Here is a 144179-nt window from a genome sequence, read left to right on the forward strand (position 1 = left end):
TTTTGTTTTGCTGACTGTATAGAGCTTCTCCATCTTTGGCTGCAGAGAATATAATCAATCTGATTTCAATGCTGCCCATCTGGTGATGTCCGTGTGTAGAGTCATCTCTTCTGTTGTTGGAAAAGAGTGTTTGTGATGACCAGCTTGTTCTCTTGAGAGAACTCTATTAACCTTTGCCCTGCTTCGTTTTGCTCTCCAAGGCCAAACTTGCCAGTTGTTCCTTTTATCTCTTGATTCCCTACTTTAGCATTCCAATCCCCTATAATGAGAAGAACATCCTTCTTTGGTGTCACTTCTATAAGGTGTTGTAAATCTTCATAGAATTGGTCACTTTCAGTTTCTTCAGCACCAGTAGTTGGTGCATAAACTTGGATTACTGTTATGTTAAAAGGTCTGCCTTGGATTCGTATCGAGATCATTCTATCATTTTTGAGATTGCATCCCAGTACAGCTTTCACCACTCTTTTGTTGACTATGAGGGCCACTCCATTTCTTTTGCGGGTTTCTTGCCCACAGTAGTAGTGTGCTGGTCCAGTGGGGAGGTTACCGTGGGGCGAGGTCCAGGACCTGAGTTGAGGGTCGGCAGACAGTCCTCCATGGGCGAAGCGGGGTCCAAAGTGAGGAGCAGGGCAAGGACAGGAACTCTGGGGGAACAGGACTGGATGCTGGCCGAAACAGCTCTTCAACGACGTTGCTCCCGCAACCTGGGACCGGGCTGACTGGCCTTTATCTTCTCTGAGGCTAGGGGCGATCCTGGCCCCCAGGAGACCCGCCTCTCCTGGCCTTAAGGCGAGCACTCCTCCTGAGAGAAACCAGTTCCCTTCGCCTCTCTGCCCTGAGCCTCTGCAGTTCAGGAGAGGCTGAAGGGTTACTGGACCCAGGGGAAACTCACCTGTAGGCACTGAGTCCTCAACCACCTCCGGAGCCAGAGTGGATTCACCTGGTGCCTGCTCCTGAGGATCCGGCACAGGTGCAGGCGCTTCAGAATCAAGGCCCTGCCCCAGCTCAGCCGGCCCTGGAGGCGGGGACTCCTGTGCAGGCTGGGATTCCTCCGATTCAGCCTCTGAATCGGATTCCCAGGCCATCACACCATCCCCGCTCTCAGCCCCCCCCAACTGAGGGTCTGGACCTGGCTTGCTGGGGTACGCCGCATGGAAATCTCGGAGGCAGGCAGGTGCGTGGACGTTGGCTGCTGGTTCCCAGGAACGGTCCTCAGGTCCATACCCCTTCCAGTCTATGAGATACTGCAGCTTTCCCCTGAGGTATCGGGAGTCCAGAATGCATTCCACCTCGTACTCAGGCTCCTCCTGAACCAAAACTGGCTGCGGTTGGGGACGGTTCGGGTGGAACTCGTCAGGCGGGGCCACCAGACTCAGAAGGGACCTGTGGAATACCGGGTGAACCTTCAGGGTTGTGGGCAACCGGAGACGGAATGCCACAGGTGTGACCTGGTCCACGATGGGAAACGGGCCGGTGAAACGGGCGTCCAGCTTCCGCGAAGGTCGAGAGGGGTGGAGGTGGCGAGTGGAGAGCCATACCAGGTCACCGACATGGAGTTCCGGCCCCACCTGGCGGTGGCGGTCGGCCTGGGCCTTGTACGCCTCCTTGGCCTGGTGCAGTTGCTCCATCAATAGTTGTTCCTCCGGTTCAGCCTCTGAATCGGATTCCCAGGCCATCACAAGTAGATATGATGGTCATCTGAACTGAATTCGCCCATTCCCGTCCATTTTAGTTCACTGATGCCCAGGATATCAATATTTATTCTTGCCATCTAATTTTTGACCACATCCAACTTACCCAGGTCCATGGTTCTTGCATTCCAGGTTCCTATGCAATATTTTTCTTTACAGCATTGGACTTTCCTTTCGCTTCCAGGCATATCCGCAACTGAGCGTCCTTTTGGCTTTAGCCCAGCCGCTTCATCAGCTCTGGATCTACTTGTACTTGTCCTCCGCTCTTCCTCAGTAGCATGTTGGACGCCTTCCGACCTGAGGGGCTCATCTTCCAGCGTCATAACTTTTATATGCCTGTTGTCTTTGTTCATGGAGTTTTCTTGGCAGGGATACTGGAGTGGCTTGCCGGTTCCTCCTCCAGGTGGATCACGTTTGGTCAAAACTCTCCACTATGACCTGTTCATCTTGGGTGCCCTGCTCGGCATAGTTCATAGCTTCTCTGAGTTCTTCAAGCCCCTTCGCCACGGCAAGGCAGTGATCCATGAAGGGGAATAGAATACACAGGAATAGAGATTCATAAAAAAGTGAAATATTTAGGAATATGGCTCACAACTAGAAATATCAATATTTATAAAGATAACTATGAAAAATGTTGGAATGAAGTTAAAAGGAATCTAGAAATATGGGGAAGAATGAATTTATCTCTATTAGAAAGAATTGCAGCAATTAAAATGAACACATTGCCAAAAACGTTATTTTTATTCCACACAATACCAGTAATAAGTAACATGGTATGCTTCAAGAAATGGCAAAAATATATTTCTAAATTTGTCTGGAAAGGGAAGAAACTAAGGATAAAATACAAAATACTTACAGATAATAAAAAGAGAGGAGGATTCTGCCTGCCAGATTTCAAACTTTACTATAAAGCAGCTTGTGTTACTTGGATCCGGAATTGGAATTGGATCAAACAAGAAAACATATATTTGTTAGATCTGGAAGGCCATGGCAACAGATTTGGATGGCATGCGTATTTATGGTATAATAAAGTCAGGCACAGGCAAACTTGACCCCTCAGATGTTGTGGGACTACAACTCCCATCATCCCTAGCTAACAGGACCAGTGATCAGGGATGATGGGAACTGTAGTCCCAAAACATCTGGAGGGCCGAGTTTGCCTATGCTTGTAATAAAGGGAAGGTACATAAAGGATTCCATAATCATATAATTAGGAAATCATTGATAAAAGTATGGGAAAAATATAAAGATTTATTAGAACAAAAAACGCCATGGTGGGTATCCCCAACAGAAGAAATTTCAGTTAAAAGAATAAATATGGAAGGAAGATGGCCTACATATAGAGAGTTGTTGATAGAGAGAAGAAAAGCTAAAGCTTAAGGATTTGGATGAGATAAGAGAATATGTTTATGACTGGCTACAACATTGTCAATTAAATGAGGTTTTTAAAGAAGATAATAAGAAAGGATTTAGCTATACCATATCTAGATTCCAAAGAGAAATAATAGATGATAATACTAAACTTCTGAAGAAAGTGTTTAATATATTATTAGAATGGGAAACTAAAGATGAAGAGGTCAAAGGGTAATGATCAAGGGGGCACAAGATTTGGGACATAATATTCAAATGGAAGACGGAAAAATTATGGAAAGTAAATTTAAAATTTACTGACTGTATATTGTTAAGAGAGAATTAAATGAAGATGATGTATCGATGGTATGTTACACCTGCTAAAATTGCAGAAATGTATATATATATATTTATATATATAAATTTTTATTAGGTTTTCACATTTTTTAAAGACATACATACACAAAAAGACACAGACAAACACGTATGTAATTTCATGCCCTTACTTTCATTACCCTCTTTCTCTGACTTCCCCCCACTCCCTCTTCCTACATCCCAATTTCAATAATTATTTCAGCAAGTTCCTATCCATTATCTTACACATATTATTATTATTATTATTGTTATTTTTTAAAAAAAGAAAAAACATTTTACTTAAAAACATTTAACTTTTCACTTTCCAATTCTCTTTTTCCTAAGGTCAACCCCATTTCCCTCCCCATGAATTTCTCCCTTTAATATTACTTGTAAATCCATTTGGCCTGATAAAAGATTATAAAGTTTTAAAAGTTTTTGTTCTCCCCTCCCTCCCTACCCTGGCTTCCGTCCCCAGAGAAGCATGCCCAAAAAGAGTTCCTAGCCCGGATTCCTCACATCCGAGGCCCTTAATTCCCTGTTAGTCTCTCTCTGCCAGTTTTGTTGGTAGTCTTTTTTGTTGGTCTTCGGTTCTCGAAACAGTTCTGTCACAGTCACATCAAGTTTTCTTCCATCCAAAAAGTTTAAAAACTGTTGTTTCTGAAAATCAGGCCCATGCTTAAGAAGAAAGTCTCGGTCATATTTCTTTATTCTTTTAAATTCCAGTGTTCCAAGTAATCCAGGGGCTTCCTTCTTCATCTTTCTCATCTTTTGCAGAGTTGTAATCCAAGGGTCTTCTTCTTTACTTTCTGTCAGTATAGGCTTTTGGTTGGTATTTAGTTGGTTGATATTTTCCACTTGAACTGTCTCCCTTCCTCCTTTCCTTTCCATCCCTCCTTGTGGCTCGGCTGCAGATTCTTTTTCAGGCGTGTCGTTTATACATTCGGCAGAATTGTTTGTTTTGGGATTCAAGGTCATGAGTACTTTGCTCATAGCCGTAGTCTGCTCTTGTAAAGTTCCCACGAGAAAAAACATTTTTTCTATTTCTGCCAGTAATTTTCCCTCTGCAGCCATTGTAGTGCCTCTGGTCCCCCCTAGGGGGATTCCAATTACTCGATAGTCCTTTCCAACAGTCTGTTACTTTGTCATTTATTTACTACTTTGTTTCCAACCATCTCATTTCAAATGTATCGCTTTTAAAAGAGAGAGTTATTAGATAACAAGATTTTAACTTTGGCCGCTCGTTTGACAGCTCCTTTGACAGCTGTCAAACTCTTTGTTCTTTTTCCCTCCGGCAAGACGCCCCCGGGTTCAGGGGGGGGGGTTACATTAAAAGTTCCAAAATTCCTCCCTTTCTCTCCAGCGCAAAATCTTCACCTGTCAGATTCATGGAAAGATCTTTTTTTCCCTGATCAGACAGCAATTTTTCCACCTTAGTTCTCCGATCCTTGCTTTAGATCGTTTGTAGATAGGGGGGGTGCGGACTTCCCTTTAGCACATCCCCCGGTCGTACCAAATTCAAAGCCAAGAAATTTAAAGTCCAAATTCCCTTCTACTCACGGGTAGCTTGTTTTACAGTCCAGATTTCAGGAAGAAAGTTAGCGCTCTCTCTTTTTTTTTTTTAAATAATTTTTATTAATTTTCATAAACAAAAAACACACAAATAAAAAACATTCACAAACAACACATGACTTCCCCATACCTCCCCTTCACTGCACCCTTGTTTCCAATTTTTTAGCAATCCTTCATTCCATTTCTATATTTAACTTCCCTCAGGTTCTCTTAACTTAAACATTTACAGCTATAATTCTCTGTTTCTTACCCCTTGACATTTTATCAGTCTGAAATTTTACAGCAGTTCTTAAGATATATTTTAAATTTTTTCCAGTCCTCTTCCACTGTCTCTCTCCTCTGATCACGGATTCTGCCGGTCATCTCTGCCAGTCCCATAAATTCAGTCACCTTCGTCTGCCATTCTTCCAGAGTAGGTAATTCTTGCATCTTCCAATACTTTGCCAAGAGAATTCTTGCTGCTGTAGTTGCATACATGAAAAAAGTCCTATCTTTCTTTGGTACCAATTGGCCGACCATACCCAAGAGAAAAGCCTCCGGTTTCTTTGCAAATGTCCACTTAAGGATTTTCTTAATTTCATTATAGATCATTTCCCAGTAGGCCTTAATCTTTGGGCAGGTCCACCAAAGGTGGTAGAAAGTTCCTTCACATTCGTTACATTTCCAGCATTTGTTATTGGGCAAATGATATATCTTTGCAAGCTTGACTGGGGTCATGTACCACCTATAGATCATTTTCATTATGTTTTCTTTCAAGGCACTACATGCCGTAAATTTAAGGCCTGTGGTCCATAACTGTTCCCAGTCAGCAAACATAATATCATAACCTAAGTCTTGTGCCCATTTGATCATAGCTGATTTAACCGTTTCATCCTGTGTGTTCCATTTCAGCAACAAGTTATACATTTTAGACAAATTCTTAGTATTGGTCTCTAACAGTTCTGTTTCCAATTTTGACCTCTCCTTCTGAAATCCTAGTTTCCTGTCCTGCTTAAAAGTCTCATTTATCTGATAATAATGTAACCAGTCTCGAACTTTGGATTTTAGTTTCTCAAAGCTCTGTAATTTAACTTTTTCACCGTCATATTCTATAATTTCACAATATTTTGGCCAATTAGAATCCATGTTAAGTTTTTTCACCGCTCTAGCTTCCATTGGTGACAACCATCTGGGAGTTTTACTTTCCATAAAGTTAGCGCTCTCCGGTCATGGCTCGCGGCTTCACTCCACTGAGGCAGCGATCTACTCACAGCACCACGCCGCCCTCCGTACCCCTCCGTAGCCTTTAAAAAGGCTCTTCATGAGTCGGGGGGGCGCTTAAGGTGCCCACTGAGTCACCAGGTCCGCAGGCATCCGCGCCTGCGGTTTCTGAGGGTCCCCGCGTCGCCGGCGCGGCAAGACCCGACCTCAACGGAGCCGATTCCCTCCGGAGCTCGGAGGGAATCCGCCATTCGCGTTCATGCTAACCCGGAAGTCCAAAATTGCAGAAATGTATAGAACAGGCTCCAATAAGTGTTGGAAGTGTAAAGAAAAAGAAGGCATGTTCCTTCATATGTGGTGGAATTGTAAAATAATTAAAAAGTATTGGGAAATGATTTATAATGAAATGAAAAGAATGTTTAAGATAACTTTTGTTAAAATACCAGAAGCTTTTTTATTAGGCATTTCAGGTCAAGATATGCCAAAAGAGAAGAAAAAACTGTTCATGTATGCTACAACAGTGGCTAGGATTTTACTAGCCCAAAGATGGAAAAATGATGAAATACCAGTCAAAGAACAATGGCAAGAAAAACTGATGGAATATGCTGAAATGGCGAAGTTAACTGAAAGGCTTTGAGACAAAGACAACAGAGATTTCAGAGAAGATTGGGAACCGTTTATGCCGTATCTTCGGAATCAATGTAAAGAAATGGACTAGCAGGGTTTGAGTAAACACTTACAATTAACATTACAAACACAGAAGCTATAAAGATGAGGTTAAAATAAGAATATAACAACATTTAATTTAAGGATATAATATGGAAGTATAGTATTGCAAGCAGGACAAGTTCTTATGTAAAAGAAACAAATGGGGAAGTTGAGGGAAGTCATGTGGGGGAGGGGGAGGGGGAACTCAATTTGTTACTGTTTGGTATGATGTAATTGTGATAATAGTAAAAGAATTAAAATTCAATTAAAAATATATTTTTTTAAATGCCCTGTCTCTGTCCACACCTCCAGGCCAGGGGGGAGGACATTTCTCTTGCATTGTCAATGACTCTCAATGGCCCTGTCTTGTTGCCTGACGGGGTCTTTGGCAAAGGCTAGCCCAAGAATTTCTCTGCAGCGTCTCTTCTCCATGCTACCATTTATTTCTAGGGTTTAGACCCACCCCCATCGGTAAGAATATTTTAAAGTAGTTTGGTTCTATGTTATAAATCAAGTATCATCAATCAATCATTTATTGTATTTGACTAAAAGCCATTACAAATCCAGTTGCAGGTACTGCAAGTCGAATAAAAGCTATTAAAATAAATCCAGAAATATACCTCCATTTACAAGAAAATCAAATTAATGAATCCCCTGCACAATCTACAGCATTGTCTTTTATGTAACTAACACAAATACTTTTAGCGGTTTTTTGCAAATAAGGCTGTTTTATATGTGACAAGCAGGTCGCAGCCAGTTAACAGCCAACATACTTTCACTTCAGGGTTGTGTTTTTGTAGCGGTGCCAACATCTGTTCCAAAAATCTCTTTCTGGGGTTTTGACAGAGCCTACAATTGAGTATGTATTGGGAAAGATCTTCTCCTTCGCCTCCCCCACAAATGCAAAATCTTAAATGCCTTGCAAGCGCCCCATGCGACGAGCTGTTGCTTCTTTTTGCTTTCCAATGTATGTCTTCTTCTCCTCCGTAAAAAGGCAGGCCTGGCCCTCCTCGCCAAGGGCGAGGGCGAGAGGGGGGCCCAGAGAAAAAAGTTTGAGAACCGCCGCGCTCGCCAGTGGGCCTGCTGGGAGCAGCTCCAGGACCCGCCTGGGCGCCGCGAAGGGGCCCGCCACGGCCCGCCTTCCCACGTGCGCCCTCCCCGCGGGTCTCCGCCTCCCGCGCCTGGACGGAGCCTCCCCGGGGGCGGGCGGGGGGGCGGGCCCCGCCCGGCGGCGGCTGCCTTCGCTTTCGTTTCCTCGCGGCGGCGGCGAGGCGCTGCCCGGAGCGCAGAGCGCGGCGGCTGGGCGGGCGACCATGTCGGACCCGGCGGTGTTGGGCTTCCTGGCGAAGCTGCTGTGCGCGCGCGGGGGCCGCCTGGAGCGAGCCGCGCTGGGGCAGCAGCTGGCGCTCCCCGAGGAGCAGCTGCGCCAGATCCTGGAGGAGGCGGGCCAGGAGAGGTTTCTGGTGCGCGCCCAAGGAGCCGCCACTTGGGTGCTGGCCGTCTCCCCGCTGCGCCTCTGCGTGCGCAAGGAGTGTCCCGGCTGCCCGCAGCTCCACCTCTGCAAGCTCAACCTCAAGGGCCGCTGCCGAGCCAGGTGAGGGGGCTCCGGGGGGGGGCTCTCCAAGCCCCCTCAACAAGGACGTCGGAGAAAGTTCTCTTGGGGTGGGGCTCACATGGTCCCGCGCCAGACCCGGGAAGGGAAAGGGGCCCTGGAGGGAGCAGCCGAGCAGGCGGGGCCCCTGACCCCCATCCGAGGAGCCCACACAACACAAAACACGCTTGCTGGATGGAGGTTTTATTTTGTTTTTTATCTTATATTTTGGAAATGCACATCCAGCCCCCCCATAAGTTCTTTGGGGGCCCCCAAGAGAGTGGAACCCTAAGCTATAGCTTGTTTAGTATATGCATAAATCCGGCACTGGCCATACCAGATGCCTGACGGGTCTCTTGCTTTATTTAAAACGCTTATTGTCTTAACAATAAATAAAGGTGGTTTGGGGTAGGACTTGGGAGGACAGATCCCCACCCAGCTGTGCAGCTCAGTCTCACCTGCTGTTATTATTAAAATTTATATGCCCCCCTTCACCCAACGATCACAGGGTGGTTGCGAGGAGGCAGAGGACCAAGCACATCATCTGAAACTCCTTGGAGGAAAAGGTGGGGTGTATGGGCGTAGCGGGGGGGGGGGCGCAGGGGGACAGAATCAAATCTGAGGTTCTGCCTGCCTAACAAAAGCCTGCCCCCCCAAAACAAAAATCTTGGCTATGCCCCTGGTGAGATGTAAATGATTAAATCCAAGTGCTTTGGATTCCACTGTTACTAAGAGTTAATCCTGTACTTAAATCTCAGAAAGTTAAAAGTGCTTAACTCTCCCCCCCCCACGTGGTGTTCTCCTTTCTAACCGTTTGTGTTTCTTTAAAATATTAAATATCTTCTGTAGATAATGAGAGCCAACAGTGCTATAATGATGAGATGAAGCTACCCACAAGTTAAGGGGTTTTAGCATCTTACTGAAATCCAAGGGATTTGGAAGTGCTTCCAGTAAATGCCTTTCTGGAACTAGATTAAAATGGGGGTCCAATGCTCTTGACAATACTTGAGTTGCAACTTGTAACGTTTATCCATGCCCACTCAGAAACCATCCTCTGTCCTGAAAAATAATGCCATGCCGTGGCCACTAATCAGTTGTGCGGTACAGTATAAGGTGCTTTATAAATCAAAGTGTTTGGGCTATTTAGTTTAGCCCTGAGGGTGGAAGACTGATGCTGACTAGGCAAAATAAGATGGCATGCACGCATTACATTTAAAGTACTGTGTTTATGTGAAGCTAATGGGCCATCGAATCTAAGGCACACCTCAAATTTCAAAACCTTGAAACTAAAAAAGTATTTGCTGGCGCCATCAAATCTAAAGTGTACCCTAATTTTCATGACATAATTTGGCCAAAAATGGTACGCATTACATTTGAGTAAATACGGTATCCAGGGAACTCACAGAGCTACAATTCCCAACACCCATAACAACCATAATTCACAGGATTCTTTGTGTGGGAGGCAGGTGCTTTTAATGTCTAGTGTGGATGGAAATATGTCTTAAATTGTAAAATCATGCCTGTTTTCAAACAGAGTTTGTGGCTGGACATGTACTCTGCTTTGGCACTCCTGCATATAATACTTTACTTAACATTCAAAATAGTATTTATAGTATTTAACATTCAAAATAGTTGATACAGTGATACCTCGGGTTTCAAACGCTTCAGGTTACAGACTCCACTAACCCAGAAATAGTACCTCAGGTTAAGAACTTTGCTTCAGGATAAGAACAGAAATCGTGCTCCGGCGGCATGGCAGCCGCAGGAGGCCCCATTAGCTAAAGTGGTGCTTCAGTTTAAGAACAGTTTCAGGTTAAGAACAGACCTCCGGAACGAATTAAGTACTTAACCCGAGGTACCACTGTAATTAAGTTTATAAAATGGCTACCTTCACCTGAATGGAAACTTGGTGAGGAACCACCCATGTAGCTTCTGTGAGGGTCTGGTGATTCATCATTTGTGAATCCTGCTGCCCCCAAGTCACATGAGAAGCGAAACTGAAGGCAAACAGACCTAACAGGAAGGAACAGAAGGGCAGAGTCTACAGGTGTTAAGTTGCTAGGGAGCTGCTGTGTTTGGCTTAAGTTTCGATTCTCATGTGAGCTGGACTGGGAAAGGTGGAGCCTAATCTGTGCTGGAAGCTAAACAAGCCTTTTAAGTACAAAGGAAGGCAGATCAGAGAAGGAACATGTCTGACGCTGTTGTGTGCAGTTTCATCACGAAGATCCTTTGCTCTAAAGGAGGGGGCTTGGGCTTCAGTGAGCTCCCCTCGCTCTCGGGGCTGCCTGAGCACCAGCTAGAGGAGATCCTGCAGGATGCAGGGAAGGAAAAGTTTCTGGTTGTCCCCCGGGACTCCTTGCGCCAGGTACTGGCTGTGTCCCCCATGCGGCTCTGCCAGAGGAACAGTTGTGGGGGGTGCGAAAACCTCCATATCTGCAAGAACTACACCAAGGGCAGATGCTTCAGGCCGGCTTGTGGCAGATGGTGAGTGTGAAGGAATGAGAGAATCTGTTGTTATGGCACAATGATAAACTGAATAGCAGGGAAATCAGCATCTTACATAGGGAAAGCTTGTGGCTTGGTCTGCCAGTCCCCCTCCTTGCTGGCCACAAACACAAATGTGCCTAGGCAAACTGATTTGTGACAAGAAAATCCTCCAACTTTGAGGATACACCAAATTGCTGACTTTTTTTTTAGTGAGTGAACTCTGGCTTCTCAGATTTCAGCAGACATTGCCTACCTGGGTATCTGAAGAAGTGTGCATGCACACAAAAGCTCATACCAAGAACTGACTTAGTTGGTCTTTAAGGTGCTACTGGAAGGAATTTGTTTTGTTTTGACTATGGCAGACCAACACGGCTACCTATCTGTAATTGCCTACCTGTGTTTATCAAACGTGAGTCTCCAGCTGTTGTTTGACTACAACTCCCATCATCCCTAGCTAGCGGGACCTGTGATCAGGGATAATGCGTGTATATATAGTTCAACAACAGCTGGTGATCCAATTTTGGGAAACACTGGCCTACACGCTTCCTTCAAGAGTATCTAAACGACTATAAAGTGCTGAACACCTGAGTTTTGTGAGGGTTTTGGGAGAAGAAATGAAAAGTGAAGTTCTCAAGAGAACTGAATTCTTTGCCCACTACCACATTCTATACTTTTATGTACACCTGCGGAATTGCAAGATATAAGAACCCTGGATATGCCACAGTAGAAGTACTACTAGTATATTCTATATGAATTGTATTTAGAATTCATGCATGAAGCAGAAAGGGATGTCCAGTCCTTCGGCACCAGTGTCAGGTTTTTTTTCCTTTTTCTTTCTTTTTATTTGAAAACAATTAATTTTATACAGTCTTAACATCAGAAGGTTTTACAATGATAATAACCCAAATACAGTTAAGAGCATATCTCATATGTTTTCAGTAAGTAATGGGTATGGGGGGAGGGAGGAATTGGGGTGCATCTGGAAAACTGTTAAGGATATATATGTGACTTAAGAGGTTAAAATGATAGGGTCTAAAGAAGGAGAATAGTATTAATGAAGAGCAAAACAAAGGATTTTGTGAAGAATTTGGTACTACTGAAAACAGTGTCAGATTTTCTAGTGTCAGCATTGCATGGGATTCCAAATACAGTTTCAAATTCCTATCTGCTTCCAGCAACAGATGTTTGGCTGTCTGGGTGACTACTAGGTAACAACCGTTTTTCCCCCACTTGTATTTTTTCATGAGTGCAACTCAAAGGCACAAACTACACAAGCCCCTGTAGTCAGTGCTAATGAATTTTTCCTCATTTTTTCTGAGGTGGAGATTTTGTGTGACTCATAATATTGTTGGTCCAGGGTTGATTTGCTTTGTACAAAAGCCTTTTCATTTTTTTTTTTACCTATATAACCAGTCCTGCAAGGAAGATTTCATGAGTCTCCCTCTGCTGATCCATTCAAGCAATGTTATACATTCTATTGTCCTAAAGAAGCACTGAGAAATCCTCCCCACTTCCTTAATTTAAGACTAGAATGAGAAAGACACAACATAGCCTGAGGGGTTGAAAGACAAAGCAGAGAGATCATGCAGTTAAACCATGGCTGGTGAACCTGTGACCCAGATGTTGTTGGACTCCAAGTCCCATCAGCCCCAGCAAGTATGGTCAATAGTCAGGGATGGTAGGAACTGGAGTCTAACAACATTCTGTAAAAGCACAGGCTTCCCATACCTGATCTAAACAGTCAGGTTGTAGCAAGTCGTCCCTTGATACAGTATGAAGAAGGTGGTTTTTTAAAGTCTGAGCTGTTTGCTTGTGCTTTTAAATACCATCGTCACTAATCTCTTGGGTTGTTCTTGTAAAGTATCCTGTCAGTCAGACTTCGACCTCGGTTCCTCAGAATAAACACTGAGCAGAATTTGTTTCTAGGAGCAAAAATTCATCTCCTGGATTGTTTGGGCCTTGAATCAGATTCCAAAAGGAGAACCAAGAGTAGACTCAGTGGATTGGAATCTGCCAGAAATAATGCATTAGGTGCAGACACTGAAATGGTACCTTAAGCTAAAATCTCACAGCATGAGAATTGGGTGGAAGGTATTCAGTGCGATTACTAATTTACCAGCCTTATCAGTGTGGTGGCTGATGTGTGTATCTAGGAGGAGGATTTGCATTTTGGAGCAACCTTGAGCAATGCTGTGCAGTGCTGACCACACAGTAGTGAAGAGCAGGCTTCCCTCCCCACAGCAATAGACCCCCCAGGCAGTGCTTTGCCTTCAGCTGCAAGAGTGAGTGGCAACTATTCACGTAAAGGAGGCACTCAAGGACACGCTTGTGGCACCAGCTAAGCATTCTCTCTGCCATTATTGATGTTTGCCATGCTGAGGATCTTCAAATGTTTTACCCCACCTTGGCATTTTGTTTCTTGGTCACTTTAAAGTAGGGACTCTATGGCCTTTAAGATGCCTTTTTCCACAACTCCCATCGTTCCTGACTATTGGTCAAGCTTGCTGGGGCTGTTGTGAGTCCAAAAATATCTACAGGCCAAAATTTTCCCATCCTTGGTGTAGAGTATGCAAGAATTTGGAAAAATGTGTTCAATAGAACAGAATAGATAATACAAATTTTTTTAATAGTACATTATTTCAAGGAACTCAGGTTATTGTACAAATTCAGGATTTGTAGCCTACAAAAAAGTGAAGGGTCCTTGGAATATATAGGCTCTCACTCCACATGCATATTCCCAGGTATTTCTGATACCTTGATTATGATTTTTCTCCTTTTACTTTTATCCCAGGGCATGCAAGTATTCTCATGAAGTTTTTTCAGAGGCTAACCGAAAAGTCCTGAAGGCTCATGAACTTTCTGGGCTCAATGAGAATGAACTGCGTGTTCTCCTCCTCCAAAATGATCATTTTCTCTGGCCTGATGTAAGTTATGAAAATACTGTAGCATCACCTAGATGTTTGTTTGCCCTCTTCTATAGGTTGCCTTTTTAACTGGTTAAGGTGAGGAAACAGAATGGATGATGACAAGAAATTTTTGTAGAATTTCTGCATTATGAAGTTAGATGAGACAGGGTTAGCCACATTTGTTTAATCACGTTTCTGTCCCACTCATGTGTCAAGAACCTTCACTACAAAATATGTGCATGTGTAACATGGTCAAAATTCATTGACACAGGTCACACATTACTTATAAGCATAAGAAGAGCCTTCTAGGTCAGGCCATCTAGTCTACCATCCTGTTTTCATGGTGGCCAAGCAGATGCTTATGGGAAACCTGGAAGAAAGCCAAACAGCTTTCTCCTCACTTGCGATTCTCAGCACCTGGAGGAATGCTGCCCCTGACAGAAAAGGCAGAGCAGAGCCATCGTGGCTCGCGGCCCTTGCTAGCCTCATCCTCTGTGAATCTGTCTAATCCTCTCTTAAAGTTATGCCACTCCCAGGCTTGTTTTTGTTTGTTACCATGGTGTGTGTTTTTATATTGAAAACCACCGTGCGGTCCTCAGAAGGACAGTGTAGAAATTTAAATTTAAAAGTAAGTAAAAGCCTTCCAAGTTGCTGGCCTCACTGCTTCTTGTCAGACCAAATTCCCCTGTTAACTATATCCTTCACTTCCTTTTGTTTGTCCTAAATCTTCAAACACTCAGAGTTTTTGGGTGTTGATGAGTTTTAGTGTTATGAGAGAAGGAGAAAAGCCTCTGTGTCCTCTCTGTCCATACCAGGCAACATTTTATGCACCTCTGTTGTGTCTCCTCTTTACTCTCCTTTACACTGAAAAGGCCCAAGTGGAGTCTCTCCATCCTGTTGATCATTTTCATTGTCCTTTTCTGAAACTTCCTGGTTTATTTTTTGTGACTCAGCAAGATCATAACATTTCTTTCAGGGAAAAAATCACATGGCCCAAATATCCAAACATAGAATATTTTGCCATAATTTGTGGAAATAACTAACAGCATGTTCACAGCAAACAGTAAAAAATCTCCACTGTCTTCAGTGCCCCTTGAAGAGGATACTCTATGTAGGCACATGCATGCACAGCCAAGAGAGGCGAAGGCCGAGTCCTCAGCCACAAGCTGTACTCTCTCCCTCCGGAATTTTGAAGAGGCCTCCTCTTGCTGCTACTACAATTTGGGTTTGTAATCAAATTGCAGACTAATCTGTCAGTATAACCCCTGCCACATGCCTTCTTCCTTATGTGGAGTTTCTGTTGCCTGATTAATTGCTTGAACACTTTTTCCATAGGAAGAAGGGAACTTCAAATGCAAAATTGGCATGTTGAAGAGAAGAGTTCAGCTGATCTGCAATTATACTTGCTGTGTTTTTCAAATATCACCCTGTGCTCTCCCTGCTATATATTCTGTAATATCACTGGATGCTACCTACTAGGGCTGGGTGATATATCAATATATCGCCCCAAACCAGTTTGAAGTTCATATCACCATACTGGTTTCAGAATTTTCAACCTGGCAGTTCATCGCAGATCATGGTGTGTAGGTGTGCTATGCAAAAACCATGCCACGGGAAAAACTGAAGCCAACCAATGCCTCTACATAACTCCATCCATACTTCAGACATCGTGATATACCAGTATAGCACAATATTACCTGGTGATATATCGTGTATGCCTGGGAATATCGCCCAGGACCGGTATGAGGAGCAGACCACATGAGGTGTCAGCTTCACTCAGTGGTATATGGCTGGTGAAACCACCACTGCTGAGTCCCTTTGCTAGCGACTTGCTCCAGCGAGTGTTGCTAGCAGAGGGACTCATGAGAGGTGGCGGTTTTACAAGCAATATATCGCTGAGTGAAACTGCCATCCCACTCTGTCCTCATACCATGCAGAGGGAGAAAAAAGTGCACCAGCGAGGCGCCAATACAGCTTGTTCCTCCCTCTACATCTTTAATCTGCTCGGCTGAGGAGAGTGTGGTTGCCGCTCCCCTCAGCCGAACAGTTAAAGGCTCACTGAGCCCGGCACTGCCTCCCGCACAAGTGGGGGGAGCAGCGGGGATGGCTCTGCTGGGGGTACAGAGCCCTCCCTGTCCCTGGCAGGGCCGCAAAAAGGAGCCCCGTTGCTCTCCCCACAAGGAGGGGGGGAGCACAGGGGATGACTCAGCTGGGATCAGGAGCCCTCCCATGCCCCACCTAAGCCGTACAAACAAGCTGTGTTGTCCCACAGCCCACTAGGCACTCAGGTGAAACAGCCTCAGCTCCTGCGGTGAGGGCTGTGGCAATTTCACCCAGTGCCTTGCAGGCTGAGGCCAATGCAGCTTGTTTTTTCAACATTGCGGCATATCGTCAGACCACAATGTTTGGCTGGCGTTGAAAAGCTGAAATCGCCCAGCCCTAATACTGTGATGCTGACAACCAGATATCTTCCAGCCCTACTGTCTACACATTTTTAAAATATATCTTTGCAACATAAGTAGGAAGTCTTCAGCTTCTGTATGTGATACAGCTGCTAAGGATATTACCAAAACTGGTGTATTTGTCCACATTACCTGCAATTCAGACCAGTGCAGTATTAATTGAAATTCTTGTGTGTTTCTTACTTTCACTTCCTGTTTCCAGGTATGCAATTTCTACAATAAAGGGGATGGGAATTGTGCCCAGCAAGATAATTGCACAAAGCTTCACATTTGCCGGTATTTCCTGAGAGGGGAATGTAGGTTTCCTAAGTGCAAGAGGTCTCACAACCTTTTGCAACCAAATGCTCTGAAGCTGTTGCTCGAAGGAGGAGTGGATGATCAAGTGGCCTGGAACATCCAGACAATCTGCGAACACAAAACTGCTGTACTGTCCAGAGAACTGGGTCCTCGCAAGGGTGAGTGATTTATAGGAAGGGGCTCTAAGAGGGCATCATGTACTGCTTGCATCACTCTGGCGTGTGAAAGGACCTCATTTCTCCTCATCATTTGAAGCCCTTTCCCATTCTTTTAGGTAATTTTGCAAGACCTGCATCAAGTGGAGAAAAATCAAGTGCAGGAAATCCGAGAGAAGCCAGACTTGACCAAGCATCTAGTATACCTAATCTCATGGACCTCAAACTCGGCCCTGACCAAGGTGAACCAATTTACTTTCTTAGCAAAGGATCCAAGTTGATTGAATTAGGCCTAAGATAGAATATCTGCGTTCTCATGGCAAGATACAGGGATGAGCTTTAGCCCCAATATGCAGTATGAGTCCCCTTTTAAACTTACATTGATCAATTACCAACTACATTTTTCAGCAGTTGCCAGAAATTTGGGTAACGCTGATGTTTTCATAGGTATGTGCCAATAAACTCAGATAAGTTTGGGGAATGGCAGAATATACAGTGGTACCTCAATTTTTGAGTGTCTCGGAAGCCAAAAGTTTCAGTTTTTGAATGCCAAAAACCCAGAAGTACAGCCGTACCTCGGAAGTCGAACAGAATTCATTCCAGAAGTCCGTTCGACTTCCAAAATGTTTGGGAACCAAGGTGCGGCTTCTGATTGGCTGCAGGAAGCTCCTGCAGTCAGTCGGAATCTACGGAAGCGGCATTGGACATTCGGGTTCCAAAGAATGTTTGCAAACTGGAACACTCACTTCCGGGTTTGTGGCATTCAGGAGCCAAAACTTTCGAGAGCCAAGGTATGACTATAATGGCTTCCATTTTCGAACGCACCTCGGAAGTCAAATGGTCTTCCAGAACAGATTACATTCGAGAACCGAGGTACAGTGGTACTTCGGGTTAAGAACTTAATTCATTCTGGAGGTCTGTTCTTAACCTGGAACTGTTTTTAACCTGAAGCACCACTTTAGCTAATGGTGCCTTCCGCTGCCACCACACGATTTCTGTTCTCATCCTGAAGCAAAGTTCTTAACCCGAGGTAATATTTCTGTGTTAGCAGAGTCTGTAACTTGAAGCATATGTAACCCGAGGTACCATTGTACCACTGTAATATATCCCACAAACAGCGTAGATTGCATACACAAACTGCCACAGTATGTTACAGTGCTGAGTGCTACTGCTCCAATTTTGTCAGACAGCCATTGTAATGGGTTTGGCTGCACAAATAAATAATATTTGACAGCCATGCTTTGCTCTGCTTTAATCTTTTCCACCAACCCCTTCCAGCATTCTGAGTCCTCAGTTCTCCCCGCATAATGGTGGTAGTGGTGGGTTCTCAAAGCCTGCCGATGTGTCCCTGTTACATGTGGATGGTCCTATTCTGGACTGGTAAGCAGTTACATATGACTACTGCTGCCACCACATATTTGGTATATATCTTTCTCTCACACACAACAAACTACTTCTGTTGCATGTGAACTGACCCAGACCCTGCAACCCTCCTTGTGTACCTCCTTGGCGAGAGATCTGGAGGGCAGCAATATGAGACGGGCCTCCTTGTGGAATGCCTTGCCTGGAACCTTCGTTGCATATCTTTAGGCGCCAGGCAGAAACACTCCTCTTCTCCTGACCTTTGGCTAATTAAACAATCTGTGGCTTTTAAACTCTCTGTGTGGCGAGGGGTGGGTATTGTTTTTGTTTGTTATTATGGTTTGTATTTTTGTGTTTTTGTATTGTAAACTGCTCTGTGATCTTCGGGTGAAGGGCAGTATATAATTTTAAAATTTATTAATAATACCATAGAATCATAGAATCATAGAGTTGGAAGAGACCACAAGGGCCATCGAGTCCAACCCCCTGCCAAGCAGGAAACACCATCAGAGCACTCCTGACATATGGTTGTCAAGCCTCTGCTTAAAGACCTCCAAAGAAGGAGACTCCACCACACTCCTTGGCAGCAAATTCCACTGTCAAACAGCTCTTACTGTCAGGAAGTTCTTCCTAATGTTTAGGTGGAATCTTCTTTCTTGTAGTTTGGAACCATTGCTCCGTGTCCGCTTCTCTGGAGCAGCAACTTATATCAGTTTTATAACAATCTAGCTGTTGTTGCCTCTCAAAGAATTATTTAAACTACAGTGGTGCCTCGCAAGATGAAATTAATCCGTTCCGTGAGGCTCTTCGTATAGCGGTTTTTTCGTCTTGCGAAGCAAGCCCATTGACAGCTTAGCAGATTAGCGATATTAGTGGTTTAGCGGCTTTTAGCGGATCAGCTGATAAGTGGCTTAGGGCTTAGGAAAGGGGGGGGGAGGGAAAAACCCCCGCAGGAACTCGCAATACATTTTCGTCTTGCGAAGCAAGCCCATAGGGAAATTCGTTTTGCGAAGCGCCTCCAAAACGGAAAACCCTTTCGTCTAGCGGGTTTTCCGTCTTGCGAGGCGCTCGTCTTGCGGGGCACCACTGTAGTTTGATGCTGATTTCATTCTATTTGGGATCCCTCACTCACTCACCCAACCCCAACACAGTTCCCGGGGGGGGGGGGAGAGAAAGGTGCCCCTGGTGCCACGCCCACTTCAGGTAAGATTGTGGTGGATCACACTTTGTCAGTCTTAAAATTAGGAACAATGCATTGTGCCTTGTAGCATAATTTAGGGTTGATTCCCTGTACTCCTAATTTGCATTAGCCTTATCCTGAACTGACAGTGTTGCTGGCTGCTCTTTGTCAATGTTAATGTGGCTTTTTCAAAAAATGAAATTTTTTATTCAGAATTTTTATAAAATACATATAACAATAAACTAAGAAATCCAAACAAGGTATAGTGGTGAGTATAGTTGCCTTCCAAGCAAGGCACATATTTATACCTCTTTGCATGTTTTATCACGTGATTCTTCTTAAGCAAGTTTTACTAAAGATTATGTTCCTTTATTTCTCCCCCCGTCCATCTTTTACAGGTGTCAAAGCCACTCCTTGTACTAAACCACCTCAGAATGCAGAGAAGGAGAAAAGTGATGAGATATGTCTTTTCTACGTCTGGCGGTTCTGCAAAAATAAAAGTAAGTCCCAACAGACAAGTGCAAGGCCAGTTTTCCATTTAGGCCTTCCCCAGGAGTAATAATGCTTTAATTTGCTTGGCCAACTTTGCTTACATTGCTTCCACCTCCCCATTTGCCCACTCAAGAAATGGCCTTGGGTGCAGCAACAGAATCCAGTGTATCAGAACGAGGGGTGAGGGTGTCAAAGAAACTGGAATGCTGGGACGGAGAGGGGGCTGGAGCTCTCTGCTCCCCCAACCATCACATTTGATGGTCATATTATTTGTCTGATGAAAGGATATGCCAGGTATTGATTTGTAAATGTTGTTGGCATCTGTCTGCCTCAAGGCTCAGTGGAGTGTTCACGGGGCGGGGGGGGAGTCACACCGCTGTGTTAGCAGCACTGAAGTGACCTCCCTGGGGTGTAAGCCTGGGCTGCCCACCCTATTTTTTATTTTTATCTTAATTTAGTAGTGATGCAGCTGCCATTGAATGAGTGACCAGGTGCTGTTACGGGCTATTCGGTAGAAGCTTAACCTGAGCAAGGCTGCCGATGGCAGGCTGCCTTAGGAATGAGGAGTCCGTGTTTTTGCTTGTCCTGAAGCAGCTGCTTCCTGGCCCTGTCTTGCTGCCTGATCTTCAGTGGCAGCGGGGACTAGGAGCACCTCTTTACCAGCTCTGGTTGCAGTGCATCTTCTCAGATAAGAATCTGTCTAACTACCATCCTTGGAATCCTCCTGCTAGATTACTGTGATCAGTGTGAGATGGAAGGAGCATATAGCCCAAAGTTTAAGTCACTTGTTTGCTTTTGAGTCTTGACTCAAGTCTTGCTTCCAGTTCAGGACAGTGGTGCCTTGTCATTCAGACCATGAATGTTCTTTGACTCTGCTCTGATACTCTGCCCTGTTCCCTGAGAAAGAGGGGGGGGGGGGGGAGAGGCTCTGCTTGATGTTCTCTTATTTCCTCAAATAAAACGGCAAGAGTTTCTATATAGTGGCATCCACACTGTGGCATTTCTTACAAAAATAAACAAGGGTTGGATCTGTGTCCAGACCTTGTTCACGTGCTCATTTGTAAGTCTGCTGTCCTGTTTCCACATCAATGTCAAAATGTCAGTGTCAAAAATAAGAAGACATATAAATTCACTTTTTTTACAAAATATATTTTGTACGCATTTACTATAAAATAAATGTATATGCATCTTAAGCTATAATACACATTTTGATACTTTTTTCATAATACGTTACAATCAAAAAATGTTTGTTTGTTTGTTTGTTTATGCTAAACAAAAGCATTAAAAAGAAAGTGAAAATACAATGTTCTCTTTTGCAGATAAATCTTAACTTGTCCCCCACAAAGAAAGGTGAACTCTCCCAGCTCTCGTCTGGGAACTTCCCTTGCTCCCCCCATCCTCCCCCCCCCCCCCGGGAGAGCTTCTCTCCCCTCTTCTGCCACAGGTCCTTCATCAACTTTCCATCTCCTTCATTTGTGTGTGCCGCGTCTTGTGATCGATTATGGGGGGGGGGGCCTTACCTGGCTAAAAAACCCAGTATTTTATTCAATTTGTCACCCCTTCTCTTGGGTATACATTTGCTGATTCTGCTTGTTTGCTCATATGTTTCTCTCTTTTTAGCATAATTTGGCTTTTTATGGCTTTTAATAGCAGCTGTGTTAGCCACTTTCAGCATTTTGTTAAGGAAGATATAAAGCATACAATGTTTTACAGACATGCAGAAGTTGGACTCTGATTAGTTTTGTTTTATCACCTTGTATATCAGTTGAAGCAACCTGTGACTCACTTTTGTTTGTTCTCTTTGCAGCTAACTGTAACATGATTCATTACGATATGCCTTATCGATGGCAGGTACAGACTGCAAATGGTTGGAAGGATTTGCCCCGAAGAGAGGAAATAGAAAAAGCTTATTCTGACCCAAGTATTACCAGGTATAAAGCTGGTCTTGGTATTCCACAGATGTGTGCAGACACCTGCCAGTCAGCTGGTCCCACAGACATGCTTAAGCTGAGTGGGCAGTTGCTGCAATGAAGGAGGAGTGGGGGGGGGGGCTTGCCTGGAAACACTCCCCACCCACCCCCAAAAAGGGGGTGGGATGAAGGGGAAAAGAGTCTCTCGCTGAGGGTGAGTGGCTTGGAAGGAAGCTATCTACAGTGAGGGGGGAAAGTATTTGATCCCCTGCTAAATTTGCCCGTTTGCCCTCTGACGAAGAAATGACCAGTCCATAATTTGAATGGTAGGTTTATTGTAGCTGAGAGACAGAATAACAACAGGAAAACCCCCGGAAACCCAGAGGACAAAAGTCAGAGATTGATGTGCATTATAATGAGTGAAATAAGTATTTGATCCCTTTGCAAAAGATGACTTAGCACTTGGTGGCAAAACCCTTGTTGGCAATTACAGAGATCAGACGTTTTTTGTAGGTGGCCACCAGGTTTGCACACATCTCAGGAGGTATTTTGTCCCACTCCTCTTTGCAGATCCCAAGTCAGTAAGATTTTGAGGCTGATTTTGAGGCTGAGCTACTCAAACCTTCAGCTCCCTCCACAGATTTTTGATGGGATTAAGGTCTGGAGACTGGCTAGGCCACTCCAGGACCTTAATGTGCTTCTTCCTGAGCCACTCCTTTGTTGCCTTGGCCATGTGTTTTGGGTCACTGTCATGCTGGAATGCCCATCATCGACCCATTTTCAATGCCCTGGCTGAGGGAAGGAGGTGCTCACCCAAGATTTGATGATACATGGTCCCGTCCATCGTCCCTTCAATGCGGTGAAGGTGTCCTGTCCCCTTAGCAGAAAAACACTCCCCCCCAAAGCGTAATATGTCCCCCTCCATGTTTGACAGTGGGGGTGGTGTTCTTGGGGTCGTAGGCAGCATTCCTCCTTCAAACACAGCGAGTTGAGTTGATGCCAAAGAGCTCGATTTTGGTCTCATCTGACCACAACACTTTCACCCAGTTCTCCTCTGGGTCATTCAGATGTGCATTGAGAAATTGCAGACGGGCCTGTACATGTGCTGTCTTGAGCAAGGGGACCTTGCGGGCTCTGCAAGATCTCAGTCCTTCATGGCGTAGTGTGTTACCAGCTGTTTTCAGGGTGAATATGGTCCCAGTTGGCCTGAGATCATTGACAAGTTCCCCCCATGTAGTTCTGGGCTGCTTCATCACCGTTCTCCTGATCATTGCAACTCCACGAGATGAGATCTTGCATGGAGCCCCAGACCGAGGGAGGTTGACAGTTATTTTGTGTTTCTTCCATTTGCTAATTATTGCACCACCTTCTCACCAAGCTGCTTGGCAATAGTCCTGTAGCCCAGTCCAGCCTTGGGCAGGTCTACAGTCTTGTCCCTGACATCCTTGGACAGCTCTTTGGGCTTGGTCATGGTGGCTACTTTGGAATCTGCTGGATTGATGGCTTCTGTTGACAGGTGTCTTTTGTACAGGTACTGTAACGAGCTGAGATTACAGCTAAGACTGTACAGCTAAGACTGTACCTCCCTTACAGCAGGGGCTTCTAATCTCAGCTCTTTACATACAGTGAAGATACCAGGTAGCCTGACATCTGGCTGGTTGATAGGGGATCAAATACTTATTTCACTCATTATAATGCACATCAAACTTTTGTCTTCTGGGTTTCCGGGGGTTTTCCTGTTGTTATTCTGTCTCTCAGCTACAATAAACCTACCATTCAAATTATGGACTGGTCATTTCTTTGTCAGAGGGCAAACGGGCAAATTTAGCAGGGGAATCAAATACTTTCCCCCCTCACTGTACCAGCTCCAAAAGTTCTCTTTCCCCTCCGCAGTTCATGAACAGATGGCATGAAGACTTGGGGAAATGTTCGTTAGTGCTTGCTTGATAAAACCTGTTGGGAGGGTGTGACCAAGAGTGGGAAATGTGAGAGCTGACTACTATGTACAGGTTGAGCCCCCGTTAAGAATCCTAGTGTAGGAGAATAGGAGGAAGCATCCTCTGTAGTGTCATTGCACGAGGCTGCAGAGCTTGTAGGAGAGAATCTCGTTACTTTGAGAAAAGGCACTTTTTGCTTTAAGAAACCACAGGGGTCCAGTGACGGGGCAAAGTTGGAAGACCAGCTACTTGCCTTGGGGGACATTGTTACAGTATGTGCTATGAACCCACGTACGGTACTACAGAGAAGTTTAGGAACTTTTGCTGGAATTAAGACGTGTTTGTTATGAATATGTGTTAACTCCTAACCTTAATGCCCACAAGAACGTCTCACACCAAAGGAATAAAGAAAGCTTGATTTATTATATGAAATAGCAGTGACAGAATATATAAATGCTGTTAAAGACCGAAAAATTACAATTTAAGCAGGCAGCAACTCCTACAATACCCACCCCTTGTTATGAAAAGTGAAAGATTATTTTAAAAAGTCTACAGAAACATAGGTGTGACGGTTTTGCTAGCAGGACCCATACTAAGAGCAAGAAATGGAAAGGGAAGAATATACCTATCCTTAAGGCAGAGTGGGTGTGTGCTGTTCTTGAGAGTACTGAGAAAAAGAGAGTTCTTCTCTTTGGAGCTGGAATAGGAGCTAAAATAGCTACTGGGTACAGGAAAATTTTAGTAATATTTTTAGCTAATGCCTTTTAATAGGGAAGGGAGGGGCTTTCAAATGAGTAAATTCTGCTCATTTTTCACCTTGTCCATCTCCATCTTGCAAATTAAGAGTTTGGAAGAACTCTTAATTTCTTAAGGAGAAAATGACTAAAACTGGCCATTTTGTTTGCTTCCCACTCTGATGTTTTGCTTTAACGGTGAAAAACTGTGATCTTAGTAAATTATTAACTGAGCCTTGTCATCTTTTTGTCTGTTCCTTGCCTTTGTCTTGATAGCCTCCTATTCAAGTGGGAGGTTGTACTTGGGAACTTAATTTGTATGGCATGAGGCATTTCCTGAATGTTGTGAACTGTGCTGAGATCTATGAGTATAGGGCGGTACACAAACTTAATAAATAATATAATGCCTTTAGGATAGTTTTGAGAACAGGCTGGTACCAGGGTTCAAAAATGGTTCAACGTGGAGGGTCTCCTGTCTTAGAATTAATGTCAACCGTCTCGTTTTGCCATGGCCTAATAAACCACAGAAATAAGTTCAGATTCACACCTTCTTGTTCACAAAATAACTTATTCAGAACATTCCCAGTCCTAATGATCAGGAAATAAAGAGCATATCCCCATGGGCTTACCTTAGTCTTCTCCATGCCAGTTCCATTATGGCAGAAAACTTGGGTGTTAGAAAGCATGATGATAATATATATTGGAAGATCATTGATTGTCTAATTAGAATGTGCAGTATTGTATCTGTAAAGTTGGTACCCATTTACAATTAGACATGTTCCCTCTTTCACATTCGCATAGTATTTCAGATCCAGAATACATCGATTTCAGCACCATGACCACTTCTATGTCCCATGTTCGACGTCTGTCCACCCCATCATCTGTCACCAAACCTCCTAAGTTTGTAATGACAACAAAGTGGCTTTGGTACTGGAAGAATGACCTGGGCCAGTGGACTGAATATGGGACACAGGTCAGTATGAATTCTGTTTGTCTCTGGTATTGTGCAGAATGCCTGCTGCCAGGGTCTCTGGACCTCTTCAGACATTACTTCTTGGAGACATTACTTCAAGCCCATTAAGAGTCTCCAGTTTTTGCAAACAATGAAGACAAAGTAACATTTGATTCAGGCTCCTGTTTGTTTGGTATCATAAGTGACCCCCCCCCCCAACAACTTAGGCAAAAATGCTCCTTTGCACTATAATCCTATGTCCCACTGTGCTTAACGGTTTCCTTCCCAACAATAATGTTTAGAATTATACAGCTGGGCTGTCAGTATATTCCATTTGTTGTTGCAAGATATCTTTTATTTGAGGATTTCACTATAAAAACCCTGTGTGCATCTAGGGCAGTTGTATTTAAATGATCCCTACTTTCATTTTAACAACACAGTAGATTCTTTTCATTGAAGATAAGGTTCAATTTATAAATTTATTTTACACACACACACACACACACACACAAACAAACACCTCTCTCTCTGGGAGGCTTCATAATCAAAGGTAAACATGCAGGAGTAAGGTATGAGGTTTATGGAAAACCCATACCACTTACGAGCTGTTCTGGAAAGGAGGGAATTTTGACATTCCTGCACTTAGACCATGGTAAGAATTGCCAACATTTGACACTCCTGAGCCCAAACCCCTTTCTCCAATTATTGCTGTTTCCCATTTCCTGATCTGCCAAAATTGTGTCGCTTAAGAACATAAGAGTCTTTCGGAAAATATACTTTTTATGGGTGGCTGGAAAAAGCAAAGCTCTTGTGGTGTAAATAGTCTTTTGCCTGCTATCCAGCTGCATCTGTGCTAATGGGTGGGAGGCAGAGGCCTGAGGGCTGAATGTGCTCCTCCTGGCCTCTTCTTCTTGGGACCCTGCCCAGGCCTCACTGGTCTTGCTTTGCACATTCCTTGAGTGTCTTTGAATTCTGATAATCTTTCTTGCATTCCTTGATGGAGGGTGGAGGGGTGGGGTACGTGTAGAAACTATTCTACTGTACAAAGGTAAAATTGAATCCTCCTGTTTGCTCACTCTTGCCTCTGACTCTGATCCACAAGTGGCATATAATGCCCAGAAAGAAATGCAGTTATCTGGCTGAAACAGGTTCTCTACTCTTGATGTATTATAGAAATCATAGAATTGCAGAGTTGGAAAGGGATGCTGAGAGTCATCTTGTCCAACCCTGAGCAATGCAGGAATCTCAGCTGAAGCATCCATGACAGGTGGCCACCCAACCTCTGCTTAAAAACCTCCAAGGAAGGAGAGTCCACCATCTCTCCTGGGAGTCTGTTCCACTGCTGAACAGCTCTTACTGTCAGAAAGTTCTGCCTGATGTTGAGTCAGTGTCTCCTTTTTTGTAATTTGAATGCGTTGGTTTGAGTCCTACTCTGCAGAGCAGGTGAAAACAAGCATGCTCCTTCCTCCATGTGACAGCCCTTTAGATATTTGAAGATGACTACCATATCTCCTCCCAGTCTCCTCTTTTCCAGGCTAAACATACCCAACTCCCTCAGTCATTCCTCATAAGACTTCGCTTCCAAGTTCTAAAGTCAGTTTCAGTACTTTAATTTTCATTTGCACTAATGTGCATCCAGTAAGCTGTTTTAGCAGTGTTTGTATTTGCATGCCAGTGGTATTACATAAGCATTTCATTTTAAATTGGGAAAACACTTGGCTGTGCTGATCCCAATGACTTTCATGTCACTTTACTTGTCACATTTCACATTTTTCCTTTACAGGGTGGACAACTCCAGGAATCCAGTTTAGGTTCTGATGACCTGGAGAATTTATTTCTAGCAGTTCCAGAGGGCAGTGCCCAGTTCAAAGCTGGCTCCCAGCAATACGAGATCAACTTTAAAGGTACTGTAACTACAATGCCTGCAGTATATTCAAAGTTTTCCAGAATTCCATAGCATCTAAGAGACTAACTCCACCTTTATATTCCATCGTAACATTTAATACTGACTATGAAAATACCCACTTAAAGCTTAGAAATGATACACAAAGGAAGAATTGCAAGGGTGCATAGAGAATCTGCCATTCTGCTCTCAAATTCCCTTGGAGGTGTAAGACTTTTTAGTTGGCTTTTGGTGGCCAAAGAACAGCTGCTCTGCTTCACCCTTTCCTGTTAGAAAAACAGAAAGTTGGCTTGTGTTCTCTGACTTGCTGAATTAAAACATGTGTCCTCTTTTTCAAGATATGAAACAGAGAAACTTGCAGTATCAAACCCAGAGAGAGGTTCGGAGGCGCCCCAAGTTTGTTTCCTCTGAAGATGTAAAGACAAAGAAGGGGTATAAAGTCAACATTTTTATCATCTTTTGCTTTAAAAAGCAGACTATCCAGCGTATGAAATTATATCTATGCATGCTTATACCCCAGAGAGACTGAATAATTTCATTACACACTTTGGGAAAATGTGCTACCTTGTTTTTAGTCCCCTTATGCTACCATAGAGTGTTTGGCATGTGTGGTTTCTGACCATGGTGCCAGACGATGATTAGAGCCCAGTTTCTCAAACTAGGATTTGGTAAGATGTCCCTGGAATGAGACATGTGAGGTAAATAAAGAACCCTGGATGAGACAGGCTGCCCCCACACGACCACAAATCCTTGTGTGTTAGCATTGCACCTTCTCTCTGTCTGTCTCTTTTCTCTTTCTCTCGCTTTTCTTTCTTCCTCCCTCCCTCCCTCCCTCAGCTGCTTGACATACAACACAACATTCAGTATGGGAAATTTCCTATATACAGTGGTACCTCTGGATGCGAATGGGATCGGTTCCGGAGCCCCGTTCGCATCCTGAAGCAAACACAACCCGCGTCTGCACGTGTGTGGCTCGCGATTCCCCGCTTCCACGCATGCACATGACATTTTGAGCGTCTGCGCGTGCGTGAGCAGCAAAACCTGGAAGTAATGCGTTCTGTTACTTCTGGGTCACCGCAGAGCGTAACCTGAAAACACTCAACCTGAAGCTACTTCAACCTGAGGTATGACTTGTCCATGTATTGATGAGCAGGGGAATCACCTGTAGCTGAAGACAAAATGTATTACTTGTGATAAGTGAGTACAGTGGTACCTCTGGATACTCACCCCTCTGGTTGCGTATCCTTCAGGATGTGAACGCGGCAAACCCGGAAGTATTTTTCTGGGTCTCACCCCACACACATGCACAGAAGTGCTCTACTGTGCCACACGCTTGCACAGAACAGGCACCTCTGGTTGCGAATTCCTCGGGATCCGACCGGAGCTCCGGAAACAGTTTCTTATTGCAAGTGGCAGCAGCCAGGAGGAGCTGCTGCATTTAGAGAAAAAGAAGCTGCAGTCAAATATGTTCTCTCTCTTCCCTCCAGCCACACAAATCAGGCTCCAGCGTCCACTCCATTCACAGACTACCCAAACACCTGGGATAAATCAGCACTACCTGCAATTGGGTACAAGGTAACTCATTTACTGCAGGAAAGGATATAATTTTTCTAGGCTGACACTTGTACATGTCATTAATGCCGTCTATGTCTAGAAAGAAGATAGTTACATTTTTCTTTAGAAAAATGACAAATGCAAACATACACACTTGTGGGATCTGAACTCACAGTGACTGACAGGGAGCAAGACCTTCAGGGTGTAGAGGATTTCTTAGTGAAGATTTCTGTCAGCTGATTGGTGGGTGGGAGACTGGGAACCACTGATATATTAAATGATACTGTGTATCACATTAGGATTTTGTATAATGTATAACTGTTTAATAATACAAAAAAAATTAAAATTGAAGGCAGTCAGTTTTCTCTGGGGCCATGGGAATACATTCAACACATTGTGATACCTTTCATTTTAGGCTGTTGAAGTCATCAAGACGTCTCCTGAATATACTAAGATTGAGACTCTTTTTCAAAAGACAATGAGCAATTATGCCATCGATAAACTAAAAAGAATTCAGAATCCGTCCCTTTGGCAAATCTTCCAATGGTTTGTTTCCATTTTCTCACATTATCCTAGTCAACAGTGCAAACCAGATGTTTGATTATTTACTGAAAAGCAGCATATGAGTTTTAAAGTATTCAACAATTTCTCTCCCACGTGGCTCATTCAAAATCTTCATCTCTCAACTTGGGGAATTAAATTTTGAATGGCAAACAGCTGAGGGGTGAAGCTTAAAACTTTAACTGCTTCTGTTCTTTTTAACTACAACAGTCCAACTATAGTCAGGTTGTTCATGCACCTCATGTGTACAACCTAGTTGGTGCTGATAACTTTGCCTGCATCATATGAAGTTTGGCATGGACTCTTAAATCTTAGCACCTTCAGCTTCTTGGGTTAAAAAAAAAAAGCTTTGAGGACAAAACTGGATAACTCACTAATCCTGGTTTTAGACATGGGCACACTGTAAACAACAAAACGTAAGTCACTTGCTTTAGAGTAAATGTAGTTCCAGTGCTGTGATTCCCTAGAAACAAGAAAAGCACAGAAGATGGCATAGATTCAGAATCTGTTTCCACAAACACTTGCCATTTCATTTCAGGCAGTCTGACATCAGTGCATCCGTCATGTGAGGTTATTAACACAATGCCTATCAAGGACGTCTCTGGGCTGACACTTTCCTAAGTCATGATGGGGGTAATAATGCAGATGATAATAACAGTGCAGGGTGAGGGGTTGTAAACTGTACCATAAGTGCTAATCTTTTCATATTGCTGGCAGAATGAAACACACATGTGAAAGTGTCATTGCATTACAGTCAAGAATTTATGGGGGAGACATTTGTTGTGTAAAAAATAAATGAACAAAGTGATAGCTCAGTACTGAGCTCTTATCTATGCTCAGCTGGACTTCCTTGGCGCTTTCCATTTGTTCTGGTTATCTCCCCTACTAAACTGGTGAAGATGGCCCTGAGGAGTGATTACTGCTTGACTCATATAACTTTCACAGAGAGACCAGGGCATTGATAGAAGCTGGCCAGCAGTGCCAGCTGGAAACTCCCAGAGTCTTTAGGAATCCTTCAAATCTCATTTGATCCAAATTCATGGGGCAGATTTGGCCCATCACTCCAGCAGAGGGCAATGGTTGCTGCCTGCCTAAACCTCAACAGGAAGTGAGAAACGTTTGTTTCATTCTAGGCAAAAAGAACAGATGAAGAAGAAAAATGGGGGAAAGACAGTGGATGAGAGACTTCTGTTCCATGGAACTAATCCTTCTAGCTTGGAGGCCATCTGCAGTGACAACTTTGATTGGAGAATCTGTGGAACCAATGGAACAGCCTATGGAAAAGGTATGTAGAGTGTTAAATAAGATACCAGCAAGCTCACTGTAGAAGCCACCACCCCTGCTAAAAACTGAAATTAAAAAGCTTCAGGAGTTTCCAGGGAAGAGAGAGATAAACAAGGGTATTTCCCATTTGAAAGGGTGTTTTTTAGATCAATGATGATTTCCCTTAGGGATCTGTTCCTGTCTGTGATGTGAAAGTTGAGGAAATTAAAATCTGAAAGAGCAGATTTTGGAGTTGTGATGGCCAGGTATGATTAAAAACCTGTCAACGTACAGTTCACCCTCCACCCCAAAACCAAAGAGGAGAGTGATGTGAGTGCTGACTTCACCTCTCTTCCAATTTAACTCCCTTTCATCAGTGGTGGCTGGGAGCCCTGTGACCTGTTCAGGTGGCATGGCAAAGCAGGTGGCTGAGCCATCTCTCTCCTGAGCCCTGGGCAATGATCAGGAATGTTAGGACCTGTAGCTGAGCAACATCTGGCGCCACCTGGTGTGAAGTCCCATTGGTTTCAGAGGCACTTAGCACACACCAGTCTTTCTCACTGAAACAAGTGGGTTTTAAAAGTGCTTAAATTATGAGTTCAATGTGCCCTATTGTTGGTTTTAAAATATGATATGATAGGATATATTATTACATTACATTACATTACATTACATTACATTACAATTTATACCCCACCTTTTCCCCTGACAGGGATTCTTAGTGGCTTACAGATAAAAATAAGAACAGCTAAAAACCTAGGGAGGGAAACAATTAAGCACTGAAAGATTTCTCTCCCCCCTCCCCAATCTATTAAAACTATCCAAGTAATTACTATAAAAACAGCATAGCACCAGCCCTTCCTAGAAGAAGATTCAAATCCTGTAAGCTCTTACATAGGAGTAAGTTGCTCTGAGAAGACATGTAGAGTTGCACAAGACAGGTCCCTGCCCAGAGACGTTTACACCCTAAAATGTAACAAGAGACAGTTGAGGGTTGTACTGTTCATCTTCTTTCCATCCAGCATACATGTTTCAGCCTTGGCCCAGCCATTGTTTGTCTGCCTCACCTCCTTGACATGGATGTTGTGAGGATGCAATGGGAGAGCGTCCTGTTTTGGCACACTCAGTTCCTTGTGGAAAGGACAACCTACTGATGTGATAAGTCACACTTTGTGATAAGCTGCCATTGTGGTGGAGAGACGATTGGTTCTTATCTCTGTTCAACCATGAGACTGATGAGCTGCCCTTGGGACAGCCATTGTTTAGTCTCCCAGCCTACATCAAAGGACTGGTGGTGTAAGGTGCCTTGAAACAAATGCAGGATTTAAACAAGAGAGTCACCTCATTTTTATATAGTTTGATTTTACTATTTTTCATAGTTTGATCTCATCCTCTATAAAATAAAATCAGTCAGATGCAGAATAGAATAGTGGGTTGCACGTGAGGCAAATCAGTTAATGGACCGTTCGCACTTAGTATTCCAAAGGATATTTCCGGGAACTGTATGTTGGAAAGTGCCGCCTATCAATCAGACGTGGGTTTCATAGCTTTTATGTGAGAAAAAACCATAGTCTGTTCAAGGCTCTGACTGACACAGACTTGTTCTACCACCTCATGCTCCATCTTATGGTAAAGAAGGGATTCTTTTAAAATGTCCCCTAGTGAGTTGATTGGTAATCACAGTCCTCAACAGTGGTGTAAAGGAAGATTCCAGGATTTCTTTAACAAGCTCATCGTTGCACTTCACAATGCCTTTCAAAAATACTTTTTTAGTATCCTATCCTTCCAAGAAGCCAGGTGGCTGTACATTTTTTAAAAAATTAAATTTATACACCACTTGATTGTAAAAAGTCTGAAAATGTTTTACTAAAAATAAAACTGTAAAATCAAGAAAAAATCACAACCATACTATAAAATATGCAAAAGTTAAAATACTAGAACAGATTTAAATTACCTGAACTTTGTAAGCATCTGGGTAGGTTTGTCTAAACAAGAAAGCTTTTTAGCAGGCCCTGGAAAAAGTGCCCAATAGGCAACCATGCACTTGTCAGTGCAGAATGACCACTATGTGGCACCTGTAGTAATGCCAGTTTCACCTCTAGAAGCCATTGAGTGGGCAGGTATGGGGTGAGGTGAGCTCATAGGTAGTCTAGTCCCAAGTTGTTAAGGGCTTTATATACTAAGAGCAACACCTTGAACTTGGCCCAGTAAAGTGGCCAGCAGCACAGATCTCTTACGCACAGGGCTCAGGTGCTGCCAAGGTCTCCTCCTACCAGCAGTTGTGCTGCTGCTTCTGCATTACGTCCAGGGCAGTTCAGCCATCTAGTCTTGAAGTAGCCAGTGAGCTACTGTGGCAGGTACATGGCTGTTAACCATTTGGATCCTCGCTACAACCGTGGAGTAAGTGTGGCTGGCCGACCCCTGGTCCTTTAGTGAGCTTCCTGGATAAGTGAGAATTTCAACCTAGGCCAGCACAAAATCTGCTCATTCAGCCGCAGGATTGGGTTGGGTCTGTCAGTATATTGAGTTATGGAAGGGACTCACTCAGCACTTCATGCAATGATTTCCCTCATATTAAAATATAGCACATAATGCTCAGATAAAACAAAATAAAAAAATTCCTTCCAGTAGCACCTTAAAGACCAACTAAGTTAGTTCTAGGTATGAGCTTTCGTGTGCATGCACACTTCTTCAGAAGTGTGGTATCTGAAGAAGTGTGCATGCACACGAAAGCTCATACCTAGAACTAACTTAGTTGGTCTTTAAGGTGCTACTGGAAGGAATTTTTTTATTTTGTTTTGACTATGGCAGACCAACACGGCTACCTATCTGTAACCAATGCTCAGATATTTTACTATACAGTTGCCATTGACCATAGACTGGCCCAGCTGACTAATTTCAACTAGTATTTTTATTCACTTTATTTAAAATGGGTGATAATCGAACATTAGTTGTACTCGGAATAGACCCATGGAAACCAAAGGAATCAAACAACTTCATTGTTTTCATTTGTTGAGACAGAGCCGTCGCTGGGTGATCTTGCGCCCCTGGGGGAACCATCCAGATTGCGCCCCCAGCCAGGGACAAATTATCTCTTCTTTCTGCCTCTCCTCCACCCCCCCCCAATTCAATTCACCCTCTATTTAAAACCTTTTCCTATGAAGCAATAATAAATATTTTTATTTATGGACATATTTTTGGCCGATTTTGCACCTCCGTCCCTGGCGGAGACCCACATCACACACACCCTAGCTATGGCCCTGACTGGGAATGGATCTACTCTGAGTATGGCTTGGTTAGATATCACCTTATTTTATATACCATCTCAAACCATATCAAGGCAGCTTACAAATCTATTAATTCAATGTTAAAATATTCATTAAAATCTGGGGACTATTACTGCATGGAGCACCAAGTACTTCTAGTGTCTATGTTTTTAATTGCTCCACACAGGGAAAGCTTTTGTCTAATTTCCTTTTGGTTTTAACTTTTTCCCAAAGACTTATCAAAAACGCTTGTGGTTTGAAATTTCTTCAGCTGCATGAAGTGTCAGCTGTCAAAACCTGTGTCAGCTCTGTTCACAGCACTCAGCTCTATGTGTATGGACTTAACGCTTTGAATCCCTGCCCTTTGCTTCTTCCTAGGAAGCTACTTTGCCAGAGATGCATCCTATTCCCACCACTACTGTCCACGGGATGCAAAGGTGAAGGCAATGTTTGTAGCTCAGGTTCTGGTGGGTGATTTTGTTGTGGGGAATGCAGCGTATACTCGTCCCCCAGAAAAATCCAGTGGCATGATCAACTGTTATGACAGCTGCGTGAATGATGTGGCAGACCCATCCATTTTTGTCATATTTGAGAAGCCTCAGATTTATCCTGCATATCTGATCTGTTATCGTGAAGACAGACCGTCAGGTTATGTAACCATAGCAACAGGAACGACCTCCGGGAGGAGCACCACCCAGGTACATCTGCAGCACCAGCACCAGTACCAGTGGGTGCCTTCATCTCCGCCAGCTGCAACAAATTATGTCCCTCCCGTATCGGTTGCCACAGCCACAGCCACAGCCCGCACTGCAACTTTCACTCCCACATACCTCCCGAGGCAGATGGCTGCCAACAACAACAAGAAAGAAGAAGAAAAGAAATGTGTTATATCATAGACAACTAGATGGTGTTTTCATTGCGGTTATGTATAATGTACGTTCTGAAGTCTTGTTTTGTAATGAATCAGATTTTGGGGAAGCAATAGGTCTCTTCGGATAAGTAAGAAATGTTGAATCATTGCTGTAGGAAGACAGGAATCAGATAGTCAGTTTGTATCAAGTAGCAGTGTTAAATACACTGCATGAAGGTTTTACGGAAGCAATAGATCTCTTCAGATAAGAAATGCTGAATCATTGCTCTTGAGGAAGATAGGAATTGGATATTCAGTTTTTATCAGTTGGCAGTGCTAAATGACACTGCATGGAGAAAAATGGATAACTGAATAGTCCATTATAGACGAAGCTGTAAAATTGCAGCATTTTTAATGTATCTTACTGGTTTCATATGTTAAATAAAAATAAGTTTAAAGCCATTGGAATGCTTAGATTTCAATGTCTTACGATCTTTTATGGATAAGGTTTCATATGTCAAATGTGGTAGGACACACTGATGCATTATTTTCTGTCCTACTAGATTGATATTAATCTGCGTTCTACCAGGGATATATTCCGAATGGCTGTATCAAAAGATATTCCTGTGTACTATGGCACAGTACAACTTCCTGTCAAGCATAAGACTTGGCTGGTTGTGATACTCTTTATTTCATTGGCCTAGCATATGCTGTGAAAATTAATAAGCGGTGTTGGATGGCAAAAGGTTTCTTCTCTTTAGTATTTTAGCTGAGCAATATTATTACGTGCCTTTGATTGATACACATAATTGTGCATGAAAAATAGTTTCCTATTAATTAGCAGAGCAGAAGACTTTTGACATGAAACTTCTTGTCCAAAGGTGCTCAGCAACTTAGCTTCAGTGCACAACCCTGATAGGATGCATAAAAAAGACTATACTTGGTTTTTGATTTTAATAAAATTACTTGAAATGTTATTGGTTTGTTATACAATTCTGTAACCCAGCACATCTGTGAGTGGTATAAATCTGTTTGCGGTTAGTGCGGAAAAGCCCGAACCTAGTAAAAACTGAGGCAGTGGGGTGGTGACAAATAAAAGAATGGAACACTGAATAAGATATAGTCCTGTTTTGAATTTCCATTCCACTCTTTCTCTACTTTAAAAAAAGGTGAGGATCTTAAGATTTCGGTTGGCCAGAAGCAATGCTACATGAATAAGCTTTTAGTCAGTGCCTCCCCATGACTATCTTTTCCATATCACAATAAGCTTGGGCCACCCCAAATCCTACATCTACACCTCCAGAGAGAGTGCCTTCTATAAAAAGGCCATTATAGCATGTGTGGCCCAATGCTGCTTTCCATGGTAGGTCATCGTCAACTAAAAATCAGAACCTTCCTCCGGAAAAGTTTAATGAGGGAGGAAATGACTTTACATCAGAGGCTACAGCTTTGTCCTTTCAGGAAAACACTAGCTTTATAGATGTACAACACATTCATGATAGGAGAGTCAAGGCTCAAATTAGGCCTTCATTCCTGAAGGGAGAATCTGTTTGCAGTAGTCTGGATGTATTGAGCATGACATGAAAATGTGTTCACTAGTATTTCAACTGGGATCTTTCAAAAAAGGGAAATATGATAGTAAACTTTGTACACCAAGGTAAAAGACCCAGATTACAATTTGCTGCGATCTATCAGCATTCTCTGGAGTCTTGCTTGACCTCATATGGCTATTACCTAGCCATATTCAGAATATAATTGGAATATTACATAATGCACATGATAAAAGGGTAGCAAATGGAGTCTGGTAGAAATATATAGAGTACTAAGTCTACCATTTTTAATATAAAATAAAAATATTTTTAATTCTATAACAAATCCATTTGCAAAGGCAGATCTGAAGGTAGGTGTAATGGTTGTGAGGGGGTTACTTGTGCGTAAATTGCCTTCAGTTTAGTTAGATTGTTTGCTCAACCATGTTTAGGGTTAGAGCTCGCCCTCCGTGACCTGTTAGTCACTTGCAGCATCCGTCAGTGGGCGTTTCTTGAATCTCTTCCAGCATAAAAGCTGTTTGACCCCAAGTCTCCTCCTGTGTTCCCTGCGCGGAACGCGTCTGCGCAAGTAAGGGGAAGGCAGGGGCGTGCCAGCGCTCTCTCCGCTGGTTTCGGTTGAAGGGTCTTGGAGCTCTGACACCGCTTCCTCCATCTCCCTCTCCTCTCTATTGGTGTCACGCTGAATTCCTTCCCCTCTGCTGGTTCCCTCTCCGACATCGCTCTGAAGCCCTGCCTCCGCTTCTCGCTCTGATGTTAGTTCCCTGACAGTAGGGAATACGTGGGCTCCTAAATTAGCTCCTTCAATCTCACCATGGGTACTTTTTGTACTGCATCCACTTTTCTTAGATGACAGGAAGAGAACTTCAGAAAGTGAGAGAACAAATGAGAAAAATTGGAATGCAGGGTGTAAACTGGCTTTACAGTCAACAAATACAGGCGACTCTCCACTTTCACAGGGGTTACGTTCTAGGCAACACACACTAAAACGCCTCCAAGTGCCCTCTCTGCTGCTTTCTTGAATCGAGACCAAAAATAATGTGTCCAAAAAACCCCCACCTCAACTAGAATTGAAGCTCTGGGGCCGTCTGGAGAACGTGAAGGAAAGCTGCTGCTGCCGCCATCTCTGTGCTATGCCCCCCATCAGCTGTTGGGCAGGGAAGCTGAGCAGCCTCAAGAAAGCCCTGCTGCCCCTCAGGTCTTTCTGGGGTTTCCTCCAGCCCCACTGAAGTCATCTTGGGGCTCTGGGGAGGGCCTTCTCACAAGCCACAAGGACACTCCAGTGCTCTCCCTCCATTTCCAGGTTGGAATCTATTTATTTCCTGGCACTGCACATATACATGGTCATGCACACGTCGATCACACATAAGTGGAGGGGTCACCTGGAGTGTCTTAAATCACACCCTGAGGTTAAACTGCAAAGTGCCACAAGACCTTTTACTTTATTGGAAAATTTGATGAACATACCAAAAAATCTTTATCTACACTCTTATCAAATAATGAGTTAACAATTGGAGGATGTAACTCCTTGAAACATCCCTGGAAATCAAGGGTGGAGTCCAGGGTGTGTATAGATGGAGAATGAACGAAAATCTATTCGAAAATGAGGAGGTAATTGAGAAGGCCAAAAACACCTTAAAAGACTTTTTTGACTTAAACCTTAATACAGAGACAAATATTGATATAGTCTGGGATGCCAGCAAGGCGGTGCTAAGAGGCTTTCTAATCCAACTGTCAGGGGCTCAGGAGCAGAGGCACAGGGGAGAGAGGAAACGGAGAGCGAAGGGGAAGAATCTGAGGGCAGCGTAGGGGAGTATGACAGTGGCACGAGAGATTCCATGAGCTTCTCCAGCGAATCGGAAGATTCCCAGAGGGGGGCGCCGATGGCCAGGGCAAGGGGGGTCCCAGGGGGGACGCACCAGAAGCAAGGGGCCAGCGGGGACTCCCAAAGCAGCAGCGGGAGATCAGGACCAGCTCCCCCACCAGAGCGTAGTGGGGGGGAAGAGTCCCATGTATCAGGGCCAGCGTCTCCTCCAGCAGGGAAAGAAGATGAGTCAGGGCTGACCACGCCTCTATTGGAGAGCGAGGGAACGGAGGGGGAGTCAGGTCCAGCTAGCCCCCCCCCGAAGGGGGAAGCAGTGACAAGAGCAGTGTAACGGTCAGGAGGAAGGTTGCCGGCTGGGCGCGGGCGCCAAGTTCGAATGTACAGGCGCACGGGACAGCAGAGAACCCGGATTGGGAACCATGTCCTAAAGCCCGCCGGAGGCAGGGGGAAGACTCAGGGGACTCAGCGTCAGAAGAGTCTAGAAAGGGCAAGACCCCAGCGGACAGGCGGACCCAGAGGAGGAAAGAGCAAAGGAAGAGGTGGAGCAAGGCTAGAGTCTTAAACTGGTGTCTGGGGGGAGGAGATTCAGACGGAGCTTCAGCGGTCTAGTGTTTGAGACGTAGAGCTGCGCGCCGCAGCTTTGAAATCGAAACTGAACTTCAATAAAGACTTTTGTATAGAACAACGAACTGGCGTTGGTCCTTTGTGAGCTGGGACCTCGGGCAGCTCTGACACCAACAAAATAGCCATAGGAAAAAAATAAGAGAACAAAAGAAAGACGGAATCCTGACCCAACTAAGAGAATGTGAGAAAAAATTAAAAACAAATCCTAGTGATGAACAGATTAAACAAACATCCAAATTGTTACAATCACAATATTCAATGCTAATTAACCAAGAAGTCGAATGGAGAATTAAATCAATGAGGCAAAAAATTTTCGAATCCGCAAATAAAACAGGGAAATTTTTGGCTTGGCAACTACGAAAAAGCAAAAAGCAAAATGTGATTAATAAGATAAAAATAGAAGAAAGGGTTGTGGAAGAGCCAAATGAAATAAAAGAAAATTTGCTAAAATTCTTTGAAAAACTTGACCAAAAAGAAGAAGATATAATAGAAATAGGAAAATACTTAGAAAATAACAGAATAACATCCATAACGGAGGAAGAGAAATTCCAATTGAACAAGTGCATAACAATAGATGAAGTTCAGGAAGCAATAAAGAGAATGAAACTAGGGAAAGCACTGGGCCCAGACAGATTATCGGCCAAATATTATAAAGTTCTCGAAGAATACTTAGCCCCGGTGTTATGTGAAGTAATGAATAATATCCTGCAAGGAGGGAAGATACCGGACTCCTGGAAAGATGCTCACATAACACTGATACCTAAAGCGGACTCAGACAAATTGAATATAAAAAACTATAGACCGATATCGCTTCTTAACAATGATTATAAAATATTTGCTGAAATAATGGCAAACAGACTTAAGAATTATCTAAAAAATGTAATACACACGGATCAAGCTGGATTCCTTCCTAATAGACAATTAAAAGACAATGTTAGGCATATAATAAACATCATTGAATACCTGGAAAAGAAGAATGAAATTCCTGCAGCATTAATTTTTATTGATGCAGAAAAAGTATTCAATAATGTATCATGGCGATTCCTATTAAAGTGTATGGAAACAGCAGGGATAGAAGGTGCTTTCATGGAGGGAATCAAAACAATTTATTCAAATCAAAGAGCCAAACTGATCATTAATAACAATTTATCTGATACATTCGAAATTACAAAGGGTACGAGACAAGGCTGCCCCCTGTCACCGCTTCTATTCATAATGGTATTGGAAGTAATCACAAATAAGATAAGGAAAACACCAGAGATATGAGGAATTAGAATTGGGGTGAAAGAATTCAAATTGAAAGCATACGCTGATGACTTGGTAATATCAGTGGAGGACCCAAAACAGAGTATTGACAAAATCCTGGCATTACTAGAGGAATTTGGGAAAGTAGCGGGCTTTAAGTTAAATAAAACTAAAACTAAAATGATGGTTAAGAACATGGGAGAAGATCTACGGAGGCAGTTAGAATTTCAATTGGGAATCAAAGAAGTAAAAAAGGTAAAATACTTAGGAGTGTGGCTAACGATGAAAAATATAAATTTAATGGCTGATAATTACATAAATACCTGGAAGGAAATCCAAAAGGAAATAGATATTTGGAATAGGATAAAACTCTCCTGGTCAGGTAGAATGGCAGCAATTAAGATGTGCATACTGCCGAAACTATTATTATTATTTCAAAATGTCCCAGTGATTAGAGGAAGTGTAATATTCAAAAACTGGCAAAAAATTCTCTCCAAATTTATATGGCAAGGCAAAAGACCGAGAATTAGACTTAAACTGTTAACGGATAGAAAAGACAGAGGAGGATTCTCGGTCTCAAATCTGAGATTGTATTATGAAGCCTCATGCCTTTGCTGGCTTAGAGAATGGATTACCTTAAAAAATACAGATCTGCTAGATTTAGAAGGCTTCGATTAAAGATTCGGTTGGCATGCTTATCTCTGGCAGAATAAGGAAAAGGTGCATAAAGGCTTCTCAAACCACATTATCAGAGGAACACTGCTAGAAGCGTGGGAAAAGAATAGAAAATTATTGGGGGGAAATACCCCCTGGTGGCTATCGCCTATTGATATATTAACTATTAAAAAAACAAACATGGAAGGTGAGAGATTGACCTATGAAGATCTCCTGCAAAGATTGGAAAGAGGATGGAAAATTAGACCATACGAAGAGTTAAAAAGCAAATTAATAGGCTGGTTGCAGTATCATCAAATTAACGCCTTATGGAAGGAAGACAAAAAGATTGGAATGAATGAGAAAAAATCTAAGTTCCAGGTAGAGATAATAGAAAGTAAAATGAAACTCCTATCTAAAATGTATAATCAGCTATTAGATTGGGACACCAAGGACGAAGAGGTTAAGGAGGTCATGGTAAAATGGGCAATAGACATCAGATATAACTTGGATTTTGACAAATGGACAAGGTTGTGGACTAAAGGAATGAAATTTACAGCCTGTACTACCCTTAGAGAAAATATGGAAAAGATGATGTACCGTTGGTACATCACCCCTGTGAAATTGCAAAAAAAAGGTATAAGATTGGTGATAAAAGGTGTTGGAAGTGTAAATCTAAAGAGGGAAGTTTCTACCACATGTGGTGGAAATGTGAAGAAGTTAAAAAATTTTGGGAATCCATATACAATGAACTGAAAAAAATACTTAAATACACCTTCGTTAAAAAGCCCGAAGCCTTCCTTCTGGGAATGATCGGAGACGAGATTAAGAAAGAAGATCATATGATGTTTCAATACGCAACTGTAGCTGCCAGGATTCTGTTAGCACAAAATTGGAAAACCCCAAATATCTCGACCGTTAAAGATTGGCAAATTAAATTATTTGAATATATGGATTTGGCAAAAATGACGCAGAACATCAGACAGCAAAAAGGTACAAAGCTTATTGACGATTGGACCAAATTCATAACATATATGGAAACAAATTCTAGAGATGTAAAAATCACAGTAGGTTTAATATGACCCTTGCGATGTGTAGACGATATAAAATGAAAAACTGCAGAATGGATTTAATATTTACATAACCCAAAACAGAGATGGAGGGAAGTCAACCGTTATTTGTTGTTAATTAATGTTTGTCTTCTGGTTTGTTCATGTGTTTTGTATTGGTTGATGTTTTCTTTTTTCTTTGGTGTGTGTTGTTTATTTTTCTTTTTCTTTTTTGTGATTTGGTTATAGAAAATGAATAAAAAGATGTAAAAAAAAAGAAACATCGGTGGGAATGAGATTGCAGAGGTAGATTGGAATAATTTGTGGACTAAAAAACCACTAAAATCAGTATCTAAACTCTGATATGAGAAAATACATATAAATTATTACATAGGTGGCATTTGACACCATTGCAGTGTTGTTGTTGTTGTTGTTTAGTCGTTTAGTCGTGTCCGACTCTTCGTGACCCCATGGACCAGAGCATGCCAGGCACTCCTGTCTTCCACTGCCTCCCGCAGTTTGGTCAGGCTCATGCTGGTAGCTTCAAGAACGCTGTCCCACCATCTCGTCCTCTGTCGTCCCCTTCTCCTTGTGCCCTCCATCTTTCCCAACATCAGGGTCTTTTCCAGGGAGTCTTCTCTTCTCATGAGGTGGCCAAAGTATTGGAGCCTCAGCTTCAGGATCTGTCCTTCCAGTGAGCACTCAAGGCTGATTTCCTTCAGAATGGAGAGGTTTGATCTTCTTGCAGTCCATGGGACTCTCAAGAGTCTCCTCCAGCACCATAATTCAAAAGCATCCATTCTTCGGCGATCAGCCATCTTGATGGTCCAGCTCTCACTTCCATACATCACTACTGGGAAAACCATAGCTTTTACTATACGGACCTTTGTTGGCAAGGTGATGTCTCTGCTTTTTAAGATGCTGTCTAGGTTACAGTGTAGGTACAGTGTAGGTATATTAATAAAACAATCCCACCTTTGTGCTGGAGAGGCTGCAATAGTATAGGTACAACATTTCACATGTGGTGGGCATGTGAACACATACGCCCTTCTGATAGAGGGTATTTACAGATAAGAGCTATATTACAGGTCAACATATTGAATGTACCACAAGTTTGGGAACTATTTTTAAAGAAGGGAAATCTGACCTTTGCTATAAAGAACCATTTACTTTTTTAGTAGCAGCATGCCTACCAGTGGCACAGAATGGGAAACGATTGGAACACCAGTGCATTTCTCATTGGGGGAAAAAGTATGGTTTATTGCTGCATGAGAAAAATTAACAAAGAGATTACATGCATTGTATTATTCAATATATGTGATATGTTTGTTAATTTTTTAACACAGATTTTGTTGAACTATTGCATCCTTATATAAAATACTGATAACCCTTCTTGTAATTGTTATATATTGGAAATCAATAAATCTCTTTTTTTAAAAAAATCCCAACCCACAAGTAATCTCTGTATCTTTACAGTCAAGACTAGACAGTAAGAGCAGCCTTGTCTCTTACCTTTCTTCCTCTAGAACCTGTACTTTGTCCTTATTACCACATTCAAAAGAGATGCTGGTGATTTTATCACTACATATACTACATATATATATGTAGGAGTGCTCTGATGGTGTTTCCTGCTTGGCAAGGGGTTGGACTCGATGGCCCTTGTGGTCTCTTCCAACTCTATGATTCTATGATTATATATATATATATATATATATATGCAGGTTTTGGTGTCCTCGGGTGTCTTCCCGTGTAAAAGTTGGGGTGTCTAGGCGATGTTTCGACGAGGTCTCACTCGTCATCTTCAGGCTGGTGCTTTCGGCTTCTTGTTACTGGAACAGAGCAGGATCTCAGTGTTTGAGTTCCTATAAATACTGTAGAGGGGGTGTGGTGTATAGCCTCCAATGTTCTGGGCAGAGAGGAAGTTCCCAGGCTAGTGTGCCTTTTCTTCTCACTAGCCTGGGAACTTCCTCTCTGCCCAGAACATTGGAGGCTATACACCACACCCCCTCTACAGTATTTATAGGAACTCAAACACTGAGATCCTGCTCTGTTCCAGTAACAAGAAGCCGAAAGCACCAGCCTGAAGATGACGAGTGAGACCTCGTCGAAACGTCGCCTAGACACCCCAACTTTTACACAGGAAGACACCCGAGGACACCAAAACCTGCATTCCTGTACCCGTGAAAATCTACGAAAGCATATATATATATATATATATATATATATATATATATGTGTGAGATTGTGTTTGCTAGTTGCTTGCTTTTTTAAAAAAACATGGCTTTTCTATTGTATTATTTTTCAGTGCCCAAAGAGGATTAGTTTTTGCAAGGTGTTAAGTGTTAATAAAAAAGAAATTCTGGGCCTCTTCAGATGAGCACTTGTAAAATGCTGCTCCCACATCATCTGAGTATTCTCATGCTATCCATGTGTCACAGGAAGGCAGCACACGGCAGTTCTCATACCACAAACCTAATGTAGGAAGAAGTGCATTAAGTGCGAGGAGCTGGCGCAAAAAAAGAAAAAGAAAAAAAGAACCACTGGAAGATCATATTTATATGCTCATCAAATTTTATCTGTTGCTTTGAATGAGAGCTTCTGCTGAACTGTACATCCAAAAATTAAATTTTGTTAAAGAACTGTTTCATTTCTACCCTGGGAAGCAGCAATTATAGTGACAAATTTCCATTCCATTAATGAATTACATAAAATGTTCGTTGTCCAAATTGTATGGTAAGATGGGCACAGGTAATGTTATTCAAATGGAAACATGGAGGTGTTTGTGGTCAATGGGAAACAATTTTTATGCATAAACAGAAGATAAAATTATTAACAAAATTATAGTTTGCATAATTATTCCAGTACTGCTCCCCCGCCCCGCCAAAGCATGATTAACAAACATTCACTACAATTCTGGGTATTGAATGTTTTGCGAAAAACAAGTCTATTTTTACTACATGGCAGCAATTCCTAGTCATAAAAATATTGTTGGAAAAAAAATATTGTTGGAAATTACAGGCATTAATGAAAAAAATGTTATTCTATCAGATCAGATCCACAGTTGCTCTTGTTGATTTACACACAATTTAGTTAAGAAGAGAACATTGTAGCTATATGATAACATTTTCCAGTTCGCAAATGATAAGAGAGCAGGCAAATAACGTAAAGCAATAACCCGCCCCCCCCCCCCCCCGCAAATGAAAGAAAACACTTCCATACTCCAAGGTTGTCCACAAGATATATTCACAAGCATACCTGAGGCACTTTGGGAGGTACCATGTGGAAAAATTTGTATTACAAAATTTGTGTATACAACCTGTAGTCCCTAAACTATTAGTTGCATCATGACAATAGTTTCTGAGGCTGCCAAGGCACAAAGGCAATGCAGTTTTTACAGTACTGGTGCATTAGTTTCCCAGTTATACCATACAACTTCATCCCATGCTATTCTGGAAACAGCAGTACAGTCATAAATAAATAAACTTTAGGATAAGGATTTTTGGGTTGCGCTCTGCGGAAACCCGGAAGTAACGGAGCGCATTACTTCTGGGTTTTGCCGCTCGCGCATGTGCAGACGGTCAAAATGACATCATGTGCATGTGCGGAAGCGGCAAAACGCGACCCGTGCAAACGCGTCTTACATTCTGTTCAGGATGCGAACACGGGGCTCCGGAACAGATCCCATTTGCATCCCAAGGTACCACTGTAACCTTAAAAAAGAATCTTCCTGTAACTCTCCCCTTTGCCTTTCTAAATAGATACAGTGGTGCCTCGCAAGACGAAATTAATTCGTTCCGCGAGTTTTTTCGTCTTGTGATTTTTTCGTCTTGCGAAGCACAGACTTTGGAAAAGCTTCAAAAATCACCAAAGTCTTCAAAAACCTCAAAAAAGGCTACCACACCGCGTGCTGTGAGTTGCTCCTCGAAGTGAATGCACGGTTTTAAGAAAAAGGAAACAAACTTGCAAGACAAAGGAAACAAACTTGCAAGACGTTTCCGTCTTGTGAAGCAAGCCCATAGGGAAATCCGTCTTGCGAAGCAACTCAAAAAACGAAAAACTCTTTTGTCTTTCGAGGCATTCGTCTTGCGAGGTACCACTGTATGGGAGCCATTTACTTTGAACAGTTCAAGAAAGCAACGTTATGAAAGTGGTGCAAAAGCTGAAGTGAAAAAATGCAACATAGTGTCTCCTCAATGTGGTTTGCTTCTTGCCATAATAGGAAATTGTTGATTAGTAAAGCTGATGACGAATCTGTTGAACAACAAGGCTTTTCCAGTGTTTATCCCAGAGCATGAAGGGCTGTGGTCTTTCGCAACAGTCGCTCAGTCAATGGTGAATTTGGTCTCAGCTCATCACGTTCTAGAAGGAGGCACCTGAAGGTGAAGAGTATAATTATTATTATTATTATTATTATTAATAATAATAATAATAATAATAATAATAATAATAAATTTATCTGCTGCCCATCTGCCTGGGGTGCGGCAGCCACTCTGGGTGGCTCCCAACAAAAAATAGTAAAAACACAATAAAGCATCAAACACTAAAACTTCCGTGAACAGAATCCTTTGACTGGTCAATGGTCATCTAAGTTAACAGGCCCACTCCATTGTTACTGTTTTTTGTAAAAGCCTCTCCATTAAGAGCTCAAGTTACTTAGTTTAATGCTTTTGAGAACTGCATCCCATAAGAAGCTCCAAAGTGATTTATATAGTAATAAAAATCACGTTAGGAGCAGTGCTACCTTACCACTGCATCTTATCGATATTTCATCTACATTTGTGAAACAAACAAAAACCCCTAATGATAAAGCACTTACCAATTCTATGACATTAAATTTAAGAGTAGAAGATTTACTACAGGGGTACCTCCAGTTACGACTTTAATTCGTTCTGGAGGTCCGTTCTCAGCCCGAAACCACTCGTAACACGAGGCGCACTTTCACTAATGGCGTCTCCCGCTGCTTGGGGCCCTCTGGTATATTATAGCAAACATTTATTTTATTTATAATTTTTATTTGCAATATTGATATTACACACATACAAAAAGAAATACAGTTATACAAATAATACAAATTACCTTAACTAACATGTACCCAAAAATGAATAATAAAAAGAAAAATACAAAAATACAAAAAAGAAAAAGTAGGAAAAGAAAAAAATAAAAATATCAAAAGAAAAAGAAAAAAAGAGAAAAAGAGAAAAAGAGAAAAAAATTTGACTTCCTTCAACTACTACATGGCTCCCATAATCTCATATTTTTGGTTGTCTGTAATTATTTTAAACTTTGTGGAGAGATAATTTGTTTACCTGTGGAGTTTTTAATCTAGACTGAGCCAATCGTAATTTAAGGAACCTATCTTCTTCATATAATTTATAAAGACATCCCATTCTCTCCTGATTTTTTCATTTGATTGATTTCTTACTATTTCAGTTAGTTTCGCCAGTTCAAGATATTTGCTTAATTTTAGTAACTATTCGCCTTTTGTTGGAATTGTATTGCTTTTCCAGTATTTTGCAATTGTAATATTATAGCAATCATGACAAAATGGGTTCTTGAGGGTATTGTGACACAGAACCACTTTTAATGTTCCAGAAAAGCAGGGCGAGATAAACTGTGAGCGAAATATAATGCTTAGCTTCTTCTTTCCAAGTCTCTTTGAAAAGAGAGAAATGTGTGTTGTCAGAATGTCATGTACAAGATCTACACTTCTCTGCTTTGAGTGGAACGTGGTGAGAAGGGAGGAAGTGCAGACCACTCAATGTTTCCACTTCTGCTTCTTTTTTGGTGTGGGGAGTGTTTAAAATGGCTCACAGTGATGCTTCCTCCCCACTCAAAGTGCTTCTCTCCCGGCAAGTCAGGGGACAGCCAGCCCTATCAGACAACAGTGCATTGAGTCAGCGAGCTCAAAACTTACTAGTTCTGTTGGGTGCCAGGACTGAGTAGTGGACCTAGCCTATGCCGGAGGAGGACAAAACCCTCCCTGGAACACCTGAGCAAGTTGGAATCAAAGGTGTGAACCAGAGCACTCTTCCTAGTTTCCTGCTGGAAACATATCTCCATATATATCATCCAGAAGGGAGAGAGAAACACAACACAATGGCAATGTGTTGAACTGCCTAGAAGGGCATGATAAAAAAGTCCATGGCAGAAAGGGGAATTTTGTGAGAAAGGGGGTTGAGTTTTGTTTTCTTACAGGATAAGCATATGGAGAGCAGCTTTCACCAGCCTAGTGCCTGGTTGGCAGGTTCTACCAGCTTCCCTCCCTTCTTGTAATAGAACTTTATCAATGCCCCGGTGGTTTTCTGTGCTTTGAGCTTCATTACAGAGTACACCCAGATATCTAAATGAAGAAGTTTGTTCTATAGACTGCTGATCCAAGCCCCATCTGTAACTAGGATTGTGCCTGCCAAAAATCACAATCTATAGACAGAACTTCCTGTTTACAGTAAATGTTGAACACCTCCAAGAGATTTTTGAGACTCAGTTGGGAAGAGAGAGGATCACTAAATCACTTTCATACATTAATATGGAGATCTTTCTCTTCCTAATATTACTGGAGAGGGGGAGTTTGCATTGGCTAAATAAGGCACCAAATCATTAATATAAAATTTAAAGAGAGTGGAAGCCAGAATGTGACTGTGCTTTACTCCTTGTGACATTTTAAAAGTATCAGTCAAACCACCACTTAAACCAGGGGTCAGCAAGGCTTACCAGCCATGGGCCGGATCACTCCCACGGAGATTGCCTGTGGGCCGGACCAGCACAGGGCGACACCGGAAATAGCATCTGCGCATGTCTGTGGCACCAGAAATCACTTCTATGCATGCCCAGACGCCAAAAATCGCGCCTGTGCAGAAGTGATTTTCGGCACCTGGGCATGTGCAGAAGTGATTTCTGGTATCTGCATGTGCGCAGATGTGATTTCCGGTGCTGCTCAGCAAGTCCCCATGCCGCACTGCGTTGGTTTAGCACAGCATGCAGAGGACTTGATGAGTGGGCAGCTCGTGGGTCAGTAAAATGGTCTTCGTGGGCCGGATCTGGCCCATGGGCCGCACATTGCTGACCCCTGATTTAAACCTACTCTGACCCTCAATTCTGTGTTGCTGTATAGTTATTAGATCAATAGCAGAAGTCTGCAGCTGATGGCTAACATAAGCAGAACATTCACATTCCCCCTAAGGGGATATAAACAGGTAGGGCCGCCGTAGTTTCAATAGAACAAAATTGCTTCAACTGGGCAGATTCCATCCTTCCTCCCTTCACTGGCCATTGCCACCCACCACCCACATTTATGAATACATCCCAATGCTTAATTCAAGCAATAATCAGAAATTTGTATTTTTCAGAAGGTGGCACTTACCTAGCAAGTTTTTGGTTAGCTTTAGATTTACATTTCAAAGCAGCATGAATCAGTAACTGGGCAAAAATATCTCTCTGGAAAAAAGATAACAGCATAAGTTATGGGGGATTGGCATTGGGAGAGAAATCCCAATTGCTAACCGTTTATCCATAACTATAGTTTGGATTTGCTACTGTTTTTGTGTTCACTTGCCTGTTAGTTCCTTTAAATACCACATGGAACAGTAAATTAATATTGCAGCCCAAATTCCCTGAGTACATTGCTGGTAAAATGATTTAACAAAGGCAACCAAGGGCTCATTTTGCCATCAATGAATACCAGACAATACAAATTTGCTTCTGTTATATAGTACCTGTCAGGCACGCCAAGTAGGAGGGGCCCCTCAAAATTTTCAATGAAGGGGACACTCCTCACAAAGTTCCACAACGGCCAGATGCACACACCATGGGGCATCTGAACAACACACCAGCCTGCCCCATGGTGATGTCAGCACACTATGAGGCATGCATGCATGGCACAACCACACTGCGGGATATACTGACATCATGCATGCACACAGCAGGGTGTGCTTACATCATGTGCACACTCCATGGGGAATGCATACATTGCATGCTGACATCGCGCGGGGTCAAGGCAGTGCACGTGATACCTATTGCCACTGGTCATAGGGAAACAGAGTAAGACGGAAATTGTTGGGAAAGATCGGACTGCATATTTGGTATATGGGTGTAAGCTGCGAAACAGGTAAGTGCCAGCTCAGTTCACCAGATGGCTCAGGAGAGCAAGCAATACAAAATGCTTTAGATACTCAAACATTCCAAATGCACCATTCAGGCAACTACTCATTGATGCAGGGGTTATATTCCAAGGCATCACATGTGAAATCATGTATATTGGGAACACCATTGAAAAAGCCTGAAAATACTCGCTAAACCCCTGGAAACCCTTTAAAAACCCTCTTGCTCAATCACCTTGCTCAAGAATGGAAGATTTGAGACTGGGCCATATTGACCAGGTCCAAAGATGCTTTTTAAGAAGTGGCTTAATAACTGCCTTTTCATAGCATTCAGAGGGTGGCAGCATTTGCCCTTCGCGATCGTCTTTCAACCAGCGTGAAAGAATGGTTGCTTATTATGTCTACATTTGTAGAGTTACAAAGAGACTATGAAGCAGAATGGGAGCAGCTTCTAGCAGGAAAACATACCTTTAGCTAGGGGGAGCTCAAGCTGTCAAGCTCTGGGCATCTATGGAGCCACAGAACAGTTCTGACATGGAGTACTCAACTAACCCTAATCCAATGACTCTTTTTAGAACTCGTTTTCAAAGCTGAAGCTATGCCTTCACTGTGCCCTCACCCACTCCTGATGATACGACTCTGGCCTCCATTCTTCATGCTTTAATGTCACTCCACCAACTATGAACAGAACAGTCAACAAACTGAACATGAAAAAAATGCCCTCACCTGAGCATTGCTCCCTCCTATTTCGACAATTTGGTAGCGAATGGGATACAGTAATTCCACTGCCTTGTCATAATTGCCATTATCAAACTCTACAAATGCTTTCAAAAGAGGCAGCCCTAATTTTGGAACTAAGTTTAGCTCATGGTCTTCATCAGGTTCCCTGGAGAAGAGAAAGAGAGGGAGAAGCGAAAAAAGTAGATCAAAATATTTATAAACCAATAAGTTGTTGGTGAATTTGCACATCCAGATACTCAGAACTTTGGCAGAAAACTGAACACCTATTTAACAAAACGGTCCAGAATATAATTACTGTAGGAATTGTGTTGTAACTAGGCTGCTTTATTTTACCGGAATGGTATTACACCACCAACCTGATGCATCAGTTTATATCTTTAAGCAGTTTATATACAGCTGTTAAGCAACACTCATTTTGTTTGACAAAATAATACCTAATCAACACTTCAGTATGGTGTGGTGTGCACTGACAACATCTTAAAAGCATCGCATGGAGACACACACTTGGGACACATGGAAGATAATGAGATGCTGGGAAGCTCCAGCCATTTCCTGGACTTATGGGACAAAATGCCACAGTATCTAATTTGCTAATCAATTCCAATTCCCCTGAGGGGTCTTCCTCTGAAACTTTTAAAAATTAACTTTAAGGTCCACTACAATATGTTGTGGGAGAAAGAAATGCTTCCCAGGCAGATTTCCGAGTGTTCCCTTTTCAAATATCTCAACTGCATCTGTCTATCTTCATATACAGTGGTACCTCGGGTTACATACGCTTCAGGTTACATACGCTTCAGGTTACAGACTCCGCTAACCCAGAAATAGTGCTTCAGGTTAAGCTTTGCTTCCAGATGAGAACAGAATCGTGCTCCGGCGGCGCGGCAGCAGCAGGAGGCCCCATTAGCTAAAGTGGTGCTTCAGGTTAAGAACAGTTTCAGGTTAAGAACGGACCTCCGGAACGAATTAAGTTCTTAACCCGAGGTACCACTGTATTTGCCAAGCAGGAAACACCATCAGAGCACTCCTGACATATGGTTGTCAAGCCTCTGCTTAAAGACCTCCAAAGAAGGAGACTCCACCACACTCCTTGGCAGCAAATTCCACTGTCGAACAGCTCTTACTGTTAGGAAGTTCTTCCTAATGTTTAGGTGGAATCTTCTTTCTTGTAGTTTGGAACCATTGCTCCGTGTCCGCTTCTCTGGAGCAGCAGAAAACAACCTTTCTCCCTCCTCTATGTGACATCCTTTTATATATTTGAACATGGCTATCACATCACCCCTTAACCTCCTCTTCTCCAGGCTAAACATGCCCAGCTCCCTTAGCCGTTCCTCATAAGGCATCGTTTCCAGGCCTTTGACCATTTTGGTTGCCCTCCTCTGGACACGTTCCAGTTTGTCAGTGTCCTTCTTGAACTGTGGTGCCCAGAACTGGACACAGTACTCCAGGTGAGGTCTGACCAGAGCTGAATACAGTGGCACTATTACTTCCCTTGATCTAGATGCTATACTCCTATTGAAGCAGCCCAGAATTGCATTGGCTTTTTTAGCTGCCGCGTCACACTGTTGGCTCATGTCAAGTTTGTGGTCAACCAAGACTCCTAGATCCTTTTCACATGTACTGCTCTCAAGCCAGGTGTCACCCATCTTGTATTTGTGCCTCTCATTTTTTAGATGACATCTTACTGTATTGTGCTTATTTTTTTCCCTTCTTGTGCTTGTGCTGAGCTTTCATGGTATTTCTGGGCTATACATCTAAAATAAGCAAACTAACCATTTCCCAACACATCTGTTTTGTACCCGCTGATAGCAAGTATGAGAGTAACAGCCAAATCCTCTCCCCTCCTGCAGCAGAGAAAGCACCCCATTTGAGATAGAGAGGGTAGACATGTCTCACTCAGCTCCACTTGGCTCTAAATACAAAAAAAGATCTCCTTGTAGATTCTCCTAGTGTGAAGCAAGGTTGGGCAGGGGTTAGGTGCAAGGTTGCCCTCAACCCTTTGCGCATCTTCTTGAAGTCTGGCAGCTCCATCTTTACATTGAGTAGAAACTCTAAGGAGGGGATTTCACATGGCATTCAGTGCCCCCCCAGTGCCCTGAAAGGGGGCAAAAGCTAAGAAGAAAAAATTGCCTATTCATAAAACTGTTTGCTGCTTACTGGGTGACTTCATGAAGAGTTGCTAAGAGTTCATCAGTAGTTTTGTGGTCCTGGGCCCCTAATGAAGACATCAGAATATGAGCATCATTGAAAACCAGGATGTGATCTTTGGCATGTTTTTTTGTCAGCTGGTTTACTGCTTTCCACCTGTCACCAACCTTCAGACCTAGGAGAAAAGTTAACACGTTTTTTAAAAAGCAACTTAGAATATTAAAAAATGGCCATGCACATTTACTTCAGAGCAGACCCCACTGGAAATAGTGGGACATACTTTGGAGTAAAGATGCATAGCTTTTGCTGCAAAGCCATTGAGTGCAAAACACTTTTTTATATGTACTTCAACTTCTATACTCATGCATAAGCATTTAGGACTTCTCCAGAGTGGTATTTGATTTTGAGATTATTCTGTAACATGTTTTTGACATGATAATAGTGGCTGATTTATTCTGCTTTAATTTGTTCTGCAATGCTTCCACATTATTGCTGTCTGGAGGACTATAGCACAACAAAACAAAAGTAGTACAAAAAACAACAACTCTCAGAATATTTGTTGTATGAAAAATTATGGGATTTCAGCAGGACGATGCAGGATTGGAAATGAATGAGCATGATCGCCCCAAGAGATCTGCAGGTGCAAGTCTTGAAAGTGGAATCACATATGACTGTCCAGAACACAAATCACTAGGCATATGCAATAAAAACAATGTCTGGAGGGTCCTTTACTGGCGATATGGATTCATGTCTCAGTCATTGTTGACTGGAAGCTGCCTCTAACCCAATTCAGTTGGTCTGGGTACCCAATACGTTGAAACAAAACAAAAGAGAGGGAGGGAGGGGCAGAGAAAAGTAGCCAAGAAAATTGTGAGATTTGCTATAGTAGCTCATGCACAGTATTGATCAGGCCAGCTCTTTTTCAGTCCTTCTTCTGTTTAGCCAGGGAAGGGAGTGAAAGGTAGAGCAAAGAGATTCAAATGCATAAAATAAAAAGAAAACTGTTGCCAGCCTAAATAGGCAAGAGCACAGCCTCTTCAGAGTTTCTCTTTTACCTTCTAACTGAAGCCGATACAGCATGGAGCAATTGTCAACAACATCCAGCATGGTTCCACTCAACTGGCACCTGGGAGCAATCTGTAAACCGTAAAGCATTCAGAATTTGGATTGGCCTCACAGTCCAGATTTAAGATTTCTAATATTCTCCTTAAGCCGTGCTTTAGGAGACAGCTATCTTGCACTTTGCACTTCCTCTATCCCCTTGTGAACCTCTGAGCAGCATCCATGTCAGAAGAGTTTGGTTCTCCCCCTCCTCCTCCTTCTCTTTACGCAGACTCTTTTTTGCTGCTGCTTCTCCATCTCCAGTTCTTCTAATTCAATAAGGGAATGTTCTTTCACAAAACTGATTAGAAAGTCTCATTGGGAGAGAGAGAGCACCACATACCTTTGCTGTTCTTGTTGATCCAAAACCACATATAAAAATTAACAGAATTAATAGAAGTTACATGTTTCTTTGGAAGACTGAAATAGCCCAACAAATGCTTATGATAGGAAGAAAGACATGTGTGTTGATAAAGATACAAGGTGCTTTCTATTTCACATACACAGAACTATAGAAAAGCTACTTCTCAGATTGCCGGGCCAATGTGTATCAGGAAGCTAGGATGTGCCAGCAACACACCTCCTTTAGCAACCCCCATAGTGCAATTAATGCCCAAATTGTGACCTGGCCATAGCAATGCCCCATGTAACAATGGGAAGTCTCATGTGAGAGATGAATTAAATAATGAAAAGGATTCTGTGAGCCCAAGGCCCCACAGAGGAGCCTCTGAAGGGAACCTGCAATTCTGCAAAATCCCTGCCTGAAAGCTAACCTTCCCAATCGAGACAGAACATTTCCTACCCACAGAGGAGACTCAACAGTTGTACCTCTGTGTAAATTGCTACCTTGAGTTTGCCTTCTTTCAATCAGAATGAATGTCCAGAGCAATAATTTCTACAAGGAGTTATTTCCTTCTGTTACATACTCCCAGGGAAAACCTTTCTAATGAAACAATGAAGAGTACTTCCAAATTTACTTCAGAAGAAAAAAGAGTGCATCTCAACTATCAGAAACAACGTTTTAGTGCAAGCTCAAGAGAGTTCAAAGCAGATGAACTATCCAACCCCCCAAACACTTGAACTATGCTTTCATCTTACAAAATCAAGGTTGTAAAGCAGAGCTATGTATATTCTGAGCTAAAACACTTTTTAAAAAATGTACCAAATTGGCTCAAATTCTGCAACAAAGTAGGTTGGATTATCAAATCTGCATCTATTATGTTGTATCTGGCTAATGTTGTAAAATCAAGCATGAGCCTGCAATCCTATACACACCTACCAGAGTATAATTCCCCTTGAAGCCAGGACTTAGTTCTGAGAAAATATGTTCTTCCTGGTGCTGAAATTATAGTTATTTTAATGGGGAGTGAAAACGCCAGCCTATATACAGCAGAAGGAAAGGCACAAATATGGTTTCATGTGTCCGTTAAGTATGCTGCTCATACTTACATGAGTGTCATAAATTGTCAAAGCAGCCTCGTAGTCACCCTACAAGAACAAGGAGGATTTCATTTTATTCGTGCATTTGCAAACAGTCAACTCATCATATTGTAACTTCTGTAATTACCATGCATTGGGATCGATAAATTAGACTACAGTGGTACCTCGGGTTACATACACTTCAGGTTACAGACTCCGCTATCCCAGAAATAGTACCTCGGGTTAAGAACTTTGCTTCAGGATGAGAACAGAAATCGTGCGGCAGCAGTGGGAGGCCCCATTAGCTAAAGTGGTGCTTCAGGTTAAGAACAGTTTCAGGTTACGAACGAACATCCGGAACAAATTAAGTACTTAACCCGAGGTACTACTGTATCAGATTTCTGACAAACTGAAACATGTTTTAAATGTGCAGGTAAAAGAAAATGTAGTTTTGTTGGTGGGTGGGGGCACTGCACATTGGCTACAAAGTCACCACCCTTTGCCCCCAGGGAAACAGCTGCTTCGATGTTGAGGTATACAACCCAAGGTACTGTCCGCCACCAGAATGCAGTCCCTGGGAGTAGATTATCCCCAAGGGAGTGCAGCTCCCCATGGAGAGGAAAAGCCATACCATGATCTACAGCCATACCCACAAGTTGCTTCTTTATGTGTTGTTCTAATGGGGCTTCCCATGGCATCTACTGAAGGTTCATGCCTATTTAGCCTGAGCAGTGCTGCAGAATGGTATGGAAGCACTTCATTTTCTAAACCCTCATTCAGCTGATTTTAGCGAAGATAATTGCAAGTGACTCGCAGGCAGACACAACCTTACTATAGAAATGGGCTATCACATGTTATCATGCTGTGTTGCCACTGGTTTTACTGTATTCAAATGAGTTCATAAAATAATTATACATTGCTTTGAGCACTTAAATGGAAAGGAAGTTGGCCTGGAGATCAAATTCACTGCTTCTTACTAATTAAAGTCTCTAACTGTAGACAGAAACAAGAGGCACCCTGTCATTCTGCAGAGCATTCAGGGCAGAAAAGAATTTAAAGACCCTAGCAAATATTTTGACCTCACCATGGATCACTATCTGGTTTTCCCAGCTGTAAAGAATAATTTATCACATTCCTGCACTGGTTGGGGGTGATGAGAGAGTGCAAAATATGAGGCAGTAGTATACTTGTTCCCAAGTATGAGAAAACTTCAAGTCAGGTATCCAATACGAAGAAAAATGTCAATGCTCTCTGTCCGTAACAATTTTTGTGTGAATGTGAGAAACAAATATATTAAAGAAACTAAAATGAGATAAGGAACTTAAGTGTAAGGGTAGTCAAAGGATGAAAGGTGAAAGGATGGCAGCAAATGAAATGCATTGAAAGGATTTTCTTGCAGACTCAATACAGTTACAGAAGCATCCACATACCTCGGTCCTGGAGGTTTTGCTGAACATGATTAGAAGGGACCAGTTGGTTGAAGGCATACAGGTCGGAGCTAAACAGTACAAATTGAGAGCATTTGCAGATGACTTAGTATTGACGTTACAGGAGCCAGAATCTAGTACTAAAAGGGTTTTAGAATTAATTCAAGAATTTGGTCAAGTGGCAGGATTTAAACTGAACAAGTTAAAAACTAAGGTTTTAGAGAAAAATTTAACATTAACTGAAAGAGAGAGGTTTCAGAATGAGACTTGTTTGACCGTGGTTAAGAAAGTGAAATATTTGGGGATTAATATGACAGCTAAAAATGGGAACTTATTTAAAGATAACTATGAAAAATGTTGGACGGAAGTGAAAAAAGATTTAGAAATTTGGTCAAATTTGAAGCTTTCCTTGTTGGGTCGAATTGCAGTTATAAAGATGAATGTATTGCCTAGAATGTTGTTTTTGTTTCAAACATTGCAAATTGTGGACAAGATGGACTGTTTCAAGAAGTGGCAGAAAGATATTTCTAGATTTGTCTGGCAGGGCAAGAAACCCAGAATAAAATTTAAGATATTAACTGATGCAAAGGAAAGGGGTGGATTTGCCCTGGCAGACCTTAAACTCTATTATGAATCAGCAGCATTCTGCTGGTTGAAAGATTGACTGCTCCTTGAGAACACAGACATTTTGGATTTAGAAGGTTTTAACAATGTTTTTGGGTGGCATGCATATTTGTGGTACGACAAGGTTAAAGTACATAAAGCATTTAAAAACCATATTGTCAGAAAAGCATTGTTAAATGTCTGGATAAGATATAAAGATTTATTGGAAAATAAAACCCCAAGGTGGTTGTCACCAATGGAGGCAAAAGCCTTGAAAAAGCTCAATATGGAGACCAAATGGCTGAAATATTGCGAAATTTTGAACAAGAGGGAGATAAACTGAAATAACAAGAGGGAGATAAACAGAGTTTTGAGAAACTAAAAAACAAAGTGCGAGATTGGCTTCATTACTATCAGATAATAGAGGTATACAAATTGGGCAAGAAAATTGGATTCCAGGTGGAAAAATCAAAATTAGAAACAGAATTGTTAGAACCCAAAACTAAGATTTTGTCAAAGATGTATAACTTGCTGTTGAAATGGAACACTCAGGATGAAACGGTGAAGTCTGTTATGATTAAATGGGCACAAGATGTTGGACATAATATTATGTTTGCTGACTGGGAACAGTTGTGGACCACAGGTATGAAATTTACAGCATGTAATGCCCTAAGAGAGAATATTATGAAAATGATATACAGGTGGTACATGACTCCAGTCAAGCTTGCAAAAATGTATCATTTGCCCGATAACAGATGTTGGAAATGTAAAGAGACTGAAGGAACATTCTTTCACCTTTGGTGGACGTGCCCAAGGATCAAGGCTTTCTGGGAAATGATCTATAATGAAATGAAAAAGGTATTTAAATATACCTTCCTGAAGAAACCAGAGGCCTTTCTCCTGGGCATGGTCGGCCAACTGGTGCCAAAAAAGGACAGAACTTTTTTTTATGTATGCTACAACAGCAGCAAGAATACTTATTGCAAAATACTGGAAGACACAAGATCTACCCACTCTGGAAGAATGGCAGATGAAGGTGATGGACTATATGGGATTGGCAGAAATGACCAGCAGAATCAGAGACCAGGGAAAAGAGTCGGCGGAAGAAGACTGGAAGAAATTTAAAGACTATTTACAGAAATATTGTAAAATTAAAGAATGTTAGAATGATGTTGGACAGAAATTAAGTGGTTTCCAGCTGTAATGTTTAAGAGATATGAAAAAAAGGGTTAGAAATAAGTAAAAACTAATGGTGAGGATTTGCTGAACTAACAATTTGAACTGGAATACAAGAAAGGGAGGTATGAGGAGGTCTGGAAAATAAGTTAAAAGAAAATAAGTAATGGAAATTCTATGTGTTTTTAATTATTTTTGTATTTTTGTATTTTTGTTATTTTTTCTTTTTCTTTTATATTATTTTTGGAAAACTTTAATAAATATTCTAAAAAACAAACAAAACAGAAGCATCCACATACCTTTTCAATAAAATACAAAGCCCAGTGCCAGTAGTTATGGCAAGCAAGCATGTCGCTATCCTGGAAAAGATGAAAGAATGATGAATAAATGTTAAACATAGTTTTTTAATGGTCTACCATTAAAAAGTTACAGAATGTTAACATCAGAAAGTAATCATAGATTGTCTAAGGCAAACTCTAGCATTTAGACTTGGCTAGTACAGTGGTACCTCGGGGTACATACGCTTCAGTTTACAGACTCCGCTAACCCAGAAATAGTACCTCAGGTTAAGAACTTTGCTTCAGGATGAGAACAGAAATTGTGCAGCAGCAGCGCAGCGGCAGCAGGAGGCCCCATTAGCTAAAGTGGTGCTTCAGGTTAAGAACAGTTTCAGGTTAAGAACAGACCTCCGGAACAAATTAAGTACTTAACCCGAGGTACCACTGTAATGAAAAAAATAGAGAGCTCCGATACAATGATCAAAATTAGGTTTTGAGAGCAAAACATTAAAGCATGCCAGAGGAAAAAAACTTTCCTATATTTGGGAACAAATAGCTAATTTATATAAAGCATCTCATTCTTAGAACTGGAACCTGGCAAACACAGTGACCTGAGAATATGAAATAAGGATTAACAAACTAGAATCATAGAACTGCAAAAACAGAAGGGACTCAAGGTTCTGAGCTGCCACCAGAAACTGCGTAAAAAGGACAGTCAGCTTAGATGCTCAGGGACTCAGCCTGGCCTACTGAGGAGCTGGTGACCTCTACCAGACCTCCTGCAACCATAGTCTTTCCACTAACCCTGTGTTGTTGTTTAGTCGTTTAGTCGTGTCCGACTCTTCGTGACCCCCTGGACCAGAGCACACCAGGCACTCCGACACCCCTGTAGGGTAGGCCAATTTTCATGTGACTGAGGTTGAGAGAATACTGCCTTGTCTATCAATACCTTCAGCATGTCAGTTTGCATTTTTTTTGGTGAAGAAAGTATTGAACTATTTGGTGAAGAAAGTATTGATCCTATTCTAATTGATTCAAGATCAAGGGAGTTCTGGAAGCTTATCTGTGTGATACAAGCTGGAAGTTTCTAGCTGACAAGCAAGCTTCTATTCCAGGGGTCAGCAAATCTTTTCAGCAGGGGGCCGGTCCACTGTCCCTCAGACCTTGTGGGGGGCTGGACTATATTTTGAAAAAGAAAGAAAGAATTCCTATGCCCCACAAATAACCCAGAGATGCATTTTAAATAAAAGGACACATTCTACTCATGTAAAAACACGCTGATTCCTGGACCGTCCGCAGGCCGGATTGAGAAGGTGATTGGGCCGCATCCGGCCCCTGGACCTTAGGTTGCCTACCCATGTTCTATTCTGCCTAGAAAGAGAAAGAAGATTCCTGATGTTTAGGTTATTCCTTCAGAGAAGCTGAACAGCTGCTTTAAACTGGTTCTGTTATCTCTTTCACTCAAGGTCCTGCTTGAGGTCAGAAGGAGCCTGGTTTCACTTTATCTCTCTTTTCTTCTGGTGTGATGTTCTGTATACAGTATGCTTAGTGTTAATGTTTTAGTCTTATTATAAGTTATTGTAAGTTTAAGTTAAGTCTGCTGCAGCTGGATTTCCTATGGGCAGTGCCAATCCTGAATGTGTTGGATTTGTGACCATTATGCTCATCTGCCTTCGGCAGCAGCAAAACTCTGCTGGATGAAACACAATTGTCCCCAATATATATTTTTGGGAATCAAAACTGCAATGTGTTTAAAATTTTACTCTGTTAACTATATATTGGAAGCTGCTCTGGATCAACATGAGTAGAATTCTTGACTACAACAGTTCTCAAAACATGTGGTGCTTAATTCCTTATTAAAAATGTAAATCCATAGGAAAGTTTGAATTAAAAATTCCATGAAAAACATGTTCCAACACAATGCCCCATTTCAAACAACAAAGTATAAGAACAGGGAAACTAACCAGGTTTCCCAGAAGTTCTCTGAAATTGAAAGGTTTTGGCCATCTTTTCAAAAGAGACATGTGTGCACCCCAAATTACAATCTGAAAGGCCCTTTTGTCTCTGACTTACCTCAGAATGACAAGGCACCCAAAGCGCAGCCTCATCAGATGTGCTGATATTTATGCACAAGTGGCTGTGCTCCGGCTTGCTCCATTTACACCCCCCCATGCCATTCCCATTAATCACCTACAGTTCCCCCCACCACCACCACCACCACATGCAATGACTAAGCACACAAAGCACTATCACCTTCACCCCCTATTTCCTACTTCCTCCGTCCTCCTTTTTTTCAAACTCTCCCTTGCACACAGATCTCCCTTATTTCCATGCCTTCTCCATGCAGCCTCTTTTGCACAAACACACATACGACACACTTATACAAGCTACTGTATTTTCAAGATGAATTGATTTTTAAGAGCAAGCCTGTCAATTAACCTATTCAGTTGAAGAAGATCAAGTTCAGTCAAGTTCAGTCACTTGTTAATCAACTATCTCTAATTACTACACTGAATCTGGAACTTCATGTGGAAGACAACACATGGTACCAGGAGTGAAAAACCAGATTGTACGAAGGTACTATGGAACAAAACAGACCTGTGGCGTTTGCCCTCCTAGGTGACAACATGCTGGGTCCTAAGGAAAGGGTTAAATGAGTGTGAAGCAATTGGCAAGTGGGAACCCAAGGGGAGGAGTTAGAGTTAGTGTTGTTAAGGAGTCAGCTGGGTGCTAGAGAAGAGAGAGGGAGGATAAGTCTGCGGGCTGGGATAGTTTGATGTGAGAGAGTGAGAGAATCTGTTAAGAGGAGTCAGATAGACAGTTGGAATAATCAGTTAGAAGTTATTAGGAAGGTATAGGCCAGTAAAGAAACTAAGATTAAGAAACTGACAAGAAAAATTATCTGAAACCATAAACTTTTTCATGCTTATAAAATAAACTTGTTTAATTGGTTGAATGTTAACAACTGTCTGTACTCCGTGTGTACCCGAGAGAAACGGGTTGGTGGCAGCGGAGAAGCAATCACAGTGGTGGCACAGGGATCAATAGACCGTCAAACGTCCGGGAACCCTGTGTGATCGCCACAAGACCTTTCCCCAGTTCCCTTCTTCGGATCATCATCATGATGATTTATTAATTAAATTTGTATACCGCCCTTCATCCGAAGATCTCAAGGCAGTAAACAGCTCAGAAATACAGAACAGCACCACAGACCTTGTTTGAAACTGCTGTGCACACAACCTTGTTCCCTTTACTCACGCCTCTGCCATTGTTTAAAATCACCACTTTGCTGCTCTTTGTTTCCTTTATTCAAATCTCTGCTTGATTCAAACGTTATTGTTGTTTTATACCACCATTTTAAACATGCCTTCTCTTTTACTCCCCTCTCCCATGCAGACTTAATGCAAATCCAGGATTGTGACGAGGCACCACAAATACAGTGGTACCTCGGGTTAAGAACTTAATTCATTCTGAAGGTTCGTTCTTAACCTGAAACCGTTCTTAACCTGAAGCACCGCTTTAGCTAATGGGGCCTCCTCCTGCTGCTGCGCCGCCACACGATTTCTGTTCTCATCCTGAAGAAAAGTTCTTAACCCGAGGTACTATTTCTGGGTTAGCGGAGTCTGTAAGCTGAAGCGTCTGTAACCCGAGGTACCACTGTACTACAATCTGGACTGCATGATGGCAGCCTTACATTTTTATGTATATAGGAAGATAACTTGCTATGCGGAAGAACGTGCCATGGAGCAGGCCTTTCAGGATGAGAGTGTGTGAGCAAGCACCTCAGAAAGCAATATATTTTACCTTCCAGTTGTTTTCAGTTTGCTTCATAAATGACAGCCCACTCTTCAGATCCGCCTTCATTTCGTTCACGTGAGCTATGGTGTGGACAGACCATGCATCTGTTTGGTTGATAGCTAAAGCCTAACAAAAGGTTAAGAGGCAAAAATTGTACTTGTTAGCTAATGTGCTCTGTTGCTAGAAAAGCATAAATAACACTTGGCTTGGTTTCCTCTTGGTTGAGTAACATGGTGTCAAGGTCATTGCAACTGAAGAATATTAGACTAGTACACCACAACGAGGAGCAGGTGAAAAGGATTCTAGAATGTTTCTGGAAGAGTCCGTTGACACCTATGAGGAAGTCACTTAAACTGAGTACATCAGAATAGCAAAACGAGGTTGAAAATATTGTCTGCAATATCTCCCAAGCTGTGCCTTTTCCTGGCAGTATAAACTGGGGAAGCCAGGAAATCTCAAAAGAGGCCAAAAAACTATTCCTTTTAGCTCTTGATGGGCCAGACTGGCATAACTACTAGAACTACTAGGGCGGTTCATAAAAAACTTTTTTTAAAAAAAATGCCTGCTCCACAGGTCTTATCTTACTACACTAGGGATTATATAGCTGTATCTGAAATTTCATGCATATCACTTAATACCTTGACCCTGCTCCACTGAATTGAAATTTCAGCCTTCACAACATAGGGAAATGGCCAAATAAAAAGCTATTTTTGTGGAGGAGGGTCAAGATATTAACTGATATGCATGAAATTTCAGATATAGCTATATAATCCCTAGTGTAGTAAGATATGATCTTTGGAGCAGGCATTTTTTTAAAAAAAGTTTTTTTATGAACCGCCCTAATAACCACCCGGCTTACCATCAATTACCTCTCTCACTCACCTACACAAAAAATAACTTGAACACCCCATATTTCAGCCTTTTTATTTTTTACCTCATAGGCAAGCTTCTCAGCACGATCAAAGAAATTGGTTTCCATCAGTCCAAAGGAGTACATGCCTTTTAAGTAGCTAAACAGAAAAGGTAAAAACTGACAGTCAATATGAGATTACTTAATAGCACCTTGATAAATACCTTAAAATAAAAAAGAGAATTTTACTTGATGAAACTACATAAGAACTAGCATTTGCAACAGGTTCTCACTAGAAATTAGTACATTCAGGGAATCGACACTTTATTCTTAACACATGAGAGCATGTGTCCAAATTTCACTTCAGTCTGTAAAGTGTGTCGGCTCCATCCCTCCTCTGGTCCGGGTTCCTCAGAACCCCAGGTGGTCTCTTGTACTCAGAGGACCGACCCTTGAGGGAGTCCCTTACTTGGTGGCATCCTTTTCTCACAGGACAGTACTCTGTTTGGTTCTTTATATAGTTTATTTTCCTGACAGTCTTTCCTCTCTGAAGTAAACAGCCACAGACCCTTCCATATGCCTTCTCCCCTCATATCTGTCTCCTTGCTCTCCTGGATTCCTCGGCTCTTCTCATGGTCCTCCTCTTCCCTGCTGGGACCTGGGCTGGATGCTTTAAAGAGCTGCTGGGTGCTCTCTACTTCCTTAGGATGAATGGCATTTGCATGTAGGTCCTTCTCCAGTCCCAAGGCCTCCATGTTGCATCTGACTGGCCAAGGAGCTGCATGGAGACTGACAATGCCTGCCAGGCACCTTACACACAAGCCTTCTATTCTCTCAGCCTCAGATCCTCCTTCTAGAATCTTCCCCTCCATTTCTGAAGTTCAAAGGCAAGAGCCAACCATTATGTAGGGAAACAGCACCAACCACTCACAAGAGGGAGGTATGAGTAAGGCTCAGGGAACTGTTTGTATTTGTGTTTACCTCAAACAACCACTTTAGGCGGGAAACAGCTCAATGAGGAAAGGATTATGTGGGATCAGAATACAGATTAACAGTTGTCAGGTGGGGTTTACAAAACCATGGGGGATGGACTTGTTTACCATGGAGGAGGATGCAGCTGACTGATGGGAACAGTGAATGGGAGCCCTCCAGTTTGTCATAGGTCTCACTTGCTTAAGAATATTAGTACTGGGGGTGAAACAGTTATTCTGAAAATTGAGCTTCTTATTACGAATCTTTCTCTAAAATCCAGTTGTGTTGATTTACATGTACTTTTAGATTGTACACTTGTAGACTGATCTGGACACCTTTTTTGGCTGAAGAGTAGGGTTTTAAAATAATAAACCAATAAGTTGGACTGCAAGATCTGATAATATTTCTTATCTGAGGTTCTTGAATTTGAGCATGCAGTAGAATCAGAGAGTGCAGCAGAAGCAAAATGATCTTACCTACTAAGAGGAATGTCTGGTGTCCAATAAGGATAGACTCGAGCAATGGAGTCTCTCATCTGGGTTTGATGTCCCAAGTAGAAATAAGTGTCATGTGCAAATTTGAGGGCTAACAGGTCAGTTGGGTGATTCTGCAGGATTTGATCCCAGGTATCACAAGCTTTGGGAAGCTGCCTACACAGGGGAAAAACCCAAGGCGTATAAATATCCTTCAAGGCATATAAATATCCATTCACTTAGCCAGTGCCTATTTCGTGCAGATAACCAGGAAGAAATGTTGCAATAAATAATGTATTCCCCCCGCCCTTTTAGCCAACAGATTATAACCTTGTTTGGACAAGAGGGTTATTAAAAGTTGTTTGCACCACTGGTAACTTTTGTGGGTTTGTGTGCAAGACTTTTTCATACTATAGACCCGTATTCTTATATTTAAAGATGTACAATGAATGCTGCTAAAATAATGTGAATGAGATCTCCCATATTTAATTACTGATTACTTGTGACTTTCTTTTTTGAAGTACTATTTGCTTACTCAAGCCTGCACAGCTTATGACCCAGGACACTAACCACCCAGGGCAGCCTGCCAGGTGCCGGGGGGGGGGGGGAGTTGCCAGCAGGCTCCTGTGGGTGGCTGGAGGGCTGTGTATGTCCTTGTGGGACACAAGTAGCACACGTATGACTTAATTTTAAGAGCTATATGTTAAAAGAAGTAGCCCAAAGGAACTGTTTCTAATCCTTCTGTGGCTGAAGGGAGCAACTAAAACTATTGGCACTAAGTGTTGTGAGCTACCATTTGTGGAAGAGATTCCATACAATTAACAACAATAAGCTAGAAGCAGGTTAGACCCTTGAAAATATATTTTTTGTTTAAGAACTCAATTTGAAACATCATCTGTTATTTCACTCATTATATAGGGCTACCAAATAGCATTATAACATTATGCCTTATGGACAATGAGGAAAGGAAGTTATTACAAGAAAAGACGGCCTTAGTCTTTTCTGGGGGTCAATTTGTCGGTGAAAAACTTGAATCTATATAAAGATAACTATGAGAAATTATGGAATGAAATTGATTTGGTCAAGTTTGAAATTGTCATTAATGGGCAGGATATCAGTAGTTAAGATGAATGTATTGCCAAATATGTTGTTTCTGTTTCAAGCCCTACCAATTATTGATAATGTGAAGTGTTTCAAAGAATGGCAAAAAGCACTATCTAGATTTATCTGCCAGGGGAAAAAACCCAGAATCAAATATAAATTACTAACGGACTTGAAAGAAAGAGAAAGAGAAAATAGATTTGAAGATCTATTTTGAAGGAGCGGCTTTTTGCTGGATTAAGGAATGAATACAACTAGAGGACACTGATGTTTTAGATTTGGAGGGATTTGACAATGTGTTTGGATGGCATGCATGTCTATGGTATGACAAGGTAAAGGCCCATAATGGCTTTAAAAATCATGTGATTAGAAAATATCTATATAATGTTTGGATTAAATACAAAGATCTTCCAGAAAGGAAAACTCCCAGATGGCTTTCGCCAATGGAGGCAAAGGCCCAGAAAAAGTCAAATATGGAATCCAAGTGGTTGAGATATTCAGATTTGTTATTGGAAGATAATGAAGGATTTAAATTAAAACCATTTGACCGAATCAAAGATAAAATAAATTGGTTACATTATCACCAGATTAATGAATTGTACAAAATAGATAAGAAAAATGGTTTTGCTTTGGAAAAAACTAAATTGGAAACAAAGTTGTTAAAAATTTGTCTAACATGTATAATTTATTGTTGGAGTGGCATACAAAGGATGAACAAGTTAAATCCGTGATGATAGATTAGGCAAGAGATGTGGGACATAACATAATGTTTGAAGATTGGGAAAGGTTGTGGAGGAAAGGGGTTAAGTTCACTGCATGTACAATGTTAAAGGAAAATATAATGAAAATGATGTATAGATGGTACTTGACTCCTGTAAAGTTAGCAAAGATTCATCACAATAGTGAAAATCTATGCTGGAAATGTAAAGAAAAGGAGGGTACCTTTTACCATATGCGGTGGACCTGTCCCAAGGTGAAAGACTTCTGGGAGAAGATTTACAATGAGTTGAAAACAATGTTGAAATATACATTTGTTAAGAAACCAGAGGCCTTTCTTCTTGGAATAATAGGCTTGGAATTGCCCAAAAAAGACGCTAGACTGTTTTTGTATGCCACAACTGCAGCTTGAAATTTATTAGCCAAAAATTGGAAAACACAAGAAATACCAACAGTGGAAGAATGGCAGATGAAGATGGACTTTTCGGAGCTAGCCAACCTGACCGGAAGAATCAGTGACCAGAAGGAGGAGGAACATCAGGAAGAATGGAAGAAATTTAAAGACTATTTATCGAAATATGCTAAGATAAATTAAATAGAAATACTTGCAAAATAACAGATAGGCTAAGGACTTAAATATGTGAAATTATAAAACAATATGTTTAAAGTGAAGATGAAAAGAGACAAAGATGTTAAGGATTAAGTAAATTTTATGAGAAACTGTCTTGGAAAAGCATTACAATGATATATAATGAAATTCAGTCAAGGGAATTTGAGGAAGTCATTTAACTATGATATTAATATTGGACTAAGTTCAGTTTTTATTTGTGTTTGTTAGTTTGTTTGTTTAAAAATGTGGAAAATTAATAAAAAATTTGAAATATATATATATATAACATTATGCCTTAGGTCCAAGGGTAGATGTTGCAAAGCTTTGTTTGGCAAAGGAAAAAAAGCAAAATCAGAAATGTTTTAAAGGAAAGTAGGGAGGGCAAGTACCAGGGCTTTTTTTCAGCCAGAACTCACCAGAACTCAGTTCCGGCACCTCTCAGGTGGGCGCCAATGTCATTGCAAGAGAATGAGGGAGGTGTTCATGGTGAGTTCTAGCACCTCCTTTTCTAGAAAAATAGCACTGGCAGGTACACCAAATCAAGTTTTTTACAACAGACATTGCCCCTGAGAAAATGAAAATAAACTGCTTGTTCTGCAGATTTTGAGAGCTAGTTTTTACAGAAAAGGCAAAAAAGCTTTCCAACTTCACTGCCTAAAAACCAAGGACTTACCCATTAGCAAAGAGCTCCAATGCAGAAACGTGTAATTTCTCTCGTTCAGTCAATGGCTGAGACTGTGACAGTGCCACCATTTTCTTTATTGCACCATCTAGTTTTCTGTCAAGTCGAGGTGAACTCCCAGTACCAATCAGAACCAAACCATTTGAAATCACATGACCCATTACTGCAGATAAAGTCAGAAGTAAAAACTTTACATAAAAGATTATATCAGTGGACAAAACCTGCAGTCCTTTACCTAATTTCATAGAGATTAGGAGGAGCCTGGAAGGAGAGGAGTGGGGACAAAGTCAAAACTGATGGAGTGATGGAATGAGAAAGGGTGGCAAGCCCTCTGGAAATTATTAATTCAGACTTATTACAGGAGTGATCTGTGTGTCCACTGGCAACTCCTTGACGGGCAGGGAAAGAAAGGGGTGGCAGAAAGAGGGAGAGAGGAAGAAAGCGAGAATGAAGCGCTCCCAGTTGCTTTGAGCTCGGGTATGCAGCCCTCAAAAGATTGCCCAAGAAAATGGGGCCCTCAACAAATAAAAGCTATAGTCATCTTTTAGTTATATAATAGAAGAAGAAGAAGAAGAGTTTGGATTTGATATCCCGCCTTTCACTCCCCTTCAGGAGTCTCAAAGCGGCTAACAATCTCCTTTCCCTTCCTCCCCCACAACAAACACTCTGTGAGGTGAGCGGGGCTGAGAGACTTCAAAGAAGTGTGACTGGCCCAAGGTCACCCAGCAGCTGCATGTGGAGGAGCGGGGAATCGAACCTGGTTCCCCAGATTACAAGACTACCGCTCTTAACCACTACACCACACTGTTGTTCCTCAAACATATTTCTTTATTTTCTCAACTATACAGAAAGCCTGATTGTAATGAACCTCTATGTGGTTTACAAAGAATAAAAACAAAACATTAAAAATATCAATAAAAGACTGTTAAAAACAGGTATTTAAATAAAAAAGATACCGGTAGTTCAAATCAACAATAGGTTTAAAAGATGTGTTTTAACCTCAACTTTTACATATGTGGATAGGCTTGCATGAACAGAAATGTTTTCGCCAGATTCCAAAAAGAGTGAAGCAAGGGAACCTGCCTGGTTTCAATACAGAGAAGGTGGCCAGGTAAAAAAAAAAAAAAAAAGTTCTATCCATTTACCTCCAAGAATCACATCCAAAGTATTTTTCACCATATATTTGAACCCATGAAGACTAGAAACATTAGCTTTTCTTTTTTTAAAAGAAAAACAAAACTTAAGATCCAACTATGGTGAGAAACTGGCCAATCTAGATTCAAATCATGGCTTACAATGCAAGTTTATTTTAAGGTAACCATATATAGTGTTAAGAGAAGTTTTTCTGTTGAGATGAAATGACAAATCTCAGGTAACTAAAAGCTGAATGCATAAGTTTCTGAAGGAGAGAGGATGGGTAGGCAGGTGAGCCCAGGGGCCAGAGTGGGTCTGAGTTCAACCATTATGGTCCCAAAGAAAATAAGCATTGCACCTCCCTCCCTCCCTCCCTCCCTCTCCCCTCCGACCTCTCTCTCACACACACTTTTTTGGCCAATTCTTCACATTTTCTACAAGGAAACAACGTTATGGCACACAAAGATGCACTGAAGTCGTTTTGTTACTTACAAAAATTAGGGTCAGCTGCCTGTAGTTTTGAGAAAGTTCCTTCAAGGCCCCCTAAACTATTATCATTTTTCCAGGTCACATACTGTAACAAATACAAACAATACACTGGTTAAGAATTCAAGAAGAGATAAGTTTCTTTTCATCATCTCATGCAAGTGAATCTTACATTAAGCAGAAAACAAATGTAATATATTTCCGCTTCTGGCTCATGTGGCAATCCATGGGAATATTCTTAAGGTGATTTTCTTAGTTCCATTAATACAGTATACAGAATTCAGAACTACTAACCAACTTTAATTCTGTTATTCCAGTCTCTGGGAGAGATAATTATTCCTGAGATGAGTTCATTATTCTGGGAACTAAGATACTACTGGGGGCGGGGGGCGGGGGCCTGAGCACTGCATTTCCTGCAAAGGCAAGGGCAAAAAAGATTGTTCCTGACTTGACTGTAGCATGTCCTGTTGCTGCACATGGAAGCTTTGCTGCTTCAATTGTTTTAACTCTTTTTAATGTGTGTGGTGGGTGTGTTGTTGTTTGTTTTTATTGAATGAGAGGAGATCTCATGTTGGGGAGAGCAGGGAGGTCCCCCAATTGCAGTGGTTCAGGGTAGGGGGAGGTATGGTGTGGGAGGTGGTGCAGGCTGGGTGAGGGGCAAATGGCACAGGCAGTTATTAGTATTATTAAATTTGTTTATATCCTGCCTTTTTCCTAGACTGGGTCTCAAGGCAGCTTACAGATAAAATAGAAACGGCTAAAAATGTAGATTTATGTTGGGGGTGGGCAAATGTCCACGACTCCTCTTGTTTTATTTAAGTATGTTTACCCTACATTTTCAAATAAGGTGCTTGGCATACATACAGAATAAAAGACAAAGTTAAGTGACTGTGCCACGTGCCAGCTCCTCCTCCCTTGGGTCTGTTGATGAATGCCAGGCTGGCTCGGAGTAAGACCTCCCTCACCCATGACCTGATTGTGGATGAGGAAGCCCATCTGGTCTCATCACTGAGCCTGGACGGGTGAACAGAGCAGAGTTGATCTCACCCAGCTGTCCCCACCTGGCTACTTAGGGCAGCAGCATCAGGACAGATTTGAGTGTTGGGGAGGAGGAGATACTGTGGTCCGGAGATTTTTCTCTCCCCCTCTCTCTCTCTCCAGGCTGTTTGTACACTTGGTGGGAAATCTAGAGTGTGTGTTCCTGGCACTGAACAACCAGGACAGAAAAGGGGATTCTGCTGGTTTGCCACCTGCCTCGCTGCCAAGCAGTCTTCCTACCTGAGCTGACAGAGATGGTTTTAAAGGTAGTGTTGAGCACTCCCAGACTGCTGGTTTTGGGGGACTTCCAAGAGCCATACTGAAGCAACTGTCTCTGGGGTGGCTTAGGACTTCATGGCTGCCACGAGCATCATGGGGTGGTTCAACATGTCATTGGTGCATTGCATGTGGCAGGCCACACACTGAACCTTGATTTCTCAACCGGTCAGGAACGTTTTTATACCCAAAGGAGCATCTCCACCCCCATCATGCATTCGGTACACTGAAGTCCAGCGCTGAGGGTCTTCTGGGGGTTCCCTCACTGCGAGAAGTGAGGTTACAGGGAAACAGGCAGAGGGCCTTCTCGGTAGTGGCGCCCTCCCATGAGATGTCAAGGAAATATACAACTGCCTGACTTTTAGAAAACATCTGAAGGCAGCCCAGTTCAGATAAGTTTTTTATGTTTGATGTTTTATCATGTTTTTAATATTCTATTGGGAGCCGCTCAGAATGGCTGGGGAAACCCAGCCAGATGGGAGGGGTATGTATGTATGTATAAATAAATAAATAAATTGATCTGAAAGTGGAGGATATGGACATCAGTTCCTTGTCAAGGTCAGATCACTGCCTTTTCAGCACCCTTTTTTCCTCTTCAGAGCCAGGGGACTTATTAGGATGGTCTGCCCTTGGAGACTGATGGATCCAGTGGGTTTCAAGGTGATTCTGGGGGATTTTCCAGTTACTATGACTGGTTCTCTTGTCAAAGTTCTGACTGACCTCTGGAACATCTGAATGTATCAGGCTGCTGCATTATAGTTCATGAGCAACCTCTCTCATTTCACTGAGCCTGCTTGGCTCCATGGTATACTCCAGAACTTAGGACAATGAGACAAGCTACAGCAAGGCTTGAAGGCAAGTGGAGGAAAACTGGGACTGTCTCTGAAGATGGTTCAGAAACTTCAGGTGGTGCAGAATTTGGGGGTTACGTTGCTCACCAGAGCAAGACGGTTTGAGCATAGAATGCCAATCCTGGCTTGACTGCACTGGCTGCCAGTTGGTTTCTGTGCTGAATTCAAAGTGCTGGTTTTGAAATATAGAGCCTTAAACAGCTGAGGACTGCAATGCTTTAAGGACTGCCTCTCTCAGTATGAACTGACCTGGACCCTGCAATCATCATCCGAGGCCCTTCTTCGCTTGTCCCCTGCTTAAGAGGTCCAGAGGGCGACAACATTAGAACAGGCCTTTTCTGTGGTGGCTGCCCACTTGTGGAATGCTTTCCCCAGGGAAGCTCACCTGGTGCCTTCATTACGTGTCATTAGGTGCCAGGCAAAAAGACTCCTCCTTTAACAGGCCTTTTGCTAAATAAACTCTCTATGGCCTCTTAAACTATTGGGGACGCAAGTGGCGCTGTGGTCTAAACCACTGAGCCTCTTGGGCATGCTGATCGGAAGGTCGGTAGTTCGAATCCCCATGACAGGGTGAGCTCCCATTGCTCTGTCCCAGCTCCTGCCAACCTAGCAGTTTGAAAGCATGCCAGTGCAAGTAGATAAATAGGTACCGCTCCGTCAGGAAGGTAAACGGCGTTTCCGTGTGCTCTGGTACTCGTCATGGTCCTCTGTGAACCAGTAGTGGTTTAGTCATGCTGCCCACATGACCCGGAAAGCTGTCTGTGGACAAACGCTGGCTCCCTCGGCCTAAAAGTGAGACGAGCGCCGCAACCCCAGAGTCGCCTTTGACTGGACTTAACCGTCCAGGGGTCCTTTACCTTTTAAACTTATTGGGAGGGATTATTGTTTTTGTTTGTTACTATGTTATGTATTTTTGTGTTTTTATGTTGTAATCCTGTGATCCTTGGATAAAGGGAGGTACAGAAATTGAATAAAAATAAAGATTGCTTTAGATAGCTTCACAAAAATAATAGCTCTCAGACACAGCAGCAACCATATCTTTTAAATGCAACTATACTCTAACTACTGCTATTAGAGTCTAACTAGGGGCTGTGTTCCTGCTCACTCCACTCATCAAGAACCTGGGAGACCAGGGCTGAAATCCCCAGCTAGTCCAGAAGCTCACTGGGTGACCAGGGCCAGGTGCCCCCTCCCAGGGTGAAATGGGGAGGAGGGGAACCAGGTGCACCACCTTGAGTTCCTCGGAAGATTAAGGTGGTATGTAAATGTAATAAAAATATTCATTTATCAAACAGCCATTGCCTTCACCTTTCTTCATACTTTTTGAGAGCATGCAAAAGCAAACTAAAGGGAATTTTATCACTAAAGGGGATCTTTATTTTCCCTTTATTGATATGGATTTTCCCTTCACACCTGAAAGACTAACACGGCCCCTCTGTAATTGCAATTTTCTTACTTCACCCCTCCAAAATATATGGGAAAACATATCAAATATTTACAAAAGGTTATCCATTAGAATAAATATTGTTTTTATGTGCAATAATCTCTTCTTCTTTCCTACCTGAGTCAGGGCAGCATCATACATTTTACAGGCCTCATTACTTGTGGTTGAAAGAACAAGTCCCGCATCATGCCAGGCCTGGAAGGCATAAGACAAGGCTTGATTTATCTCTGATGTAGAAATATTAAAATTCTGGAAACTCTGAAGTCATAACAGAAAAACACTTAAAATTTTTTACACACAAACACTTAAATTTTATATACTACTTGAGTGTAGTAAAATCTCAAAGCAGTTTAATAAATACATGAATTGTTAACTGTCCTCTTCAGATGAAGAGTGGTATTGAAATTTAATAAATAAAATAATAATTGAGAGCATTTGTACCCTTGCTCTTCAGCCAAAAAAAGGCTCCCAGAGAAACTTGAATACAATCAATTAAAACAAGACAGCTTCGTCCTGCAGGCTTACAATCCCACAGGCACTGCAGCCAAGGGGAAAGGGACAGGGAGGGGGGAGGAAAGAAGCAAACTCAGGCACCAGCTGGCAGAGAAAGGGCCCAGGGGCAAGAGGCAGAAGATGGGGCTGGGCTGGAAGAAGCCCTGCCCACCATCACGCCCACCAAAGCAATGCTGACTTGCCCATCATGCCTAAAACTTAGGGGTTTAAGAACATTAACCGTATTAAGGTTCAACAATGCACTTTCCCACAGAGCCTCTAAAATCTCTCTTCTGCTATTACAGTGTCATCATGAGAAGGAAATGTGAAAGTGAGCATTTTGGTCAATGTATAACCGGATGACAAGAGAACCTTTGAGCTTTGAGCCTCAAGTGGAAATGCCCTTACATGGTTCATGCAATTATCCTGTTGTCTCTGCAGGTTTGAGGAAGAAATTACGACCAAACACAAAGCCATTTTATGTCCACGGACTTTTACCACTGTTTAATTTTCCAGTATGTTGTGTTTTATCTCTGCCTTTTTAGTTAATAGCTGCATTGTAAAACCTTTATGTTTCTGAACGTAGATTATACAACTTAGAAAGATTCAAAATCAACTGCATTGAGCAGATTAAGGCTGCGATCCTAGCCCCGTTTCCCTGGGAGTAAGCACCGTTGAATTCAACCGGACTTGCTTCTGAGTCGCATCAAATAAAGCATTTTCAAAGGGTTCCTGCTCCAAGTTTTCCATTTCCACCGCGTAAAGAACGCCTCCTCGCGCGCCCTCCGCCCTTTCTCCCGAGTAAGCGCGGCGGGACCCAGTGCTCCAGCCAAAGCCGCGCTTCTCCCTTTCTCCCGGTCCCTCCCCGCGCCTTCGCCCCCCATTTCTCACCCCGGAACTGACCTTGCAGTCGCGGAGATGCGCCATGCTCCCGCCGAGAGAGAGAGAGGAGTCGCCGCCGCCCCGAGTCCGGAACGGGCGGGGAGGAAAAAGCCAACGCGGAGCAGCGAGAGGCGAGGTTTCGGCGCCCCCTCGCGACGCCCTCTCGAAAGAGGGGCTTGGCCGGAGGAACCAGCCTGGCTGCCCCGCGCCCTCGGGGACCCGGGCTGGCGGGGGGGCGGGGAGGCGACGGGCTTTGCGTGGCCTGCGAGGATCATCCCTTTTTTATTTTTAGAGGAAGTGCCTATTTCATTACCCAGTTTGGGGCTACGTGTCTTAAACGGAAAGCATTTAAATTTGGGCCACTTTAATTTCTTAAGTGTGCCGAGAATGTAGGTGCGTGCCTACTTGTTTCACATGTGTGGTGCATACACGTGTACCTCTCAGGATTCTTGGGGCGGGTGGGGGGAAACGACCTCATGGCTTCCTTCTCAGGCTTTGCTCGGATGGAAATAATGACCTCATCAATGGTGTTAGGGAAGCTTCTTTTGTTCACTTTTTGGAGCAATGGCCTGCTATTCTGTCACAGAGGCCTTCATCCTCTCCCTGACCCCTCTGGATTTCAAGGTCAGACCCCCATCCGAGTATGGGAAGGAATACAGTGGCCCATAACTTGGTGGCCTTTTGAGGGTGAAACTATAAAGTTGTGAGAATTGTGTGATGCCAGTGTGACTTGCTGCAAATGCGTAACTGGGGTGGGGGTGGGGGGTGGGGTTAGGCAATGTTAGATTTTCAACATCACAATGTATCATCAGCCAAACATCATGGTTTGGCTCTAAACCACCTCAGCTCTCCCCATGGGAGCCCAGCGCTTTGCAGGCCTGCCGCTCAGCTCCCCAGATGAGCCAGCCCATCTCTCTTTCCTTGGGGCTCCTTCCTGAGGCTTCCTTCGCCAGCATGGGGGCCGGTGAGCTACCTCTTTCTTCCCGCTTCCCCCCCCCCTCCCTGAGGATGGAACAGGCGGCGGTAGCCAAGTGCACAGAACCTGACGTGTGACACGGGGGCGAAGTCTGCAAGGCCCAGGGTGCAAAGCAGAGTGGGGCTGGCCTGCAAGCCGGAGCGGGATGGGGGCTCTCTCAGCTGGGGAGCAGGAGTGAGTCTTTTGGTGCTGTGCACACCTGCTGACTGGCATGTCATTGCAGCCACACCAGCCTGGCCAGGTGGAGACATTAGGCACTGACCTGGCACCTGGACAAATCCGTTTCCTCACAAAGGGCTAGCACCCAGCTAATTTTGAACGCTACCTGAGAGTTGCTGGAACTGAGTTGTGGCATATTCTGGCTGAAAAAAGCCCTGTTTACATCTGTCCTGTTATGTACTGAGTTGAATAGGATCCAAAATGCAGCAGTCTGATTGGTCCTAGAACAATAGGATCCAAAATGCAGCAGTCTGATCCGTCCTAGAACAATGCAGCAGTATGATTGGTCTGCAGGAGCCACCCAATCCAGCTCCAGGTGGAAGTGAATCCACAACCTGATTGGCCTACAGGAGAATCCCAGAATTAGCCAATCACGTGCGACCCATTGTGTAAATAATGTATATAAAGCAGATATTTTGGGGAAACTTTCATTCCTCCTCACCACTATGAGCTGAATAAAGAGCATGAAATCCACTCTCGCCTCTGAGTATATTTCATGTCCCTCAACTTGATGGGCTGTATAAAGCAGGATCATCACCTTGTCATGCGGAGTGGGCTTGAATGTTCCTATGACCCTTGTGAGCGAAGCCGTCCGGAGTCTCGTACTCCTGGTAGGGTCACCCAAGGCAGTAAGGTCAAGGGGAAGGAGTTAGACCAGGGGTCAGCAACCTATTTCAGCCATGGGCTAGTCCACTGTCCCTCAGACCTTGTGGGGGGGGGCGGACTATTTTTTTTTTGGGGGGGGGGAATGAACAAATTCCTATGCTCCACAAATAACCCAGAGATGCATTTTAAATAAAAGGACACATTCCACTCATTTACAAACACACTGATTCCCAGACCATCTGCGGGCCAGATTTAGAAGGTGGTTGGGCCCACATCTGGCCCCAGGGCCTTAGGTTGCCTATCCCTGCACTAGACAAAGAATGATCCAGGAAGTCCTCAATGGCAAAATAGGCAGAAGATAAGTGATATGTTACAATGGCTGTGAAGGCAAATGAAGGCTGCAGCATGCTATCGTAACAGAGCCTTACTGCAAAGACTGTGCGGTGGTCAGCATGCACTGATCTGATTCATGCACAGGCATCTTCCAAAACCCCATAATGGACTCACTGTTAATACTGTGTTCATGGAAGACAATCTGACTCTGCTACAAGTGATCAAAGAAGAAAAAGAAGAAGGTAAAGCAGGAGAGGACACGTAGGAGTGATCATGGCCCAAGGGCATTTGTGTATTCCACAAGTCAGTCAGGACTTCAACATAGCAGCCATAAGGTCCTGAGATGCCCCAGAATTAATGGAACCAACAGTTTTGGAGTCCTCAGCTCCACCTCCAAGACTATCTCTGTCAGCTCAGGCAGGGAGACTGCTGGGCAGTGAGGCAGAATCCTTAATCTGTACCAACTGTCCAGTACCAGGCACAAGCCCTCTAGGTCTCCATTCAAGCAGGGCAAAGCCTGGAGAGAGAAATAATTCCTATAGACTACAGTAAATTCTGTCTGACCCCAAAGTGTGCTCATTGCTCCACTGAATACCCAGGTGGGCAAAGCAGGGTGAGACCATATCCACCGTGCTCATCCAGACAAGTCTTGATAATGCAAACCAACTCGGCTTCCTCATAGAATCATAGAATCATAGAGTTGGAAGAGACCACAAGGGCCATCGAGTCCAACCCCCTGCCAAGCAGGAAACACCATCAGAGCACTCCTGACATATGGTTGTCAAGCCTCTGCTTAAAGACCTCCAAAGAAGGAGACTCCACCACACTCCTTGGCAGCAAATTCCACTGTCGAACAGCTCTTACTGTCAGGAAGCTCTTCCTAATGTTTAGGTGGAATCTTCTTTCTTGTAGTTTGGAGCCATTGCTCCGTGTCCGCTTCTCTGGAGCAGCAGAAAACAACCTTTCTCCCTCCTCTATGTGACATCCTTTTATATATTTGAACATGGCTATCATATCACCCCTTAACCTCCTCTTCTCCAGGCTAAACATGCCCAGCTCCCTTAGCCGTTCTTCATAAGGCAATGTTTCCAGGCCTTTGACCATTTTGGTTGCCCTCCGCTGGACACGTTCCAGTTTGTTCCAGTGTGGTGTAGTGGTTAAGAGCGGTAGTCTTGTAATCTGGGGAACCGGGTTCGAGTCTCCGCTCCTCCACATGCAGCTGCTGGGTGACCTTGGGCCAGTCACACTTCTCTGAAGTCTCTCAGCCCCACTCACCTCACAGAGTGTTTGTTGTGGGGGAGGAAGGGAAAGGAGATTGTTAGCCGCTTTGAGACTCCTGAAGGGGAGTGAAAGGCGGGATATCAAATCCAAACTCTTCTTCTTCTTCTCTTCTTTGTCAGTGTCCTTCTTGAACTGTGGTGCCCAGAACTGGACACAGTACTCCAGGTGAGGTCTGACCAGAGCAGAATACAGTGGCACTATTACTTCCCTTGATCTAGATGCAATACTCCTATTGATGCAGCCCAGAATTGCATTGGCTTTTTTAGCTGCCGCGTCACACTGTTGGCTCATGTCAAGTTTGTGGTCAACCAAGACTCCTAGATCCTTTTCACATGTACCTCTTTTAGTCTTGGTCTTAGCGTAGTTGGGTTGGAGCTCATGCTGAACACAGTATTCATGTAGAGCTTGCAACATTCTCCTCAGTCCAATAGGGGATCTGGCAAGAAGTGTGGCGTCATCCGCGTACAGAAGAACATTCAGAGATCGGCCTGCTAATTTGGGGGGGTGGAATGCATCATTGGCCATGTGAGTCACCAGTGAGTTAATGTAAAAACTAAACAATGCTGGGGCCAGTAGACAACCCTGTCTTACCATCCATAATCAAATCATGGATAAAAGAAATACATCAGTAATAACAACTTTTGATACAAAATAGCAACAGGAGCGAATTTCAACTCATCTAAAACTTAAACCATATCATTCATATAAAAATTAAATTTAAAAATGTCAGTATATATAATTGCTGGTGCTAACAAGTGTCTATATTTTCTAGGTAATTTTAACCTATACAGTGGTACCTCAGGTTACATACGCTTCAGGTTACAGACTCTGCTAACCCAGAAATAGTGCTTCAGGTTAAGAACCTTGTTTCAGGATGAGAACAGAAATCGTGCTCCGGTGGTGTGGCAGCAGCAGGAGGCCCCATTAGCTAAAGTGGTGCTTCAGGTTAAGAACAGTTTCAGGTTAAGAACGGACCTCTGGAACGAATTAAGTACTTAACCTGAGGTACCACCATAGGCGCCGGCTCCATGGGGCCTGAGGGGGCCCGAGCCCCCTCAAAAATTCGTTTGGGGGGGCTCAGCCCCCCAATAATTTAAGAAAATTATTACCGTAAACTTCGCTCTATAACACGCAGATTTTTTCTCCTAAAAAGTAAGGGGAAATGTCTGTGCGTGTTATTGAGCGAATGTGTGGTCCCTGGAGCTGACTCGCCGGAGCGCAAGGGCAAAAATAGGCAAAAATCAGGCAAAAATCAGATCGGGCGGTCGGGCGGAGGGAAGGCGGAATGCTGCTTTCCTGCATTCTGCCTCAGGGTCTTACTGCCCACCCGCTTCTGTTGCTGCGTTTGCTCAAACTCAACAAAGAGCAGGGAATCCCCTGCCCTCCTGGCAAGCAGAGGGTTAAGGAAAGGATCGAGTCCTTCCTTCTAATTCTTTCCTAGTCACACTGCGTGCCGGCTCCAGCCCACCACCTCCTCCTCTCCGTGCTCTAGGGACTCGCAGGTGGGAGAGAGAGAGAGAGGGCTGGCTTGGGGGGGGGGGACTTTTGCCTTCCTTTCCTCCCCCCCACCCCGTTAAACTCCTCCCCTGCATTCTTAGCCAGCTGCTTCTCCGCACACCCCTCTTGTGCTTCTTGTCCCTTCTGTGTTTTTCCTTCCCTCCCCATTTAAAACGTGGTGACAAAGCACGGATCCACATGGATCCTCAGGATTTTTGCATTGGGTCACCCCAAATTCACCATCAGATCACATTACATGTCCATGGCTACAGTCTGTACCAAAAAAATCACGCACCCACTGTTGCCTGGGGCTGCAATGGTGCAAAAACGTGGTTACAAAGCACGGATCCACATGGATCCTCAGGATCTTTGCATTGCCAAATTCACCATCAGATCACATAGCATGTCCATGGCTACATCTTGCACCAAAAAAATCACGCACCCACTGTTGCCTAGGGTCACAGTGGTGCAAAAACGTGGTTACAAAGCATGGATCCACATGGATCCTCAGGATTTTTGCATTGGGCTACTCCAAACTCACTGTCAGATATTAAAAATCTTTATAAAATAGAGAATTAAATACATACAGAATGTTAAATTTTCAGTTTCGAAATATTAGTACTAGTTTAGTACTGTATTTCTATATTACTATAGTACTGTAATTGTTATTTTCAAATACTTAAATATTTTTAGGGTGTAAGACCCAATTAAAGCCCGTTATTTACATACAGTATTACAGTATTTACATACAGTATTAGGCATACTGTATTAACTTTATTAACTGTATTAAAGCATTAACTTTGAGATATTATTTTTATTTAATGAACCCTCAGCCTTATTCAAAGTAAGCTTAAATTAGCTATTTCACTTATTAATCAAAGTGCTATTACTGTGCGACAGCAATATTTTATGTTTTATTCTTTTAATGATAGTTTAGGATTTATTTAAATATCATTTCAGTCTTTTCAGAGCTATATATTCACTGCTCTGTAATAGTCTATAAGCATAATTGTTACTGTAAATTAAATTAGCTTTTTACGAAAATACCGTGCGTGTTTATGTTTTGTTTCTTTTTTCAAAGCCAAAAAGTGTTTCAGGCTTGTCGAGTTTCCCGGAGTGTGGAGTTATAGAGAGTCGAGTTTTCGGGGTTCTAATGTTGATCATATGACTCTAAAATACTTTTAAAAAACTTTAAAACTCACTAATTTTCATCTAAAATTTAGAAAACTTCCCGGGGCAGGACCCCGGTATGGGCCCCCCCAATATTTTTTATAAGTTGGCGCCCCTGGGTACCACTGTACTGATGTATAGGAAATAGGCGACTGTATTTACTGTTTATAATTTCTGACCCAGTGGGAGTCTATCGATATTACTGCATGCTACTTTCAAATCAATGAAGGCAAAATAATAGCCTATGGAATTTCTAAAATGCAAACAGCCAGCAATTTATTCAATTAAATATACATAACCTTTTATTCATTTGTACAGCACAAACATAATCATTGCTTTATATTTAAAAAGATCAGGATCAACTTGTATGTATGTATGTGTGTGTGTATATATATATATATATATATATATATATATATATGCAGGTTTTGGTGTCCACCTGCATTCCTGTACCCGTGAAAATCTACGAAAGCATATATATATATATATACACACACACACACACACACACACACACACACATATATTGAAGAGGAATCAGGAATATAAAGAAAGAAATGTTACTTCTGTATGCACGTGAACCTTAGTTGCTTGGGGCAACAGGCAAAAGATTCTAGAATTAAAACAATTATTGTGTGTGGGAACTGCTGATGCTGGTAGACAGCTGCTGCTCCTGAGCCATCATACCAAAGATGCTCCTTGTCTTCCTCTTCTGTTACTGTTCTCAGTATGCAACAGCTGTACCCTTTCGTTTTCTACCACCCCCACTGTTGGTCACCTGCTCAAACCCACAACACCGTGTCTATCAGAAGCATGACAATGAACTTCGTGTTTCATGCTTCTGGGATGAGAGAATTGACCTGAAGTATTCAAGAGCCCAAAGTCTGCCTTCAGAGATCAAAGAGGAAAAGCTGGACACCATACCCCCTCCTCATTGTCAGTGGTACCAAGACTCCACCTTGGTAAAGAATACAAATCGCTGGTCAGGTGAGCTGGTGTTAGGTGCAGCTCTGACTCGGGGAGGCCTCCATCCACCATGGGCTTTTATTCGTGTCACAGTGCAGTGTGTATCCGTTTCGTGCCATGTAGCCACATGTGCTCATAAGAACCTAACAATTGAAATTTCCAGGCAGGATGTCCGTCTTTTCCTCCTCTCGCCCCGTACTTTACCTATTCATGAGTGGCAACCAGTGCAGCTGGGTTGGTGCGCACGCCTCAAGAGTTCCACCTGGAGTTACCGCTTCAAGAGTCAAGGGGGTATTCCTGAAGACCTCCTCATCCCCAGCAACCTCTATAGCGAGCCACTTGCACCTACTGTTTATCCTCATGCAGAAATGCACCAAGCGTGTACATCATATTACAGCTACTACATAACTGTGCGCTACCACCTCCGTGGATTCTACACCGCTTCACTCCATATTGAGAATGGGCCTCCACTTGGACGTAGCCTGAGCTTCTATGTGCAGCCTACTCTGCTCCATGTGTTCAGCACCTCCTCCACACTGCTCAGCCTTCCTCACAGGACCCTCAATCTTTCATGGACTCTCCAACCCCTCAGCTCCAAAATAACAGCTTACACACTGGTGGATGTACAGGGTGTGGAGGAATGGTCTGACTCCTACAGTTATAATCCTTTTGCTCTGCAAAGTGATTTCTGTGCTGTTCGCAAACCACAAAATTCCAGGGAGAAAGTGGTGGCCAGTGTCTATTTTCTTACTAATGAGAAGATGCCTGAACACCTGGCAGGAAAACTTGATTTCTTTAATGAGACTTTGATTTTCAGAGCAAGCACTGGAGCCGCAACTTATCTCACACTCAATCCACAGAAAACCAGAAGAGGCGTCTACATTTTTAGCCATACACTGGGATTGTACCATTCTACACAGGAAGACAGCACTCCTCCTACCAATAGGAAGGGCTACAGCTCCCACTATATCTTTTACGAGGAGCAGAGCCTCTGTTACCTGATCATTGTTGAATTCATGCAGCTGCAATTGTCCAAGTTCAGCATCCATGTGTATCTGAACCGGAAAGGGACTTTGTTCAGGTCTCTAGGAGAAAAAGATATTGAAGTTCACGTTTTCAATGGACATTCTCCTGACAAAAGTTTGGTCTATATTGTGTGGTTTATTCCCGTGCAACATCCACTGCTGCAGTGTGAGTGGGTCTTTAACCTTCAACTTTTTGATTCCAGGAAAGAGTACCACCTTTGGAACAACACTTATTCTTACAGTAACGGTGTCAAAGATGCTGCCCATTTTCTCCCTCCTGCTGTTTTATCTATCCAACCTTCACAATACATGGGCTTTGTAGCCAAAGTGAATTGCAGCAAAAGTGGACTTGCACGTGCCGTTTTAAAAGCCAGTATCAATACTTTCACGTCAAAGGTCCTACACCCAACAGTGGCCTGTCAGCAAAGTTACTGTCATGAACTGACAGCTATAATCCATAAACCCGATTTCTCTGATCCAATCATACATTATAAGAGAGAGTCAGCAATTACCTTGCAAGCAACTGCAAAGGCACAGTGCAGGACAAGTGCAGATATAGATATACTGTGGAAAATCTATAGCCTTGAAGCTGCATATTCTATTCCAGACTGGCCAAATCCTCTTAAGTTACCTGATGAGATAAATACAAGTGGAATCATATTTCATATACCTAGAAATGTCTTATTTTATGGCTTTCATCATGTAAATATGACCATGACAGTGTACCTTCCTGCATATAATATAAAAATCATGGAGTCTGATTCAGTATTTCTCCAAATTCTAGAAAATGACCTGGTAGCAATCATAGCTGGTGGTTTGTTCCGGACAGTTGGTGTTTCTGATCATTGGACTTTGGATGCATCTGCTTCTTCTGATCCTTATTCAGCCAACCCCCTTGAAGGAATCACCTTTAATTGGTATTGCACCAAACGGGAATTGGACTATTCAACAATGAGGTTGAGCCCAGAGGGAAAATGCTGTCCAAATCAAGTAGATATACGCTGGAGACATTCAAGTGCTCCCGTTCAAAAAGTAGAACCTAATACATTTCAGGCAAACACAAAATATTATTTTATTCTAGTAATTCTGAAGCAGCACAAATCAGCCCATGCATTCCAAACAGTTCATGTGCTGCCTGGTTCTGTACCTATACTGGATGCCACTTGTTTAGAAAATTGTGGGGAAACCATCAAAGTAACAGAGCGATTCATTCTGTCCGCAAGATGTCTAAATTGTGCAAAAACTAGTCAAACAGTCTACCTTTGGTCACTTCTTTCAGCAAACTCTAAGGAAATACATTTTGATTGGGCTTCCAAAACTACAACTGGGAGATCAAAGCCATACATGCATATAAATTCATTGGCATTCAGATACATGGAAGACAAATTCTATACTCTTAGCCTGAAAGTAAGCACAAAGGGAAAACAATCAGCTGTTTATAGGCATTCATTTTATGTTAGCTCTCCACCTCAGACTGGAAAATGTATCATTTATCCAAGGGAAGGCATAGCATTCCGTACAAAATTCATTGTCCAGTGTACTGGATTTGAAGAAAAAAATGGACCTCTTACATACAAAGTGATAGCACATTCAGATCTAACAAAAATGACTGCAATATCTTCTGCGCAAAATAATACATTTGGAATAATAGTGTATATTGGTCATCAGCAAAAAACCCCTCCATCATTTCTCCCTGCTGGTATTTCATCTAAAAAGTATGCCTTAGACATATATGTTCAAGTATATGATGCCTATGGAGTATTTTCTGAAGTAACTTTGAAAGCAAATGTTTATGATCCAAGAAGTAAACCAGCTGTTCTTCTCCGTGAACTGTATGGTTTAATCAGTGGGCAAAGTGGCCCCATGTCCTTTTTCCTTGAAACTAAAGATTACTTTAATATAGGCTTTCTTACCTATATGGTGGCCTCTGTATTAAATAATATTGAGACTTTGCCAACCAGTCAAGGCTCTAAAACTGATTTGCGGGAAATCCTCCTTAATGTGTCTGCAGTGATTCCTTTGACTGAAATACAGATGATAGCCCAAACGGTCTCAAGTATTTGTCAGGTGACACAGGATGCTAATGAAGTTAATAGGAAAGCACAACTGTTTGCAGTCAGAACACTAAAAGAGGCCACTGAAGCTCTCAAAAGGCTCAGGGACAAAGATCTAGGGTCTCAGGAAGCAGAAGTCCTTGGTAATGGTATATTTACTGGCTTGTCCAATGTGTTGAGTGCTTCTCTCTTAAACCATAGAAATGTCAATGTCAATGCAATTAAAGAAATAATTTCTGTGACAGGAATATTAGCTGACCTCATCTTACAAGGTAAAGTCCCTGGGGAACATGAAACTAATATGGAAGCTAAAAACTGGTCAATTCACTTATGGAAAGGTGAAAAGTGGGAGGTTTCTAGGACTTTCTCTAAGGGAAGACAATGCAAGAACTACTTTTATCCTCAGCTGAAGCAGGAGAACCACATTGAGTTACCAGCAGATGCTGTGGTTTCCACAGTGCATTATGTGTTTGAAGAGAATCCCTTCCCTTGGATGGCAGATGCAGCAGATATTCATACAGTAGTGACTGGATTCAAAATGGTAGGAGTGAAAGCTAATAGTGATATCTTGGGGGTTACCCCCGAGGTGGTGGAAGTTATCATGGCAAGGAAAAATAAGGACTTTGCAACATTTAATCTGACAATTGGGCCAGATAAAAAGCTTTCCAAAACAACTGGTGGATTTAGTATTGAAGTCAAAGGAAACTTCAAGTATGTATTTATCCAGATTTTGTGCAATATGAAAGTTACTTTCAACATATCTATCTATCTGGGACTCAATGTCAGCCATTCTCCAATAGCTTCTTATATTGTTTTCCATGACAAACCTCCAGCACCACGTGAAATGAATCCTGGCATCACTAACTGTGCATTTAAGGCTGTGCGCATACTTTGTCTTCCTCAGTCATTGCTTCAGTCTCCACTCCAAGGCAATAAAGCAAGCAAGTGGAACATTTCAGTTGTACTACAATCACACCCAATTGTGAGAGGACAAACCAGAAAGATTGTCCGCATTGCTGTTTATACACCCAATTGTCTAGGTATGGATGGCATTCAGAAACAGTGGAAAGAAGGATTGTGCCGTCTGGGCTCTCAGACCACCTGGTCCAAGATACACTGCATCTGTGACGCAAAAGCCCACAGCACAACAAGAAGTAGACGCCGACCACAGGAGGCTTCTCATGCTGTCAGATTTGTAGCTGGCAGCTTCATTTTGTACCCTAATCCTTTGGATATAAACAAGGTCCTCTCAGCAGACTTTGACACAAACCCAGTGACAATGCTGGCTGTGTTTTTCATTTTTTCAGCCTACATCTTGTGTACTACCTGGGCCATGATCAAAGATAAAGCTGATTTGAAAAGAAAAAACAAAATACTAGTTTTACCTGACAATGACCCCTACCATAAAGTGCGCTACGTGGTCACTGTATACACAGGAAGTCGCTTGGGATCAGGAACCACAGCAGATGTTTTTCTTGAATTGATAGGTAAAAATGGTGTCAGTGATGTACATCACTTGAAACACCCACAGTTTCCAACTCTCTTTCGTGCAGCTGTTGACACATTTCTCCTAACTACTAAATATGATTTAGGGGATCTTCTTTCTCTTCATGTCTGGCACAACACAGGGGGTTCCTCCCCTAACTGGTTCTTAAGCAGAATCAAAGTACAAAATATGCACACTAAAAAATATTGGCTGTTTATATGTAGAAACTGGTTAGGTCTTGGCAAGGCTGATGGCAAAATAGAACGATCAATTGTTGCTAAAAACCTAAAATCAAGCTTAGATAAAATGGATTACTTCTGGATAAGCTTTGCCAAGGACTTGGAAGACAATCATATATGGCTCTCAATATTTTCTCAGGTTGTCACCGGTTCTTTCACGAGGGTACAAAGGGTATCTTGTTGCTTAGTAATAATGCTGTGTAATTTGCTATTCAACATCATGTTCTTCAGTGGTGCAGATGATCGGGAGATTCTTTCAGTGCAACTACGGTATTTGAAATCCATGTATATTGGATTTGTGAGTGCTTTGTTTTCTATTCCTTTACAACTGACCATACAAATCTTGTTTACATATTCCGAGGAGAAGCCTTTGCTGCATAACACGAGAAATGGGTCAAAAAGAAGCCCCTCTCTTATGCCTGAAACCCTTGAGAAAGAAGGCAAATCAGCATATTCAAATGGGAAAGACCAGCATCTGCCATTATCAGAAAGCAATGCTAGCAACAACAATGCAACAGACAAGGACACAAGTACTACTTTCGAAAAAGAGGAGCCGCTGCACCCAGAGTTCATGTTCTTTAATAAAATGCCACGCTTTTCATGGTGGTGCAGATATGTCTCTTGGACACTGGTCTTTCTCATATCTGGAGTTTCTTCATCTTTCATTATATTATATGGTTTGACCTATGGCTATACAACATCAATGGAGTGGTTTATAGCATCCATGACATCATTTTTTGAGAGTGTGTTTTTGCTGCAAACCATGAAGTTGTCTCTCATATCTGCTATGAGTACTATAAGTCTCAAATACTGTAAAAACATCCCCTGGATAAGCACAGAACAGTACCAGAATATGAAGCTGATCCAATCAAGTGTGGATGAGAAAGATCTGAGAAAGATTCACCATGATCTTTCCAAACTTAGACACAGCAAGGAATATGAACCTTTAACAGAGGATGAAGTCATAGTCTTGAGGAAAAGAGTAAGGGCTCAACACTTAGCATTTGTGTTTGTAAAGGACATTGTAATTCACCTTGTCTATTCATCCTGTGTTTTCATTGCTGCATTTTCTGCAGAACCCACCACCACTTTTTATTACAATAAAGCTATATATAATCAATTCTCGTTTGGTTTATCAGATGTAAATAAGCTGGAGCATATTTACATGTGGACGAGCAACGTCTTTCTGCCCTTAATACATAATGACTACCACCCTACCTATGTTTCAGAATCTTGGTCTAAAATTCTTGGTTTGCCCAGAATGAGGCAAGTAAGAGCGAAGAATACTGAAAAGGAATGTTTCCCTGCTCGCAACTTTGCGCAAGGTCATATGATTAGTGAAAGCCACTGCCGCTATAAATATAACAGTGATCCAGAAGATCAAAGTAACTATCTTGGGTCATGGACAATCCCAACCAATCAACCAACTTCCAAGCACTCCAGCAGTTTTCAAGGATTTACATACCAGTCAGACATTGACCAATGGGAATATAAATCCTATGGTGTTGTAGATTCATACGGTCCTGGAGGATATTCCTTTTATTTTTTTCCTGGAGAGCAACAACCCAATACAACAATGAGGATGGATGATCTGCAAAGAAACAACTGGCTTGATAATCGGACCTGGGCAGTGATTTTTGAGTTAACAACTTTTAATCCAGATGTGGATCTATTCTGCAGCATTTCTATCGTATTTGAGACTACTGATGTAGGTGTCGTTAATTCAAGTTTGGTAGTTCATTCTTACAAACTCTCTATTTTCCAGTATGAACCCACCTCTAAGAGGGTTGTATATGGAGTTATAGTGTATATTCTTGCCTTTTATCTTGCTGATGAATTTAACATGTTACGTCAAGAAAGGATAGGTTATCTTCAAACAGCAACTAACGTAAATAACTTTGCAATAAAGACAACCTCTATGTTTTTTCTGTTGTTAATTGCACTGAAATTTAAGCTGGCATTTACATTGTTGGAATTTCATCTACTTAATCCAGAACAATTTGTTCCCTTCCATGTAGTTTCCCAAATCGATCAACTCTACATGATGATTTCAGGTTTTTTGGTCTTCCTTCTGATTTTGAAACCATACCGATATTTCAGATTCTTGTACAATGTGCGCCTTGCAGAAAAAACAATGTCAGTAGCTTTTCCTGAGTTTGTTAATTTGACTCTGTTTGCGGCCGTATACTTTTCTGTATTCACATCATTTGGGTACCTAACATTTGGCCAAAGTGAGTGGAGTTTTCATACTTGGATTCTTTCCCTCCAGACTGTAGTTTCATATTGTTTTGGAGCAGTTAAACTGGCTAGTTTTTCATCCAACCTGTGGCTAGGGATATTTTTTCAGGCTTCATGTATGATTACAATGATGTTTATTTTCATCAATTTATGGAGAGCCCTAATAATCTCTACTTATAACTCAATGAAACAACCTACTTATGAACAACATTCTGATGAAGCAGAAGCAATAAACTTTGTGGTTCTGAAGATCCAAAGTATTTGGTTTTCCATCACCCGTCAGACACCACCCACAAGTGACAGTGATCATGTCAGCACTGTAATATTTGGAAGATCTGTGGTCAAGGATGACTATGTGTGCGGCTTGAGAAGCAGGCAAGTAAATGGCAAGAAAATTGTTTATCTTTCTGTTTGAGAAAGATAGAGTAAACGGTGAATAAATTGCATAATATTTCTATCCCAAGCTGATCTCCACAGTTTCCATTCTCTTCCTTCATAATTATTTCCACTTCAGATGGTTGTCTCATAATTTAAAATTGATTCTGCTTGGGTTTCAAGTACGTATGAACTCTTATACAAAATTAGGAAAATGATATTTAGTTCAATGTTCTTTAATAGACCAGTCATCCCAAGCAGAGCCTGCAGGGGTGGGTCAGATGCCATGTGACGAGATAGAGTTCAACTGAATGCATTCACAAATGTGCACATGGAAAAATCGGATCTGTCTATGTGCTTTAATACTCTGTTATGTACATAGCCATAGTCTGTCACGTATGCACTCACCCTAAGTGCACCAGGATTGTGAGGTTTAAACCTCCACTTGCACCTCTTCACTGCCATACCCTCCAACATTTTCTCACCCAAATCTGGGGCATCCCCTTTCCCGCATCATGCTGCCCCCCTGTCCCCACATCACCTCAGCCTCCTCAGCCTCTTTGCGGTCTCCTTGGCCTCACTGCGGCCTCACCGTGGCTGATGGAAGTGGTGCATGTATTTCCAGAGGTGTGCTTCTAGGTGTGCTGTGCCCGCTTCCGGGAGTGCAGTGGAGGCCGCCATGGAGGCCGTGGCAGCTATCATGGCTGCCACATTGGAGGAGGCAGCGGCAAGACAGCGGAAGCAGGACACCCTTGATTTCAAACAGAAGCCACAGTGGCTTCTGTAAATCTCACACTAAATACAGTGGTACCTCTGGTTACGTACTTAATTTGTTCCAGAGGTCCGTTCTTAACCTGAAACTGTTCTTAACCTGAAGACCACTTTAGCTAATGGGGCCTCCCGCTGCTGCCGCGTCGCTGCTGCGCGATTTCTGTTCTCATCCTGAAGCAAAGTTCTTAACCCGAGGTAATATTTTTGGGTTAGCGGAGTTTGTAACCTGAAGTGTATGTAACCTGAAGTGTATGTAACCCGAGGTACCACTGTAACTCTGTACAGTATATAGTTTACAAAAACTTGTTAATAGTAATATACAGATTCACGAAACAGAGATTGAAATCTGGGTACCTCGTTGTTAGAGTTCCATTGGAAGTGCACCAGCACAAGTCTACACACAGAGAGTTTCTCTTATGGACTTGAAATGCTGTATAGTACTGTTGGAATGCTGTATATTACTGTTAATGAGTTTTTGTAAATTATATGCAGAGTTGTTTAGTTTGTGGTTTATCTCTATGTATTTCTTGGGCTTCTGTAAATCTGGCCTATCCCAGTGTATTTGTAAGCCATTTGTTCTGTATTTTAATTCCTTATTTTTGAGATTTCATTATAGGCTGTTCATTTTTGTAAACTGCCTTTGAATTCCATTCCTGTGGAAAGCTGAGGTATACATGTTTTAAATATCACCATTTTTACCACTTACTCATTCTAATAGTGACCTCTAATAGTATAATTAATGTGCATGACATAAATTCAACTTGAAGGAGGGGGAGGTGAAGGGGGAAAGGAGAAGTCATTTAGGCTAAATTTCTGTGTGATGTGTTGTGTACTCAGTGGTTCTGCCAAAGACTCCATAGGAAGAGTTGGCTTGAAAGAAAAAAGAGGCATCTTTTACCCAAAAGCCAACAGGTAGCAGTTGTAATATGTTCCCATCTCTCATGGGATAATTTACAGAGAAAATTCAAGATCTGGGATTTCCAGTGCTTATGGGATTCATAAGATATAGAGAAAAGCATATATGCTATTTAGATGGAATATAATCCTGGGAAATAATCAGTCAAGCTCCAGTTTTATCACAGTCATTGCCTTTTCAAAATTAAAGTCCTACCAAACATTCTCCATTAAAATTGGAATAGATACATCTGGGCAACATGGCAATAACACGGGTTTATACAAATCCAGGGTAATGTGAGGACTATGAAGAGGAGTGTGGGATTCAACCACAGAAAAAGACAAGGACTATTGTGGCCATATTGAAAATGGGCATGAGTTGCCTAAGGCAACAGCGGAAAGGTTCTAGAATCCATGCAGACGTTCTTTTTGTGCTGCTGCTAGGAGATAACTGTTACTACTGAGTCAGGTTTCTTTTTCCTGTCAATGATGAGGTACCTTTTATGTCGTGTCTTCCTCTTCTGCTGTTCATGTTGCTTGCAATACCGAGTGGCAGCTCCTCTTGATCTCCTTCCACCACCATTGTTAGTCACTTGTTCAAAGCCGGAAAATCGTGTTTATCAACGTCAAGATAATGAACTCCAGGTTTCATGTCTGTGGGATGAATACATTGAATTGTGCTACTCAAGAGCACGAGGAGTGAATTTTAAAAAGAGAGAGACAGACTTACAACCCGCTCCTCATTGCCACTGGTACCGAGATTCCATCCTGGTAAACAGTACAGAGAACTGGTTAGGTGAGTTGGTGCTGGGTCAAGGCCTGCCAGGGGAAGGTCCCTATCCACCATGGGCTTACAGTCAGATCACAGTACAGTGTACATCAACTTTGTGCTCTGCACCCTTGTGCTTTCACCACAACCTGAGCATTGAGGTTACCGGGCAAGATGTCCGACTTTTCCTGCTCTGGCCACGCACCCTTCCAGTTTTTGAATGGCAGCCAGTGCACCTGGCTTGGTGCGCACGCCTTAAGAGTTCCTCATGGAGCTATCGCTTCAGGAGCCGAGGGGGTAGTCCAGAAGATCTCCTCATTCCCAGCAACCAGCACAGTCAACCACTTCCATTCGCTGGCTACCCTAATGCAGAATTGTACCAGGTCTGCACATCGTACTATAGCTACCAGCTGACTGTATGCTATCCCCATCGTGGATTCTATACCGCTTCAGTCAGTCTTCAGCATCGACCTCTGATTAGCCTTAGCATAGAATTATATGTGGAGCCTGCCCTGTTGCATGTCTTTAGTGTACGTTCCAAATTGCTGAGCCACCCACATGGGACAATCAACCTTTCCTGGAGTCTTCTACAGCTCAGCCAAGGAATAGTAGCTTATAAACTATTAAGCACGCATGATACAAGAGAGTGGTCTCACTTCTACAATTACAACCATTTTGCTCTACGCAGCAATTTCTGTGCTGTTCCCATACCATATCACTCCAAGGAGAAGGTGGTGGCCAGTGTCTATTTTCGTACTAATGAGAAGATGCCTGAACAACTGGCAGGAAAACTTGATTTCTTTAATGAGACTTTGATTTTCAGAGCAAGCACTGGAGCCGCAACTTATCTCGCACTCAATCCACAGAAAACTAGAAGAGGCATCTACATTTTTAGCCATACACTGGGATTGTACCATTCTACACAGGAAGACAGCACTCCTCCTACCACTAGGAAGGGCTACAGCTCCCACTATATCTTTTACGAGGAGCAGAGCCTCTGTTACCTGATCATTGTAGAATTCATGCAGCTGCAATTGTACAAGTTCAGCATCCATGTGTATCTGAACCGGAAAGGGACTTTGTTCAGGTCTCTAGGAGAAAAAGATATTGAAGTTCACGTTTTCAATAACAGTTCTCCTGAAGACAGTTTGGTCTCTATTGTGTGGTTTATTCCTGTGCAACATCCACTGCTACAGTGTGAGTGGACCTTCAACCTTCAACTTTTTGATTCTAGAGGCGAGTACCCAGTTCAGAACTATACTTTCACCTACATAAATCATGTAAAAAATGCAATGCAATTCATTTCTGATTCTTTCTTAACTTTCAACTCTGCCCTCTTCACTGGTTTTGTAGCAAAGGTGAAATGCATTGGAAATGGACTTATGTCAACTATTTTAAAAGCGACAGTCAACACTTATGCTTCAAAGGCCCTCAGATTTAGCATAGCTTGCCATCAAAAACCCTGTTCTATTAAGGAAATTAGTATCCAGAAGCCAGACGCTTCTCAGCGTGTGGTGTATTATACCCAAGGAACAGAGTTTACTCTGGCTGCTGATACACGTATCACTTGTCCAGGTCCTAATCAAACAAATGTCATTTGGAACATCTATAAAGTTCCAGATCTGACTACTACACCAGATTGGTCAAAACCTTTTAATCCACCAAGCATTGGAAGAAGAAATTCCACCGTATTAAAAGTACCTGGTCCTGTCTTAGATAATGGCTTGTATCTCTTTAATTTTACAATGAATTTAACCTCTTTGGATACATGGAAGAGCATGGAAGGATCTGATTCACTGTTTGTCAAGATTGGATCAGATACCTTTGTGGCTGTCATTGCTGGAGGCAGTATCCGGACAGTTGGATTTTCTGATGAGTGGATACTTAATGGATCTGCATACTGCAATGGTGAGGCAGTCCAACCCTCTAAAGGGCTGTCCTTCACGTGGTATTGCAGCAAACAAAAAACAGACTACACATCAATGACTCTAAGTGAAAACGGGAAATGTCATCCAGATCAGGTAGATTTAAAATGGATAACATGCTCTGTTCCAGTTCAAAGAGTGCAACCTGAAACACTTCAAGGAAATAATGTGTATTATTTTCGCCTGGTGGTTCAAAATGGTAGCAGAATAGCTCAGACGGAACAAATAGTACATGTGCAAGCTCCTCTTGCCATAATCCTAAATGTCACATGTATTGAAAATTGTGGTGAATCAGTAATTCCAACAGAAAGATTTTGTCTTTCTGGCAAATGCCTAAATTGCAGAAGTGGCAAATCTCTCTATTACTGGTCACTTTACTCAGCACAGTCCAGTGAAATAAATTTTGATTGGTCTTCAAAAAGTACAACTGGAAGATCCAATCCATATCTGCATATAAATGCTTATGCATTTGTATCCATGGCAGAGCAGTCATTTACATTTAGTCTGCAAGTCACCACAAAGGAAGGACAGTCAGCCATCTACAACTATTCTTCTTATGTGAATGGCCCACCTCAGATAGGAAAGTGTGTTATTAATCCAAAGATAGGCATGGCATTCCTAACAAAATTCATCATTCAGTGTAGCGGATTTGAAGACAAAAATGGACCTCTTACATATAAAGTGATAGCATCATCAAATCAAATCAAAACCAGTGCCGTATCTTCAGTAGAGAATAATGTTTTGGGAATAATAGTGTATGCTGGTCATGACCCTAAAACTCCTCGTTCTTTTCTTCCACTTGGTATACCATCTCAGAACTCTACCTTAATCATATATGTTCAAGTGTATGATGCCCTTGGAGCATCTTCTCAGGTAATATTACAAGCAACTGTGTATGATCAAAGAAAAAATAAAGCAACTCGTGTTGTTCAGCATGATCTACATGGTTTAATCAGTGGACCAACCGCTCCTATGACAACTTTGCTTGCAGCTAAAGATTACTTTAATATAGGTTATTTTGTATATATGGTGGCCTCTGCATTAAATAATATAGAGACTTTGCCAACCAATCAAGGCTCTAAAACTGATTTGCGACAAATTCTTCTTAATATAACTACAAGGATACCTACAACTGATGTTCTGAAAATAAACCAAGTGATTTTGAGTATTTGTCAGGTAACACATGAAACTACTGAAGTAAACAGGGAATCACAACTGCTTGCAGTCAGAAAACTAAAAGAGGTCAGTGAAGCTCTAAAAAGGCTCAGGGCCAAAGACTTAGGTTCTAAGGAAGCAGAGATCCTTGGGAATGGTATATTTATCGGGTTGTCCAGTGTGTTGAGTGCTTCTCTCTTAAACCATAGAAATGTCAATGCCAATGCAATTAAAGAAACCATTTCAGTGACAGAAATATTAGCAGATCTAGTCTTACAAGGTAAAGTCCCTGGGGAGCAAGAAACTAACATGGAGACTGAAATCTGTGCCATGCATTTACGGAAAGATGAGAAATGGGATGTTTCAGGAACTTTCTCTGACAGACAATATTGCAGGAACTGCTTTTATACTGAACTGAAAACGAGTAATCATGCTGAATTACAGGTAGATGCTGTGGTATCCACTGTTCTTTATGAATTTGACAGAAATCCCTTTCCATGGTTGCTTTATACAGAAGATATTGGAACAATGGTGACTGGATTAAAAATGACAGGAACCAAAGCTAATGGTGACGTAATCAGTATCACACCTCATGTGGTTGAAATGATCATGGCTAGAAAAGAGGAGGCCATCTTTGACTTGACAATAGGACCAGACAAAAATCTCCCTAAAACAACTGGTGGCTTTAGTTTTGAAGTAAAAAGAAGCTCCAAAGATATTTTTATCCAGATTGTGTCAAAAATAAATATTACTTTTCATGTATTTATATACCTAGGCCACAATGTCAGTCACCCCCCTGTAGCTGTGTATGCTGCTTCCCATTCCAGTCCTCCTACACCAACTAAGATGGATACTAATGTCACTGATTGTGCAGTTAAGGCTCCATATATCCTTTGTCTGCCTCAATCATTGCTTTGGTCTCTTTTCCAGAGCAATAGAGCAGACAGACTGAATATCTCTGTTGTCTTACAATCACATCCAATTGTCAGAGACCAAACCACAAAGATAGTTCGCATTGCTCATTTCGCAGCAGCCTGCCTAGACCTGGATGGAATTCAGAACCAGTGGAAAGAAGGGAGTTGCCGCCTTGGCCCTCAGACCACCTATTCCAAGATACATTGCATCTGTAAAGCAAAAGAGCGTAGCAGAAGAACAGCCAACCCCAGGCCATCAAGGACCTCAGGACTTGGTATCCAATTTTTGGCTGCCAAAGTACTTTTATTTCCCAATCAAGTTGATATGAAAAGGTTCCTTTTAGCATCAAGTGGCCAAAATCCTGTAACAGGGTTGACAGTTCTTGCTATTTTTATAATCTACATCTCTTTGGCTATCTGGGTCATAAGAAAAGATAAAGCTGGCATCAGGGATCAGGTCATAGATTTGCCAGACAATGATCCCTTTCACGAGGTGAGGTATCTAGTCACAATATACACAGGAAGTCGTTTAAGATCAGGCACCAATGCTGATGTCTTCATTGAACTGATTGGCCAAAATGGGGCCAGTGATGTACATCATTTAAAACATCCACAGTTCCCAGGGATCTTCCAGGACGGATCCATTGACACCTTTCTCTTAACTACTGAGAGAGACTTAGGAAACATTTGTTCTCTTCATATCTGGCGCAATAATCATGGCTTTGGTCCTAACTGGTTCTTAAGCCGAATCAAAGTACAAAACATGGATACTAAACAGTCATGGCTATTTATATGTAGGAAATGGTTTGATCCTGGCAGGGATGATTGCCAAATAGAAAGGTCATTTACTGTTACAAATCCCAGTGCACCCTTAAGCAAGACTGATTATTTTAGTATTATGATTAGCAATGACCTGTTCAAGAACCATCTTTGGCTGTCTGTCTTTGTTCATTTAGACGATGACTCTTTCAGCAGATTCCTCAGGCTGACTTGTTGCTTAGCAACACTGTTAAGCTCCCTGATGTTTAACACTATATTCTTCAACGATATTGATCAACATATTTACTCAGTAGAATTACAGTATTTGAGATCTATAGCAATTGGAATAGAAAGTTCTTTGATTTCAATTCCTGTGCAATTGATTCTGGTAACCTTGTTTAAGCATTTATCAAAGAAACCTTCAGCCCACAATGCAGCTCAAGCTCACCCAAAAGGAAGTTCCTCCTTTTCATCTGAAAACCTTTGTGAAGAAGGCAATTTAAAAGCTGCTCCACCCTCAGAGATGAAGTCCCAGCAATTCCCCCACAGAGACACCAATTCCAGCAATAATGTTGCAGCAGAAAATGAAACATTTTCTGAGGAAATACACAAACCACAGTCTACTTGGTGGGTTCTATACATCGCCTGGATCATTGTGCTTTTTGCATCTGGTGTGCTCTCATTCTTCATTGTACTACTTGGCCATTCCTATTCCACTAAAACCTCTTTTGAGTGGTTAATAGCTTCCATTACCTCATTTTGCCTAACTGTGCTTTTCCTTGAGACCTTTAAGGTAGTTTTTTTTACAGCCTGGAATGCCATTTATCCAAAATACTGCAGAAATATCCCATGGACAAGATACCAAGATCTTAAGTTTAGTGATAGAACTATCCCTGCAAACGAGATGAGACAGTTACATGATAACCTTGTCAAACTTAGAGCTTCAAAGAAATACCAACCAATTAAAGGCGAAGAGCTTATAATATTGAGGAAAAAAGCAACTGCTAAGAGTCTAGGTTATAGTTTAGCAAAAAATATGGTCTGTCACTTTGTCTTTTTAGCTTTAATTTTCAAGTATACTCATCCTACAGAAACCACCAGTAGCTTTCACTACAATCGATTTATGCGTAAGAAATTTTCTCTTGGTTTATCTGAAGTAAATAAAGTAGAAGATATTTACACATGGGTGAAAAATATCCTTCTGCCGTTGATACACAATGACTATCAACCAACCTATCTTTCAGAGACCTGGTCCAAAGTCCTTGGGTCGCCCAGAATGAGACAAATAAGAGGTATACATTCTGACAGGGCATGTACCTATCTACATAGCTTTCAAAAAGCATTTCTGACGGATATTCACTGTGTACACCGATATGGAGGTGACCCAGAAGATCAAGCTGACTACAATGGGTCGTGGTCAGCTCCAGTCAATCGTCCAGCTGCCAACCCCACCAGCTTTTCAGGCTACACTTATGAACAAAGCATTGCTCAGTGGGAATATGAGTCATATGGAGAATTAAGCAGCTACCCATCCAGAGGATACAGCTTTTATTTTTTCACAGGAGAACCACAAATAAATTCAACAGAAAGATTGAAGACTTTGGAAAGGAACACCTGGCTTGATCACAGGACCTGGGTAACTATTATTGAGCTGACCACTTTTAATCCAGATGCAGATCTGTTTTGCAGTATTTCTGTCATATTTGAATTTTCATATGTTGGCCCTCTTGTCAGCAGTGTTTCAGTTCATTCTTATAAGCTCCCACTTTTAGCTGACCAAACCAGTAGTGGAGTTTTCTTATTTTTATGTATTGTAGCTATACTTATATTTTATATTGTGGATGAATATCGCATGCTACGTCAAGAAAGGCTGAATTATATAAAAACAGCTGCCAATTTAATTAATTTTGGAATTAAGACAGTCTGTCTAATTTTTTTGCTGCTGATTCTATTCAGACTTAAGCTTGCTTTTGAGTTAATACAGTTTTATTTGTATAATCAAGAACAATTCATTCCTTTCCATGCAGCTGCTCATTTCGATCGAGTTGTCAGAACAATTAAGGCATTATTGGCTTTTTTCCTAGTTATGAAAACATACCGGTATCTCAGGTTTATGTTTGATGTCCGCTTGGCCCAAAAGTCATTGTTTGAAGCTCTTCCTACAATTACTAACTTGTCTGTAGGGGGGGCCATTTTTTTTTTGGCATATATGTCAGTTGGGTATTTAGGATTTGGCCAACATGAAGAAAGTTACCGTACTTTGCTTTATTCCTTTACTACTGTGTTATCTTACTGCGCCTTAGCATTTAGGGGTACTGAATTTGCAGCTGATAGGTTTCTGGCAGGTCTCTTCTTAACTTCCTTTTTGTTTGTGATGATTTGTGTGTTCCTCAATTTATTGCAAGCTATTATGATCTCTGCTTATACGGAGGCAAAGAGATCTATCTATCCAGAACATGCACATGAAGCTGAAATGATGGATTTTGTGATCCAAAAGATCTATAGTGCATGGGTTTTTGTGACCACTGGTACACGGACCACAACACGGACAGTCATGTTTAACAGGATGCTGTATGGAAAACAAAGAAAAAACTATGTGCAACAGTTTAAAAAGGAATAATAATAATAGAATAATTGATAAATAGCTTACCTTCCAGTTTGAAAAAGAGATTGATAAGAAATTGATTAATTTCTGCAATGTTTTCCTATACATTTCTTATACATCCTATACATTTTCTTGCTATATCATCCAAATACCCAAACTTGCGTTAAGGTAACTTATCAGTCACCTTTCAGTGATCCCATCTCTGATATCTCTAGTGATTTCCATAATTACTGGCAGAAGACTTATCAGTGAAGTGAACATATACATTCTAAATATACACTGATTCACTAATTTCAGGAACTTCTCAGCATGCACATGTTTCTGCACAGGAGTGAGAACCTCTAAAAAGATGGGGAACTGACCAGTTAAATGTGAAATAGATGTTGCTATGCTTGGGAAGCCTTGGGTATGGGTTTGGCACACAGCTGCTGAACTGTGGTTAATATCCAGCCTGTATCCCTACCACAAATTTACCTCAACAGCTCCAGAGTTTTCCAAATAAAGATGAGTGATAACCAGAGATAACCAGCAGGCAGGATTCACTGCATATATAGAAACTTTTGATGGTAATGGAATAGAAATGCTTTACACAGCATGCCTTCCTTTCTGAATTCTAAACTCAAATTTCATCATTTTCCAGGAAGCCAGTTTTCTGTGGCTGCATCCAGGTGTCTTAGTTTAACATTACCTAGTTGTTAACACAAGATAGTTACTCTATGTAGTTAGAAGTGTTTGTTCATACAATTAGTCTACACCTTTTCTTAAGAATTCCACTGTTATTGCACAATATATGTTTGATGTTTAAGAAGTTAAAGTGGGATGGGCTTTTCTTTTTTAACGAAACCATAGTAAACATCCCTTCAGTGTTAACTTTTCCTGCTCATTTGAATAAATTCTATAGGTTTCACAAAGTTTTGGTCTTTGACAATTCCTCCTTGAATTGTGTTTATTTCTTTAATTTACATAAAATAATAAAACATAATTAAAATAAGGTTGCTTCTACCCATCTGACTGACACACAGTATTGCTCTGGAGAGGAATAGGTGGACTTTGGGCTTTAAAATTTCAGTGGCACCTTGTGTGGTGCCAAATGTTGGGGCCCCCACTTTGCCTTCTGTTATTTATCATTGTTGCAGCACCCCCTGCACCCCCTCTTGGCTCAGCACCCAGTGCGAGCAAACGGATTGGGCTCCCCTAAGTCTGCCCCTGCTGTCCTGGCTGTGCCCACTCCCTTTCATTCTGTCCCCGAGGGCTTGCCTGGGTGCTCTTCCTTCCTTTTCCTGCAATGGCAGATGTTTTCATACCCAGTGGCAGAGTGATAGGAGCCATGTGAAGCAGCTGTACTGTGCAGTGATGGTAAGATTTGATACCTGATTATGAGACTTGAATTCAGCCTCCCAAATTTTACAAGTTGCTCTGCTAAAGTATAAATCTACTTAACACTAAGAAAACATAGGTTCAAAAGACAACAGCAAATCACTCCTTTCATGCTTAAGGGGAAATAGGAAGAACCGGTGAGGTTGACATCAGTACAGTGGTACCTCGTGTTAAGTACTTGATTCGTTCCGGAGGTCCGTTCTTAACCTGAAACTGTTCTTAACCTGAAGCACCACTTTAGCTAGTGGGGCCTCCCGCTGCTGCTGCACAATTTCTGTTCTCATCCTGAAGCAAGGTTCTTAACCTGAAGCACTATTTCTGGGTTAGCAGAGTCTGTAACCTGAAGTGTATGTAGCCTGAGGTACCACTGTATAGGTTAAAATTATCTAGAAAATATAGACACTTGTTAGCATCAGCAATTACAGTGGTGCCTCGCAAGATGAAATTAATCGCGATTCTCTTCGTCTAGCGGTTTTTTTGTCTTGCGAAGCAAGACCATTGACAGCTTAGCGGATTAGAGCTTTTAGCGGCTTTTAGCGGCATATCGGCTCAGCGGATCAGCTGATAAGCAGCTTAGCGTCTTAGAAAAAGGGGGGGAGGGGAAAAACCCCGCAGGAACTCGCAGGACATTTTCGTCTTGCAAAGCAAGCCCATAGGGAAATTCGTTTTGCGAAGCGTCTCCAAAACGAAAAAACCCTTTCGTCTAGCGGGTTTTCCGTCTTGCGAGGCATTCGTCTTGCGGGGCACCACTGTATATATATATTGACATTTTTAAATTTAATTTTTATATGAATGATATGGTTTAAGTTTTAGATGAGGTGAAATTCGCTCCTGTTGCTATTTTGTATCAAAAGTTGTTATTACTGATGTATTTCTTTTATCCATGATTTGATTATGGATGAGGAAGCCGAGTTGGTTTGCATTATCAAGACCTGTTTGGATGAGCACGGTGGAGATGGTCTCACCCTGCTTTGCCCACCTGGGTATTCAGTGGAGCAATGGGCACACTTTGGGGTCAGACAGAATTTACTGTAGTCTATAGGAATTATTTCTCTCTCCAGGCTTTGCCCTGCTTGAATGGAGACCTAGAGGGCTTGTGCCTGGTACTGGACAGTTGGTACAGATTAAGGATTCTGCCTCACTGCCCAGCAGTCTCCCTGCCTGAGCTGACAGAGATAGTCTTGGAGGTGGAGTTGAGGACTCCAAAACTGTTGGTTCCATTAATTCTGGGGCGTCTCAGGACCTTATGGCTGCTATGTTGAAGTCCTGACTGACTTGTGGAATACACAAATGCCCTTGGGCCATGATCACTCCTACGTGCCCTCTCCTGCTTTACCTTCTTCTTTTTCTTCTTTGATCACTTGTAGCAGAGTCAGATTGTCTTCCATGAACACAGTATTAACAGTGAGTCCATTATGGGGTTTTGGAAGATGCCTGTGCATGAATCAGATCAGTGCATGCTGACCACTGCACAGTCTTTGCAGTAAGGCTCTGTTACGATAGCATGCTGCAGCCTTCATTTGCCTTCACAGCCATTGTAACATATCACTTATCTTCTGCCTATTTTGCCATTGAGGACTTCCTGGATCATTCTTTGTCTAGTGCAGGGATAGGCAACCTAAGGCCCTGGGGCCAGATGTGGGCCCAACCACCTTCTAAATCTGGCCCGCAGATGGTCTGGGAATCAGTGTGTTTGTAAATGAGTGGAATGTGTCCTTTTATTTAAAATGCATCTCTGGGTTATTTGTGGAGCATAGGAATTCGTTCATTCCCCCACCAAAAACATAGTCCGCCCCCCCCCAAGGTCTGAGGGACAGTGGACTAGCCCATGGCTGAAATAGGTTGCTGACCCCTGGTCTAACTCCTTCCCCTTGACCTTACCGCCTTGGGTGACCCTACCAGGAGTACGAGACTCCGGACGGCTTCGCTCACAAGGGTCATAGGAACATTCAAGCCCACTCCGCATGACAAGGTGATGATCCTGCTTTATAGAGCCCATCAGAGCTAGGGAAATTAAACAAGTTGAGGGACATGAAATATACTCAGAGGCGAGAGTGGATTTCATGCTCTTTATTCAGCTCATAGTGGTGAGTTTTCCCCAAAATCTGCTTTATATACATTATTTACACAAATACACACATTATATACATTATTTACACAATGGGCCACACGTGATTGGCTAATTCTGGGATTCTCCTGTAGGCCAATCAGGTTGCAGATTCACTTCCACCTGGAGCTGGATTGGGTGGCTCCTGCGGACCAATCATACTGCTGCATTCTGAATCCTATTGTTCTAGGACCGATCAGACTGCTGCATTTTGGATCCTATTCAACTCAGTACATAACATAGTTAAATGACTTCCTCAGCCGGAATATGCCAGAACTCAGTTCCAGCAACTCTCAGGCAGCGTGCAAAATTAGCTGGGTGCTAGCCCTTTGTGAGGAAATGGAGGTGTCCAGGTGCCAGGTCAGTGCCTAATGTCTCCACCTGGCCAGGCTGGTGTGGCTGCAATGACATGCCAGTCAGCTGGTGTGCACAGCACCAAAAGACTCACTCCCGCTCCCCAGCTGAAAGAGCTCCCATCCCGCTCCGGCTTGCAGGCCAGCCCCACTCTGCAAGCCCCAGATGGGGTGGCTTTGCACCCTGGGCCTTGCAGACTTCGCCCCCGTGTCACACGTCAGGTTCTGTGCACTTGGCTACCGCCGACTGTTCCAGCCTCAGGGAGTGGGGGGGGGGGCAAGCGGGAAGAAAGAGGTAGCTCACCGGCCCCCATGCTGGCGAAGGAAGCCTCAGGAAGGTACCCCGAGATACTATTTCTGGGTTAGCGGAGTCTGTAACCTGAAGTGTATGGAACCTTAAGCGTATGGAACCCGAGGTACCACTGTACCAGGAATGGTCCTAGAAAAGATAATCAAATGGTCTTTCCATGAGCATTTAGAAAAAGATGCTGCGACTACTAAGACCCAGCATGGGTTTCTCAAAAATAAGTCCTGTCAGACAGATCACATTACCTTTTTTGAAGGAGTTACAAGCTGTCTTTGCATTCAGAGAAAGTTCCTAACTCACCAAGGGTTTAAGACCCATTTGAGACCTGTTTTAGCCAGCCAGTTGGGGTGTGTCACACGCTGGCAGCTTCTAGGAGCCCCAGGTGAGAGCTATGTGCAGGGTGGCGACACCAGAAGGAGCACAACAGGATGCCGACAGGATTTTGGGGGCCCAATAAACTCTTTGTAGATTGCCTTCCTCACACATAGCAGACACCACAATCTATTGCAGAGTTTTCCCAACTTTTCATGTTCGTGATACACTTTTTAGACATGCATCATTTCATGACACAGCAATTCAATTTTACTAGCAAACTGGAGCTTAAACTAATCCATAAGAGCGCGGGGAGCATTTGCACGACACACCCACACACTGCAGCCAAAACACTAGCGTGTTGCAACACACAGTTTGGAAAGCTCTGATCTATTGGCAAGAACTTAGCCTACCTTACCTTACCTTACCTCATAAAGCTGTTGCAAAGATAACAGGTGGAGGGAATAATGCATATAACCTGGAGTTCCTGGTGGAAGAGCAAGATACAAATATATATTGCAGGTCATGCAAAGCAAAATAAACAAGCACAAACCTCAGAAAAGCCTTGCTTTAATTGAAATGTTTCATAGTCCTGATGATGCAGGAAAATGAAAACAAACAAACAAACATTTTGCTAACCCTGAAGCACTGCAATATCAATGTTAAAACATTGCAGCTCTCTTGCAATGATGGCAGTCCTGTGCTCGGGATTCTCATTATCTGTGTTATCCAACAAAGTCTGTGTATTCCAGTTCCAAAGTTCAATTGTCTTTTACGACTGCTGGGTGGTGACCCTTCAGGGCTCGGTAATCCAGTCAGGGAAAAAGGGAGGCAGACTGTGTTTAGAGCACCTTTTCTAGACCTTTCCCTTTTTGGGGTGAGCAGACTGGATCCTAAATAGGGCTGCTCAGTATTGCCTCAGAATCATAGAATTGCAGAGTTGGAAGGGACTTGGAGGACCATCCATTCCCCTCCAATGCAGGGATGTGCAGCTGTCCCATATGGTGCTCAAACCTGCGAATCTGGTGTTACCAACACCGCACTCTAACCAGCTGAGCTACCCAGGCCTTTCCTGATTTTAAATTTGTATTCATTCTTTCTTTTGTATAGAGACTGGCCTGTTTGTCCTTTGTAGAACTCAGTAGACTCAGCGCTAACTGGGAATGCTTAGGTGGTGGTAGAGGCCAGGGGCAGCTTTTACCAGCTTAGGGTCCAATTAGGTCCTTATCCAGCCTATCTGGAAAGAGTGGACTTTGCCCCAGTTATCCATGGGGGCTAGACTACTGTAAGGCACTCTGCAGGCAGCTGCCTTTGAAGATCATCCAGAAATTTCAGTTGACGCAATTGTAGCCATCTGTCTACTGGTTGGAGCCAGATTTTCAGAAGTAAAGGTAAACGACCCTTAGATGGTTGAGTCCAGTCAAATTTGACAATGGGGTGCAGGCCTCATCTCACTTCAGGCCGAGGGATCCGGCGTTTGTCCACAGACAGCTTTCCAGGTCATGTGGCCAGCAGGACTAAACCACTTCTGGCGCAATAGAACACCGAGACAAGGGCCAGAGTGCATGGAAACGTTGTTTACCTTCCTGCTGCAATGGTACCTATTTACTTGCACTGGTATGCTTTCAAACTGCTAGGTTGTCAGGAGCTGGAACAAAGCAATGAGAGCTCACCCCATTGCATGGACTCGAACTGCTGACCTTCCAATCGGCAAGCCCAAGAGACTCAGTGGTTTAGACCATAGTGCCAGCCACCCCCAGATGGTTAGAATACATATTGTACCAGCGTATTTCCAGACCCAATTCAAAGTCCTGGTGATTACCTTTAAATCCCTGAATGGTTTGGGCCTGGGTTACCTTACTTTTTGCCTGCAGCTGTATCAACCTATGTGTACTCTATGATCTTGGAGGCCCCGTTGAGATGTCTGCAAAGAAAGATAAAAAGGTTGTTGGGCACATGGAACAGGGCCATTTTGGCAGTGGCCCCAGAGTTATGGGATTCAGTTCCACATTAGATAAGGCAAGCCCTATCCCTCAGTATTCTCAAATGGGTCCCCCCACAAATACTTTATTATTTTCACTTATTTATATGAGAAACACGAAGCAACAATCAACATTCAGCAATCCCACCCAACCCCAGCAGAGGCAGCACTTGACTACTTACAATTAACTTGTTCTATCAATGCTGCCTGTTGTCTTTGTCCATGGAGTTTTCTTGGCAGGGATACTGGAGCGGCTTGTCGGTAAGATGCTGTCTAGGCCTGTCATTGGGAGAAGGGCAATGACAGGCCTAGACAGCATCTTGAGAAGTAGAGACATCACCTTGCCAACAAAGGTTTGTATAGTTAAAGCTATGGTTTTCCCAGTAGTGATGTATGGAAGTGAGAGCTGGACCATCAAGAAGGCTGATCGCCAAAGAATTGATGCTTTTGAATTCTGGTGCTGGAGGAGACTCTTGAGAGTCCCATGGACTGCAAGAAGATCAAACCTCTCCATTCTGAAGGAAATCAGCCCTGAGTGTTCACTGGAAGGACAGATCGTGAAGCTGAGGCTCCAATACTTTGGCCACCTCATGAGAAGAGAAGACTCCCTGGAGAAGACCCTGATGTTGGGAAAGATGGAGGGCAGAAGGAGAAGGGGGCGACAGAGGACGAGATGGTTGGATAGTATTTTCGAGGTTACCAGCATGAGTTTGACCAAACTGCGGGAGGCAGTGGAGGACAGAGGTGCCTGGCGTTCTCTGGTCCATGGGGTCACGAAGAGTCGGACACGACTAAACGACTAAACAACAACAAAAATCAATGCTGCACGTTGGATCTTTTAATTTTTTTTAAAATGGCATATTTATTTCTGGTGTCATTCATGCACTGGGTCAGGTGATATCCCTGGTCACATGACAAGGAAGGAGCAGAGATTTCTGAGAAGTGGGCCAGCACATCTCCAGCTTTCTTCTCTGCCTTGTTGACAGTAGTCAGCCTTTTATTTGCTCTGCAATACTTGGGCCTTTTTATTTCCTGATCTTATCTTTGTTCTAATTGACTTTAGCCTTATCTGCCTTACTGATTACAGTGGTGCCTCGCAAGACGAAATTAATCCGTTCTGCGATTCTCTTCGTCTAGCGGTTTTTTCGTCTTGCGAAGCAAGCCCATTGACGGATTAGCGGATTAGCGCTATTAGCGGTCTAGCGGCTTTTAGCGATCAGCTGAGAAGCGGATTAGCGCTTAGGGAAAGGGCGGAAAAAAGCGGGAAAAAAACGCGGGAACTCGCAAGATTTTTTCGTCTTGCGAATCAAGCCCATAGAGAAATTCGTTTAGCGAAGCGCCTCCAAAAACGGAAAACCCTTTCGTCTAGCGGGTTTTTCGCCTTACGAGGCGTTCGTCTTGCGGGCACCACTGTATTCTGCCTGAGCTCCCTCACAGCCCTTCTCCTCACCCTCCAGAGTGGCTGTGCGCCTTCCCCCACCGACATTTAGTTTCCTTCTGCAGCTATTTTTTCCACTAAAACTTTATGAAATTACAAAGAACCTTTCTTCATGTTCTCCCTTTCCTTGCTGCTGCTGTCGGGTGGGAGTGATCAGAGGACATGACGGGGGGAGGGGGGAGCCTCAGAGTAGTCCTACTGCTTGCCTGCAGTTTCCCACCCAAAATGCTTGCTGTGTGGTTGGTGGCCTTGCACCCTTCCTCCTGGCACAGGTGCATATCTAGCCTTAGCCCTGCTGAAGGGCTATTTTATTGAGTTATTCCTCTTCTGTACCCAGGAAGGAGATCAGAGCAGGAGATGGTGGCAGCAACCATACCTGAACCCTCTTCTGGGTCCAAGAAAAGCAGTGCAGGAGTCTAAGCATATAGACTGTGCTGCAGAGACATTGTGCTTGCAGAAAAAGGCATGCTGTGCTGAGATAGAATCAAGAAGAAGGTGACCGGATAAAATCTACTCTTCTCCCTCAGCAAAAGGCTGCAGTGTCCTCTGAAGTGCCTGGGGCACAATTCCAAAAACTGGAGTGGGGGATTACTTCAGCCATCAGAGGAATTATGTAGTGTTTTTTATTCTTCCTCCTCTGAGGAGGATGAATTTATGGGGTTTTAAGAAACAGCTTCTTAAAGCCATCTTCCTGAGACCTTAGGGAACTGCTGCTGTTCCGGTACTATGATCAAGGGAGGAGATTTTTATTTTTATTTTGATGAGCTGGGAAGCATGGATACTGGTTGCCCAGTGATGAGTAGAATTCTAGAATTCCCAGTCATTCACTCTATGGCAGTTGGGGCTATCAGGAGACAGTGGCTGCTTCTGGTCCAAGTTTTCCCCCTCATCCTCAAGATGCAACTTCTATTATTTTTCACTCTCCTCTTCTTAGGCTGGGGTCGTTTTCAATATGCAGCAGCCATGACCCTTTATTTACTGCTACCTCCATTGCTGGTCACATGCTCTGACCAACAAAACTACATCCATCAGCTACAAGAGGACAAACTCCAGACTTCATGTCTGCAAGATGGGCATCCTGGGCATAATCATTTAACAGCTGTAATATTTGTTTCAAAGACTGGGAAACAGCAGACAGTATTACCATCTGCTCACTGCTGCTGGCACTGGAAGGTTGCTTTCATGTGTAATATGATTCTTTGGTCAGGCCGGATAGTGCTGGGTCCTAAGTTAGCAAGAGGAGACATCCATCCATCCCGCTGCATCCTCATACAGTGTGCGTCACCTTCCTGCACAACACCTGCATGCCTTCACCGCAACCTGAGCATTGAAGTGTTTGGGCAGGATGTCCAACTCTTCCTACTTTGGCCGCTCACACGTCCCATCCACGAGTGGCAGCTGGTGCAGCTGGGCTGGTGTGCACACCTCAACACTTCAAGTTGGCGTTATCACTACAGCAGTCGGCAGGGTCGTCTCCTCCCCACCAGCTACCATCCAGATTCTGCACACTTTGCCCACTACCATAGTGGTGAACTGCACCACAAGTGCAAATCCTTCTTCAGCTATCGCCTGACTGTGCATTACACACACCAAGGGATATATATTTCTTCCCTCCACATTAAGCAGAGGCCCCAGATTAGCCTTAGCCTCGATTTGCAGGTGGAACCCATTCTGCTACACATTTGCAGTACCCGTTCCAAATTGCTCAGCATCTCTCATAAGACCATCAGCCTCTCTTGGAGCCTCCTACCTGTCAACTCCCAAAACATGGCCTACAGACTATGGGATGTTAAGGGTAGAAGGGTCTGGTCTACTTTCTACAATCCGTATGCTCTACAGAACAATTACACTGTTGTGCATATCCCACAGCATTCCAGGAAGAAAACAGTGGCCAGTATCTACTTTTGTGTAGATGAGGCAGGCTCTGGGGAGCTAGGTGGAGAACTTGGTTACTCTAATACCACCTTAAATCTAACATCAAAGAGTGAGCCCCGGGCGCACCTCACTCTCAACACACAGAAAATCAAGATGGGCACTTACATTTTTAGCCCCACACAGGGGCTTTACTATTTCACCCAAGGAGGAAATGCTGCAAGTTCCTCTGGCAACCTCTCAAGCACTCACTACTTTCTCTATCAGCATCAGTCTCTGTCTTATTTGATCGCAATAGAGTTTATCCAACTAAGGTGGTACAAGTTCAGTGTACATCTATACCTTAACAGGAAAGGAGCCCTTCTGAGTTATTTTTCAAGGAAAGATATAGAGATTCACATTTTCAACAGTGGTCCTTCTTTTTTACAAAGTGTTGTCTATATTGTGTGGTTTATTCCAGTGCAACACCCTCTCTTGCAATTCAAGTGGGCCTTCAACTTAGAATATTTTGATTCAAGGAAAGAATACCTCTTTTGGAACAATACCTATGCTTACAGGGATCATGTCAGAAATGCTGCCCAATTCATTCCTCATACAGTTTTACCTTTCAACCCTGCCCTATATGCAGGGTATGTAGCCCAAGTAAACTGCACAAGAACTGGAAATACTCAAGCTGCTTTGAAAGCTACAGTCCACACTTATGCTTCAAAGACTGTGGAGTCCACAGTGACTTGCCTTCAAATGAGTTGTTTAATTAAGAAAGTGAAGATCCAGAAACCTCATCCTAAAAACTGTACCTTAAACCATATTAAAAGGGTACCATTTACTTTGTCTGCTGACACAGAGGTGAATTGTCCAGGTTCTAAACTACGAGACCTAACCTGGAAAATCTTTAAAATCCCAGATGTGAACAGTACTCCAGACTGGTCAAAACCATTTAATGCACCTGGCATTGCAAGCAGAAATCTTCTCATGTTAGAAGTTCCTGCATTTAGCTTAGATTATGGTTTGTACCTCTTTAATTTTACAGTGAAATTAATTGCAATGGATACTTTGGAGAGTGTGGAAGACTCTGATTCAGTGTTTGTAGCGATTGGACCAGGCAGTCTTGTGGCTGTCATTGCTGGAGGTGCTGTGCAGACTGTTGGTTTTTCTAGCCAGTGGACCCTGGATGGATCTGCTTCTTCTGATCCTGATGCAGCCCAACCCTTTGAAGGACTCACATTTACTTGGTACTGCACTAAACAAAAAACAGACTATGCATCCATGATCTTAAGTGGAAATGGAAAATGTTATCCAGAACAAGTGGATTTGAAATGGACAGCTTCTTCTGACCCAGTTCAAACAGTTCTACCCAAAACGCTTCAGGAAAATGTTGTTTATTATTTTCTCCTGGTAGTTCAAAAAGGAAGCCGAACGGCTCAAGCTCAGCAAATGATACATGTGCGGTCTGACTCTGCACTGATGCTGAATATCACATGTATTGAAAATTGTGGTAGGTCAATAATACCAACAGAAAGATTTTGTCTTTTTGGTAAATGTCTAAATTGCAGAAAATCTAGCAGACCACTCTACCACTGGTCACTTTTCTCACCAAGTTCCACCGAAATACATTTTGACTGGGACTCTAAGACTACAACTGGGAGATCAAGTCCATACTTATGTATACGTTCTTTGAGTTTTGTGAATATGAGAGAACAATCATATATGCTTGTTTTAAAAGTGAGCATGTGGAAAGGTGAGTCATCAGTCTATAGTTACTTATTTTTTGTAAACTTTCCACCAGTACCCGGAAAGTGTGTCCTTAGCCCTGCCATGGGAATGTCATTCTTAACAAAATTCATTGTTCACTGTAGTGGGTTTAAAGATAAAAATTTGCCCCTTACATATAAAGTCAAAGCAGTATCAGATAAATGGACCTCTACTAGACTACATTCTCCAGACAACGGTATATTGGGGACAATTGTGTATTGTGGGCATCAGCCTAAAACTCCACCAACTTTTTTACCCACTGGTGCTTTAACAGTATATGTTGAAATTTATGATGCACTTGGAGCATACTCCCAAATAACTTTACAGACAACAGTGAATAGTCCACTGAAAGGGAAGCAAAATTATGCCATAATAAATGAATTACATGATTTAACCCATGGACCCACAGCTCCAATAGCATCTTTTCTCAAAAGTGGAGACTATTTTAGGGCAGGTTATTTTGTTTACATGGTGGCTTCTACTTTAAATGATATTGAAACCTTGCAAAAATTTCATTCCTCTAAAACTGAACTGCGGGAAATCCTTCTAAATAGGTCTGCAGCTATCCCTACAATAGACATAACAGGGACAAACCAAATGATCTCAAGTATTTCTCAGATAACACAGGAAACCACTGAAATAAATAGGAAATCGCAACTACTTGCCATCAGAAAACTCAAAGATTTAAGTGAAGAAGTGCAAAGGCAGAGCAATGACAACCTAGGTTCTAAAGAAACAGAGGTTCTTTGCACTAGTATTTTTGCAGGGTTGTCCAATGTCCTGAAAGCTGCTCTGTTAGAACATAGAACTGTTCACAAAAATGGGGTTAAGGAAACCATTTCTGTCAGTGAGATTTTAGCAGATCTAATTTTACAAGGTAAAGTTCCTGGAGAGAGTGAAACTATTATGGAAGCCAACGGCTGGAGCATCACATTAAGAAAAGATGAAAAGTGGGATGTTATCAGTACTTTCTCAAAGAGAAAAGACTGCAGGAACTGCTTTTATCCCAAAATGAGACAGGAGAACAATGAATTACCAGTGGATGCCGTGATCTCCACTATTGTTTATGAGTTTGACAAGAATCCTTTTCCTTGGTTGCCAAATACAGATAACATTGGCACAATGGTGACTGGATTCAAGATGACAGGGACCAAATCTAATGGTGACATGCTTGGAATAATGCCTGATACAGCAGAAATTATAATGACCAGAAAAAATGAAGAAACGGTCATCTTTGAGTTGATGATGGGACATGGCAGCAAACTCCCTAAAACAACTGGAGAATTTAGTTTTGAAGTGTGTAAGAATTCCAAAGATATTTTCATTCAGATTATGCCAGAACTAAAGGTCACTTTCCAGGCATTTGTATACCTAGGTTTAAGGAACAGCAAACTTGCTGTAGCGGCTTTTAGTATTTTCCATAACAAACCTGCAATACCAAGGAGAAATAGCTCCAGTAATACTGGCTGTGCACTTCAGACTCCGTACATATTTTGTCTTTCCCAGACATTGCTCAGAACAATATTCCAAGGCAACAGTGCAAAACAATTGAACATATCCATTGTTTTGCAATCTGACCTTTCTGTAAGTCAGCTAGTTGGCATTGTGATTTTTACTGCCAACTGCTTACACATGGATGGAGTCCAAAGTCATTGGAAAGAAGACCTCTGCAGCCTTGGCCCTCAGACCAGTTGGCAAAAATTACATTGCATTTGCACAGGCAAAAAGCGTATTCCAAGGACTGCAAATTCTCAGCCAAGAAGAACCTACAGAGATAACATCAACTTTTTGGCTGGGGAAGTAACTGCATATCCCAGTCCAGTAGAAATGAAAAAGGTCCAGTTAACCCAAAACAACAAAAATCCTGTGACAATGTTGACGGTACTTTTCATTTTGATAGTATACATCTTCTTGGCTATTTGGACAATAAGAAAAGATAGGGCCGATTTGAAGAGCAGAGACCATGCCATAGTCTTGCCAGACAATGATCCTTTTGATCAAGTGTGCTACCTGGTCACCATATACACAGGCAGCCGTTTTGGAGCAGCGACCACAGCCAATGTTTTTATTCAGCTAATAGGCCAAAGTGCTGTCAGTGACGTACATTGCTTAAGACACCCCAAACACCCGACTTTTCTTCGAGGGGCCATTGATACTTTTCTCTTGACGAGTAAGAATGACCTCGGAGAAGTTTATTGCCTTCAAATCTGGCACAATAATGCAGGTTCTTCCCCTGATTGGTTCTTGAGTAGAGTCAAAGTGGAAAACATATACTCCAAACAGTCTTGGGTGTTCATGTGCCGGAAATGGTTTGCTCTTGACAAGGCAGATGGCCTAATAGAGAGGACATTAGTTGTTACTCAGCCAGCAGCACCTTTAAACAAAATTGATTTCTTAATGATAAACATTGCCAATGACCTGGTGGATTGTCACTTATGGTTCTCGATCTTTGCTCCTGTCTGTACAACTTCTTTGAACAGGCTTCAACGGCTTTCTTGTTGTTTAGCAATACTATTGTGCATCCTGCTTATCAACGTTATGTTCTTCAACGCAGATGAGGATCGAAACATGTTTTCTGAAGAGTTACAGTATTTGAGATCCATAATAATCGGAATCCAAAGTGCTTTCATTGCTTTTCCTTTGCAAATGATTGTAACAGCTTCCCTGAAATATTCTCAGAAGGAACCTTCACCACTGAATGCAATGGAGACCTACCTTCCAGAATACTCTGCTTTCATGTCTGGAGACTTTAGAAATTGGCAGGAGCGTCTGCAGAAGTGGTACCTTGTAGAAACTGGTTCAAACATCCCAGGACCTAATTTCCCAAGGAGGCCTTCCAGTGTCTCAGAATCATCCGAACTGGAACAATCAAAAAAGATAAAATGGCGACAGGCAGGAAAAAGTTGGACCAACTGCACAATTTCTGAGGGTGATGCAAATGTAATTGCAACAGAAGAGGACATAACCCAAGATTCTAAGCCCAATATCAATTCTAGTAATAATTATGTGAAGAATGATATGTATCCTCAGATAAAACCACCAGATATTCCCCACATGCTCTTTTATAGAAAGCCACAAATAGTGTTTTCATGGTGGAATCAATCTATTTTGTGGATGGTGGCCTTGGTCATATCTGCCGTGTCATCATTTTTTATCATATTTTATGGTCTGCACTATGACTATGAAACATCATTCGAGTGGCTAACAGCATCCACCATCTCTTTTTCTGCATGTGTATTTTTGCTTCAAACTTTGACCATAGGGATTTTTTCAGCCTTGGAGACACTTTATCCCAAATACTGTGAAAATGTTCCATGGTCAAGCAAAAACACCTTCTTAGAGATTAATCTGGAAGATGCAACTATGGATGCTGATGATATGCGAGAATTGCATTATGATCTCGTTAGAGCGAGAGGTACCAAGCACTACCAACCCCTGGAAGAGGATGAAATCACAATTTTTAAGAAAAAACAGAAGATTGAACAACAAGCTTTCATTTTCATAAAGGACATAATATGTCACTTTGTCTTTTTAATTCTAGTTTTAAACATTGCTTACTCAATGGAAAACACTGCTAGTTTTTACTACAACCAGGATATTCAAAACAAGTTCTCTCCGGAGCTTTCAAGTATCACTAAAATAGAGCACATTTACAGTTGGCTTAGCAATGTCTTTTTGCCTTTGATCCACAACAATAACAAACCATCCTATCTTTCAGATACCTGGTCCAAAATCCTTGGGTTACCCAGAATGCGGCAAGTTAGAGCAAAGAATACAATAAAAGAATGTTTCTATCCACATAGTTTTGTACATAAATTTGTGATTAGTACAAGCCATTGCCTTCATAAGTATGGCCATGACAGTGAAGAGCAAAGAAACCACTTTGGGTCTTGGGCAAACACAGCCAATAGGTCTGTTTCAAATAATTTTGCCAGTTTTCCAGGCTTCACTTACCATTCCCTCACTGATCCTTGGCAATATAATTCATATGGAGAACTAAACACTTATGGAACAGGAGGATACACTTTTAATTTTTATCCAGAAGAGCAACTGCATAACTCAACAGAAAGAATCAATGCTTTAAAAGGGAGCAGCTGGCTTGATGAAAATACCTGGGCACTGATAGTTGAGCTGACAACTTTTAATCCAGATGTCAATTTATTTTGCAGTATCTCAGTTGTATTTGAGATTTCTAATTTAGGCCCTGTTAACACAAGCTTGATTATCCATTCATACACACTCCCCATTTTCAAGCAGCTAAGTGGTATGAAAAAGTTTGTCTATATAGCTGTTGGCTATATTCTTGTCTTTTACATCATCGATGAGTTTTCTGTGGTGGAGCAACAAAGGCTAAAATACATAAAAACTGTTTCAAATTTAATTAATTTTGGGATAAAGGGTGTGTGTCTCTTCTTCCTTTTGCAGCTTGCCTTCAAATTTAAATTGGCTTCTGCAATAACAGAATTGTTTTTACTTCACCCAGATGAATTTGTTCCGTTCCATAAAGTTTCCCATGTTGATCAAACATTGCGGATAACTCTGGGTTTCTTGGTCTTCCTCATAGTCTTGAAAACTCTCCGGTATTCCCGATTCTTTTACGATGTGCGCCTGGCTCAGCGATCTATTTTAGCAGCCCTTCCTGGCATCTGTTCTATGGCTTTAGTGGTGGCGGTGTACTTCTTTGTATACATGGCATTTGGTTACCTGGTATTTGGGCAACACGAATGGAATTACAACACAATGACTCATTCTGCTCAGACAGTATTCTCTTACTGTGTTTCAGCTTTTAAAGACACTGCCTTTACATCCAATAGGATTCTGGGGGGTCTCTTTCTAGCTTCATTCATGATGGTGATGATCTGCGTTTTGATCAATTTATTTCAAGCTGTGATTATGTCTGCCTATGAGGACATGAAGCAACCCGTCTATGAAGAGCCTTCTGATGAAGCAGAGGTAGTAAATTTTCTGTTTCATAAGATTCGCAGGGTCTGGTTTTTTGTAACCTGCAGGTCAGCATCCACAGCTGATGCAGAGCTTTTCAACAGAGTTCTGTTTGGGCATCCTGAGAGGAAAAGCACTCACCACCTGGGCCTCAAAGCCAGAAAAATAAATGGCAAAAAAATGGTTTATCTTGTCATTTGATTCTTAAGCTGGCTTTTTCAAAACTGAATGAAAACTGCACATTTAAAAAGACAGAAAGGAAGAAGTAAGGAAAAAATGGATTGCTCCGAATATTAATCAGTGCTAATTCCCAATGAAACTGTTTTTCAGTGCTGCCCTCCACATCATCCCATTTATTCACAGAAGCTATTATGGAATGATTACACTTAATTAACTGCAAGCACTCCCATACCACTAGTCCGGATGAAGAACCAGTATCGGTGTAACCTCAGTTTCTTACACCTCCACCCTAACCCTCCCTCAACCTCTCTTGTCAGGTGAGAAAACAAGGAGGGAGGGTGTTATAAAACTGCAGGAAAGGGTTGGGGAACAGGTCTTTGGTGTATGTATCCTGCATTAAAAAACCCTGTTGTTATTATTATCGTTGTTGTTTCAAATAGAGATTTCATTTGGGTGACCTAATTTATTATCTCTTAATCTCTTAAAATACAGCAATATACAATGTTTGAGATGAGAGGGTGTGTGTGAAGTGTAATGAGTGCCTTTTTGCCAAAGAGGAAGACTGTAACCTTAATAGTAAAACAGTCCTGTCATTTGCATGAGGCGTTTTGTTTGCTTCACTATTTTATTTGTATTTCATTACTACTATTATTTTAAAATTACTTTGTGGCATTATTAATATCAGGCTGGATCAATTGCAGAGCCATGAGGGGTAATAACATTCAGGAATGAAACACATTGCCCTTGATTTCATCTTTTGTACCCCATATGTTTGTGGGACTACTGTGCCGTGCATGAGCTTATGCAGATGCAGCTGAGCATGCAAATAGCTATGGTGTGCACAGACTGTACAGTACTCATGTTGACAAGTGCAGCATATATGCCACTGAATCTAGAGACCAGCCCACTAATTCATGGGTTATTAAAGATATTTCAGGTGAACCCTGTTGTGTAAGGCTACCCCAAGCCCTGCTCATGGCACCCCTAGCAACTATGTCTTCAGCATACATAAGAAGTAACACTACACATCTAGAGGGCTTCCTCCAGGACCATCACCCCCAGCCTTTGCCATGCAGCAGCTCTGCATGTGTACATCAGTTTGCCTGTGCTCCTGGGTGAGTGGGTGGCCAATCGGTGTGTCAGCAATGGGAGCAATGGGGTTAGCCCAGGCAACCCTGCAGCTCCTTTGAACCTGGTTAGGGATACTTAGCAAACTGAAATGTGGCACATATGTGGTCCAATAAATATTGAACACTAAAAGTCTAGAATGAGACAGGACATAAAATGCTCTTCCTATGTTACTTCCACACTAGCTGAAATTTTGTCATTTGGTATAGACAGAGTATGGGGGGGATCCATTCCTTTTACAGATGTAAAGGTGCTTTTGGATGGAAATCTGCTGATTTCTTTACCTTCTCATTCCACTTTTATCAGGATATCATTTAGTACAGCACCATTCCTTACAGATTTATACATTTTTACATCTATGGTATCCAGGCAACACCAATGCATGGTGCATAACTGAAAGTGCCTATTTCCCCCCTCCCTCCCTGCCCTTTCTCCATGCTTCCCATACGCTACACTTCATAGAGCATGTACAAAAATGACCAAGCTAGGAGTGTTTTTTTGTAATTGTCTGGCCACGGAAAGCATCTGAGTGTACCATGGATTGTGCAATTCTTGTGCTTAATTCTTGCTGCCCTTGCACGTGTGTGTGCTTAAATAGGAGCTGAGCAGAACTTGGCCACCAGCAACAAGCCCAGCCGGGAATGTTTTACAGTGCTTCTCGTCTTTCCCTTGCCCAGTGTAGTGGACTGAGTGGGCAGTTTGAGGCTACATGGCAAAGGGCAAAGGGCTTGCTTGTCCCTTCCTTGCTGTCCCCCTTCCTACTGCCCCTTTCCTTCTACAGACTTAACACATCCCACCAGTGCCGCAAGAGAATCACAACCGGTCAGACTTGGTTTCTGCAGGAAGGGAAGGAGGAACTACTGAGGAGGCAGCCCATTCCACCACAAGCACCTTTGATGCCTCACCTGTTTTGCAAACTTTACAAACGCCCCAGGACATGCACACCAACAAAGGGTTGAGCAGCAAAATTCCAGGTTAGGCTTTTTAATGGTGCACGAGTCCTGCTCCACTGCTACAAAGATGATAGATAGATACAGTGGTGCCCCGCAAGACGAATGCCTCGCAAGACGAAAAACCCGCAAGACGAAAGGGTTTTCCATTTTTCGAGGCGCTTCGCAAGACGAATTTCCCTATGGGCTTGCTTCGCAAGAAGAAAGCCCATAGGGAAATCTCCGGGGACCTCTTTTAAATGCTGGCGGTGGGGAGCAAAGCCTTTCCCCCCCCTCCGGCCTTCAGAAGAGGTCCAGGAAGGCCGGCGGGGGCCGAAAGGCTTTGCTCCCCACCGCCAGCATTTTAAAAGCGGTCCGGGATAGCAGGGAAGCGCTTCGTGCTATCCCGGACGGCTTTTGAAGGCAGGCGGGGGGGAGCAAAGACTTTCGCCCCCCGCCAGCCTTCAGAAGAGGTCCTGGACCTCTTCTGAAGGCTGGCGGGGGCGAAAGTCTTTGCTCCCCCCGCCTGCCTTCCCGGGGGCTTTAAAATCGCCCCGGGACAGCGGAGAAGTCCGCTGTCCGGGGCGATCTTAAAATGCTGGCGGGCGGCAGCGCTGCTGCCCACCAGCATTTTAAGATCGCCCCGGACAGCGGAGAAGTCCTCCGCTGTCCCGGGGTTTTTTAAAATGCTGGGGGTGGGAAGAAAAGCCCTTGTCCCCCCCCCCAGCCTTCAGAAGAGGTCGGGGGACAGACTGTCCCCGGACCTGGTCTGAAGGCGGTTTCCATAGGAACGCATTGATTGATTTTCAATGCATTCCTATGGGAAACCGTGCTTCGCAAGACGAAAAACTCGCAAGACGAAAAAACTTGCGGAACGAATTAATTTCGTCTTGCGAGGCACCACTGTAGATAGATAGATAGATAGATAGATAGATAGATAGATAGATAGATAGATGGATGGATAGCTGTGCCAAACCAGAGCTGAGGCAGCATGGCAGTAGAGCAGCTCTCCCAAGAAATGCCACAAAACACGTCAGACATCAACCGCCTCCCCAAATCAGATGGATCCACTTTGAAACAGCTGCAGCTTTGAAGCTTTTGCACGTACGCCCCCCTTAGCTGCCCTAACTAGATCCCCTCCCCCGAGGAAGGGTGGGGGGAAATGGGATGCTGTTGACTCCAGCACAATGTTGTGTGGATGCCACCCCCCAAATTAGTGCCCTCCACCTCAGAGGCTTTGCAGTGGCCACCAGAAATGTTTCTGGAAATGAGAAAAAAACTTATGATAGGAGGGGAAACTATGTCACCACATGTCTTAACAATCAGACTAAGAGCCAAAGCAACGAATACAGAATCCTGGCTAAAATTAGTCAGTCGAGCCGAGTTTTCCTATCTGCAGATTTTATTGAAGAATTATTGTTTATCTTTACTGAAGAATTAGAGCTGAACCTTTACAAAATGATACCTCTTTAAAGTTTGGATTGAACTTACTGTTTCACACCTGCAGCTCCCCAATTCTCCAAGTAGTGTGGGCATTTCCAAGGGCAGCTGCTACAGGGGTGTGTTTGTAATCAGAGTCAACAGTGGCAGTCAGCATCGCTAGCCACTTGCCAAGACCCACAGCTCAGCTGAGGGCCCACTGCCAACTCTTCCAGCTCCCGGGCCCTCCTGCTGCCGCTGCCTGCACACGCCTGCCCACCCTCTCCAAGCGAGCCAGCTCTGAGAGGAGCAAGAAAAGAAGCAGGCAACCTCTCTTCCTCTCGAGAGAGAGAGACGTTGCCAATGAGCCTGCAGGGACGACCTAGTCAGGCATTCGCATTCAGGGCCAGCTCAAGACATTTTGGCACCAGAGGCGAACCAGAAAATGGCACCCCCCCCCCCCCGGCCAGGGAACTAGAGGCTGAGTGAAGATCTACATCAGGAACAAGGGGGAATGAAGACCCACATCGAGAACAAGGTGAAAATCTCTGTGCATTTAGTGTCAATGAAAATCACTCAGTGCAAAATAATAATAATAATAATAATAATAATAATAATAATAATAATAATAATAATTTTTTATTTATACCCTGCCCACCCCAGCCAAGGCCGGGCTCAGGGTGGCTAACAAGCAATAATAAAAATAAGTTGAATGAATACAACTTAAAAACAACATTAAAATATTGAAACATTAAAATATTAAAATGTAGCCTCATCGCAGGAGGAGAAGGAAAAGAAAGAGAGAGAGAGAGAGAGAGAGAGAGAGAGGGAGGGAGGGAATCGAATTGGCTCCAAGCCAAAGGCCAGGCGGAGCAACTCTGTCTTACAGGCCCTGCGGAAAGAAATCAGATCCTGCAGGGCCCTGGTCTCATGAGGCAGAGCGTTCCACCAGGCCGTTCCACCAGACCAGAGTTGAAAAGGCCCTGCCTCTGGTTGAAGCTAATCTTGCTTCCTTAGGACCTGGGACCACTAGGGTGTTGCTATTTATGGACCTTGAGGCTCTCCGTGGGGCATACCGGGAGAGGCGGTCCCGTAGGTACGAGGGTCCTAGGTCGTGAATGGCTTGAAAGGTCAAAAGCAGCACCTTAAATCTGACCCTCGGGAGCCAGTGCAGCTGGAAAAGCACTGGGTGAATATGCTCCCATGGCAGAGACCCCGTGAGGAGCCTCGCTGCAGCATTCTGCACCCGCTGGAGCTTCTGGGACAGCTTTAAGGGCAGCCCCGCGTAGAGTGAATTACAATAGTCAAGCCTGGAGATGACCGTTGCATGGATCACTGTGGCCAGGTCGGGGCGGGAAAGGTAAGGGACCAACTGCTTGATGCGGCGAAGGTGGAAAAATGTCGCCTTGGCTGTTGCTGTAACCTGCACCTCCATGGAAAGGGAGGCTTCAAGGATTACACCCAAACTCTTAACGGAAGGCAATGGCACTAATTGGGCCCCCGCAAGAGAAGGGAGTTGGTCCCTCATCCCCATGCCATCCCGACCTAGCCAGAGGACCTCTGTCTTCGAAGGATTTAGTTTCAATCGGCTCCCACGAAACCATCCAGCCACAGCTTCCAAGCATCTGGTCAGTGTGTTCGGGGTCGAGTCGGTGTGGCCATCCATCAGCAGATAGAGCTGAGTGTCATCAGCATATTGGTGACAGCCCAGCCCAAAGCTCTGGATAATCTGGGCAAGGGGGCGCATAAAGATGTTAAAAAGCATCGGGGAGAGAATTGCGCCCTGCGGCACTCCACACATCAAGGAGTGGCGTGACGACATTTCCCTCCTAGTGCCACCCTTTGCCCCCGACCAGAGATAAAAGAGCACAGCCAGTTACGGGCTATGCCCTGTATCCCCACGTCTGCGAGGCGGTGGTCCAGAAGATCATGATCGACCATGTCAAAGGCTGCTGACAAATCTAAAAGGATCAGCAGTCCTGACCTGCCTCGATCCAGTTGTCTACAGAGATCATCTGTTAAGGCAACCAGAGCCGTCTCCGTCCCAAAACCAGGACGGAAACCGGACTGAAATGGATCTAATGCCGATGTTTCCTCCAGAAACCTACCAAGCTGTTCAGCAACCGCTCTCAATTACCTTACCCAGGTATGGAAGATTTGAAACTGGGCGGTAATTGGATAGGTCTAAGGGATCTAATGAAGTTTTTTTTAAGAGTGGACACACCACTGCTTCCTTCAGTTCCCCTGGGAATGTCCCCGTGTCAAGGGACAAATTGATAATTTCATCCAGGGGGGTCCGCACAACATCTGGACACTCCCTAATCAGCCAAGACAGGCATGGATCAAGGAGGCAGGTGGTGGGCCTACCAACTTGGAGGAATCTATCCACATCAGTAGGGAGTATCCGATCGAAATGGTCCAACACTGGACCTGAAGTCAGTCAAGGGGCCTCCAGTTCAGTCACTGTATCTAAATTGGCAGGGAGGTCACGGCGGAACAATAGGACTTTATCCGCAAAAAAACTTGCGAATGCCTCACAGCTGTGGGTCGAATTTATGCTTAAATTTGATTGTCCTCCTAAGGACGTTATTGACCTAATTATTCTAAAAAGTTGTGCCGGGCGAGAGCTAGCGGATGCAATGGAGGCTGCAAAGTAAGATTTCTTAGCAGCTTTCATAGCCATCTCATAGGCTTTCATAAGCATCCTATAAGATGTTCTTCAGGCTCCGTCACGAGTCCGTCGCCATACTCGCTCTAGCCGTCTGAGATCCCGCTTCATTTTCCGGAGCTCCTCAGTCAACCAAGGGGCCCGGTTTTGATGGGGTCGCAGAGGGCGCTTAGGCACGATCTCATCAATGGCTGCCAAGAGCCGGTTATTCCAGTCCTCAACAAGGTCATCTAATGAGTCGCCAGGAGGAGCAGGGTTCCGTAAGGCTTGTTGGAATCTATCAGGATCCATCAGTTTTCGCGGATGAGCCCAAATAGGTTCGCCACCCGAGCCGGGGAGGAGCGGGAAGTCAATCTTGGCTTTCAGAGCGTAGTGATCAGACCATGGCACTTCCACAGGGGGGAGCATGATCACATCTATGCCAGCCCCAAAGATCAGATCCAGCGTGTGGCCTGCTTGATGAGTAGGGCCCAAAACAACCTGGGAGAGCCCTAGTGTTGCCATGGAAGTCACTAGGTCCAGAGCCTGTGAGGAGGGAGCAGCATCGGCATGGACGTTGAAGTCTCCCAAAACCAGTAGGTTTGGGAACTCCAAGGCCCAGCCTGCCACCACCTCCAGCAGCTCTGACAGGGTGGCTGCAGGTGTGCTGGGTGGTCGGTACACCAGCCAGACAGCCAAGCTCTCCTTGGTGCCCCACACGAGACCAACACATTCAATGCCGGAGATCGCCAGTGATGGCAGAGCTCTGAATGAGCAATACTCCTGGAATAACAATGCTACTCCTCCCCCCCGACCCACAGTCCGCGATTGATGGAGGACAGAGAAACCTGGGGGTGTTATCTCATGTAGGGAGACTACTTCGCCTTCGCCTTCCCGTACCCAGGTCTCCGTCACGCAAGCCAGGTCAATCCCCTGCGAGACAAAAAAGTCACGCATGGTGGCGGTTTTGTTGCCTATGGACCTGGCATTGCACAGCACCAATGACGGAGGTGTGTAATCCTTGCTCTTCCTACCCTCATCCCTTGGGATGGGGCGTAGATTGGAAGGGGTTCGAGGATCACTGCATCTCGAAACCCTTCGCCGATAGAGATATCTAGCCCCACCGCCATTCCTCCCTAGCCCTTCAATTGTGGAAATCCCAGATCCCATACTAGCCTCCCCAATAGATGGGTAACATCCCCTCAATAACAAGTCATCCTTGGGCCAGGACTCCTGGGTCAAAATGGTATGGGAAAGAGGTGGAGGTCTGATAGGGTAAGTATCCCTAGAAGATAAAACCCAACCAACCGCACCCCAAGTGGGGGGGGGGGGACACAGTCCCATGGTGTTTCATTAACTGTCAATCCCCCTCTCCCTCCTGGGTTAATTGGAGGATTGTTGGTTCTATCTGTGGCTGTGGAAGTATTAATGAGGTATGTGTTATAAAATGTGGATCACTGGCCAACAAAGAGCCAGATTCGAATTCGAAAGATCTGTCAATCCTGTCTCGCCAGGAGTACAGTAGAGAAGGCTGATCATTCTGATACGTTTTTGGAACATTAGGCAAATAATAAAATAATAATAATAAAATAATAATGATAAAACCTCCCCATGTCAAAGAGAAAAATAACTACCAGACTTTTAGAAGACATTTGAAGGCAGCCCTGTTCAGGGAAGCTTTTAATGTTTAATAGGTTATTGTATTTTAATATTCTGTTGCAAGCCGCCCAGAGTGGCTGGGGAAACCCAGTGGCGTAGCGTGGGGGGTGCAGGGGGGGCCCGGCCGCACCGGGCGCAACATCAGGGGGGGGCGCACTCACACTTGCAGCTCTCTGCCCCTACTAAAATCCACAGGTTAGGGGGCGCAAATTACTTTCCTTGCCCCGGGTGCTGACAACCCACGCTACGCCACTGGGGAAACCCAGCCAGATGGGCGGGGTATAAAAAATAAATTATTATGATTATGATTATGTGGAATTTGATGAAAATGTATTTAATCCCCCCCCCCCGGCATAGCTGGGTTTATTTTATACCTGTGGAGGAACTAGAATTGCACTGGCTTTTATTACCTGCGTGATTTAGTTTAGATCTTGCCTTGCGGGGGGTGGAGACATGGCCCTTGGGGGGGTCTTTCCCAACCCTGCAGTTCTGTGATTTACTCGGAGCCTAGACCTGCCCATTCAGCGGGATTCAATTCCAAGTCTTCTTCGTTGCTCGCAGACTTCACTGCCGCGGCTCCTCTTTCTAGCTTTGCTGGGAAATGAAGTCCTGTCCGCGGGACTTGCGTCCGAGTCAGGGAACTAGCTCAGAACAGGAAGACGCGTCGAGCAGGTCAGGCAGCCGCTTCCCCGCGGCTTCTGCTTCCCGAGCCCGGGCGCCTTTCTCTCTCCCTCTCCCTCTCTCCGCCCTTTCCGAGGAGGCGCCGGGCGGGCAGGGGCCGCAGAGCCGGGAGAGGAGGGCCGCGCCACCGGAGCTGCCGGCCTCCCCACTGATTTCTTCCGGGCGGTTCTGACTCGAAGCGGCCCCGAGTAGGGAAGGTGCCTTGCAAGGAGCATTAGCTGAAGCCCCGCCTTCTCTTTCTGCCCGCTGCTTCCTCGGAAGTAAAGGCCTCTTGCTGGCAGCGGCGCTCGTCCCCGAGCAGAAGGGGCGCGCCCAGAGTGCACCCTCCGGCGGGCGGCGGGCCTTAGGAGGAGGAAGCGCCCCTTCGGCCAGGGAGCTCCCCGCGTAAGTGCCACTTCGGGCGGAATCGGGGCCGCCTCGCTGCAGGGACAGCGCCGCGCGGGGAAGGAGGCCTTGGGAGGCGCGTCTCCCTCCCTCCCTCCCTCCCTCCCTCCCTCTTGCACCCGGGTCTCCTCCTTCCCGCCGCTTCTCAGTCAATCCTAGCAGGTCCCTTCGAGGGTCACCTGGTAGTTTCAACATGCGCCCCCCCCCCCGCTTCCCTTTGCCAAGGTGCTAGCAGTTTTATTGCTGCCAGGCCTACAGTTGCAACTAGAAGGTAATGGCCGGCTTTGTGAGTTTTGACTCGTTGCACGTTGTCTCACGGGGGGGGGCGGGGGATGTGCACCGGGAAGTTCTGTTCCTGCCCTCTGGAGGGCAACGTGCTCACACATGCTGGTGGGTTGCAACCAGCTGAGCCTATGGGATTATCCCTGTCCCTTCTCCCTCAACTAGTAATGCAACACCCCCTTTTAAAAATAAATATCTTGATACCTTCATTTTACATTTGCAAATTGAGTTACTTAATATAATTACCAATAAATAAAAAAATGATGATGAGCACACCAACCCCAAATACTTACAGGCCCCGATCTTATTCATTCACATAGTAGTCCACATATTTCCCCTCCTCATTGACTAAGAGTTGATAAAACAACTGACTTCCATGTTTTGCCGTTGATGTGCATGCTATGGTTAGCATATATGCAGCTAATACAATGTTTGTGCTCTTCTAACTTCTTATTTTATTGCTCTCTAACAACATGATTTGAGGGTTTTGTTGCATCCTATTTCCTACTTTCTAATATCTTGGAGACCCCTTTAATCATGTCTGAATGGAGGTGAGGAGGCAGTTTACACCTTCAGGGGTAGATGGGGGCAGCTTGATCCTGAGAACACTCTGCTATCCAATTCTGTAAATATGCTAATTGGTCCTCCTTGGCATTTAAATAACCATGTGTGCAAACTCCCTGCAGCGGAGGAAGGCCACAAGTGCCAGTATGAATTTAATCTGGTAAAATTAAATAAAGGGTATGGAAGGCCTCCCTGACATAAACCCAAGATTCAGTTCAGGCTTGTCTGTGCAAAGTACATCTGTTTGTGCTTCCTTAATATGCAGAACAATTAGCTGATAAAGAGCAGCTGTGGAGAAGTAAAACCCACATAAAAATAGTCACTCTTAAAGGCTTGCATAAGAAGAGGAGAAGCAAGTGAAACACAAATACCTGCCCACCTTACTTCGCTGTCCTCTTTGGATTTGTAAGAGAGCTTCTGGAAGGAACCTCCACCCTTACTGGCGCCCAGCTCACACATTCACATGCCTGAGGATTCCCTCCCAGCAGTGCACATGTGTTACATGGGCACGACATGCACTGGCCTCTATGCCTTTAGGCTTGATTTGTGTGACTATCCTCCCCTTCCCCCACAACACTTTTGAGGGTGAAGGACATTGGTCCAGCATGTTCAAGCATCGTATCCCAGTGCTCCCATTCTGTGGAAATAACAACCCTCAGTTGGTTGAGCATATAAACTGGGTGCATGGTGGTAAATAGCATGTCTTCTAGTGCAAATAGTTGTATGATAATGACAGTCTAATCTCCTACTGGTTCTTCATCATCATGCTATCTTCTCAGTGAAATCTCATTATGCTCTACACCAATCATTGTGAACTCGTTTAAGGTGGAGCCACCTAGACGGTCACAGCAGTCGCACGACACAGCCCTGTTGCGACTAAATGCTCCACCTCCATTTCTCTTTAATTAAATAACAACAACAAAACCAATCCCTGCTATACATTCAAAATTAGAACATCAGAAGGAGATTTCTGACCTATTTCCCAGGTACAGTACACTAAGTTTGTAAGTGCTGAGAGTTTATGTGCATAGTTAATGCAGTGGTACCTCGGTTTACAAACTTCATCTGTTCCGGAAGTCTGTTCTTAAACCGAAACCATTCTTAAACCGAGGCACACTTTCCCTAATGAGGCTTCCCGCCGCCGATGCCCTTCCACCATTCGGATTCCGTCCTTAGACCGAGGTGAAGTTCGCAAACCGGGACACAATTTCTGGTTTTGTGGAGTTCGTAAACCGAATAGTTCATAAGCAGGGCTGTTCTTAAACCGAGGTACCACTGTATTTAGTCCCCAGTTCAACTCTCATATCTGGCATGAATTTACAGGTGATCTTTGGCAAGTTGTTACTCCTTAGCCTTAGCACTCATGTATCCTGCACATGCCTACAACCTGTAATATGGAGATACTCTCATCTACAAGATTGTAGTAATGAATAAGCTAAAACATATAACCTGATCCCCATGCGCTCCTGTAACTAGTCAGTCATTCTTCTTCCTCTTTTTCCCGGCCTCCTTTCCTCTGCTGTCTCTTCTGTACCTGTTGGGGGAAGAGACCTTTCCTCCTCGCTCTTTGTAAAAGGTGGCGTCTGCTTTGAACACTCAAAAGTTCTAGGTTTGTCTTATCCCCAGCTGCTAATCCCAAAATATTTGGTGACATGAGTTCCACACATTTTCAGAGTAAGCAAATAATAACTCCCATCTTAATTCCACACTGGCTGCTTTGAGATGTTATGAAACGGCTGACTGTTTTGAGCAGATGAGAAGATCCCTATTTAAATCAAAAGCCCACCTCACCCCACCTTCTGTTCCCTGTATGGTGGCCAGCCAGATGCAAGGCCTCACTGTTTGCATTCTGCCTCTGACACTGGAGGTAATTAATACCCAGGACTGTGATTGGTCCCCCCTCCCTGGGTGTGTAAGAACATGGGGTGCTGCTAATACATGCCTAGCTTTCAGTTTCAGGTGCAGCACATGTGGACCACTCTGGACAGTCCTGGACCAGCTGAGTGGCTCCACGTACAAATCCATCTGTTTGGGCATTTGGTCGGCAGCATTCCCAGATGAAGTGCAGCAAGAAGTCCCAGTGTTGTGGCACTTTTGAGTGTGAGTTGTGTGGATTAACTGCCCCGTACAGCTACTACGGACAGAAACCTCCAAATGCTGCCTGTGTTACGTAAGTACATCTCTTACCACTTACTCCCTGTGCTGTCCACCAATGATAGTATCTCCACTATGGCAAGCAGCTCCTTTGAATGATCAAGGCCATGGAGCTGAGGGCCAGTGGCTAGCCCAGGGATGGGAATTTCAGCCACCTGGTCTCTTTTTGCAGGGATTTGCAGAGCAGCCATGATGGGTGGTCCCTGGCTTCGCTTCCCTTCCTTTGTCTGCTGCTTTCTCCTTGCTACACCCCAAGCAGATTTTCCTATGAAATTGGGAAAAGTAACAGATTATGTGTGTAAGCACCTCCCCACACCTGTGTCTTCTGAAAACTGGGTCTGCACCTGCACAGAGAAAGGGAGTCCCAGTCATGGGTTTTTTGCCAAATGTGTAGCTAGGACCAAAATATTTGAGGAGTCTTGCTTTCAAAAAAGTACAAAGAGCCTTGTGGCACCTTCAAGCTGAACTGATGTCGGGCCTCTTCCCACATAAAGTATGAATGTGGCAAACAGGCATCCAAGAACAACTGGTTCTTATAAGTTCACTTCTCAAGAGGTCCAGAAATTATACTTGGTGAGGGTCTTAAGAATTCCCTGCTAGAAATCTTGAGCTCTGCTCACTGTTTCCTGAGAACTGAGAATGAAAGTTCCGGAGTGTGACCTATAGCTATGGCCTGACTGCAAAGTGATGCCCTCCAGATGTTTTTGGCTACAACTTCCAGTGGCCACAGTCAGCAGTGGCCATGCTGGCCTGTGCTGAAGGGAGTTGTCGTCAAAACATCTGGAGGGCACCAGGTTGCAGAATCCTGCATTATGGATTCAAGAATGGCTTGCTAATAAGACAGTGGAAACTGCTGCCATCTAACATGGGACACAGTTTTATTGGGAGCTTGATATTTAAATGGGGACCATGTTTCTATCCCTTACTTTTTGCAGGGAGTGGGGAGAAGGATCATTTTCAATTTACCTGTCAGTGATTAAAAAAAAACTGTTCCTTTACCTCACAGTGACCCTTCACTGTTTTTCAGCTGCATTCAAGAGTCCCCTAGTTTCATGATGAGAAAATCTATTTTGGTCCCCTGAGCATTCAGCATCTGGTGTCTGCCAAAGGCAGGCAGGGTTGGGGCCAGGAGCAAGTTGTTCTGTGCCCTTTTGGAGTGTGAGAATTGTCCTTTGGAAACAGCAGGTTAATTCCAGAGAGGGCACAAAACGGTTGCCATCTCTGGCAGATCCCTCCTCTTGTCTTGCCCCTCAGCTGCTCACTCCTACTTGCCTGCGTCTTGGCTCGCGCACGGGAGTTGCTTGCTGAAGGCCGGAGAGAAAGCAACTCCTGACATCTCCACTGTTGTGATCCTTGCTGGGAGGGGGTGTGGCTCTCTAGAGCCTTTGTCTTTGTCTTGAGAAAGTCAGCTGAAGAGGGGAGCTTAGGGAAGGATTCAGCTAAAGCTTCCATTCCTGTTCACTTTTGAGGGAGGCCTGGTATGCTGTTTCCCACAGTGGTGAATGGAATGCCTGTGAGAAGGGTATCATGCTTCTCCTCTGAAAATGGCTCTGCCCTGACTCAGTGCCATTAGCCCTTCAGCCCTTTACTCAGTACAGATACAGTCCCTGCTGAATATTAGCCACTGACCTGGTTCTTAAGATTGGATATGGGAATGTGAGTTGTTCCTTGCCAGTGCTAGCTATCTCTTTAAAATGTGGAATGATTCTTTCCCAGCCTTCTGGAGGAATCCTACGTCATGAAGGATCCATTCACCTCTGACAAGGACAAATTCCTCATACTTGGATCTCAGTGCAGTTTGTGTTGCAAGCATGTGTGTGTTGGCACAGTAAGTAGCACGTGATGCCTGCTGCCTTTATATCTCTGATGTTAGTTTCATAGACTGTGACCTAGAGGCTGAAAATCAAGCCAAGTGGAACATAACCTTTTTTCCACCCTTGCTTTGCCATTACCTTTTATATACTACTTCAAAATACAGTTCCATAATTCAGTATTTTTAATGGCCCTCTGAAGGATCAGCACCTTAAGTGCTCCTTTTCTCGGGTCATTCTCTTATCAACAGTTCAGGGTTATTCTGTTCCCAGGCCTTCTGTGAATCTCCTGCCAGACTCAACAGAAAGTCTTCACCAGCAGGTGAACAATTGGCCATCTCATACTTGCTCTTCCGCTGCTTGAATGTTCATAAATATGCTATGGAACCACAGGAACTTAACTACTGGGTGGGTGTGTTCGTGATCTCAGGACAGTTGGTGCCAGTCACACTGCCCAGTGTGAGCCTGTTATTTACATTGCTCACCATAGCAGCATACCATATCTAATGCCTGGATTATTTGACCATGAAGGGAATACTTATACTACATATGTATATTGGTTTTATGCCATTTTCATTTTTGTGACTTCCTCCAAAGAATCCTAAAAATTGGATTTTGCTGAAGCATTGAGAGTGTCCCTTGAGGAGCCCCCTAGCACTTCTCCCCTAGGCTGTGTTTCTAGAGCTTTGGGGGGCAACAAGAATGCTGCCATTTATTTTCATTTGCACAGGACATAGCAAACCGCACAGTGCTTTTTGGAGACTGTTTCTTAGCTTTTGAGCTTTGTTTGGCTTCTCTTGTGATGAAGATCTGTGGGTTGCTTTGGTGTTGCAAGCTTCTCTGGATGTTATCTCATATAGCCACATTGCTACACATTGCGTCATGACAGGCAGCCCTTACTTGAAGGAGTTGTGGATATAAGGAACCATTATGAGGCGTTGCAGGAAAAACGGATTTTCCCAAGTTGTGCAACTTGAGGAACTGTTTCATTATATCTGCTACATGCTATATGTTTCCCTTCCAACTGTAAGATTTTCTGAAAAACGTAATTCATAACCCATTTCTTTCCCCGCTTCCAGTTCTCTAAAATGATATTGAGCTAAGGATTCCAGATTTGTTCAAAGCAAGTCTGAGAGGAATCAGTTTTGGCCCCCTCCTGGAACAGATATTACACCCTTCATTGGCCTATAGCAAAATATATTTATTTAGGCTCGTTATATAGACCTTGCACAAGTTGTAATTGACCAGGGAGCCCCATGCAGTCAGGCCAAGGGTCCATTAATGTTGGCCATAGGTCAACCTTCTACACTCTGATGCCCTGCATATGTTCAACTCCAGCTCCCACCAGCCCCATTCAACCTGGTCAAGGGTCAGGGGTGATGGGAGTGGTAGTTCCAAATGGCTAGAGAGCATGAGGTAAGCTTCCATAAGGGCTGCAGTGAAGATGGTGAGCAGGGCTTGAAAGCAAGAATAGTGTTGTTGTGTTGTTTGCCCACAGCTTTTGGTAATTCAGCTTTTCATTGCCTCTGACCTTGGAGCTTCCATTTAGCCATTGAGAGACCATGGATTTGCAGATTTTTAAAAATTAAAAAGTAATCCTGTGCACATTTACCTGGGAGAAAGCTCTACTGGACATGGTGGGACTTCTGAGTAAACATGAACAGGGTTGGGCTGCACGGCCAGTGACCATCACCATGTCTTTGACCACGATTTCCTTAAGTGGAGGAGGATTGCAGACATCTTAATTCTCCTGCTGGATTAAAGAGACCTTTGATCTTAGATTTCGCTTCATTAATTAGTCACCCTCAATCCAGCTGCAACCAAGCTACTGCCCCATTGGGTGTGGGCCCAGCAGTGTATTGCACTTGCTGAAAATTGGTGTAGTAAAATGTAATTATTGAAACAGAGGCTGCTTGTGAGGAACGTTTAAAAGAGCTCATACAAGCAGGTGGAGCGCAAGCCACCCCACATGGCAAGACCGGCTGTTAAATTTTAAGAAGTGGCTGGATCTGTATGTATCTTAATTGCTGAGCACAAGGGGGGTTCTGGAGCAGGAGGCGCGACTGGAGCAGTTCAGCAGCATCCTCGAGTCCTTTGAGTTTCAAAGCCAAGAAATGAGTTAGTCACAACTACGCCTCTTTAAAAGCACTTGGACTAACCTTTTGGCTGGATTGGGGCCATACATAAGAGTAGATGTAGTGTGTTAAGTTTGGTGAGTTTAGGAATTTCTCTGTTCTTTTTCAGAACTGTAGCCTTTTCTACGCAAAAAGATTCTGCCTCCCCTGTCTTAAGTTACACTTAAATGAGTTTCCAGTGGAAATAAGGCAAGATTTGGAAAAGAAAACTCATTCTCAACACCAATCTTCAAAAAAGGGAGATTCCAAGACTTTGAAGAAAAACTAGGTTGTTTTTGGCCCAGGTGTGTTTTTTTGTAACAAATATAAAGCTGTGTCTGATGAATGTCTTCTAGAACAGTTTTTATAAGATAGTTCAGATGGAGGATTTAATTTTCGTATGGAGGCTGCAATGCAGTGTGTCAGTCTGGTGCCCACCAGGTGTTTGGACTAGAGCATCCATCGGCCCCAGGCAGCAATGCCATGGCAGAAAGCCCCAGTGAAGAAAGTGCAGCTTCTTGTTGTTGTTGTTGTTTGGTCGTTTAGTCGTGTCCGACTCTTCGTGACCCCCTGGACCAGAGCACGCCAGGCACTTCTGTCTTCCACTGCCTCCCTCAGTTTGGCCAAACTCATGTTAGCTTCGAGAACACTGTCCCACCATCTCGTCCTCTGTCGTCCCCTTCTCCTTGTGCCCTCCATCTTTCCCAGGGTCTTTTCCAGGGAGTCTTCTCTTCCCATGAGGTGGCCAAAGTCTTAGAGCCTCAGCTTCAGGATCTGTCCTTCCAGTGAGCACTCAGGGCTGATTTCCTTCAGAATGGAGAGGTTTGATCTTCTTGCAGTCCATGGGACTCTCAAGAGTCTCCTCCAGACCATAATTCAAAAGCATCAATTCTTCAGTGATCAGCCTTCTTTATGGTCCAGCTCTCACTTCCATACATCACTACTGGGAAAACCATGGCTTTAACTATACAGACCTTTGTTGGCAAGGTGATGTCTCTGCTTTTTAAGATGCTGTCTAGGTTTGCCATCGCCTTTCTCCCAAGGAGCAGGCGTCTTTTAATTTCGTGACTGTTTTATGTAGTTTTTATGTAGTTTTATGTAGTTTTGTGGTAGTTTTATGTAGTTTTTATGTAGTTTTATGTAGTTTTTATGTAGTTTTATGTAGTTTTTCAATTTCATTGTTCCGCAAGGGACAATGACAATAAAGATATTGTATTGTATTGTATTGTATTGTATTGTATTGTATTGTATTGTATTGTATTGTATTGTATTGTATTGCTGTCACCATCTGCAGTGATCATGGAGCCCAAGAAAGTAAAATCTCTCACTGCCTCCATTTCTTCCCCTTCTATTTGCCAGGAGGTGATGGACCCAGTGGCCATGATCTTCGTTTTTTTGATGTTGAGCTTCAGACCATATTTTGCGCTCTCCTCTTTCACCCTCAATAAAAGGTTCTTTAATTCCTCCTCACTTTCTGCCATCAAGGTTGTGTCATCTGCATATCTGAGGTTGTTGATATTTTTTCTTCCGGCAATCTTAATCCCGGTTTGGGATTCATCCAGCCCAGCCTTTCGCATGATGAATTCTGCATATAAGTTAAATAAGCAGGGAGACAATATGCAGCCTTGCCGTACTCCTTTCCCAATTTTGAACCAATCAGTTGTTCCATATCCAGTTCTAACTGTAGCTTCTTGTCCCACATAGAGATTTCTCAGGAGACAGATGAGGTGATCAGGCAGTCCCATTTCTTTAAGAACTTGCCATAGTTTGCTGTGGTCGACACAGTCAAAGGCTTTTGCATAGTCAATGAAGCAGAAGTAGATGTCTTTCTGGAACTCTCTAGCTTTCTCCATAATCCAGCGCATGTTTGCAATTTGGTCTCTGGTTCCTCTGCCTCTTCTAAATCCAGCTTGCACTTCTGGGAGTTCTCGGTCCACATACTGCTTGAGCCTGCCTTGTAGAATTTTAAGCATAAGTGCAGCTTACTTCTGACTAAACAATAGGCATGCACTGAACAAGTTTGAACTGCAAGTAAGGAAACAAGCCTGAGCACCATCAGACAGAGCTGTTTTCCTGTTTAGACTTGTTTATTGATTAAACAGGAAAGTTTTATCACCAGATTAGAAGAATAATGAACTGTGATTACCATACATATAACTAACGAGCATTTATGACTGTTCTATCACCTCTCTGCATATTTTATTAAAAACTTAGCACCTTGGGGCAATGAAGGGTTGTCATGACTTTCAGCATGACTCCAACTTCTCTGTGCTATCACCACATTTTAACTACCTCAGAATTTTTCCAGCTGCTAAAATCTTATAATTATGCCAGGGGATGTTATCAATAGTTAAATCCTCCAGCTCAACAATGAAAATTGTCTTGGTTAAATTGAACACGCAAGGCAGCTCATTTGCTACCCCTTTATGTCAATCGTTGTCATAGCCAGTAGGTATGCTGGAGAAGGGCTGGTTAAAAACATAAGAAATAAAACTACCAAGATCCTGCCTCATTCAGTGTAGTTCAGGTAGAGCAGCAATTCAGCAGTCCATATCTATCAGCCGATGACTATGGAAGCCTGCATTGAAATAACTACACTTAAAGGACCAAGCCCATTCCTAAGGCTCTGCAGGAGCTGCAATTGCGCAGGAACTCCCATAAAGTACAGAACAGGATACAGGGTACACCATTCTTCATTTTGCTTGCTATGTTAAAAGGAAAACTTCACCCTCTTTCAGTTGCAAATACAGACCTGCAATTGGGAGACATTGCTTCTGAAAGTTGGAAAGCTGGGAAGTGAAGCAAAGGAAGAGTCCCAGTGATTTGGGAGGGGCAGATCTTCAGTGCTTTTGCTCTTCTCCACAACTGGCAAAACCAGAATTATGCAAGAAAGGATAAAATGAATAATGTTAGGGGGAAGCAAAGCCATGCAAATTATGTGGACTGCAGAATTCTGCTTGTGTTGGAGCTGTATTTTAATAACCATTGCATGACCAGTCTTATCTCTCTTTAGCACACACAGCCTATCCAAACACATCAACAGACAATAGCTTGAATGACCTTCCTCTCTGTCTATCTTGAACATCTTGGCTATTGGATATTAAACTACATTTTAAGGGTGTTTCATAGATAAATATTGCATAGCTGCAATGAATTTAAGTGATGTAGTAGAGCACCACATAGGGGTTTCATACTATAAAGGTTTTGCTGAGAAATTGCAAATGGGTCATTGATAACAGGTGGTGTTGTTGTTTTTACACTTACCCCAGAAAAGAGAACACTAAATTAAATGGGGGAAATGTGGGCTGGCATTTTGATTACCACGATGTCATATGGATGCAGCAAAAAACCTTGCGTTTGAGAGCACAGATCCCATAACACACACATACCTGGAGGCATCCTAAAGGTGCAATCCTAAAAAAAACAAAAACTGGGATGTGAGCCCTCTTGAAAACAGAGGGACATATCTCTAAGTAACGTGCATATAATTTTGCTACTGTGTTAAATGTCACCACCAGAGGGTAGCAAATAAGTCATGATATTGTAGGATTGTTTTTAAAAAATGCACGCTATATTTATGATTGGCTAACAACAACCCTGTGTGTTATTTTAGCAAAGTGTAACTTTCAGGGGTTGACTTGGCAAATGTTGACTTTCAGAATATGTCCCAATCCCAAGACTGAATAACTGGCTTAGTGTCAAGCTTTCTTTAACAAGCACATGTTTTACTACCATCTTCAGAAGTCTCAAATGAATTGGGGGAATAATGAGCAAAGGGATCAAACATCCTAAATTAGGCTACCAAGAAAGATCAAATACAAAATAATACATCTAATTGTAAAGAAACTTTTAAAAAATAAAATAGAATGCAAAACTTGAATTTTAGAGAAACTAAATTCTCTTTGGTATCTCCTGTTCACATCAGTGGGACTTCTGCAGGAAATTTTCAAGATTGTGGCCTGTCATCTTAGTGCAAAATTTGCTGAACACATAGCATGTCTTCTACACAATGGAGCCACAAATTCTAGTCACACAAAAGTTCAGCGGCCTACGTGACAAGTACTGTGTAAGCCTTGAACTTTAAGCAGTAGCATATGATAGAAATATGCATTTTAGAGTAGAAGGTGCAATTTAAGTGATTTCTGCTGTAGATTTAATCATTGTACTACAAGCAAGTAAAGTGGAACTTACAAAACGTCATAGTATGAAGTGCTCCATTTCAGGATACTCCTCTCTATTCCTCCACCTGTTTTCCACTCCTCCAACATTCAGCCAATATTGCATTCACATCAAACACTTCCAAGTCTTCAGTGTGATGGCTTTTGTTCCTAAATGTTTCGTACTTTTGCAACCGTGCTGGTCCCTCTTGTGTGCAGCTGGTGACATTTTGACTTCAGAGACCAGTGATCACCTCTTTAACATCAGAAATAGAGGAAATAATAGTGATTGAGCAACTACTGCATGCATCGAAGGTGCTTCCACACAAGGTGTTTAAGGGAGAACAGCCATGCCCTGTTCACTTAGCATCACCTATCCCGTTTCCCAAGGCTGTTTCTGGCTTTGAGAAATGTAGAAGAGGAGCACAATCCCTAAAAACAAAACAAATTCCTTCCAGTAGCACCTTAAAGACCAACTAAGTCAGTTCTTGGTATGAGCTTTCGTGTGCATGCACACTTCTTCAGATACATGCACACGAAAGCTTTCGTGTGCATGCACACTTCTTCAGATGCATGCACACGAAAGCTCATACCAAGAACTGACTTAGTTGGTCTTTAAGGTGCTACTGGAAGGAATTTGTTTTGTTTTGACTATGGCAGACCAACACGGCTACCTATCTGTAAACAATCCCTAAAGTTATAGATGCCCTTAGCTCTACTGTTTCAAGCTTTAAGAGGTGTGGTTTGGATGTGAGCAGGTCACCCTTTCACAGCTCATCACACATTCAATATAGCCTTTGTGGCAGGCAGCATTTTATCACCTTTAATTTTAAAAGTTGCTCTTTTGTGTAGCACTGTAGTGCTTTGCTATATTAAAAAAATTCTGCAACCTGCCTTTTGACACCTGTCTTGCCCCACCCTCCAGCCCTAGGGGTCTTCATGGGGGGGCTGTTTCTCCCCTCACAGTTCTTCCTCTGGAGACTCTCTTTGCCATGGGGGGGGGGGCCTGGTTTCACCTGTGCTGCCCCACCTGCAGCCTGAGGAACCTTCAGAAGGGAGTTGCTGCCACAGGCATTATTTGCAAGGGTATTTTAATGCACTGAAAGATTATGAGTCATGGGGGTGTGGAGTGTGCCTGAACTTAACCCTGCTTAGTTTGTTTCTTGGCTCCTGTTGTTATGAATACTGTTTTATAGCTCATAAACGCAGTATTGATTTGTTAAACAAATAGGACAAATAAAGATTTTCTAGTTTTACAAAAGAACATGCGTTCTCTTTTTTCTAAATTGTAGAATCTTCTTTACTTTTGATGTGAGAATGTGTTGTTTCGAATACTGTTGGGGAAGAAGGGGGAGAGGTGGGGGAGAGGGAGGTGGGGTGGGAATACTTAAGAGTGGGCATGTGTGGTTTTACACCCGTGTCACTGGAGTTCTTTCTATTTGATTATACAGCCAAGATAACCAACCACACCCAACTTCTCTCACTACCAAGGAAAATCATATGACTTTTGCTTTAATTGTGGTGGCGTTTTCAGTTGTTGCTTTGTTAACAGTGTTTTTTTAGATTGCAATTGTTTCACTGATGATTTGTTAGTTATTCTATGTTATTTATGCTGTTTTTGTGATGTTCTATTGTGTTTTATCATTTTACTGTTATTTATTGTTTGCAAGCCTCTTTAGAATTCATTTCAACAAAAAGCAGCACAGGAATATAATCAGTCAATTAAGTGCAAGATGCAATGCTTTTTCTTAGAGCAGGCATGTCCAAGTCTGTTTTGGGGCCTAATCTGACCCTTGTGGGTAAAAAAACTCCTGGGGTAAAAAACTTCAACAACTTCAATCCTAAAAAAAGGTTATCTTTGGTTGGCCCTCAAGCATGTTCACATCATCAAATCTGGCCCTCTTTGAAAAAAGTTTGAGCACCCCTGTCTTAGAGGCTAACAAAAGAGGCTAACAAAAGAGGTGTTGCTCTGGGGTGATAGTGCCCCGAGTTTGTTTGTTTTCTACATTTTTCTTGTGCGTCATGTGTTTCAGAATAAGCTTAAGGGTTGTGGTTGTACTGTGTGTGGCAAAAGGGTGGGGTAAAAATGCTTTCAGTATCTAAAGTAATAACAATAAAAACCAAGATACATTTTAAATGAATATTTTATTTTATGAAAGACTATTTTAAACCATTAAGGCAAAAATCACACTGTGAAGTGTTTTTACATACATTCATCAGTCCTTACAGAGTTTAAAGTACACACAGATTTGGACAATATTCCAGCAGACTCATTAAATACATTTTTTCTTATTCAATCCTTTGTTGTCTGAACAGGAAAATCAGTCAAAAATTAGAAAAATACATTGTCAATTAATAGGCATTTTTATTCTAAAATGGATCGACCAGATTTAAATATTCTGGGTGAGGTTTTTTTGCAAGCAGAAAAGGGAAGAATTCAATGTTACTCCTCTATAAAACTCATATTTTACTAAAGAGATTTCATACCCACATCTAAATGCTACTACATGCAGCTGTTTTATTACTGAATTTAACCTGAGTTAAGATTCCAATCCTGTAAGCCCCTTTCAACTCAGCAAAACCTTATTTCTGAGTGAACATGCTAGGATTGCATTGTTAGTGTTACTCTAAAGAAGGCACATAAGAATCCTCCATCATGTAGAGAAGCAATGTACAAGAATATAGACTGTTTGTCCAGCCCCCTGCAGGCAGCCAGGCACACTATCCATTCCCACAGTGGGGGAATGTGCAAATTCCCCTTTTTTTCTTTTTTAAAGGAGCTTGTTTCATTTTCACTTCCTCTAACCGTAAATGCAGAGAATGACGTAAACCAATCTCATAAACCTGTTCAACAGTTTTTGCGAACAACATGATGCATTTCCACAGGCTATTTATTGTACATCACAATATAATCTAAAGTTAAGTTTAAAACAAATAATCCAAAATACGTGTGAAGTTATTTCATTTTTATACATTTGTATCAAAGAATGTAGTATTGCCTATGATACTGTACTTGAATTCTGCTATTCAAAATTTCTTAAGGCTCTGAACCTGCTGATCACTCCAAAAGGCACATGACAGGATAGAATTAAGGAAAACATTTTAGAAATCAAGTTGCTCTGCTGCCCTGCTTCACAGCTTTAACCCTGTAACTGATCACTTTAGCCAGCAATGCCTATAGCTACTAACTGGTAATAAATGAAAGCAAGAAGTTCCCTGCATGTCTAGGATTTCCCATGCCTTAATCCTGGTAGCTTTTATGAAGCTTGAAGTTGCATTTAGCTTATTCAACCAGAATGTTGTTATCATATGAACTGAAAGACTGAGCTGGTCAATAACCAGGACCTGAATTTAAAACCCAACACAAAATCCAGATGTGCTAGACGATGAAGTCTCCCTAGTTACAACTATTACATTATGAAAAATGTTGTGAAGCATTGCTTTGTTGTTTAATGCAAGGTCAATTAAAGCTGGAATGCTCTCCTCCACTACTATTTATCAAGTGTTTTTATTTATAAAGCAAGTATAATACACATTTCCTCTTCCTAAAAGCTCTTTTGCCGCTTTGGTGGAAGGCCTATGCATTTCTCAGCTCCCTGCCTCAGGCTTAAAAGCAGGTGAAACATAGCAAGTCTTGCAATAAGTTAACCCTTGAGGTGGGATGAGGGAACACATTGAAGGGAAACAAAGGAAAGCTGCTAACATGCCCCCTTTGTATTTCCCAACTATCACTTTCATAGTGAACATAACAGAAGTCTTTTCCCTTCTCCGCCTCAAGTCCCTAGGATCAGAGAGAGAGAGAGATCTATAGAGTATTTGCAGCTGTCTAGCAGAAAAGCACTATTTACAGAACTCAATACAGTCATACCTCGGGATAAATGTGCTTCAAGTTAAGTATTTTCGGGTTGCACTCCGCGGCAACCCGGAAGTAACAGAGCATGTTACTTCTGGGTTTCGCCGCATGCACATGCATGCGCAGACGGTCAAAATGATGTCACGCGCATGCATGGAAGCAGCAAAACGCGACCCGCGCGGACACTGGGTGTGTTTGCTTCAGGATGAAAACAGGGCTCCGGAATGGATCCCGTTTGCATCCCGAGGTACCACTGTAACTTTGATACTGTGCACATGGATGCACAAATTCTCACAATAGTGGCAGCTCTAAAAGTATCCCAATCATTGTGGAAATCAGACCATGGTGATGTTCCCTATATAGAGAAGTCAGATGAACCCAACCAGACCATGCCCCGCCCCCCGGTGATTTTATTGGTGTGGGAGGGGCTGCATTTCTCATGAAGCATGTGTCATGAAGCATGAACCCGAGTTGTTTCTCTTCCCTCCGTTTTGAACAAATATTACTAAAGTTCCTTAAAAGCTACTGAACTGCAAGGCAGAGCTGGGAAGAGCCACCAGCCCTCTCTTAAGGGAAGAGGACGAGAGAGAGATGTCTGGAGTTAAGTTCTCATCCCCGGTATTTCATTAAGTAACCCACCTTCAAAATAAGGCAAAAAACCCCAGCTTCAACTGAATCCTCATTTGATAATTGATATAGTTGCATTAGGTGTATTGAAAAAACTGAAAACATCAGATTGTTCAAGTGGCAATCTAAACTGGGGGTGTTTGGAGCAACCTGGATTCCCTTCATCTCATTTGCCAACTTGTCAGTGGGATCTCGTTTTGGAAAGAATCAATTAGATAAATGACAGTTCCTCTTTGCCCATCATGTCAGTGTAACCCTAACTGTTTTCTTTCATTGCCTTGGAAATCAACATGTTGATAGAATTTTGATTAATTGTACATTTCCTAGGCATTAGCTAGTAAAGCTTTTAAAAAGCAACACAAGTCATTGAATTAGAAAGGACGCTCAGGGATTACTTCCTTCACTGTATCTGTAATGAGTCTACCTTGCATTCATTGAGTCCATTAATCCTTGGGTGAAATCCTAAGATCTTTCCTTTCATAAGTCTCCATTTGTGAAAACTGTTCTAAATGCAGACATGAGGTTTCATCCTTGGTCATTTTTTTCGTCTAACTCTTGCTTTGCTCCCCCCTCTCCCAATTATGAGTTAACAAACATCTTTAGAAAAGCCTGATGAGCCAGGAGCATAACAGATTCAGAAGCAGGGTCTCAGAAAGCAAGCTTACAATACAGTTATAATACATCTGATAGAGCTTTTCACAGGTTGTTTTATTGCTGCCTAGAAAAAAATAAACAGTGCAGAAAAATAAAGTTATAGACTATGTTGTCAGTTAGGTACTCTGGTTCAAGCCCGCATTTTAAAATTGTCCTACCCGAGGAGGTGTAAATTGTAAGTATCAATCAGTCTATGCCATTGCAAGTAGAGCAGGTATCACCTATATTGCTCAAGGCAACATATTAGAATGCTTCCAAATAAAACTAAAATCACAAAAATTTAAGTTACCAACATGTTTTTATATGAGGTTTGTTTCCTTTAGCTCCAAAGTAGACATAATTGGAAGCATCAGGCTCTGTCTCTATGGCTTGTCTCTTTCCTGGGGCAATCAAAAGTCACCATTAAATAGCACAACCTACCAAGGAATGGTGCTGTGCAACTCTCCCATCCATCTCAATGGTGCTGGCACATTAAGTGGGTTGCATAGCAATGTTGGCTTATTAATTGTTCCCTATATATTTTTTAAAAAGTTTTTAATTACAAATGCAGTGCAAATTCAGTGCAAAACATACTTAAATCTAAAGTTTATAGCAACAGAAATAAGCTGGTGGGTCTAATTATGCCTACTTGACCAGTGTTTCCCAACCTTGGGCCTCCAGATGTTTTTGGCCTGCAACTCCCATCATCCCTAGCCTGCAAGACCAGTGGTCAGGGATGATGGGAATTGTAGTTCAAAAACAGCTGGAGGCCCAAGGTTGGGAAACACTGTACTAGACCACAGATAAAAATCCTAAAAACTGTAAAATTCAGGTTTATAACTATTGTAAACAGTTATATTAGAATCTCCTTTGCTCACTGAAGAACTAACCGTGCACATGGATGGCAACTGTAACTGCAACATAACTCTAAACAAGCCCATTACTGCTATAATATACAGCTCCCAATTTTTCATCTGTGAAAGTGTCCATATTATTGAAAATATTTGCATATTTAGAAGTGTGAAAAATTAAATTTAACCCAATGCTTTCTTTAAAAATTGTTACACCACCAATTTTCTGTAGGTTTGTTCATGGCATTATTTATATGAAATGGATCAAAACTATCATGTTTGATTAAATAATAGCAGCACAACATCAAATATATTTCACAACGGAGAAGCATAGCAAATTCAACATACCGTATATAATTATTTCCAGGTCACAGTGAAACATCATGAAATGAAACCCAGAGAAGAGTTACACATATAGAAAAGACAGAACAATAGGATCAGTATGGGCTCACTTCTCAATTACTCTTATTATCCCATTGAAGTCAAAGTCAACAACATCAATTTGAGACTCAGTTTGAGGGGGACAGCACAACTGCACCATGCCCCAGTATAACATGCTGAGGTGGTGCTAGATGTCAAAGTGAAGAAATTCTACAAGGCACTGATAAGCAGCAGCTATAAATATGGGCCTAAAAAGAAATCTAGTCACAGGGCCACAGCTCAGTCTACGCCTGCTTCCTGTGCTCTCATTGAAAGTGAGCTTGTGTCAGTGTTAAAAGCCGTTGTCCATGTGGTGCCATTGCTGCCCAAGCTACGTGAGGTACTGCCCACCCTCCACTGTACTGATCTGTTTTAAGAAGCATTTTTGTTACGTAGAGCTCTCTGGTTTTGGTTAGCACAGGGGAAGAGAAGGGAAGTGGTATCTCCAGCGCAGAGGCCACAGAGAAAAATCACCAACGTGGCAGCTGGTGCCGAGAGATCTTTGCAGGACTGAAAAGCCTGTTGGGCAACATGGGACTTTACGGGAAAATTGCATTTGCCACTCCTATGGCACACAAAATCTTGCTGTAGTGTGAAAAATGTCAAGCTTTATGGGCTTACTTGGGGAATAGGAAAAAGTCTACCCCAATGTGCTCGAGGAAGCGAGGGGAGCAGACTCAGCTCAAATGTCCATGCATTTAAGTGCCCCCTCACATTATAATTAAGTAATAATTAGTAGCTAACAGTTAATGAAAGTGCCACAGGTTAAATACACAGAAATAATGCAACATGGATATAAGTGTGCAAAAAATAAAGTAGTGTGACTCCCCCCACAAGCTACACAATTTGCATGATGAGAGTAGATATTAGAACTGTTTCCAGTTACCTTGGACTTGCAACCCTGAGTCATATATTATAAATTTATTGAGCTAGTCAGCTTGCTGCCTTCTTTTTCACAATTTGTTGAGGTAGCCAATTTCATTTTTGGAAAACAATTTTTTCTTCAACATTGCACCTTGAGTTATGGTCCCAATCCTGAGTACTCTGAATGATAGTGCAAGCAGTCTTCTAGTGCACTTTCTGACAGTGCTTCTCCTAAAATCCACTGACTAACATATTATATTACTGAAGTTCTGTAGGCTCCCAAAAGTTATTTCAGCACTTGTAATTCATAGGTGCAACCCACAGGTATTCACAAAATACTAGAAATCTTCACATCATCCTACAACTGCATCCCAGAGCATTCTAAATTATTCAAAATTACATGGAAGGCCACGGAAGGCAAGGCCACAGAGAGAAAGCAAAATGCTGGTGATTGGTCAGTTAGAAACCAACAGCAGCTTGCAAACTTTAAAAAAAAAACCAGGTATGATCCTAGTTTGTTGACATTAAGCCATAGTTCTCCAGTTTGGACACAAGAGTGAGCCCGGCCTTAATATAAGCAAGGCTCTTCATGCCACAGCTGGTGCACAATATGAGGAGAGCCAAAGGGCTCTAATACTGGTTTCAGTCTTAATAAGCCATGGTTTATGAAATACAAAAGATTTAAACGATCTGGAGAAAAACCAGCATATAGTAGCCAGGAACAGAAACCTGAGGCAGGCCACTGTTTCAAGCTATACAGAAACCAGGTCAAATTTAAAAAATAAGGGATTGTCATTCGGTAAAGTAATTAAGAATGTAAAGGGTGGAACTATTTGGATCTTGCAATACAAACCCGATACTTTTTACAAAATCACAGAATGCCCCTCTTGCAAATGCCATCCATGTATTTTAGTGGGAAGATATTTAATGGAAAGATGGAGTTGCCACAAAGATAACCAACTAAAGCAGATCTAAGATTTTTCTTCTTCCAAAATCAAGGTGACTGATTTTGCTGTGATCTTATAAAATGTTATCTTTGAAACAGGTGTTCTAATAAGGGATTTGCACAGACTACAAATGAAGCAATCCTAAAGAATACAGAGGACCTCACAAATTACAGTTTTAGCAGACACATGTGACTAGTTGCAGTGTGTAGCCTATAAAATAAAAGGTAAAGGGACCCCTGACCATTAGGTCCAGTCATGCCCGACTCTGGGGTTGTGGCGCTCATCTCGCTTTGTTGGCCAAGGGAGCCGACGTACAGCTTCCAGGTCATGTGGCCAGCATGACTAAGCCGCTTCTGGTGAACCAGAGCAGTGCACGGAAATGCCGTTTACCTTCCCGCCGGAGCGGTACCTATTTATCTACTTGCACTTTGATGTGCTTTCAGACTGCTAGGTTGGCAGGAGCAGGGACCGAGCAGCGGGAGCTCACCCCATCATGGGGATTTGAACCGCCGACCTTCTGATTGGCAAGTCCTAGGCTCTGTGGTTTAACCCACAGCGCCACCCACGTCCCTAGCTTATAAAATAGTAGTATTTAAAAAATCAAATGCACACACCTAGAAATACAATGAATTAAAAACAAACAAACCCAGCATAGTTTTTGTAATATCTGCAGCCTTTCATGTGCATCCATAAAAAGGATCCTCA

The 144179-nt window shown here is 42.9% G+C and overlaps 4 protein-coding genes and 1 pseudogene across 10 annotated transcripts; 4 read left to right on the top strand and 1 right to left on the bottom strand.

The window, feature by feature from the left end:
• Nucleotides 1-8173: 8173 nt before the first annotated feature.
• Nucleotides 8174-35714, top strand: LOC309341699 (protein mono-ADP-ribosyltransferase PARP12-like). 2 transcript variants are annotated; one of them, XM_081861355.1, is made up of 13 exons: nt 8174-8469; nt 13745-13877; nt 16524-16776; nt 16893-17015; nt 19714-19815; nt 21615-21738; nt 25190-25361; nt 27124-27244; nt 27582-27675; nt 28731-28818; nt 29213-29343; nt 30492-30643; nt 34266-35714. In XM_081861355.1, exons 1-13 carry the CDS (start codon nt 8189-8191, stop codon nt 34781-34783), a joined length of 2292 nt encoding a protein of 763 aa, XP_081717481.1. In that variant the 5' UTR covers nt 8174-8188; the 3' UTR covers nt 34784-35714. The 2 variants fall into 2 exon arrangements, with proteins under 2 accessions (XP_081717481.1, XP_081717480.1); XM_081861354.1 differs by lacking the exon at nt 8174-8469 and adding an exon at nt 10492-10950.
• Nucleotides 35715-44023: 8309 nt separating this feature from the next.
• On the bottom strand, nt 44024-74530 carry TTC38 (tetratricopeptide repeat domain 38). Of its 3 annotated transcripts, none has more exons than XM_081861400.1 (14): nt 74495-74530; nt 73217-73294; nt 69497-69578; nt 67862-68033; nt 64764-64937; nt 63400-63475; nt 62472-62591; nt 58689-58748; nt 55214-55252; nt 53719-53800; nt 52673-52838; nt 50504-50663; nt 49042-49115; nt 44024-46054 (listed from the first exon to the last, which is right to left on the bottom strand). In XM_081861400.1, exons 1-14 carry the CDS (start codon nt 74516-74518, stop codon nt 45961-45963), a joined length of 1401 nt encoding a protein of 466 aa, XP_081717526.1. In that variant the 5' UTR covers nt 74519-74530; the 3' UTR covers nt 44024-45960. The 3 variants fall into 3 exon arrangements, with proteins under 3 accessions (XP_081717526.1, XP_081717525.1, XP_081717527.1); XM_081861399.1 differs by having other exon boundaries at nt 73217-73357; XM_081861401.1 differs by lacking the exons at nt 73217-73294; nt 74495-74530 and adding an exon at nt 69785-69860.
• A 6582-nt stretch (nt 74531-81112) lies between these two features.
• PKDREJ (polycystin family receptor for egg jelly) lies at nt 81113-89026 on the top strand. The gene has a single exon (XM_081861343.1). It carries the CDS (start codon nt 81248-81250, stop codon nt 88976-88978), a length of 7731 nt encoding a protein of 2576 aa, XP_081717469.1. The 5' UTR covers nt 81113-81247; the 3' UTR covers nt 88979-89026.
• Nucleotides 89027-91089: 2063 nt separating this feature from the next.
• On the top strand, nt 91090-99641 carry LOC309341696 (polycystin family receptor for egg jelly pseudogene; annotated as a pseudogene). Its single transcript has one exon. The product of its transcript is annotated as a polycystin family receptor for egg jelly pseudogene (transcript).
• Nucleotides 99642-107316: 7675 nt separating this feature from the next.
• Nucleotides 107317-131468, top strand: CDPF1 (cysteine rich DPF motif domain containing 1). Of its 3 annotated transcripts, XM_081861342.1 has the most exons (4): nt 124174-124190; nt 126997-127213; nt 128914-129025; nt 131253-131468. In XM_081861342.1, the coding sequence occupies exons 2-4, from the start codon at nt 127101-127103 to the stop codon at nt 131409-131411; spliced, it is 384 nt and encodes a 127-aa protein (XP_081717468.1). In that variant the 5' UTR covers nt 124174-124190; nt 126997-127100; the 3' UTR covers nt 131412-131468. The 3 variants fall into 3 exon arrangements, 2 of the variants coding, with proteins under 2 accessions (XP_081717468.1, XP_081717467.1); XR_014156537.1 differs by lacking the exons at nt 124174-124190; nt 128914-129025 and adding an exon at nt 107317-115667; XM_081861341.1 differs by lacking the exon at nt 124174-124190 and having other exon boundaries at nt 125776-127213.
• The last annotated feature ends 12711 nt before the right edge of the window (nt 131469-144179 follow it).

Source organism: Podarcis erhardii (genome assembly GCF_964252035.2).
Source record: "Podarcis erhardii genome assembly, chromosome: 5".
NCBI classification, from domain to species: Eukaryota; Metazoa; Chordata; class Lepidosauria; order Squamata; family Lacertidae; genus Podarcis; species Podarcis erhardii.

Excerpts from the sequence above, each read along its gene's own strand:
- LOC309341699 (XM_081861354.1), top strand. The coding sequence starts at position 10,655 with ATGTCTGACGCTGTTGTGTGCAGTTTCATCACGAAGATCCTTTGCTCT. Across the intron at positions 28,819-29,212 it reads TACCTGCAATTGGGTACAAG|GCTGTTGAAGTCATCAAGAC; the intron begins GTAACTCATTTA and ends CTTTCATTTTAG. Across the intron at positions 30,644-34,265 it reads TGGAACAGCCTATGGAAAAG|GAAGCTACTTTGCCAGAGAT; the intron begins GTATGTAGAGTG and ends GCTTCTTCCTAG.
- TTC38 (XM_081861399.1), bottom strand. The coding sequence starts at position 74,518 with ATGGCGCATCTCCGCGACTGCAAG. Across the intron at positions 73,358-74,494 it reads CGCATCTCCGCGACTGCAAG|AGTTTCCAGAATTTTAATAT; the intron begins GTCAGTTCCGGG and ends TTATGACTTCAG. Across the intron at positions 52,839-53,718 it reads GTATCGGCTTCAGTTAGAAG|GTCTGAAGGTTGGTGACAGG; the intron begins GTAAAAGAGAAA and ends CTTTTCTCCTAG.
- PKDREJ (XM_081861343.1), top strand. The coding sequence starts at position 81,248 with ATGCTCCTTGTCTTCCTCTTCTGTTACTGTTCTCAGTATGCAACAGCT.
- CDPF1 (XM_081861342.1), top strand. The coding sequence starts at position 127,101 with ATGAAGTGCAGCAAGAAGTCCCAGTGTTGTGGCACTTTTGAGTGTGAG. Across the intron at positions 127,214-128,913 it reads CCAAATGCTGCCTGTGTTAC|CCTTCTGGAGGAATCCTACG; the intron begins GTAAGTACATCT and ends ATTCTTTCCCAG. Across the intron at positions 129,026-131,252 it reads AGCATGTGTGTGTTGGCACA|AACTGTAGCCTTTTCTACGC; the intron begins GTAAGTAGCACG and ends GTTCTTTTTCAG.